Below are 144,179 nucleotides of genomic sequence, written 5' to 3' on the forward strand. Positions count from 1 at the left end.
GATTCTTGAGTAACCTTATAAATGTGGTTCTGAACACTGTGTCGTCCATTAGTTTGCTTTCCTCCATCTCTCCTACTCGTGACATACTTCAGTGTCTCCCCATTTTGGCTGCCTCCCTGTGTTGATGGAGTGGCTTTGTGTGGTCAGTGACCTATAGGGGCCGGTAGCTCAGCTTCCCCAATCACCCTAGGTGGTCGCTCTTGGTACACCCCTTTGTGGGCTGAGTGGAAAGTCTTGGTGTAGTTAAAAGCCTTGATTGCTGTTGGTGCACGGGGAGGAATTGACCTCCAGGCCAATTGGCTGTGAGGACCTGCTGTGTCTATAACGGAAGAATTGCTGTGCTGGAGACACAGTAGGGCTTTGGTGCTCACTGAGTCTGCCTCTTAAATGTGTCCCTTATGAGAGTGGTTGAAATCTGGTGTCGTCCACACCGACCACTAGATACCCTAGTGTCTGGATCTCCAATGGGGTGCAGGTCTGAGGCCTCCCAGCAGGAGCTATAGCAAGAGCTACAGTTTTCTCCTCTTTGCTTGGGTGGTTTTGGAGCAGTCTGACTGGAGCTGCAGTTAATTTGGTTGAGCTGCCACAGAACAGGCCGTTTATATGTAAAGGCCGCTGTGTGGAGCCTGGGCGAGTTTGTAGAATGTGTGGGGCGGGGTCTCAGGGCGGGGCGGGGTCTCAAGGCATCACTAGGCTGGGGCGTGGCCAATGGCCATGGCTGACTTCAGCCGTCTCTGCCTTTCTGCGTTTCCAAGTCCCCATGTCCCGCGCTCCAGCACAGCAAACCCTGATTGCTGGGCGCACCTCTGCAGAAAAGTCACTCTCACTCTCCGATCGATGGCCGAGAGTCCAGCTTCTCCCCGTCGGCGTCTGGGTCCCCCGTGTGTCCCCAGAAACTGGAGTTCAGAGTGATTGGGAGTTTGTCTCCCTTCGGTTTGAAGAAAAGCCGTGCGCCCAGTCGCCCGCCGCCAGCCCGCTTCGCGCGCGCCTCCATACCACAGCTCTCCAGCGTTTGCGCTCCTTTCTCTTCTTAGTTGTAAATCTACCACTCAGCCAGCTTTCCCGTGGTTCTGGGTGGTAGACGTTTTGTTTTTTATTTGTATTTTTGAAATTGTTGTGCGAGGCGGCAGTTTAGTTGTTTAACTTTGCTGCCATCTTGGTTCCTCCTCAATTAATATTTGACAAAGGAGGCAAGAACATACAATGGAGTCAAGACAGTCTCTTCAATATATGGTGTTGGGAAAATTGGACAGATACATGCAAAAAAAAATGAAACTAGACCACCAACTTACACCATACACAAAAATAAACTCAAAAAGGATAAAGGACTTAAACATAAGACGGAAACCATAAAAATATTAGAGGAATCCACAGGCAGCAAAATCTCAGACATATGCTGAAGCAATTTCTTCACTGATACCACTCCTAGGGCAATGGAAACTAAAGAGAAAATAAACAAATGGGACTACATCACAATAAAATGCTTTTGCACAGCAAAAGAAACCATCAATAAAACAACAAGAAAGCCCACTGCATGGGAGAACATATTTGCCAATGTTATCAACAATAAGGGTTTAAACTCCAACATTTACAGGGAACTCATACAACTTAACAAAAGGAAGATAAACAATCCATTCAAAAAATGGACAACAGACCTAAATAGATACTTTTTGAAAGAAGACATAAGGAAGGCCAAGAGACATATGAAAAGATACTCAAAGTCACTAATCATCCGAGAGATGCAAATCAAAACAACAATGTGGTACCATCACACACCTGTCAGAATGGGAATCATCAACAAATCAACAAATAAGTGCTGGTGAGGATGTGGAGAAAAAGGAACCCTCTTGCACTGCTGGTGGGAATGCAGACTGGTGCAGCCACTGTGGAGAACAGTATGGCATTTCCTAAAAAAAACTAAAAATGGAACTTCCATTTGACCCCGTGATCCCACTTCTAGTAATATATCCCAAGAAACTAGAAACACCAATCAGCAAGGATATATGCACCCCTATGTTCATAGCAGCACAATTTATCATAGCTAAGATTTGGAAACAGTCTAAGTGCCCATCAGCAGATGAGTGGATTAGAAAACTGTGGTACATCTACACAATGGAATACTACGCTGCGGTAAAAAGAAGGAATTCTTACCATTTGCAACAGCATAGATGGAACTGGAGAGCATTATGCTAAGTGAAATAAGCCAGTCAGAGAAATATAAATATCACATGATCTCACTCATTCATGGAATATAATGAACAACATAAACTGATGAACAAAAACAGATCCAGAGACAGAGAAGCATCGATCAGACCGTCAAACCTCAGAGGGAGGTAGGGGAGTGTGGGGGTAAGGGGGAGAGATCAACCAAAGGACTTGTATGCATGCATATAAGCCTAACCAATGGACACAGACAACAGGGGGGTGGTGAGGGCATGAGTGGGGAGGTGGAGGGGAATGGGGGGATAAGGACACATATGTAATACCTTAATCAGTAAAAAAACAAAAACACATAAAACTTAAAAGAAAGAAAGAAAGAAAGAAAAGAAAGAAAGAAAGAAAGAAAGAAAGAAAGAAAGAAAGAAAGAAAGAAAGAAAGAAAGAAAGCACATTCTAACCTGGCTGAGAGTTGGAAGGGGCTGGGACATGGGAGTATTCAAGAACTGCCTATTATCATGGAAAGATTAACAACTTTGTTTCAGAAAGGAAACAATGGCGGCCCAGTTGCCCCTGCCCTTTGCAAACCCCCAACCCACATTGCCTATAATCTATAATCATTATACCTATTCTTATTCCTTTTGCATACTTCCCCATGTAATCTTTGTCCTTCTACCCCATATAAGTAGCTGGTTTATGGGGAAATGCACAGAAGACTTTTGTGGATGACCTGCTGCTTTCCCATACTGCTGGCATTATTGGAATAAATACTCATATATGATTCAAAAAAATACAATTACAAAAAAAAAGAAGAAACATTGGTCTGGATTCAAACCCAGCTCTGAATCTTCCTTCCTGTTGCCTTAAGAAAGTCACTCAATTTATGTGAGAATGCATTTCCACATTTATCAAAAGCAAATAATGTTAACATCACAGAACTTTTAGAAGAATTAAATTAGACACAATGATGTTTTCTTTAAATATATATATTGATTTCAGAGAGGAAGGGAAGAGGGAGAGAGGGAGATAGAAATATCAATGATGAGAGAGAATCACTGATTGGCTGCTTCCTGCACACCCCACACTGGGGATTGAGCCCGCAACCCGGGTATGTGCCCTGACTGGGAATTGTACCGGGACCTCCTGGTTCATAGGTCGTCGCTCAACCACTGAGCCATACCAGCTGGGCAATTTTAAAAAGTTTTTAAAAAATTATGAAGTTATTTTTCCTGTATGGGGAAAAAGTAGAAAGAATCTACTTTTCAGCTCTGACAAAGCATTCAAGCTAATGGAAATCAAGCAGGATTATTAAGAGAAAGACAGATAACCTAAATAAAAACAAGTTCTCTGTATCAACGAATCAAATTTCTGTACATAGGTGTCATTAGATGTGACCAGGGCTGGCCTCCTGCATATTGTGTGCAGCCTTTGCATGGGGCCCTGGTGTCAGAAGCCCCCTCACCTCATGTGTGGTTCAATGCTCTGCTGTTGCTGTCTGAAATTCTTTTCTTTTTTGTTTTTTAATCCTTACTCAACAATATTTTTCCATTGATTTTTAGGGAGAGTGGAAGAGAGAGGGAAAGACAGAAACATCGATGTGAGAGAAACACATCTATTGGTTGGAGGAGCCTGCAACCAAGCTTTGTGCCCTTGACCAGAATCGAACCTGAGATCTTTTGGTCTGCAGGCTGACACTCTATCCACAGAGACAAACCAGCTAGGGCTGAAATTCTTAATCATTTTGTATTTGAGCTTTTGTTATATAAGTGAAGTCTGATGGGAAAATGGAGCATGTGTGTGAGGAAAGCAGATAGGCTGGTGCCAGCACGCAGGTATGCGGGTCCGGGCCCATAGGCATGGAGGCAGTGGGCAGCATGACTGACATTCATGGGGCAGTCACATGTACCAGGGATCCTGAAGAGGTGGCAGGGTGGGGCCTGGACCTAGATTGGCGGTGGCAGTAATGGCTGAGACATAAACAGTGTGAAAACCCTGACCTCTTGACCAGCCTGTGAGAAATTCACCCAAGTTGGCCCAGAGTCAGCAGAACAGTTTCATGTCCCCCTTTTTGTTCCACATTTCTCTATGCTGTGACTTGTCTCCACCTCTTTACTGAAACTGAGGACAGAGAAGTGACATGTGAGGGCAAAAGAGGAAATGAGGACAATGCGGAGGTTCTGGCTGAGTTGTCCAAGCATGTGATGGTAGCCACTGGCTTGTTGGAAAGGTGGAATGGCCTTCTGAAGACTTAATTACAGTACCAGCTAGGTGGCAATGCATTGCATGGCTGGGGCAAGGTTCTCCAGAAGGATGTATATGCTCTGAGCCGGTGTCCAATCTATGGTTCTCTCTCTCGCATAGCCAGGATTCATGGGTCCAGGAATCAAGGGAAGGAAATGGGAGTGGAACACTCACTATTGCTCTTAGTGAGCCACCAGCAAAATTTTTGCTTCCTGTCCCTGCAACTTTGTACTCTTCTGGCCTGGAGGTCTTATGCGGGAAGCCACCGCTTTCCCAATCCTATCTAATAAAGAGGGGATATGCTAATTTACTATCACTCCATCACAAAGATGGCTGCACCCACAGCTGAGGCCAAGTTCCCATAAGGAGCCTTAATGAGCAATCAGCAGGGACCTGAGGCTATGCCCTCCCCTGCCCCATGGGGCTTGACAGGGGATCTCAGGCTGCGCCCCTCACCTGGCAGGGCTTGACAGGGGACCTGAGGCTGTGCCCCCGCCCCAGCACCAGGCCAGGGGACCTAAGGCTGCGCCCCCCTGTCTGGATGGGCTTGACAGGGGATCTCAGGCCGTGCCCTCTACCCAGCGGGGCTTGACGGGGGCCTCAAGGTGCACCCCCAGTGCTGGGTCGGGGGAACGCAGGCTGCACCCCCGCCCAGCGGGGCTTGACTGGGGACCTGAGGCTGCGCCCCCCTGCCGGTGCTGGGCCAAGGGACCTAAGGCTGCGCCCCCCTGTCTGGATGGGCTTGACAGGGGATCTCAGGCCATGTTCCCCACCTGGCGAGGCTTGACAGAGGACCTCAAGGCACACCTCCTGCCCTGGTCTGGGCTGGGGGACCTCAGGCCACGCCCCCCATCCTGGCACGGGGCCAGGGGACCTGAGGCTACATCCCCTGCCCGGCAGGGCTTGACAAGGGTGGGACTGGCCAGGTCTGGATCTAGACCAATTGGGGGGCGGGCAGCCGGGTCTGGGTCTCATGCGATTTTGAGGTGCATGTGGGTGGGTGGGGTCTTGACCCTGGGTCCCATGGTGAGCCCCAGACTCTGAAAGAAGGAAGGTTTTCATATACATTTTACTAATTTTCTTTCATCTCTGACACTTCTATTATAGAGAAAGGGCAAATAGCAATATTAAATTATTTCCTCTAACCCCCCCCCCTTTTTAAAAAATATATTTTATTGATTTTTTTTACAGAGAGGAAGAGAGAGGGACAAAGAGCCAGAAACGTCGATGAGAACCATCAATCAGCTGCCTCCTGCACACCCCCCACCGGGGATGTGCCTGCAACCAAGGTACATGCCCTTGACCAGAATCGAACCTGGGACCCTTGAGTCCGCAGGCCGACGCTCTATCCACTGAGCCAAACCGGTCTCGGCATCTAACCCCCTTTTAATGTGCATGAATTTCACACACTGGGTCACTAGTACTGTCATAAGAGTGCACCAAGGAATGCAGAAGGCCGATGGACCTTGGGCATTAGCAGGGCTGTGTTGAGATAGTGGTGGCTCAAAGCAATTTTCTGACCTCACAGCCTCAAAGTAAATGTTTACTGAACCTTACTTATCTTTACTGATCTTTATTGACGTTAGAGATGGTCTGTCTACAACCTGTTTGCTATGCTTTACTGAGGGCAAGATGTGTATCTAAAATTGAATAAAAAGTGGATAAGGCCAGGTTTCAGTGTGCCTCTCCAAGAGAGAGGTCTCCACCTGCCCCCCATACCTTCTAAATTCATATTTGTTGTATAGTATTTTCATTTGTGCGTCGGCCCTTCCTTCAGATCCTAAACCCTAACCCTGAAGGTTGTGGCAATCTTAGATCCAGAAAGAGGAAAGCTTCCACCAGGAGATAACAACAATGATTCCTTTGAATTGCCACCTGGTCACTTTGGGCTTCTCATGCCTATGAATCATCAGGCAAAGAAGAGAGTTATTTTGTTGGTAGGGGTGATTGATCCTGATCACTGAGGGGAAATTGGACTAATACTCCACACTGAAGGTATGGAAAAGTGTGTCTGGAATACAGGAGAGCCCTTAGGGTGTGTCTTAGTATTACCATGCCTTGTGATTAAGATCAGTGGAAAGCTGCAACAACCCAATTCAGACAGGACAACCCAATTCAGACAGGACTACTAATGGCCCAGACCTTTCAGGAATAAAAGTTTAGGACACCTCATCATGTAAAGAATCACAACTAGCTGAGGTGCTTACTGAAGGCCAAATAGAATACAGAATGGGTAGTAGAAGAAGGTAGTTATAAATGGGCCATGTGACCAGTTACAGAAATGAGGACTGTACTTGTAATCATGACTATTTCTTCCTTATTTTGTTTCCATACATATACATATATTGAGCAAATATGTTTGTTTTCTTTTTTTTAAAATATATTTTATTGATTTTTTACAGAGAGGAAGAGAGAGGGATAGAGAGCCAGAAACATCGATGAGAGAGAAACACCTCCCACTGGGGATGTGCCTCCTGCACACCTCCCACTGGGGATGTGCCTGCAACCAAGGTACATGCCTTGACCGGAATCGAACCCGGGACCCTTGAGTCCGCAGGCCGACGCTCTATCCACTGAGCCAAACCGGTTTCGGCCAAATATGTTTGTTTTCATTTCTTTCTTATTCCTTTATCATGTAGCATATGGTGTATTAACTTGATATCTTAGTATTTAAGTATTGTTAAGTTTACATCATACTATTCAAGTTACAGGCTATCCGGGGAAAGAGTAAACATCACTCGAGGACTTTATCTCCGCTTTTGGGGAAGGGGTTAGCATATTTCAGGTTATATGAAGGACAATTGTATCATGTTAGGTGGAATTATGACCTTGTTTATTGCCTTTACTTAGAGATTAAATATGATGTAACGAGATCTGTATAAGTTATAAGTTGACAAGGGGTGGACTTGTGATGGTTCATTTTATGTCAAATTGAGCAAGGATGCCAAAATAGCTGGTAAACATTATCTCTCAGTGTGTCTGTGAGGGTATCTCCAGAAGAGATTACCATTGAAATGGGTAGACTGGGTAATAAAGAAGATTCACTTTTACCATTGTGGGTGGGCATCATCTAATCCGTTGAGGGCCCACATAGAACAAAAGGGCAAAAGAAGGGCTAATTCCCTTTGTCTTCTTGAGTTGGGACATCTATCTTTTCCTTTCTTCAGACATTGGAGCTCCTGGTTCTTGGACCTTCCGACTCTGGGACTTATACCTGTGCCCACTCCTCCCTCCCACCCCAGTTCCCAGGCCTTTAGTCTCAGGTTGAATTACACCACCAGCTTTTCCTGGGTCTCCAGCTTGCAGATGGCACTTTGTGAAAGTTCTCAGCCTCATATCTGTGGGAGCCAATTTCTTTTTTTTTTTTTTTTTTTTTTTTTTTTTTTTTTTAATTTCTTTATTGATTAAGGTGTCACATATTTGTCCTCATCCCCCCATTCCCATCCCACCCCTCTCCCCACGCATGCCCCAATCCCCTGTTGAACTTAACCGTTGGATAGGCTTATATGCATGCATACAGGTCCTTTGGTTGAACTCTCCCCCTCCCCCCCACCCTCCCCCTACCCTCCCGTATCCTCCCTCTGAGGCCCGATAGTCCAATCGATGCCTCCTTGCTTCTGGTTCTGTTCTTGTTCCTCAGTCTATGTTGTTCATCATTTCCTCTAGATGAACGAGATCAAATGTCACTAGATATATACTAATAATGTGGGAGCCAATTTCTATAATGTGTGTGTGTGTGTGTGTGCGTGTGTGTGTGTGTGTGTGTGTGTCTTATTGGTTATGTTTTCCCGAAGAACCCTGACAAATACACTTGTTCTGAGGTACTGTTTGTTAGTTTTCTCAACTGTAGAGTTACTCCTACTCTTCCCCCTTTCATACTCTCTGGAAGCAAATCACTAAACACAGCCCACACTCTAGAGCTGGGGAGTTAAGTTCCACATCCTGGAGTAGGGGTTATCTATATAAATTATTTGGAATTCTTCTGTCTGGGAAGTTTGCCCATTTATTTTTGAATTATTTACTTATATCCATATGGATTCATGGATATTTATTTTCTACCTTGGATTCTAATAAAATACAACAGTATTAATTTTCATGGCTCAAATTGTTCTACCTTTGGTTATTGGGAGCTCTTTCAAGTTGGTTCCTCTGTCCCTTTGCCTTGCTCTCATGCTTTTGTTTTATTGAGCCCATGGACATAGACAATAGTGTGGTGAAGGCCTGAGGTGGGGTGGGGGCTGGGTGGAGGGGAGCAAAGGGGGAGAAATGGGGGACATCTGCAGTACTATCAACAGTAAATTAAAAAGTTCAAGGTGGAAGGCCCCTTTTAAATTTTAATGCTTTCTAGTTTCATTGCATTAGGATAAGAAAGTATTGTTAGTAATATTGGTCCTTTATGTAAGTTACTAATCTTTCTAAAAAAATCTTTATTGTTGAGATTATCACAGATGTTCCCCCTTTTTCCCCCATTGCCTCCCTCCAGGCCTTCGGCACCCTATTGTCTGTATCCATAGGTAATGCATATATGCATATAAGATCTTTGTTTAATCTCTTCTCACCCTCCCACCCCCCTTCTCTCTGAGAATCGTCAGTCTGTTCCATTTCCATGCCTCTGATTCTATTTTATTCACCAGTTTATTCTGTTCATTAGATTTCTTATTTATTTTGATTTTTAGATTCAATTGTTGATAGGTATGTATTTGTTGCCATTTTTTTGTTCATATTTTTAATATTTTTTCTTCTTCCTCTTAACGAATATCCTTCAACATTTCATATAATACTGGTTTGGCAGTGATGAACTCCGTTAGCTTTTTCTTATCTGTGAAGCTCTTTATCTGACCTTCAGTTCTAAATGATAGCTTTGCTGGGTAGAGTAATCTTGGTTGTAGGTCCTTGCTATTCATCACTTTGAATATTTCTTGCCACTCCCTTCTGGCCTGCATAGTTTCTGTTGATAAATCAGCTGACAGTCGTATGGACATTCCCTTGTAGGTAATTAACTGCTTTTCTCTTGCTGCTTGTAAGATTCTCTCTTTGTCTTTTGCCCTTGGCATTTTAATTATGATGTGTCTTTGTGTGGTCTTCTTTGGGTTCCTTTTGTTTGGGGTTCTGTGTGCTTCCTGGACTTGTAAGTCTATGTCTTTCACCAGGTAGGAGAAGTTTTCTGTCATTATTTCTTCAAATAGGTTTTCAGTATCTTGCTCTCTCTCTTCTTCTGCCCCACCCCCCCCATAATGTGAATGTTGGTACTCTTGAAGTTGTCCCAGAGGCTCCTTACACTATCTTCATTTTTTTTAAGTTTTATTTTATTGTTTAAAGTATTATATATAGTAGTACATATATCTCCTTTTCCCCCCGTAGACCTCCCCCAGCCTCCCCTACCCCCTGTCACATGCCCTCATCCCACCCCCCAGTGTCTTGTGTCCATTGGTTGTGCTTATATGCATGCATACAAGTCCTTTGGTTGATCTCTTTTCCCCCCTCCCCAACACTCCCCAGCCTTCCTGCTGTAATTTGACAGTCTGTTCAGTGCTTTACTGCCTCTGTGTCTATCTTTTTGTTCATCAGGTTATAATGTTCTTTATTTTCCATAAATGAGTGAGATCATGTGGTATTTTTCTTTCATTGCCTGACTTATTTCACTTAACAATGCTCTCCAGGTCCATATATGCTGCTGCAAATGGTAAGAATTCCTTCTTTTTTACCGCAGCGTAGTATTCCATTGTGTAGATGTACCACAGTTTTCTAATCCACCCATCTGCTGATGGGCATTTAGGCTGTTTCCAAATCTTAGCTATGGTGAATTGTGCTGCTATGAACATAGGGGTGCATATGTCCTTTCTGATTGGTGTTTCTAGTTTCTTGGGATATATTCCTAGAAGTGGGATTACTGGGTCAAATGGCAGTTCCATTTTTAGTTTTTTGAGAAAACTCCATACTGTTCTCCACAGTGGCTGCACCAGTCTGCATTCCCACCAGCAGTAGATTCTTATTTCTTTTTGCTCTTCTGGTTGGGTGTTTTTGCTTTCTCATATTTCAAATCATTGATTTGATTTTCAGAATCCTCTAGTCTACTGTTGATTCACTGTATATTATTCTTTATTTCAGTCAGTATATGCTTAATTTCTCACTGGTCCTTTTCCATTTGTTTGGCATTCTCACTAAGATCCTTGAAAGTCTCATAAGTCCCTTGGAGGTTTCTAGAAGATTCGTGAGTAACCTTATAACTGTGGTTTTGAATTCTATATCCAGTAGTTTGTTTTCTCCCTTTTCTTTCATTTGTGACATGGTTCTTTGTCTCTGCATTTTGGCTGCTTCCCTGTGTTTGTTTCTATGTATTGGGTAGAGCTGTTACATCTCCTTGAGTTGGTAGAGTGGCCTTGTGTAGTAGGTGTCCTATAGGGCTCAGTGGCTCAGCCTCCCCAGTCACCTGAGCTGGGAGCTCTAGGTGCACCCCTTTGTAGACTGTGAGCACAGTCTTATTGTAGTTGAGTCTTGATTGCTGTTGGTGTCACTGGGAGGATTTGACCTCCAGGCCAATTGGCTGTGAGGACCAGCTGCAACTACAGTGGAGAGCTGCTGTGCAGGAGACACACTTATGGAGAAGGACTGGCTTCAGTGGGGCTTTGGTGCTCATTGAGTCTGTCCCTTGAGTGTGTCACTTATGGATCTGAGGAGTTGTAATCTGGTGTGGTCTGACACTGACCACTGGGTACACTGGCTCTTGGATCTCCAGGGAGGTGCAAAGTTAGCCACTGCCTGGGGCCACCCAGCAGGAGCTGCAGAGAGATCTGCAGATTCCTTCTCTTTGTATTGGGTTTGGAGATGCCCAGACGAGGCCCAGATATGAAGCAAGGTAGGCTGGTGCTGTTGCTGGGTCTTGGGCCTTTTACTGATAAGTTTGGGGCTCCCTGACCCAGCTGCAGCTTGTTTGAGGTTTTCAAGAACAGGCCATTCATATGCAAAAGCTTCTGCCCACAGCTTGGGTCAGGTTGTAAATTGGATGAGGTGGGGCCTGGGGGAATTACCAGGGCAGAGCAAACAAGAATGGCTGCCAGTCAGCCCTGCAACGGGGAGGTCCCAGCACATGAACAATGATCCCTGCGAGTACCTCCGTCTGGGAGAAAGCTGCCCCCAAGTTCCTTCCCCATGCCTGACAAATGTGTCCCCCAGAGCCTTGCCCTGGTGCTGGAGCTCAGAGGAAGCAGGACCTTGTAAGTTAAGTTTGTGGTGCCTGTCTTTTAAGAGGAACAGTTGGGTCTCCAGCAGCCTATGTGTCACTGAGCCCCAATCTGCACTTGTTTTTACAGTCCATAGTTCTTACTGCTCATAGGGACTCCTTTTCCCAGCTCTGGGACCCTGGGCTTGGGGTCTGGTGAGGGGCTGGGACCCCTTGCTCCTCCTGGTGGCCTCCACAGAGGCGATCTTCCTCCTGTTTAAAAAAACAGCACAGGTGGGTGCTGGACCAGCCCGTTCTGTGCCTCTGTACCTCCTACCAGTCTCAGCGTGCTCTCTTCTTTACTTCTCTAGTTGTAGGACTTCTATTCAGCCACCTTTCTGGGGGTTCTGGGTGATGGTTGTTCTGTATTTTAGTTGTAATTTTGATGTGGTTGTGGGAGGCGGTGAGTACAGGCGTCTACCTACGCCACCATCTTGGTTCTCTTCTCATAAGTTACTAATCTTTTTTGGTGACCTAATGTATAATCAATTCTTGTGATTATTTCATTGACACCTGAGAAGATGTATTTTTTTTAATATTAGTTTGTAATGAATAAGATCACATTCAGTGCTTTTGGCTTGAATTCTATTTTGTCTGATATAAAAATCACTACCCTGATTTCGTATTGTTTTTATTTCTCGGTATATCTTTATCCCTTCTTTTATTTTTGGCTTTTCTGAATCATTTTGTTTTCTATGGCCTCTTGCATGTAGCATATGATTAGATCTTGTTTTGTGAGTCAAATTGAAAATATTTTAATAGACAAATTAAACCCATTCATCTTTACTGATATAACTGACATGTTTGCCTCAATTTAGTCATAGTATCTTCTGTGATATTTTATGATTCCTTGACTACAAGATGTGCTTTTTATAATTGCTTACTTGCTTATTTATTTATTTATTTTTATATTCAGAAAGGTTTATATTTTTTCTAGTGGTTACCTTTGTACTTAAACTTTTTTGAAACTTTTGTTGAAGTAATTACAGAATCAAAAGAAGTTTCAAACCCTAGCTGGTTTGGCTCAGTGAATAGAGCATCAGCCTGCAGACTGAAGGGTCCTGGGTTCAATTCCGGTCAAGGGCACATGCCCGGGTTGTGGGCTCAATCCCCAGTAGGGGGAGTGCAAGAGGCAGCCAATCAATGATTCTCTCTCATCATTGATGTTTCTATCTCTCTCTCCCTCTCCCTTCCTCCCTGAACGCAATAAAAATATATTTAAAAAAAAAGAAGTTTCAAAAATAGTACAGAGAAGCCCCTTGTACCCATCACAGAGCTTCCCTCAACAGTAATGCTTGCATAACTATTGTACTTATACCTTTGTAAAATCACTTATGGGTACATTGGTACAAAAATTTCTTTTCTTTTAATTTAAATTATATATTGTTGAAATTATTACATATGTCTCCTTCCCCCCCTCATTGACCTCTCTCCAGTCGCTTCCACCCCCCCAGCACATGCCCTTACCCCCTTACTGTCTGTGTCCATTGGTTAGGCTTATAAGCATGCATACAAGTCCTTCGGTTGATCTCTTACACCCCTCCTCCCCTCCTCTGCCTTCCCTCTGAGGTTTGATGGTCTGTTTGATGTTTCTCTGTCTCTGGATTTATTTTTGTTCATCCATTTACATTGTTGATTATATTCCACAAATGAGTGAGATCATGTGATATTTATCTTTCTCTGACTGGCTTGTTTCGCTTAGCATAATACTCTTCAGATCCATCCATGCTGTTGCGAATGGTAAAGGTTATTTCTTTTTTATAGCAGCATAGTATTCCATTGTGTAGATGTACAAGTTTTTAATCTACTCATCTGCTGATGGGCACTTAGGCTGTTTCCAAATCTTAGCTATGGTGAATTGTGCTGCTATGAACATAGGGGTGCATATATCCTTTCTGATTGGTGTTTCTAGTTTCTTGGATATATTCTTAGAAGTGGGATCATTGGGTCAAATGGGAGTCCCATTTTTAGTTTTTTGAGGAAACTCTATACTGTTTTCCACAGTGGCTGCACCAGACTGCATTCCCACCAGCAGTGCAGGAGGGTTCCTTTTTCTCCACACCCTCGCCAGCACTTGTTTTTTGTTGATTTGTTGATGAGATGGTTCCTCATTGTTGTTCTGATTTGCGTATTTAAAAAAATATTTTTATTGATTTCAGAGAGGAAGGGAGAGGGAGAGAGAGAGAGAGAGAGAGAGAGAGAGAGAGAGAAGCATCAACGATGAGAGAGAATCATTGATCCACTGCCTCCTGCACACCCCATACTGGGGATTGAGCCCACAACCTGGGCATGTGCCCTGACCAGGAATGGAACCATAACCTCCTGGTTCATAGGTTGACGCTCAACCACTGAGTCATGCTGGCCAGGCCAGAAGTTTTTAAGTTCTATTTTGTTTAAAACCTTCTTTCTTTAACCTGGATTTTGAAGACTAGCTTCACTGGATAAAAAAAATCGTTGGTTCACATTCTTTCCTTGAGTTTCTTAAAAATGCTGTTTTATTGTTGCCTTGCTTTGTATGTTGTTTTTTGGAAAGCCTAATTCTAGATTAATTTATTTGTCTACATAAGTTATTTAATATTTTTGCCTAGAGGCCTTGAGACTATATTTTTGTCATCTTTGATATTTAATAGATTATGAGGCTGTGTCTTGAATTTGATTATTTTGGTTAATTTCCCCAAGAATCCAGTGGAATCTTTCAATGTGTAGACTGAGGTCTTTAATTTTGGAATTTTTTTTTTTGAGGGGGAATCATAGTTTAAAACTTTTAAATATTACTTCTGTTCCATTGTTGTTTTTTTTCCCTTCCCCAGTGATTGCAATTATACAACTGCCATTCTTTCTTTGCTTCTCTTTCAATTCACCAATTTCTTTCTGGTCCTTTTAATTTCCTTCTTTGTTTTATTTTTCTCAGCTATTTTTTTCTGCATTTTTAAATGCATGTTAAATTTTCTTGAGTCTACTTTCCCTCAGGAACCTTTTAATTTATGTTCACTTATAATTTTGCCTTTTTCTTTCATTTATTTTCACAGTTCAATTTTCTCTGTTTTTTTTTTTTCTTGATTCTTTGAAAGTCTGAATCGAGGTGATTTTTTTTCATACCTCCAAATATTGGTTTGCATGTATTTAATTTAGTTTGGAATGTTGTCTTGCAGTTTTTTATGCTTCATGGTTGTTTTCTGAAATGGAATGTTTTATCAGTTGAGGTGTGTCAAATCTTGTTCTCTGATGTTTTGGTAATAACTCTCTATAGATTTACCGAGGAGTCTTCCTGAATTTTTGTGGATTCGTGATGGTTTCTAATATTTCTAGTTTAAAGGCACACCATCTTCTGCTATTGTATCAAAGTCCAGAGTCTTTATTATTATTATTATTATTATTATTATTATTATTTTTTGATGTGAAGTGAGGAGTTGTGTTTCTCTGATTCTTTTTTATTCTCTTTTTTCTTGTAGGACCCTAAATGTTCTCTTTTTCTTTCATTTTCCCTTCAACACCCAATTACCAAAAGCTGTTTCTCACTTCTCCTTGGCCTTTTATTTCTTCCTTAGAAGCCATGCCTTTTGAAGATTGGTACTTCAAATGGTGCATACTTTTAAGTTACTTCCCTGTACTCTGTGCTCTGGTCTACAAGGGCACTTAAAATATTTTCATACTTGAGGTAAACTTATTCTTTCTTTCAATGATTTTAGATCAACATTAGGCCCATGACTAGCTCTCTTATTCCCTACAATGTTTTTCTTCCCCAGCTTGCCCTTGCTCACTACAAAAGTTTGTGATTTAGCATGAATGTGAGAGACTGCTTGCTGGGATTTGGTTCTTTTTTTAAAAAAAAATAAACTTAGAATTATTTTGAGGTTTGGGGATTTTTGTGTCTTCAAGTTATGTTTACTGTGTGGTTTTCATGCCTTTTAAGTTTTTTTGTTATTATGTATTAGAGGCCCGGTACATGAAATCGTGCATGGGTGGGGTCCAGCTGGCTGGGGCGAGGGGACGCAGGCAGTTGGCCGGCGGGCCCCGCCCCCTGGTCAAACTCCAGGTCAAGGGGACATTTTGCATGTTAGCCTTTTATTATATAGGATTATTTTGGGAGGAAATATTATGAGACACAGCTGAGGCAGCCACCATTGTCTTTAGTGATCTGGAAGTATTTTTAAAAATTTTTATTGATTTTAGAGAACAGGGGAGAGAGAAGGAGAGAGAGATAGAAGCATCAACAATGAGAGAGAATCATGGGCTGCCTCCTGCACACCACACACTGGGGATCAAGCCTGCAACCCAGGCATGCACCCCGACTGGGAATTGAACTGCAACCCCCTGGCTCCTAGGTTGATGCTCAACCACTGAGCCACATCGGCTGGCCTGGAAATCTTATTAAACAGTCTTTTTCAACATTTCCTAACTTATAAACACCAGATCCACCATTCCTTCCTCTGCTGAGTTCACAACTTACCATTTTCTTTACCTGAATGTCTCAAGGCCCTTCTACCCCTTGTTGATCACAAAGCAGATCTCATAACTTGTATATAAGAGGGCCTATCCCCAGATACTAACTGGTACATACTTACCTTCTTTTTTAAAAATAAATATGTCTTTTTTTTTTAAAATTATGATTCTGTGCGGTTTCTTCCCACCACAGTTTGGTATAGTTGGCAGAATCCAGAGTAAAATGAGCCCTAGGAAGAGTAGAGGTGATCTATAGGCTGTGGGACATGTACACATTGCAGGACACCCTGATGTTTTTAACTGCCATGAACTGAATTGTGTGGCCCTACTCCCAAATTCATATGTTGAAATCGTAGCCTCCAATGTGAATGTTTATGGAGGTGGGGCCTTTGGGAGATAATTAAGGTTAGATGGGTCCATAAGGGTGGAACTCCCACAATGGGATTAGTACCCTTATAAGAAGAGGCAACAGAGAGCTCTGGATTTCTCTTTCTCTTTTTCATGTGAGTACACAGCCAAAAGGCAGCTGTCTGTATGCCAGAAAGAGAGTTCTTGTTGGAACCTGACCCTGCTGGTATTCTGATATCAGATTCCTGGCCTCCATAACTATGAGAAATAAATGTCTGTTATTTAAACCACCCAATTCATGGTATTTCGTTATGGCAGCCTGAGCACACTAAGACAGATTTTGGTACTGAGAAACGGGGTGCTACCATAACAAATACCTAAACATGTGGAAGATACTTTTTAAATGAGTAATGGATAGAGGCTGGAATAGTTTTACGGTACATGCTAGAAATATCACTGTTAGAGGCAATTCTAGTGAAGGCTCAGAGAGAAAAGAGGAGCGCTAGAGAGAAAACTTTTATCTTCTGAGAGAACACAAAAATAATAATAGACTGAATATTCCTAGAAATGTGAATGTTAAAGTCTGTTCTGGTGAAAACTCAGTTGGAAATGAGAAACGTGTTATTGGAAAAAAGGATATATATATATATCTATATATCTATATCTATATATATATATATATCTATATATATACACATGCCTAAGTGACCATCTGACTGTTCAACCAGTAGCTATAACGCACACTGACCATTAGGGGGGCAGACGCTCAGCGCACAGGCATGGAAACATGCAACAGACTGATGAATCTCAGAGGGGAGGGGGGAGGAAGGAGGGTAGGAAGAGATTAACCAAAGATCTTATATGCATACTAGAGGCCCAGTGCAGATTAGTGCACGGGTGGGGTCCCTCGGCCTGGACTGCGGGGATCAGGCCAAAACCAGCAGTCTGACATCCCCCGAGGGGTTCTGGATTGCGAGAGGGTGCAGGCCAGGCTGAGAACCCCACCAGTGCACTAATCCGTGCACCAGGCCTCTAATTCTTGTTATAAAGTGGCAAGGAACTTGGCTGAATTGTGTTCTAGTGTTTCACCATTGATCATAAATGCCACCTTATCAGATAAGTTTTCATACATTTCTCTTTTTAAAATTTATCTTTATTGTTGAGAGCATTACAGATATCCCCTCCTTTTCCCCCATTGACCCCCTCCACCCCACACCTACCCCTTCCAGGCCTTCACCACACTATTGTCTGTGTCCATGGGCTATGCATATATGCATATAAGTTCCCTGGTTAATCTCTTTTTCCCACCCCCCTTCCCTCTGAGATTCACAAATCTCTCTTCCACTACTGTCTGTTTTTGCACCATGTAATGCTTTCCTAATAAGAAAAAATTTCCTTTTCTATTTAAAAAATGTGATCCCAATGGGTAAAAATTTCCCTTCCCATATTGTGTAATTTGCATCAGTAAGAGAAGAGGTTGCTGGTACTGGACTCATCTAGAACCCCATCTTGGAGTACTGTGTCTGCCCAGGCTGGAAAAACACATGTATATTTGCCTGCTCATAAAAACACATCCATCTCAGAATTTTCACAGAGATTGTGCTATGCAAAAGCTATATGACCAAATGGAACTTGTTTGAGGTCAGGCTGGGGGAACATGTAAGAATGAATTTCTGTTATATAACCGTGTGTTTACTCTTTTTGTAATATATGTGCATTGTAATTGCATGTCTAAATACCTGTCTCCATTATTGAACTGTGTGTTTTGTGAAAACAGGGACTATACTTCATAGGCTTGTTGGGAGGATTAAATAACTAAATAATAATTTAAACATCATAAGTAGTCAAGAAATTACTGAATGGAATTGTATTGAGATATCTAAGAAGATAATAATTCTTTTGTCTAAGAGGATAATTCTGAGCTGTATTAGTACCCATGGAGTTAGATAACAATTGTCATAGCTACCCATCTTGTTACATGTTGGAGCTTGTGGTGACATGAACATACTTTAAGTATGGTGTAATTCATAAAAACTTCTATTGATGAATTTTAGGGAAAGGAGCCTTTAAAGAAGTCTTGTTCTTTAAAATCATGGATCTTTCAAAAATTTCAGGTAAACTTCCAGAGGAGAGGTTGCTGGGTCATATGGTAACTCTATTCTTAGTTTTTTGAGGAACCACCATACTGTTTTCCATAGTGTCTGTACTAGTTTACATTCTCACAAGCAGTGAATGAGGGTTCCTTTTTCTTCACAAACTCTCCAACACTTGTTATTACTTGCCTTGTTGATAATAGCCATTCTAACAGACATGAGGTGGTATTTCATTGTAGTTTTGATTTGCATTTCTTTAATAGCTAGTGAAGTTGAGCATATTTTCATATATCTGTTAGCCATTTTTATGTCTTCTTGAGAGAAGTGTCTGTTCAGGTCTCAGACCATTTTTTAATTGGAATGTTTGTTTGGTGTTGAGTCGCACCAGTTCTTTTATCTGCAAGGTATATGTACCTGTATGTTCATTGCAGCATTATTCATGATGGCCAAGACATGGAGACAACCAAAGTGTCCTTTGGTAGATGATTGGATAAAGAAGACGTGGTAATGTAGACAATGGAATACTACTCAGCCATAAGAAAAGATGAAATACTGCCATTTGCAACAACATGGATGGACCTTGAGAATATCATGCTAAGTGAAATAAGTCAATCATGAAAAGCTAAGAACCATATGATTTCACTCATATGTGGGATATAAAACTGAAACTCGTAGACATAGACAATAGTATGGTGGTTACCCAGAGGGAAAGGGTGTGGGGGGTACTAAAGGGTAAAGGGAACCAAATATATGGTGACTAGAGGCCCGGTGCATGACATTCGTGCACTTGGAGGGGGGGTGTCCCTCAGCCCAGCCTGTGCCCTTTCACAGTCCAGGAGCCCTCAGGGGATGTCCAACTGACAGCTTAGGCCTGCTTCAGCTCCAGCGAGCGTGAGCCCAGCTTCTGGCTGAGCGGTGCTCCACCTATGGGAGTGCACTGACTCCCAGGGGGCAACTCCTGCGTTGAGCATCTGCCCCCTGGTGGTCAGTGTGCATCATAGCGACCAGTTGTTCCATCCTTCGGTTAATTTGCATATTACCTTTTTATTATATAGGATAATTTGACTTTGGGTGGTGGGCACACAATGCAATATGAAGATCATATATCATAGAAATGTATACTTGAAACCTATATAATCTTATTAACCAATGTCACCCCAACACATTTAATAAAAAAGATATTATTTTAATGCAAAGATCAAAGCCATGGTATGGACAATAAAATGGAGCCTCAGGGTCAAAGTTAACTAAAAAAATCATAGATCTTAAAAAAACCTTCCTCTTTGAAATCATATCAGTGAGAATAGAATGCTCTGAGCTATTCAGAGAAGCCACAACCACACCATCTAGTTCAGGTGCAATTTCTCACATCAGGGATCTTCCAGCAAAGAGGAGATACCACATTGTACATTCATCTTCTCTGTGGTTTACAGGACAGGAGCCCTTCCTGTGCCCAGGACTGTTAAGCCTTTACTTATTGCCTTACTTTTCTTTGAACCTATTAAAACATTGCCTCATTTAAATTTTACCTACCCCACTTCCCCAAAAGCCTATATTAAGACTGTGCCTTCCTTTTTTTGAGGCTGAACTTTGTTTCTCCTGTGAAGGAATAAGAGTTAAGCTCAGCTTTTGTTTTCAGATTTGAGAGATTTGATTGTATTTTAACATGAAAATGAGTATATAAAGCAATGGAACCTTTTCAATTCTGTAGAAGGCTGTGTGGTTATCCTCTAAGGAAGTGTGCCTTATCCTTTTAAGGTCAGCAACAAGACCTTTGGTAAATCAGAGTTCTTAGTTTCCTTTTTATTGCTATTGAATAAAAGATCAGATTTATTTTGCACCTTTGCCATGTATTTGCTTCCAATCTTTTAAAAATTATTATGTTTTATCTAACGAATATTGTTCATTTAACAGCAATATCATCTAGTCTGAAAGGTTTAGTCTCATCTCTATGAGGCAGTGATATTTCTAGGTGTTGAACGTCATTCTAAGACCAGTTGGTCTTGATATCTTCCTAGAGCTGATTTAAAATATCCTTCTTTTAGGATTTGCCCCTCTGATATGCTCATTCTCTGATTTTATTATTCATATCAGAGATAAACTCATGTATATATTAAACTAACAAAAATATAACATTGTTTTAATGGTTTAGGTGGATTTTTTTTCTAAGCAGCAGTTTGAGATTGTGCCTCTACTTATGTCATTTGTAACTTTAGCCATCTGTTGATCTTACATATGATGCATTCTAGGAATTCAGTCAAATAGCAAAAGATCTTGGTGCTTTCCATATCATTTAGTATTTCAGTAGTTATACAAGAATTGCAGCAGTTATGCCATGGAAATAAAGAAAATTAAAGCAAAAATATGAAGACCTTTAAAATACACAGTGGCCAGCTACAGAAAATACAGCATGGTGTGGTGGTGGTGTGTTTTTTTTTTCATAAGAGAGTTATATAGAGTGCTTTTTCTATTGGAAGAGCTGCCCTAACTACTGTTTAGCCACACTTGCATAGGTATTTTCAATTTCTTTGTCTTCAGGACACGTGTGGGCAAATTCTTCACGGGCATAAGCATTGTGGAGATAGCGCCAGACTCCTGAGAATTCTGCTGGAATGTCAAAGTCACGATATTTCTTGGCAGCAATCTAGGGTTTTGGAAAAAGCAGTTGGTAGTAAAAGGCATCAGTAACATGCCCAGTGTGTAGAAATATATTTCAAAAGTCAAGATCATTGTGAACATGCTATCTGCACAAAAAAGTACTACAAAATAAAATGAAAGAACCTTTAAATTACTACTTTAATGTTCAGTGTACACATGTAGACAAAGCTATATGCCTGTAATAATATTTATATTAAGCTGTATTTAATATTTAGAAGAAGGGAGCACAGAAAAAGAGCACATATCTCCCCATTAAACTAAGAGGTTGTTTAGGGCCCCAACTATGTCATTACTTTATGAATTCTCTGTATCTGGCATAGGACCTGAGATAGAATAAATTCTGTTCAATGAAAATTTGATGGTGATTAAATTGTCATAATAATACCAATAGCTCACATTATTTATCACTTGTTATGATCCAGACACCATTTACCATGTCCTAATTTATTTAATTTACTCAACAATTCTGTGAAATGGGTAATATTATTCTTTTTAAAAATATTTTAAAATTTATTTCAGAGAGGGAGAGAGGGAGAGAGAGATAGAAACATCAATGATGAGAGAGAATCATTGATCGGCTGCCTCCTGCACGCCCCACACTGGGGTCGAGCCTGCAACCTGGGCATGTGCCCTTGACCAGGAATCGAACCTGGGACCCTTCAGTTCACACACCGATGCTCTATCCACTGAACCAAACCGGCTAGGGCTGGGTAATATTATTCTTGTCTTATAGCTAAGACAATGGAAAACCCCTGATATAGGAAGAAATAATAATTTTTCATGTTTTACAGGGAAGATCATGGATTTTTCCTTTGAGGGGAGAAAGGATGTACACACTATGCATAATGATGATGCTAAAGCCATCATACAACAACCTCACACAGAATGGTCACTGTGATTCATGCTGGCCACTCCCAAACCCAGCTCAAACCATTCAGGCTACCTTATAAATACTTACTTTAATAATGTTCAGCTTGGGTAACAAGCTGCAGTCAGCCAGTGTCAGATCATCCCCATCCAAGAACAATCTTCTGGAAACTGTGAGTTCCTCAGTACTGTCTGGATCAATTTCATCCAGAAGTGGGGTGTTTAAGTAGTCATCCAGACGCTTAAATTCTCTGAGCAGAGCTCTTTCAAAATCTGAGGCAATGAAGTCAGAGGGTTACTTATACATGTATTGTCTTCATGACTAAATACATTCTCAATATGCTTTTCACACATTTAAACATCTGTATCTATACACGCTCCTTACAGTGGATATTAAAAATCTAAATAGGTAACTAGAATGCTTAACTAATCACTGATAAGACAGAGTCATATGTTTAATCAAACGATGAGTGGAAATATTTCTGGATTTTCCTTGAAGAGGTGCATTAGGAGGAGAGTCAAAGAGGGGGGAAAAAGTGATATGTTATCCCTCAGCCCAGAAGAGTCAGAAAGTAGAATCAGAGACTAATAGCTCTCATAACTCAGAGGATAGTAAACTTCAAGAATGTTTGTGAGCCCTATGTGGTTCAGTGCACAGAGTGTCGGTCTGCAGACTGAAGGGTCCTGGGTTCAATTCCGGTCAAGGGCACGTACCTCAGTTGCAGGCTCAACCCCTGGTTCTTGGTCAAGGCACGTGCAGGAGGCAACCAATTGATGTGTCTCTCTCACATCGATGTTTCTCTCTCTGTCTTTCCCTTCCACTCTCTCTAAAAAAATCAATGGGAAAAAATATCCTTGGGTGAGGATTAACAAAAAAAGAAAAAAAAAAGAGAGAATGTTATATGCTATGGTTTAAGAAACTTTAAAAGTATGCAGGACTGGGGAAGTTCGGAGGGGGGCATCTAACAAATCCAGTCCTGCAGTTAGTTTACACCTGGCATGCCAATGCTCTAGTTGAGCTACATTGGTAATTTCTATATTGAGTCTTGGGCTCTAAATCTAATAAAACTTCATACAAAGGAATTTCAGAAAAGAGAGCAGAGACTGAGAGGAAGGGTATTCTCCAACATATACTATATATTTTTTAGAAATCCTATTTTAGCTGAGTGAGAATGTGAGAATGAGCAAGTGAGTGAGAAAAACAGATTTAAAGAAAGGTATCTTACTCTTATTTGCCTCCTTTTGTGTATTCTTTATATATGCAGAAAACTTGGCAAAGAGGTTACTGCCCACATCAAAGGACTCCTTGTTCTTGGGACTCAAGCAAGGGTACCTTAAAAAGAAACATCACTGCACTGTCATTCACACATAAGGAGACAGAGACCAGGTGTCCTAGCTTGCATTCTATTGAGAATGAAGGTTTTGGAAATTGTGTTGGAAACTGAAGGTCCTGAGAATTCTCTCATTGGAAATTCGTATTTTCCCAATCTCAGAATAATTTAGTTTATAGAGTTCACTTGGAAACCAGTCGTCTGAAATTCAAAGTTCATTTACCTATAGAAACAATGTTTCAAATGGTAGGTAGGTCCCCCCACTTGCTCATGAAAGTCTCTTTGGCATCAGATATGGTGGTAATACATTTTCAAAAATAAGTAGTAGGAAAAAATATAGCTTCAAATATTGTAACTTATAAAACAAATGAAGGAATGAAGGGGATGGTGATGATGGAAAACAGTAGGCAAGATGTCCTCTTCTAAGAAATACAAAGATCATTTAGCATAATAAAATAAAGTGATAATTTCATTACATTTACAAATTAAGGAAAACCATATGATCACGAATAGATGTAGAAAAAGTATTCAATGAAAATCAATTCCTAATAATAAAACATCTCCTAGCAACTAGCAGTGGTCAGGCCAAATATTCATCTTCCTTGATTCCTCTCTTAATCTCCATCCCCACTGGATCCTTTAGCAACTCCAGCCAGTTGACTTTTCCAAATGTACCCAGAATCTGTCCACTTCTCACCACCTCCATTGCCCACTTCTTGGTCCAAAGCCTATATTACTGCAACAGCTTGGTGACTGTTCTCCCTATTCCTATGCCTGTCTCCCACATAACAGACTATTCTCTACCTGCTGTGAGAGCAATCATGTTCAAATATGTCACATGTGTCTCCCCTACGCAATACCCTGCAATGTACCCATCGCATTCAGACTCAGAGCTCAAGTCTTCACAGAGGTCTACAGGGACTGGTGGGATTTTGAGCCACCTTACCCCTCTGTTCTCATCTCTTCTTTTCTTCGTTACATATTTCACTCAATACTGGATCATTTGCTGTTTTTCAAATAGGCCTAATAAGCTTCCAACTCAGGGCATTTTCTCTTGGTTTGCACTTAAATGGAGTGCTTTCCCTCATATATGCACATGATCTGCATCCTCTCTTCTTTCAGGTCTTTTTTTTCTAATAGCTCCTCTTATGCGAGCCTTTCTCTGGCCACCCTAGCTAAGATTGCAACCTCTCCCCTGTCCCTAATACTTACTATTTCCCTCCGTTGCCTTATTTTTTCTTGGTATTATCATCATCTAACGTAGTTTATATTTGCTTTTAATCTTGATTATTTACTGTCTTCTCCAACTAGAATGTAAGGTCTACTAGGCCAGAGAGTTTTTGCCCATTTTATACACGATTGTGTCCCAAGTGCCTTGAATAGTACCTGATCCTTAATAAGTATTCAGTAAATATTTGTTGAATGATTACATGAATTCATTCATTTTGTTAACTTGATAAAAGGGATTCATCAAAAACTTTCAGCAAGCATCAGATAAAATGGTAAAATGTTTTTGGAAAGTGTAAATCAAAACCATAATGAGATTATTACCTCATGCCTGTTAGAATGGCTATTATCAACAAGACAAGAAATAACAAGCTTTGGAGAGGATATGGAGGAAAGGGAACCCTCTCGCACTGCTGGTGGGAATGCAGACTGGTGCAGCCACTATGGGAAACAGTATGGAGTTTCCTCAAAAAACTAAAAATATAACTTACATATGACCCAGCAATCCCTCTTCTGGGTATCTACCCCCCAGATTTGAAGACACTTATTTGTAAAGATATATGTACTCCTATGTTCACTGCAGCATTACTCCCAATAGCCAAAACATGAAAACAACTTACTAGTAAATGTCCTTTTATAGATAATTGATGAAAAGGCTATGTTACATATTGGGTAGGGCAAAGTAGGTTTACAGTTGTTTGTATGGAAAATAATACAATAATTAATAAATAATGATACAAGACTCAACTCTGTGATTCACATACAACTGTAAACCTACTTTTGCACCCCCCCCACCCCCCGTATACACAGTGGAATAATACTCAGCCATAAAAGATGAAATACTGCCATTTGCAACATTGGTGGACTTTGAGGTTATTATGCCAAGTGAAACATCAGAAGGAAAAGGGCAAACATCATATGATTTCACTCGTGGGATATATAACAAAAAAAGAAAAAGAAAAAGAAATGAACAAACACAAGACAACAAAAACAAACTCATAAATATGGACAATAGATTGGAGATTACCAGAGGGGAAAGAGGTTGGAGAGGGCAAAATGGATAAGCGGGTCAAATATATGGTGATGGATGGAAACTAGACTTGGGTGGTGAGTACACTATAGTGTATACAGATATTGAATTACAATGTTGTGCACCTGGAACTTGTATGATGTTATTAACCAGTATTACCTCAAAAAATAGCAAATATTTTTTAAAAGGTGATACATTCATGTTGTTGCATATGGCAAGATATAATTTTTTATTGCTGCATAATATTTCATTGTATACATATCACATCTTCTTTATCTATTTAGCTATCTTTGGACTTCTAGATTGGTTCTATATCTTGACAATTGTAAATAATGCTGCAATAAACATAGGGATGCATACAGGGTGGGGCAAACATAGGTGTACAGTTGTTCATATGGAAAAAATGCAATCATCAATAAATAACAATACAAGAATAAACTCTGTGTTTCATGTATTTATAACTGTAAACCTACTTTTACCACACGTTGTATATCTTTTTGAATTAGTGTTTTACCATTTGTGACAACATGAGTGAATCTAGAAAGTATTGTGTTAAGTGAAATATGTCAGGCAGAGAAAAACAAATACCATATGGCTTCACTTATATATGAAATATAAAAAACAAAAACCAACCAAACCAAACAAAAACAGATCTATAGAAACAGAGACAAAAGGGTTATGAGAAAGGATGGGATGGAGGTATGGGTGAAAAAAGGAAGGGGAATATACTCAATAATATTGTGATATATTTACAGTGAGAGATGATTACTAGAAATTAACAATATGATCACATTGTAAGGTATAAAAATGTTGAATAACTATATTATATATCTTAAACTAATATAACAATATAATGTTGTATACCAACTATACTTAAATTTAAAAAAAGAAAAAAAGGTGAAATGTTAGAATTAATTTTTTAAAACCAACCAAGAGCAAGTATAATCATTATCACTACTGCTCTTTCAACATTGTGCTGAATGAACTAACCGCTAAGACAAGAAAAAATCACTCTACTTGGTGACTCTAAAACCATTCATATTAAATTTAAGAACAAGACAGAAACACCTAAAATTAATATTACAGCTGATATTGTGTTTTGATCCTCCCCCGGGGATATGTTTATTGTTTTTTATTTTGCTTTGTTTTGTTTGAGAGAGAGAAACATCGATCAGTTGCCTCCCTTACTTGCCCTGACAGGGATTGAACCCACAACCTAGGTATGTGCCCTGACCGGGAATTGAACCTGCAACCTTTTTGGTGTCCGATGCCCCAACCAACAGAGCCACCCAGCCAGGGCAATAGCTGATATTGTTTTTGACGTTCTAGCAAGTGGTGGAAGACACTATTTTAAAGCAATCAGTATAAAAACTAGAAGAGAAGCAACAACATAATTGTATGCCTAGAAAAATCCAAGGAAGTCTAGGAAAAAAATTACTAGCATTAATGAGCTATTTTGTTAAGGTGGCTAAATACAAAGCAAACATTTAAAAAATTTATCTTCATTGTTGAAAGTGCTATTGATGTCCCCTTCCCCCCTCCATCACACTCCCCCCGCCAGGCCTCCCATGCACTATTGTCTGTGTTCATGGCTCATATACCATTTGAATTTTTCTGCAGGGAATCTATTACATAGGAATAAAAACACTAGCACATAAGGACATATGCACAAGGATGTTATTTATACCACTGTTTGTAGTGGTTAAAAAAAAAAAACTGGAAGGAAAGGGAATGTCCATCAGTAAAGGAATAGTTTAGCAACTTGTAGCATATCTGTGACATGGACTATTATGCAGACATTAAAACGAATTAAATCAAAACCAGTAGACCCTGACCGGTTTGGCTCAGTGGATAGAGCATCGGCCTGCGGACTCAAGGGTCCCAGGTTCGATTCCGGTCAAGGGCATGTACCTTGGTTGCTTATTATTATTATGCTTATGTGAACCTAGAGAAAGGTATGGAAAGATACACAATGTTCTTTTGTTGTTTTCCACTAGTTACCTTTGGGAGCAAGAAAAAATTAGGGAGCAGATAATGTGAGGGAAGAAGTAGTAGAGGAAGATGGCAGAGGAGTAAAGAACAAAATAAGACTCAATAGGTACAGGACAAACTTGGAGCAGGTGCTTAAATCTAAGAAGCCATCAGTAATTGATGAAAGAGACCTAATATAGTCACACAGAGGAGAATCTAAAAGCGTGTTCTCAGTTTCTTATGTAAGAAGAATTATGGACTGATAGAACCTTTTGTTTACCCTTTATATATATATTTTTTTGACTGAGACTTCATTTTTTAGAGCAGTTTTAAATTCACAGCCAGACTCCTTACCAATGGAAATGTGAGATAATAAATGAGGGTTGTTTTAAAGCACTGAGTTTGCAGTAATTTGTTGTACAGCAATAAAAAAAATAAACACAGCAGGCTTCCTGTTTCCAGACACTATCCTGTGTAGGCAGATAGATAGAACTTTCATTCAAGTGTAGACAGCGCAGTTCTGGCCTCTGGCTAACTGTGAGACCTGTTTCCTGACCTCCAGCCCTTGTGTTGGGCATGTTCTACCTCATGCCATCGGTGATGTGAAAGCCTAGTCATGATCAGTTCTCATAGGCTACACAGGGTTATTACCCCATTCTCTTCCTCAGCCTTGGGTTATTTCTCTGTTTCTAGACCAATGAGAATTTACTTTCTTATTTTAAATATGCGATGCATTTAAAAATAATTTAAAATGTTCTATCTATGGTGTTTGTGTATTTAAAGTTGAAGGGGAAAATTTAGGCATAATATTTTTCAACCTGTAGAGCTAAGAAATCAGACCGAAGGATGATAGAAGATCATTAATTAAAGATCTTCCGAGGGCTCTCCAAGGAAAAGGTCTGATTTTTATCAGTATAAATGCTCCCTCATTATGGGCTAGATAATGAGGCTGAAATTAAATGTGGTCCAAATTTACCTGCCTTTCCCAGGTTTCCAAGTCTGTTCTTTGCCCTGTCCTAATATACTACCCACATTCATAAAATATTAATGGTTTTACATACATTAAATAAATAATTCTCTAGTAAAGTTTTCTAATCATATGTGGAGTGATCAAGGGGGACTTTTGCCAAGTTTTATAGAAATATAACAAAAGAGAGGTCTGACATTAAAAAAGAGTGAGCTGTCTAGAACTAAGAATGCTCAATCTGCAATAAATAGGCCAATAAAACAAATGGTCTCAAGAACAATAATACCCTGTAAAAGGCTGTACCTTGGAGGAGCCAGTGTCTGCTCTAGAAACTCCTCAATTTTAATGAAGTCTGTTTTCAACTCCTTGTTATACAGCAGGAAGGGAGGATTGGCACCTGGAGCTAAGTCCTTTAGCTCTTCGGGCTTTCTATAATGATTAAAAATAAGTAGAGTTAGACCTGTAGATCAGGCACACATCATGCACACACTAACACTGTATTGGTACCTACTGATTTCAATCCTTAGAATGAAACCTGTTCTGATTTCTCTTACCTGGTCATGTCAACAGTAGTCACATTGAATTTAACTCCTTTAAGCCAGAGGATCATGAAAAGGCGTTGGCAAAATGGACAGTTTCCAATACTCTCCCCATCACTTCCAGCCTATTAAGATAAAGAAAGGCCTCATTCACTCATTTTCTCAACAAGTATGTATTGAGTGCCTACTGGGGAATGAGCTAGTTGCTAGAGACAAAGTTAAAAATGCTTAATCTTATGGATTCTACCATTTGTGGGCAGAGAGAGACAATGAACCAAATAATCTCATTTATGTAAAATTATAAGTGTGATGACATAATAATAATAATAATAATAATACATTAGATATAATATATATTACCAAGATTTGTATAACCATTTCCTACAATAGACATTTTAAATCTTACAAAATTTTTGCTACTATACTTCAGCAACAAGTATTTTTGTCATATAACTTGTACCTCTGAGATTATATCCTTAGAGTTAATCTTTAAAAGGGAGTGCTGAGTAAAAGGTATGTATATACAGGTAATTTTACAAATGCATGTTTCATGTAAAATTTAAATTTTATATAAAATTCATCATTCTTTTCCTCTATGCAGTCTGGTTTTTCTTATATGCTTACACAGACTCTCTCTCTCTCTCTCTCTATATCTCTCTATATATATATATATATATATATATATTTTACAAAAGTTACTTTGTTATTTTTTAAAATAAAGATGTTCTCTTGTGTTTTTTTTTTTCTAGTACCTTTATGGTTTAATGTTTGCATTTGTTTAATCTATTTGGAACCTATTTTGGTGTAAGAGGTGTATAGGGGCTCCAGCTTTAATATTTTTTACAAATAGTTAATAGTTGTCTTAACACCAGTTGTTAAAACCACTTGGTTGCCCAGCGGTGTGGCTCAGTGGTTGAGTGTCAACTTATAAACCAGGAGGTCATGGTTAAATTGTTGGTCAGGGCACATGCTCAATCCCCAGTGTGGGGCGTTCAGGAGGCAGCCAGTCTGTGTTCTATCTTATCATTGATGTTTCTATATCTCTCTTTCCCTTTCTCTCTGAAATCAATAAAAATATATTTATTAAAAAAACGCTTTTTAAGTTATATAATTGTCTAACCATTATGCTGTACACCTGAAATATACAATCTCTGAACGCATAATAATCTGGCCACACAGTGTGTGTGTGTGTGTGTGTGTATATATATATATACATATTAGAGGCCCGGTGCATGAATTTGTGCACGGGTGGGGTCCAGCCAGCCTGGCCAGGGGGAGGGCACATGGGTGGTTGGCTGGCCTTCCTGCTGGTTGAACTCCTGGTCGAGGGGACAATTTGCATATTAGCCTTTTATTATGTAGGATATACACTGAGTGGCCAGATTATTATGTGTTCAGAGATCATAATAATCTAGCCACTCAGTGTATATAATAATAATAATAATAAAAAAATAATAATCCTATCTAATAATAGACAAATATGCAAATTGACCATACCTCCGACACACCCACAAAGCCACGCCCACCATCCAATCAGAGTGAGTATGCAAATTAACCCAAACCAAGATGGCTACAGCACAGAGAGCAAGGTTTCCTAGGTAACAGAGGAAGCCAAGCTTTCCACCTGCCCTTGCCAGGCCTAAGCCTCCACTCAAGCTACGAAGTTTCAATTATAGAAGGTAAACAAATTCAAACAAATGGCGGCAGAATGGAGCTTGAGAGAGCAGACCAGGGTTGCCGCCGGCAACAGGAGAAGCAAAGCTTTCCGCACACCCTGGCCGGGCCCACCCGCTTAAGGCAACAAAGTTTCAATTATAACCCCAACACAAATGGCTGCCGGCCTCGAAGGGAGCCCCAGGCTTGGCTCTGCTCCAGGCTACAAAGTTTCCATTGTAGAAGGAAAATAAATTCCAGATACCAGGGCCTCCACTTGCATTGCCAGGGGGCGTGGCCCGCCTGCAAACCACCACAGGCCCCTCTCTCAGGCCACCCCACACCCCAAGGGAACCCCCACCTGATCCAGGACGCCCTTCAGGGCAAACCAGCTGCCCCCCACCCCTGTACCAGGCCTCTATCCTATCTAATAAAAGAGTACTATGCAGATTGATCATCACTGCAACACACAATATAGCTGCCCCCATGTGGTCAAAGATCCTGCCCCCATGTGGACACAAGATGGCCACCACAAGATGGCCAGCAGGAGAGGGCAGTTGGGAGGCACCCGGCCTGCAAGGGAGGGCAGTTGAGAAGGACCAGGCCTGCAAGGGAGGGCAGTTGGAGGTGATCAACTCTGCAGGAGAGGGCAGTTAGGGGTAACTAGGCCAGCAGAGGAGGGAAGTTGGGGGCAAACAGGCTGGCAGCAGAGTGGTTAGGGGGTGATCAGGCTGGCAGGCAGAAGCAGTTAGGGGCAATCAGGAAGGAAGGCAGGCAGGCAGGCAGCAGTTGGGAGCCAGCAGTCCTGGATTGTGAGAGGGATGTCCGACTGCCCGTTTAGGCCCAATCCCTCAAGGGGTCCCAGATTGGAGAGGGTACAGGCTGGGCTGAGGGACAACCCCCCTCCGTGCACGAATTTCATGCACCGGGCCTCTAGTAATAATAATAAACCCCGTCCTTCTCCCACTGATTAAAAACAACACACTTTCAGCTTTGAAATTTTATATATACTTGAGTTTATCTGTGGATTCTATTTTTCATTCATTCATTCATTCGTTCTCCCAATAAATATTTACTAAGAAATAATTGTTTTTAACATAGAGCAGACATTATATATGCAAAAACAGATATTAAAATAAAAAAATAGTCCCCCAAATTCACACTGTTTTAAACTGAGATAAAGTCTTTGAAAAGTCTTTGAAGGAAGGACATGCATGTTATGAGAATGTGTAAGAGAGAAATATAGTTTATATGGGGTTTGTCAGGGAGGCGTTTTCTGAGGAAATGGCATTTTATTTTTTAAACACTTTATAGAAGATATACAGATAGTAAATAAGGACATGAAAAGTTGTTCAACATCATTAGTCATTGGGAAAATGCAAACGAAACCCACAATGGGTTGCCATTACACCCACATTAGAATAGCTGAAATTAAAAAGACTGGTCATACCAAGTATTGGCTGGAATATGGAGCAACTGGAATTGACACAATGTTATTGGGAGTGTAAAATAGCCCAACTGCTATAGAAAGACTTTACCAAGGTTAAAATTGTTATCTACCGTATGATCCAGCAATTCCAATCCTAGGTTAGAAATGAAAGCATATAGCCCTAGAAAGATGTGTACACAAATGTTTATAGCAAATTTATTCACAATAGCCAAAAACTGGAAACAACTCAAATGTCCTTAATGGATAAACAAATATACTAGTATTACATCCATACAAGGGAATACTTCAACCATGAAGCAAATGGGCTATTGCTGCACACAATATGGGCAAATCTCAAAATAATTATGCTGAGCAAAAGAAGCCAGACAACAAAAGGAGTACATACTGCATGATTCAATCTGTAGAAATTTTTAGAAAATGCAGACCAACCTATCCTGACAGAAAGCAGATCAGTGATTGCCTAGGAGGGGAGTAGTGGGATAGAGTGAGGAAGATTGACTGCATTGATTGACTGCTAAGAGACATAAGGGAATGTTATGAGGTGATGGAAATCCTATATAATAAAAGCCTAATATGCAAATCGACCAAACGGTGGAACGAATGGTCACTATGATGCACACTGACCACCAGGGGGCAGATGCTCAACGCAGGAGCTGCCCCCAGCCCACAGGCCCCAGGCCAGCCAAGGTAGGTGCCAGTGGGGGCCCCCTGATTGCTCCACCAGTTGCCCCACAGATGGGCCCCAATTGCCGGCCAGGCCTAGGGACCCTACCCATGCACAAATTTTGTGCACCGGGCCTCTAGTAGTCTATATTTTGATTAGGGTGGTGGTTACATGTGTGTATATATTTGTCAAAAGTCATTGGATGCACTTAAAATGGGTGCATTTTTTCCTCTTGAAAAAATTTATTTTACTGTTGAGAGTATTACAGATGTCCCCCATTTCCCTCCCTTTCCCCCCCTCCACAGGCCTTCCCCCCGCCAGGCCTTCACCTGTCTATTGTCTGTGCCCATGGACTGTGCATATATACATATAAGTTTTTTTATTTTATTTATCTTATCCAGCCCTCCCTCCCACCTTCCCTCTGAGATCTGTCAGTCTGTTCCATGCTTCCACATCGATGGTCTTATATTTTTTTTTGGTCATTTTACTTTGTTCATTAGATTCCACGTGTAAGTGAGATCATGTGATATTTGTCTTTCTCTGATTGGGTTAGTTCACTTAGCATAATAATTTCTAGGTCCCTCCATGCTGTCTCAAAAGGTAAAAGATCCTTCTTTTTCCATCTGCATAGTATTCCATGGTGTAAATGTACCAAAGCTTTTTTTACCCACTCATCTACTGATGGGCACTTGGGCTGTTTCCAGATCTTAGCTATTGTAAGTTGTGCTGCTATGAACATAGGAGTGCATATGTTCTTTTTGGTTGGTGTTTCGGATTTCTTAGGATATATTCCTAGAAGTGGGATTACTGGGTCAAATGACAGTTTCTATTTTATGCAAATTATACCTCAATAAAATGTGTTAAAATAGAGAAGTTCAAAAAGAGTAACAAAAAAGCCCCTCAAATAAATAATTATGAAGGGGTTTTCAGACATTGCAATGACAAAGGTAAGGGTATAGACATGGAAGGAGGTGCCTGAGAGATGGTGAAGAATGCCATCACTGGAGGGGAGGAAGTCAAGGATCTGAGGACTATAGTATTGGAAGGGTTATTTGTGTAGATATCAAAATCACCAAGAATTAGGAGTAGTGTTGGAGAGAGTGACAATGATCCAGGAGCTAAAATCCTTGATAAATAAAGGAGAGTGACCAGGGGTTTGGAAATCTATAACAAGGAGGGGCAGTGAGTGGTGTAGTCTGATTTTCTGAGACTCAACCTAGGTATTTCTCTGGATGGAGGTGACAGAATGGTCTGAAAACAGGAATGAGGAGCAAGGATACCTAAAGAACACCCACCCCATCTCTAGGCACAGTGGTAAGAGGAATGAGGAAGAAAAGGCAGCCACTTCTTGAGAGGGTTATAGCTGAGGTAGTGTCCTCGTGGGAGATCCAGGTTTTAGACACCTCAATCTTGCCCGGCCAGCAAACTTGCCATAGCTCAGTAGTGAGTGTCAACCTATGAACCAGGAGGTCACGGTTTGATTCCTGGTCAGGTCACATGCCCAGGTTGCAGGCTCAGTCCCCAGCGGGGGGTGTGCAGGAGGCAGCCGATCAATGATTCTCTCTCATCATTGATGTTTCTCTCTCTTCTTCTCTGAAATCAATAAAAATATATTCAAAAAATAAAATAAACAATATCCCAAACTAAATTCCTTCCCTGTCCTTTACTCCACACACTGACCTACTTTTCCTTTAAGGCTCCTAATCCAGTGAAAGTCACTATCATTTGGTATGGACTGAGTTGTGCCCCCTCCCATTCATATGTTGAAACTCTAACATTCAATGTGATTGTATTTGGAGGTGAGGCCTTCGGGAAGTAATTAGGTTTACATGAGAGCATGAGGATGGTTCTTATGTTGGTATTATGCCTGAAAATGAAGAGGCCAAAACACTCTCTCTCTCTCTCTCTCTCTCTCTCTCTCTCTCTCTCTCTCTCTTCTCTCTCTCTCCCTCCTTCCCTCCCTCCAATTCAAGAAGGCAGCCACCTATAAGCCAGGAAAAGAGTTCTCACTAGAAACCAACCATGCTTGCACCTGGATCTTGGACATATAGCCTCCATAACTGTGAGAAATAAATGTCTGCTGTTGTAGGCACCCAGTTTATGGTATTTTGTTATGGCGGCCCGAGCAGACAAGACATTATCCACCCTGGTGACCAAACTAGAAACTCAATAATAATCCTTTTGTTTCACTCTGAATATTGAATCCAACTACTAATTCTTGTCAGTTTTTACCTATAAATATCTCCAAATAAGTTCAGTTCTTTCATTTGCCATGGCTATTATGTCATTCATTCATTCATGCATTCATTCATTCATTCATTCAATGTTTATTTGATGCTTACTATGTTCAACACTAGCTTCCAAGTCCAACCCATCAGTCTCTCTCATCTCTTGAATCCATATTTCCTCTTTTGCCTCAGTCTGTAGAAGGAAATAAAAGCGACTTCATCTTACAGCAGCTCTGATCTGCCATTTCTACTAAGTACTATTAAGGTCCGAGAAGCCATGGGCATAATTCTAGTTTTTAGGTAAAGTTTCCTTTCCCTGGCAGTGGGTGCGACAGAGAACATCATGTTTATTGTTGCTCTTTGTGATGTCACGAAGAGGTATGGGAAATAGCCACCAACCTTGGCAGCTGATTTCTTTTGTAACAGAAGTCAGACTGAGGATGCAGTCACAACTGGTGTTAGTGAGTGGAAACATGATTAGGGGTGGGAAGCAGGAAGAAAAATGGCCTCTGATAATAGATACAGCAGGAAGGGTGGACCGCCTTTGGCAAAAGGAAAGGCAAAAACAGTGAGGTAGTGGGGGGGGGGGGGTGGGAAATGCAACAAAGTTTTACAGGAAAACTGTAGGGTTTTTTTTATTGTTTATAATATGCTGATTTAAAGTGCCATCACATACAATTTTAGAATGTAAATTTCCTAGCCTGATTGATGAATTATCTACCTCTTAAGTGTCGTTAGCTGGCAAAGCCAGGACATGGTCATTCACTGAAACAACTTATTTCTCTTTGTGTTTGTGATCTAAGTTTCTAACCATAAAAAATAATAAGAGCCACAATACCTAACATTTATTGTTAACTATGTTAACAACTCCTCTGTTTTACATATTTGTTTTATTTAATCCTCACGTTGAAGATGATCCTGTGTGGTAGGTTCTGTTATTATTCATGTTTTACAGATGAGGAAATTGAAACTCAGAGAAGCTGACTTGCTTAAGTACCCTCATTTAGACAAGAGTTGATGACATATGTATTCTTTTTTATAAAAAATATGTTTTTATTGATTTTAGAGAGAGGGAAAGAGGGATAGAAACATCAATGATGAGAGAGAATTATTTATCAGCTGCCTCCTGCACTCCCCACACTGGGGGTTGAGCCCGCAATCTGGACATGTACCCTGACCTTCTGGTTCATAGGTCAACACTCAACTACTGAGCCACACCAGCCGGGTGACATATGTACTCTTTTCATGCAGCAAATCCAGGACTATCTACTCCAGAAGTTATATTCTTTAATTCTGCTTTCTCTCACCTAATAGTTTTGTTGGATTTTAAAAAATTAATTGGTTGTTATGATAGTTCTAAGAGAGTTCGAAAATGGTCTGAACATTCAGAGAAGAGTATCATCTCTTTCTTCTTTCCCACATAGACAACATGTTTTAGACAAACATTACATTCAGAATTTCGGCCAAATGTTAGATGCTATAATGCCATGTACAGACCTCCTAAAAGTTAATTTTAGACTGTTTGGTAGAAAACATAAAAACTTCATTTAACAATGAACAACAAACCAATACGATAAATGCTGCAGTTAGATAAAATAAAATGTGTTAGAAAATCTTTTGTTTTCAATATTTGCATATAAATCTTGCCCCAAATCATACAAAGCTGAAAGGCAATGTTTCCTTGACTATATGGAACACATAGGTGGTGTGATATAAATTCTTAATTATGATAGGGAAGTGCTTAATCTCTTACAGGAATCTCATCAGGGCCTGAGGAAGAAGTTGTGGTAGGGTTTTAAAGCTACAACCAGAGGTATCTGGGGAAATCACAGACTCATTTAATCTTTAGAATGATACCTCATTATCTATAAATGAGATACCACTGGGGAAGAGCAGTGCTTTTAAAAGTTACTCATCAATAATTTTCATCTCTCTCAATTTCTGTGTCCCCTTCCACCATCTTCTATAAAACTTCTAGATATCTGAGGATCACATCTTAAAGTAAAGCACACACACACACACAACACACACAAAAAAAACCTGGACCAGATGATACTCAAGATTCTTCCAGGAAATCTTTCATCTGTATCAGTGTCATTAGATAAGTGTACACCTAAAGGATTCCATCTGATGAAATTCTGGAAAATTTTTCGAAAAAGCTTGCCAAATGGAAAACAATTGAATAAGATTAGACACAGCTATTTTATTTTTAAAATTCAATTAAATTTAAATTTCCCCATCACCTTTTATCCCCTCTATGCCCTCTACCACCTCCCCCCAACCTCCTTCACCCCCGCAATCACCACACTGTTGTCCACAGACACATTTTAAGGAATTGGAATCCTGTAATTCACTGACCATGTGACTTCGCACAAAGTTAGTTTCTCTTTGCTTTAGTTTCTGTATCCATAAAATATGGTTACTAATAAACCACTTAGCACAGTGCCTGCCATATAGTAAATAATAAATGCTTAGTTATTTTAACCTGAAAGTTAATATTTAATTCAACATTTGTTCACCCAATATGCCGTATGCTTTCCTAACTTCTCCTGTCCAGATGACCGCCCAAATATGGGCAATCTATGAAGATAAACACACAGATCAATGGCAACGACTGGTTATGGTGTGATTAGATTGAATGAACTGTTTAGATAAAAGAAGCATTTCTGTTATCCTATGAAAAGACATTACCTCTGGCTTGGAATTGGTAGGTGTAAAAGGCCAGTTAGAAAATTAAGGCTTATTTATATCATTTCTGAGCAGTCACATGTTTTGCTAGAAGCCAGAGATAGGACAAGTAGTTCTTATGCTCCATGGTCCAGCAAACATTTATTTGGATTGCTTTGCAATGCAAGAATTCAAGGGTTTCTCTGCTACGATTTTGAAAAGGCAGGTGGATTATGTCTTTGGTGGATATATACAACCAGTTGTTAAAAATTTAAACATGATTGGGAAAATATTACTTTGGCCAACTGAAGTTTAAGCTAACATGTTGTATGCGTACGTTATTTTACGTCTTTGTGTGCCATCACGGGGCTATATAGTTTTAGAGGCAAGTTACTTATACTTTATTGCCTGAGCTTAACTTATCGAGAAATGGTGACAATATTACTACAATGATGAGTATTATTACCACTATTATTACTGATCTACTACCACTACTAATACTATAGCTCCTAAGTTGTTGGTAGCACTAAATGAGACAATATATGTACGTTGTTCAAAAGCATCAGGCATGATATAAGAGTTTGTTGTTACCATTAGCATCCCGACTACTTCCAATAGTCAATGAAAGTATAGAGAACAAATAGTTAACATAAGCAAGGGTTTAGGAAATTATGTAATTTCTACTTGGAATAACCCACGCACAATTATTTCTCTTGATGAGCTAATTTAGAAACACATGTTCCTTTCTCCTGCTGTAGGGGTTTTTCAAAGGGATTTTCTGAAAAGTTAAGGCAAACACACACACACACACACACACACACACACACACACACACACACACACACCAACATCACCAACATCATAAAGAGGAAACATAGCTTTCTGAAATGCCTCCTTCTTACATAGCAGGCACACAGACTACAGACTCTTGGATTTTTTTCTCCTATAATGTCCATGCGAGCCTGCTGTGATGTTTGTCCATTGCGGGAGAATTTTAGAAAGCTCTGTCTGGGCCATGTGTGGGAATGGGGCTCTCCGGCTATTCTTGCACCTCTTCTCCTCCCATCCAGGCCTTCTAAAACCTATCGCATAAAACGCAGAGTGTGAGAGCTGGAAACCTCTTCTAGATCATTTTTGTTAGCCTCCTACATTGTACAGATAGAGAAAGTGGAGGGGGAGGAAGGGGTTTGGCCCAGGTTACATAGGAAACCACTAAGAATACAATTTAGTTGCTCTAACTACCAAGCAGTCTAGTGTTCCTTCCACTAGGTCTCCGTGCCTTTTCCAGGTGAGGTGTTTTCCTGTTGTTATCTAGGAACAACCAACACCCAGGCATCCTTCTGGGACTCAGAATAGAAACACAATTACAACATTCTTTCCTGTCTCTAGCCCAAATGTTGCCCTTTTAAGATGAAGCTGAGGCCCAGGGTCAAGAAAGAAAATATTCTGTAGTCTGTTATTATAGCTAGAAAACTTACCTTCACAAAAAGCTCAATCTCAGGATCTGCTTGAATGTTGGGCCTCAGGCCTGCCATCTTTCTGTTTTCACTGCGAGTTGGCAGCCCCTGACTCCTGCACAGCCCACAGCACTTGTGAACTCCTTTCTTCCAGTTTCACCCAAAGGCTCAAATACAGTTGGTGCTTTAAGAGAACAGTCCAGTTTTTAATGGACTGAGTCAGAGCTGGGGCCAAATTTTCTTCTCAAGAGGTGGGAGGCCGAGAATTCTAGATGCTTGAGAGCACCTCTTGAATTTGTTTTCCTTCTTCCTCTTGACCTATCATTTGAATCAAGGAGGAGCCAAAGGGGTGTGTTTAAACTGGCTAGCTAGCAAGATGAGGGTGTTTCCACCGAGGTTTCAACGCCATGAGTCAGCAGAGGAGAAACAAACACACACAAACACACACATGCAGTTCTGGCTTCTATATATCAAGTACACCAGATGTTCTCTCGAGCCTCCCTTTGAGTCCTGGGCTCTATGCCCAGAATATGGCCTCTTATTACTGTTCCTGTAGCCTGACAGCAACAGAATGCTCTTCCAGGAAAAGGACCAGAAATGACTTGGGTTTTATCATTGCAAAGGATGTTTATCTAACAATACCGACTAAAAGGGGGTTAAAAAAGTGTACTTCATCAAATGTCCCCACCCCCGATTCTACTGCTTCCACTGTGAGATTTCCCTTCTGGGTTGCAAATTTCACTTCTCTCTTCTTAACCAGGGAATGTTCGCTGGGGTGGTTGAGTGTGGGGGCATTTTTGAGTGTCCCACCGCATTCTTCATCTGGGAAGTGTGGACTGGGACGGATCACTTCCTTGCTTTGGCATCTGTGTTAGGAACCACAGGCAGTTGTGTATCTCCGCTTGGCAACCCTGGGAACAGCAGTAAAATATCCAAACATCACTCAGCGACTGCAGTGTTTCTAGCAGCTGTGTTTTCTGCCTGCCAGGAAGGGGGTGGTGCTGGATGAATACACCTTTTTGGTAGGAAGAGTCTCTTTCTGACTGGAGCCCAAGTGAACATAGATCCACCAGTTGGACACCTTTGTGACCCTCTTGCTTCAACATGAAATATTTCCCAGGCTCATATGGGCTGTACATGCACCTGCCATTGACCTCACGTGAAGAATTTACAGAGGAAGAGGCTCTCGATAAAACCCCATCTGTGCACACTGGCAGGTTCTGTGTAAGGCGGGGCTGATATGCAGGTGGGTGTCCTTCAGGCCACGGGACCTGATGATTTCCCAAACGGTTGATAAATGAGAGGGAAATTGTGGTAGACGTCTGCTGAGTCATCCTTGGGGGTGAGTCTAGGACTGGCTGTTTGGCAGGGCCTGGTGGATGCTTTGGTCATATTTTTACTCTGTTCATTCATTCCTTTATTCCAAAGACAATCAATAAACGCTTCCTTTGTGCCAGGATGCTGGTCCACTCACTGCGATTGGCAGCACGGGGGACAGTAAGTTTGGGAAGACAACAGGAGTTCAATTTTAAGCACGCTGAGTCGGAGGCGTCCTCACTCTTCCCCATTCCCTGAATCTAATCAGTGCAAAATCTTGTCACTGCTGCCTCCTGGGTATTTTTAAATCCCACCCACTTCTGTTTGCCCCCCCACTGCTACTCCAGATTTCAAGCCAGAATCATTCTTTTTTGGTGATTTAAAACATTTTATTTTAGAAGATCCAAATCATTGCGAGGCCCTCAGTCCTCATGGGAAAAGCACCACTCCCACCATCACCACAGCAGCAGCAGCACCAACAACATGCAGCAGCCCAAGGAGCTCTGTATCATGCCTAATAAACTGTCCAAGTGATGAACTATTTTTCTTTATTTTATTTTTCCCATCACCATTCCCCACTCCCCCATATACCTCTTCCACTTCCAGACCCCTCCGCCAACAGTCACCGCATTGTTGTCCATGTCCACAAATTCGTTCTCTTCTTTTTCTTCTTTTGCTCAGCCCATCCAAACCCCCAACACCCCTTCCTGCTAGAGCTGTCTGCCCTCTCTCTCTCTATGAGTCAGTCTCTATTTTGTTTGTTAGTTCAGTTTGTTCATTAGATTCCACATATGAGTGAAATCATATGATACTTGTCTTTCTCTGACTGCCTTATTTCACTTAGCATAATATTTTCCAGATCCATCCATGCTGTCACAAAGGGTAAAATTTTCATCCTTTTTAAGGCTGAGTAGTATTCCATTGTGTAAGTGTACCACAGCTGTTTTATCCATTCATCTACTGATGGACACTTGGCTGCTTTCAAATCTTTTTACTCTGCTTTTCAGGGTATTTAAAATCTTGTTTGGAGATATAATTTACATACCTTAAAACTGACTCATTTTAAGTCTACACTTTTAAGGACTTTCAGTAAATTTGTGGAGTGTTGCAACCATGACTACAGTGCAGTTTTAGACATTTCCATCACCTCAATGACATCTCTCTCTTACCCATTTGCAGTTAATCCCTGTTACCTCTCCCAGCCCCTAGCAACCACTAATCTGCTTTCTGTGCCAATGGATTTGCCTATTCTGAACATCTATACTAATAAAATGGTAATATGCAAATTGGTCAGGATGCCCTCACAGTAGCTACTGAACAACAGGCTGTGTGGGGCAACCAGGCCGGCAGAAGGGGGCAGTGAGGGGTGACCAGGCTAGCAGGGGGGGGCATGAGGGGAGACTAGGCAAATGGGGGGGCAGTTGGTGGCAACCAGGCCTGCAGAGGGGGCAGTTAGGGGTGACCAGGCCGGCAGGGGAGGCAGTTAGGGACAACCAGGCTGGCAGTGGGGGCCAGTTGGGGGTGACCAGGCCAGTGGGCAGACAGATGGGTAACCAGGCCAGCAGGGGGGGCAGTTGGAAATGACCAGACTGGCGGGGGGGGGGAGTTAGGGGTGATCAGGCAGGCAGGCAGGTGAGCAGTTAGAAGCCAGTGGTCCCGGATTGTGAGAGGGGTCCCAGGTTGGAGAGGGTTCAGGCTGGGCTGAGGGAACCCTCCCCCCAGTGCACGAATTTTGTGTACCAGGCCTCTAGTGTTATATACATGCAATCATACAGTATGTGGTCTTTTGTGACTTGCTTCTTTTACTCATTATGATATTTTCTTTATATATATGTGTGTGTATATATATATATATATATATATATATATATATATATATATACTGAGTGGCCAGATTATTATGATCTCTGAACACATAATAATCTGGCCACTCAGTGTATATCCTATATAATAAAAGGGTAATATGCAATTTTCCCCTCGACCAGGAGTTTGACCAGCAGGCAGGCCGGCCAACCGACCATGTCCCCTCCCCCTGGCCAGGCTGGCCGGACCCCACCCATGCATGAATTCATGCACCGGGCCTCTAATATATATATATACATACACTGAGTGGCCAGATTATTATGCATTCAGAGATCATAATAATCTGGCCACTCAGTGTGTGTGTGTGTGTGTGTGTGTGTGTGTGTGTGTGTGTATTGATTTCAGAGAGGAAGGGAGAGGGAGAGAAAGACAGAATTTTCAATGATGAGAGAGACTCATTGATCAGCTTCCTCCTGCACTCCCCCACACTGGGGATCCAACCCACAACCTGGGCATATGCCCTAACTGGGAACCAAGCTGTTACCTCCTGGTTCATAGGTTGATGCTCAACCACTGAGCCATGCTAGCTGGGCCTCATCATGATGTTTTCAAGGTTCATCCATATTGTAGTATGTATATTACTCTTGATGGCTGAATAATGTGCAGTCATATGTATATATCACATTTTGTTTATCCGTTCATCAGTTGATTGTTCCCATCTTTTTTACTACTGCAAATAGTACTGCTATGAACATGTGTTTGCAAGCTTTTGTTTGAATACCCATTTTCAGTTCTTTTGAGTATGTACCTAGATATTGAATTTTTGGGTCATGTGGTAACTCTATGTTGAACTTGTTGAGTAACTGCTAAATTATTTTCCTCAGTGTTTGCACCATTTTACATTCCTTCCAGCAATATATGAAAATTCAAAATTTCTCCACATCTTCACCAATACTTGTTATTTTCTATTTTTGGTTTTCTTTTTAAAAATTATAGCCATCCTAATGGGTGTGAAGTGGTATCTCATTGTGGTTTTGATTTTCATTTCCTTAAAGACTAATGATGGTGAGCATATTTTTATGTTCTTATTGGTCATTTGTATATCTGATTTGGAGAAATATCTACTCATGCACTTTGCTCATTTTTAATTTGAATTGTCATTTTGCTTTTGAGTTGTAAGAGTTCTTCTGGATACTAGACTCTTATCAGATATATGATTTACAAATATTTTCTCCCAGTCTATGGCTTGTCTTTTAATTTTCTTAATAATATCTTTTAAAGGGCAAAGGTTTTGAATTTTTATAAAGTTCAATTTATCATTTTTTATGGGTTGTGGGTTTTTTCTGGTGTTGTATTTAAGAACTCTTTACCTAGCCCAAGATCATGATGATTTTTTCCCAATATTTTCTTCTAAAATTTTAATAATTTATATTGATTATCTTTTTATTCTGTATTTTATTAATTTTCACTCTGATTTTTATATGTTCTTGCCTTATAATGATGTTGGGCTTCCTTTATTCTTTTTATAGTTCCTTAATGTGTAGTAATAGATTGTTTATTTGAGATTTTTATTGTTTCTTGAGATAGGTCTGTAAACTTCTCTCTTAGTACCACTTTTGCTACATTCCAAAGACTTTGGTATGTTATATTTTCATTTTCATTGGTCTCTTGACTTCTTTTATTTCTTCATTGACAGAATAGTTGCTGGGTAGTATGTTGTTTAATTTCCACATATTTGTAATTTTTTAAAGTTTTTTTCTTGTAGTTGATTTTATAGTTTCACACTATTGTGGTCGGAAGATACTTGATATGATCTCAATCTTCTTAAACTAATTAAGACTTGTTTGTGTCCCAACATATTTTCTATTCTTGAGAATGCTCCATGTGCACTTGAAAAGGATGTGCATTCTGTCACTTTGGGATGAAAAATTCTGTAAATATCTATTAAGTCTATCCGGTCTAATATGTCATATAAGGCTGATATTCCCTTGTTGAATTTCTGTTTGGATGAGTTATCCATTGTTGTAAGTGGAGTTTTAAAGTATTCTATTATTGTGTTGATGTCTATTTCCCCCTTTAGGTCTTTTAATAATTGCTTTATATATTTTGGTGCCCCCAAGTTGAGTGCATATGCATAAATAAATTTTATGTTTTCTTAATATATTGTTCCCTTTATCCTTAGAATATCCTCTTGACCTTTTTTATTTTTATATTTTATTGATTCTTTATAGAGAGGAAGAGAGAGGGATAGAGAGTTAGAAACATCGATGAGAGAGAAACGTTGATCAGCTGCCTCTTGCACACCCCCTACTGGGGATGTGCCCGCAACCAAGGTACATGCCCTTGACCGGAATCGAACCTGGGACCTTTCAGTCTGCAGGCCGACGCTCTATCTACTGAGCCAAACCGGTTTCGGCTTAACCTTTTTGTTTTTAAGTCTATTTTGTCTGATATAAGTATGGCTACACCATCTTTTTTCTTTTTAAAAAAAAGGTGGTTTTTTTTGTTAATCCTCACCTGAGGATTTATCTATCTATCGATATATATAATTTATATATTTATATATATTTATATTCATATGTATATATTAGAGAGAGTGGAAGGGAGGGGAGAGAGAGAGAGAGAGAGAGAGAGAGAGAGAGAGAGAGAGGCAAAGAGAGAGAGAAACATTTATGTGAGAGAGACACATCGATTGGTTGCCTCCTGCACACACCTGGACCAGGGCCAGGGATCAAGCTTGCAACCAAGGTATGTACCCTTGACCGGAATTGAACCCGGGACCATCCCAGCCAACTCTATATCCACTGAGCCAAACCAGCTAGGGTCCATCTTTTCTCATTTTTTAAAAAATTTCTTTATTGATTAAGGTATCACATATTTGTCCTCATCCCCCCATTCCCAGCCCACACCCCTCCCACACATGCCCCCACCCCCGTGTTGTCTTTAACCGCTGGTTAGGCTCATATGCATGCACACAAGTCCTTTGGTTGATCTCTCCCCTTTACCCCCACCCATCCCTACCCTCCCCCTGAGGCCCGACAGTCTGATCCATGCCTCCTTGTTTCTTCTTTTCTCTTAATACCATTTGCTTAGTGTGCCATCTTCCACCCTTTTAGTTTGAGCCTATATTTGTCTTTAGCTCTGAAATTGGTTTTCAGAAGGCAGGATATATTTGGATCTTGTCCATCCAGCTACTCTGGCATTTAATTAATGAGTTTAATTTATGTAAATTTAGACTGATTATTCATATGTGAGGATTTACTACCACGATTTTATCTTTTGTTTTCTGATTACCATGTACCTCCATTGTGTCTTAAAATTTTTTTTCCTTTTTATTGAATTTATTGAGGTGACACTGGTTAACAAAATTATACAGGTTTCAGGTGTACAATTCTACAATGTATCATCTGTACATTGTATTGTGTGTTCACCACCCCAAGTAAGTCTCTTTCCATCACTATTTATCCTCCTTATACTCTCCTCCACCTCCCTCCAGCATCCCCCGGCAATCACCACACTATTGTCTGTGTCTATGAGTTTTCTCTCTCTAATCCATGTGTTTGGTGTTTTCTATGATCTTTTTCTCTGTTTCCTCTTTTTTTATGTTTTATGTCTCAGATCTGGATTTTTCTTTTGTGGTTACCATGAGATTTGTAATAAAAAAATTTAGATAAAATATTTCTTTTTTTTTTCCTGAGAGTATCTTATCTTCATTTACTTACTTAATTTCCATTCTTTCCTCCTTTCCTTTTATGTTTTTATTATAAAAAAATCATCCCTGGCCCAGCTGTGGTAGCTCAATAGTTGAGTGTCAACCTATGAACCAGGAGGTCATGGTTTGATTCCTGGTCAGGGCACATGCCCAGATTGCAGGCTCCATCCCCAGTGTGGGTCGTGAAGGAGGCAGTCGGTCAATTATTCTCTCTCATCATTGCTGTTTCTATCTCTCCCTCTCCCTTCCTCTCTGAAACAAATAAAATGTATTTTTTTAAAAATTATCCCTTTTTATGTTGTGCATTCATTACCAAATTGAAGTAGCTATAGGTATTTTTATTTTTATTTAACCTTTATTGTATAATTAAGTGTTTACATGCCATTCTTTTCTGCTCCTGCCTGTTTGTCGTCTTACTCAAAGTTTTGTGTGTTTTGCTTTTTTTTTTTTTTCAGGTAGAACAGCTCCTTTCAACGTTTCTTATAATGCAGGCCCTGTGGTGGTTAATGTCCTCAGCTTCTACTTGTCTGCAAAAGCCTTTATGTATCCTTTATATCTAAAGGATAACTTTGCTGTATATATTAATTTTGGTTGGTGTTTCCTCTATTTAAATATTGTGAATGTATCATTTAACTCTCTCCTGGTCCATTGGGTTTCTGCTGAGAAATCTGATGATTACCTAATGGGTGTGTGTGTGTGTGTGTGTGTGTGTGTGTGTGTGTGTGTGTTACTGTCTTTGTTCCCTGACTGCCTTGATAATTCTTTTTTATCATTAACTTTTGACAGTTTTAATAGAATGTGTCTTGGAGAAGGTCTTTTGTGTTGAGAAAATTGGGTGTTTTGTTAGCTCCTTGTACTTGAATGTGCAGTTCCTTCCTCAGGTTTGGAAAGTTCTCATTAACTATTTCTTTGACTAGATTCTGTTCCCTTCTCCTTCTCTTCTCCTTTTGGGATACCAATCATCCTCATATTGCCCTTTCTAAAGAAATCAGCTAGTTATTGTATAGTTCTCTAATTTTTTAAAAGCTAGTTCTCTTTCCCCTCCACCTGAGTCATCTTTAGATTTTTATCTTCCAGCATGCTAATTCTCTCTTTCATATGGTCTGTTCTAGTTTCAATACATCCTTAATCTTATTTACTGAGTTCTTCAGCTCCAAGATTTCTGGGTATTTTTCAGAGTTTCTTGAGTATTTTCAGAGTATTTTTCAGAATCTCTTGGTAACATATTCCTTCTGTTTATTATTTTTATTCTCAATCCCATTGAACTGCTTTTCTGAGTTTTCTTCGATCTCATTGAGTTTTTTTTTCATGACTGCTATTTGGAATCCTCTAGATCACATCCATGTGTTTGAGTTTGGTTTCTGGAGAATTGTCATTTTCTTTCTGCGTTACCATGTTGCCTTAGTGTTTCACGGTGCCTGATGGGTTGTTTCTCTGTTGGCACATTTGAAGCAGTGAACACTTTTTTATTGAGGTACCATTATGATTTTAGCAATTCATCAGGTTGGTAATTAGAAGTCTTTCTTTACATCTTCCAGTAGATGGTGCTATAGTGCAAGTTTTTGTTTTCTCTTCCCTGCACCTCCAATGTCCCAGTGCCTGGTGGGGGTGCTCTCTGTGGTCCTGGGAGTCAACCTGTGGGTAATTAGGGCGATTGGTCTCCTGGTTGTTGGAGCATCATCACCATGGTGACGGGATGTGGCAGGTGGGAGGAGCCAGGTTTGCAAGCCTTCTGTGCTGCTGCCTGGTTCCTTATGGCTGCTGGCACCATGGCAAATCTTAGACTTATTTCTGCTGCTAGGGGGCTCCGCCATCATTGGGGGAGGGAGCCAGATTCTCTGGCACTGACTCTGCTGCTGCCCCTCTTACCCTTCATGGTGAAGTGGTGTTGGGGATCCCCTAACCCTACCGTGGTCACTGGGATCATGGTAACAGTCGCGGTGTTTGAGAAACCATGTCTGTGGACATTGTCCCTATTCCTCCCATCAACTCCATCCTTCTCCCACGCATTCCAGTATGCTCAACTTCAGATGCACCATTGCGTGGATCTCTCAGGGATCCTAGTGTGTTGAACAGAGAAACTTTTGTTGCATTATAGATGTCTGACAAGCTGTAGAGGAAATAGTAAGAGGATGTCACACTTTGCCATGATGCTGATGTCACACCCATCCAGGTTTCTTTTTGTTAACATTTGCATGCTATGCCTTTCTCGTCTCTTTACTTTTAATCCACATAAGTTTATATTCTAGTTGGGTTTATTGAAGATACCATATAGTTGAGTCGTAATTTTTTAAAATATATTTTATTGATTTTTTACAGAGAGGAAGGGAGAGGGATAGAGAGCGAGAAACATCGATGGGTGAGAAACATTGATTAGCCACCTCCTGCACACCCCCTACTGGGGATGTGCCCGCAACCAAGGTACATGCCCTTGACCGGAATCGAACCCGGGACCTTTCAGTCCGCAGGCCGACACTCTATCCACTGAGCCAAACCAGTTTCAGCTATATCCAAGTTTCTAAACTCTATTGTATTTCTTCTGAAAGAATTTCTTTTAACATATCTGGCAGGGTAGGTATGCTGACAATTCTTTCAGTTTTTGTTCATCTAATAAGTATTTCTTCTTTATTTTTCTAGGGATATTTTCAATTGGTATAGAATTATGGGTTAAATTGTTTAATAATTTAAAAATGTGACTCCATTGTCTTCTTGCTTACATGGAAATTCCATAAAAAAAACACATGAGAATAGCTAGATTAGTTTTATAAATAGTTTGCAAACATCAAGAAAACCCCCTCACTTTCTAAAAAGTGTTTTGCAATTTCTCTAATTTTACTTGTTGCAAAGGTAGAAGTTTTGTGATAAAAGGAAATCATTCTATTTAGCACCCTTTCCTTACTACACTCTTGCAAAATACCAGTCAGTTGTTAGGATTAAAACCATTTCATAGGACATGTTCATATCACATATCACTGCCCCAGAGAGCTCCTGGGCATCTTAGGAGATCCACTCACAGAGCCAGCTGGTTACTTAGCTCAGCTCCTAGTTGTGATGTCAGGCAATGTCTTTGTCTTCATCTCTGTAGGCCTGCAACTCACAAGAGTCAATGACCCTGATAGACTTGGTAGTAGTTCTTTTTCTGTCAGATATGCATTCAGGAGTTAGTGGGGTTTTGGATAGTTTGATGCTAGTCTTTGGCTTGAAGCAATAAGCCTGGATTTTGTGATTCATCTTACTCAGAGTAATTTTGGAATGTTATACTCTGCAGGAGCTCATCTTCTTGCTATCAGTATTTGATTCCAGTCTACAAAGCCTGCCAATTCAACACAGACAATTTTTTTTTGTCTTGGCCGTTCATTTTTTATTTTACCTGTTAATATTTTTTTCCATCATTGCCATGTGTTTGGAGTGGCAGGCTTTCCATAGTATGAACTCACTGTACCATCTCGAATGGGAGGTCAATCAATGTAAATCTTTCCCATGTGGATTTTACTCTTCCATAATCCTGTAATTTGTTTTTTTAAATATATTTTTTATTGATTTCAGAGAGGAAGGGAGAGGGAGAGAGAGATAGAAACATAAATGATGAGAGAATCATTGATTGGCTGCCTCCGTACGCCCTCCACTGGGGATTGAACCTGCAACCTGAGCATGTGCCCTTGACCGGAATCGAACCCAGGACTCTTCAGTCCACAGGCTGATACTCTATCCACTGAGACAAACTGGCTAGGGCCATAATTCCCTAAATTTGGTTTGCAAAATATGACTGCATGCTTTCTTGATGATTCAGGCTTATTATTATGACTTCATTTTTGTGCCAGGCTAGGAAGCAGTATAAAGTCTTAGCTTGATTAATAGAATTCAAGCTTTCTTTCCGGACAAAAATAATCAGGCATCTTTTACGATTGTGATAAATCATCTTAACACATTGTGCACCAGTAGTTTTATTGCTAGCTTTACCCAGTGGCCAGATAAGTTTCTATTGAATGAGTACAAAAAACTTTTTACAAAGTATCATACTTTAAAAAGATATTGGTGAGGTGTGCTGCGGGACGCAGGGCTATGGTGGGTGTCTCTGGCCACTCCCTGTCCCACTGCCCCAGAAATAAAATCTTGAAAACCAGGAACAGAAAGCTAAAAGAGCACTGGGATTCTCCCAACCCTTCTCCTTCTTCTTACACATGGAAATCCTTTCATGGAAAGCCAGTCTTAAATATTTCTGCTCATTGGAGAGGAAAAATGGCGGTAGAATAGATGGATGTGTCCTGAGCCTTGTCCCGGAGCAGATAGAATGAGCAGCTGAAACAAATAACATCCACCCCGAATTGGCAAAGGAAACTCAGCTGGTGAGACAATTTTCAGCTGGGAAGGCCAGAGGACCCCTGGAGAAAGCCCAGGGCACTGCAAGCATGTGAGCAGCAGAAATGTGGGCAGCCTGCTCCTATTCGAGGAGCAGCAGCCCTGCGAGCAGCCCGCCCCAGGCTGAAGAGCAGCAGGCTCACATGGCCTGCCCCTGTCCAAGGAGCAGCAGCTGTGTAAATGGCCCGCACCCTGTCCAAGGAACAGCAAACACACAAGCAGCCACCCCCGTCTGAGGAGCAACAGCCACAGAGCAGCCTGTACACGACTGAGGAGCGGCAGCCCCACACAGCCCGCCCCCATCTGAGCAGCAGCAGCTGCGCGCAGACTGCACCCTGCACCCATCTGAGGAGCAACAGCTGTGTGAGTAGCCTGCCCCTGTACAAGGAGCAGCAGCTCTGTAAGCAGCCTACCCCCATTCGAGGAACAGAAGCTGCCTGAGCAGTCTGCCCTGGTCCAAGGAGCAGCAGCCACATGAGCAGACCACCCACGTCTGAGGAGTGGCATCCCTGCACAGCCTGCACCTGTCCAATGAGCAGCAACCAGGTGAGAGGCCTACCCCCGTCTGAGGAGCAGCAGCCACGCGAGCAGCCTGCCTCCACACTAGGGGCAGCAGCCCTGCAAGCAACCTGCCCCTGTCCAAGGAGCAGCAGCATCACAAGCAGCCCGCCCCATATGAAGAGCAGCAGCCACACGCAGCCAGCCCCCATCCAAGGAGCATTATCCATGTGAGCAGTCCACCCCTGTCTAAGGAGCAGCTGCTGCATGCAGCCTGCCCCTGTCTGAGGAGCAGCAGCTGTGTGAGCAGCCTCCCCCCACTAGCCAGAGGAGCCACCACTGCTGTGAACAGTGCCCACCAGACGAGCCGCTGCCAACTGAGGTGCAGCCACTGCCGTGACCGCCCAGGGAGCAACCCCAGCCCGAGGAGCCACAGCCACCCAAGGAGCGGCCACTGCATGACTCAACATCTAGATCCATCAGTGAGATAAAAAATGGGTAGACAAAGAAACCCCCAAAGGAAAGAAAAGGAGGAATCGCCAGAAAAGCAGCTAACTGAAACAGAGGCATGCAATATGTCAGAAAAAGAATTCAGAATAAGGGTCATAGAGTTCATAAACTGGATGGAAGAAAAAATCAAGACCTTATATAAGAATCAAGAAGAAATGGATGAAAAAATCAACAACTTATGTAAGAATCAAGAAGAAACGAAGAGTGATATAGCTGCAATAAAAAACACCATGGAAAGTTTCAACAGTAGACTAGGAGAAGCAGAGGACCGAATTAGCGAATTAGAAGATAGGGAAGGAAAACACACCCAAACTGAACTACAATTGGAGAAAAAAATCAAAAGACAAGAAGAGAGCCTAAGGGAGCTATGGGACGACATGAAATGAAGCAACATACAAATAATAGGGGTGCCAGGACAGTAGGAAGAGGAACAAGGGTTAGAAAACCTATTTGAAGAAATAATGTCAGAAAACTTCCCTGAGGTGGGGAAGAAAAAAGTCACACAAGCACAGAGAGTCCCAAACAAGATGAACCTGAAAAAACACACACCAAGACACATCATAATTAAGATGGCAAATGTTCAGGACAAAGAATATTAAAGGCTGACTGCAAGAGAGAGACAGAAAGTTACGTACAAGGGATCTCCCATTATAAAATGATTTCTCAACAGAAACACATCAGGCCAGAAAAGAATAGAAGGAAATTTACAAAGTGATGCAAAGCAAAGGACTGAATCCAAGAATACTCTATCTAGCAAGACTATCATTCAAAATTGAAGGGGAAATAAGGAGCTTCACAGACAAAAAAAAAAAAAAAAGGCTAAGGGAGTTTATCACTAACCAAGCCAGCAATGCAAGAAATGCTAAAGGGACTGGTGTAAAAAGAAGAAATAAAAAGGTAAGAAGGAACACAGGCACAAAAAATAAAAATGGCTGCAAACAAGTACCTATCAATAATAACTTTAAACGTAAATGGACTAAATGCTCCAATCAAAAGATATTGAGTGGCTGAATGGATAAAAAAACATGACCCATATATATGCTGTCTACAAGAGACCCACCTCAGAACAAGGGACTCACACAGACTGAAAGTGAAGGGATGGAAAAATAACTTTCAGGCAAATGGAAATGAAAAAAAAAAGCTGGGGTAGCAATACTTATAACTGACAAAATAGACCTCAAAGTGAAGGCCATAACAAGAGATAAAGAAGGCCACTTCATAATACCAGATGGATCGATACAGCAGGAGGATATAACCCTGATAAACATATATGCAAGAGCACCCAAATACATAAAAAAAACTCTTGGAAGATATCAAGAGAGAGACTGACAACAATACAATCATACTAGGGGAATTTAATACACTACAGACATCACTGGATAAATCCTCTAGACAAAAAAATCAGCAAAGAAACAGCAATCCTAAATGACTCACTAGATCAGATGGACTTAATTGACATCTTCAGAATATCTCACCCCAAAGCCACGGAATATACGTTCTTCTCAAGTGCACATGGGTCATTTTCAAAAATAGACCATATATTGGGTCACAAGCAAAGTCTCCCCAAATTCAAGAAGATTGAAATCATATAAAGCATCTTCTCAGACCACAATGGCAGAATACTAGAAATAAACTACAATAAAAACAATCCAAAAAATCCAAACACTTGGAAGCTGAATAGCATGCTGTTAAACAATGATTGGGTTACCAAAGAGATCAAAGAAGAAATTAAAACTATCCTGGAAACTAATGACAATAAAAACACAATAATCCAAAATCTATGGAATACAATTAAAGCAGTCCTGAGAGGGAAGTTTATAGTTCTACAGGCCTACCTCAAAAAAGAAAAGAAAAAATGGTAGTAAATCATCTAACTCTACAACTTAAAGAATTAGAGAGCAACAAGAAAAGCTCAGAGTGAACAAAATGAAGGAGATAATAAAGATGAGAGCAGAAATAAATGACATAGAGACCAAAAAAAAAAACAATACAAAAGATCAATGAAACCAAGAGCTGGTCCTTTAAAAGGATAAACAAGATTGATGAACCTCTAGCCAGGCTCACCAAGAAGCAAAGAGAGAGGACCCAAATAAACAAAATCAGAAATGAAAGAGGCAAAATAAAAACAGACCCCACAGAAATACAAAGGATTGTTAAAAAATACCATGAACAACTCTATTCCAACAAACTAGACAACCTAGAGGAAATTGACATATTCCTAGAAAAATACAACCTTCCAAAACTCAATCAGGAAGAATCTAAAAATCTCAATAGGCTGATAACTATGGACGAAATTGAAGCAGTCATCAAAAAGCTTCCAGCAAACAAAAGCCTGGGGCCAGACAGCTTCACAGGGGAGTTTTACCAAACATTCAAGGAACAACTAAAACCTATCCTCCTCAAACTATTCCAAAAAATTCAAGAGAAAGAACACTTCCAAGCTCATTCTATGAAGCCAGCATTACCCTAATACCAAAACCAGATACAGACAACACAATGAAAGAGAATTACAGGCCAATGTCCCTCATGAACATTGATGCCAAAATCCTCAACAAAATTCTAGCAAATCAGATCCAGAAGTATATCAGAAAGATCATACACCATGACCAAGTAGGATTTATTCCCGGGGATGCAAGGATGGTACAATATCCACAAATCAATAAACATGATACATCACATAAATAAATTGAGAGATAAAAATCACATAGTCATATCAATTGATGCAGAAAAAGCATTTGACAAAATCCAGTACTCTTTCTTGATAAAAACTCTCATCAAGTGGGATTCGAAGGATCATACCCCAACATAATAAAAGCCATATATGATAAACCCACAGCCAACATCATACTCAATGGGTAAAAACTAAAACCATTTCCCCTAAGAACAGGAGCGAGGCAGAGATGCCCAATCTCACCACTCCTGTTTGACATAGTACTGGAAGTACTAGCCATTGCGATCAGTCAAGAAGAAGAAATAAAAGGTATCCAAATTGGAAAAGAAGAAGTAAAACTGTCCTTATTCGCATATGACATGATACTGTACATAGAAAACCCTAAAGACTCCATCAAAAAATTATTAGACTTAATGGATTCGGCAATGTAGCAGGATACAAAACACCAAGAAATCTATGGCATTTCTATACACCAATAGTGAACTTACAGAAAGAGAGACTAAAAAAGCAATCCCATTTACCATCACACCAAAAAAAACTAAGATAGCCAGGAATAAACTTAACTAAGGAGGTAAAAGACGTGTACTTGGAAAACTACAGGACACTGAAAAAAGAGATAGAGGAAGAAATAAACAGATGAAAGAACATAACATGTTCATGGATTGGTAGAATCAACATTATTAAAATGTCCATACTACCCAAAGCAATCTATAGATTCAATGCACTCCCCATTAAAATACCAATGGCATATTTCACATCAATAGAATAGAATAGAGAACCCAGAAATCAACCCAAACCACTATGCTCAATTAATATTTGACAAAGGAGGCATACAATGGAGTCAAGACAGTATCTCCAATAAATGGTGTTGGGAAAATTGGACAGATACATGCAAAAAATTGAAACTAGACCACCAACTTACACCATACACAAAAATAAATTCAAAATGGATAAAGGACTTAAACATAAGACAGGAAACCATAAAATTACTAGAGGAATCAAAAGGCAGCAAAATCTCAGACATATGCTGAAGCAATTTCTTCACTGATACCGCTCCTCAGGCAATGGAAACTAAAGAGAAAGATAAACAAATGGGGCTACATCAAAATAAAAAGCTTTTGCACAGCAAAAGAAACCATCAACAAAACAACAAGAAAGTCCACTGCACGGGAGAACATATTTGCAAATGTTATCTCCGATAAGGGTTTAATCTCCAACATTTATAGGGAACTCATTCAACTTAACAAAAGGAAGATAAACAACCCAATCAAAAAATGGACAATAGACCTAAATAGATACTTTCTCAAAGAAGACATAAGGAAGGCCAAGAGACATATGAAAACATGCTTGAAGTCACTAATCATCCAAGAGATACAAATCAAAACGACAATGTGGTACTATCTCACACCTGTCAAAATGGCTATCATCAACAAATCAATAAACAACAAATGCTTGCGAGGATGCAGAGAAAAAGGAACCCTCGTGCACTGCTGGTGGGAATGCAGACTGGTGCAGCCACTGTGGAGAACAGTATGGCGTTTCCTCAAAAAACTGAAAATGAACTCCCATTTGACCCAGTGATCCAACTTCTAGGAATATATCCCAAGAAACTTGAAACACCAATCAGAAAGGATATATGCACCCCTATGTTCATAGCAGCACAATTTACCATAGCTAAGATCTGGAAATAGCCTAAGTGCCCATCAGCAGATGAGTGGATTAGAAAACTATGGTACATCTACACAATGGAATACTACGCTGTGGTAAAAAGAAGGAATTCTTACCATTCGCAACAGCATGGATGGAACTGGAGAGCATTATGCTAAGTGAAATAAGCCAGTCAGAGAAAGATAAGTAATCACATGATCTCACTCATTTATGGAATATAATGAACAACATAAACTGATGAACAAAAACAGATCCAGAGACTAAGAAGCATCAATCAGACCATCAAACCTCAGAGGGAAGGTAGGGGAGGGTGGAGGTAAGGGGGAGAGATCAACCGAAGGACTTGTATGTCTGCATATAAGCCTAACCAATGGACACAGACACCAGGGGGTGAGGCATGAGTGGGGGGGATGAGGGGGGCAATGGGGGGATAAGGACACATATGTAATACCTTAATCAATAAAGAAAAAAGATATTAGCTTGTAAGAACATGTAATAAATAACTTCAAAATGCAATGGGTATTTAATTTTAAGACATGCCTTTAACATGTATGTAAAGCAGTGTGTGTAATATGAAAATACAAGAATGCTCATGATCCGCCCGCAATGTGTTAACTCACGTTGGTGAATATCATATTGATTTATAGTGGTGTACTAACTTTCTGTCTGCGTGGATAGATAAGCATGGTAATTTATCCTGTGCACAAATGAAGACCACAGGGTCAATGCTATTCAAACCTGTGAAGTCAGTGAAGCTTTTTCTTTGTTAGCCCCATCTTTCTTCACGATCTACATTTTGTCCCATTGATGGTGGCCATTTTTCCAGTTCAGGCACTAAGTATCTTCTCACCTTCTGCTTACCAGCTCCCTCTCTGATGCCTTGACTGAAGCAGGATAGTGTCCTAAGAAGAGCATGGGCTTGGACTGATCTTGGTTTTAATTCCATCTCTGTTTCTTACCAGCCTGGTGAATTTTGGGAAACCACTCTCCCTCTTTGAGCCTCTGATTCTTCATCTACAAAATGGGTCTAATAAATGCCATCTATCAGATAAAGCTGTGATGAAGAATGAAACAAGGTCATGTGTATAAAACGTCTACCACAGTGAGCATCACATAAGAAACATTCAGCACTTAGTAGTTATCACTGTCACCAATATCGTTATTTGAACGAATAGGACGGACCAGGGCTAGCCTCTGTCTGATAGGAGTCAGCATTATATTTAACGTAGAAAGAGTAAAGTTATGAGGGTCAGAATTGGAAAAGTGTGTGGAAACGCTGAGTAGACAGGTTATGAAGTGTAGACATATTGGCAAGGCATCTGAACTTCAAGCATGGCCCGAGAGTTTATGGTTAGGAAGTTGGTTTGGAGTACATGGTCTTGGGGCTGAGAGCTGAAAGGGCAAAAAAGTCACAGAATGGATCAAAGAGCCCAATGAGACCATCTGAGTTTGGAGTATTTTAGGGAGAGTTGGCTTGATTAAAAAAAAGTGCACAAGGTGAATGAGGCAGGCAAGCAGATCTCCTTGCCCACCATGAGGTATAGTTGAGGTGGAACACATACGTCCACATATAACTTGATCAAGTCCCCTAAATCTACTGAAATTACTAGAAAATTATATTTGACAAGATTGAAAAAAGCAGGAAAGGAGATAGAGGAGTAGTAATTAACTGAGCAGACCCCAGAAGGCCACAAACTGGGAATCCTAAGCCCTAAGTAGGAAAAGCCCCAAACCATCCTGATTTACTACTGTTCTTCTGCCCCCCCCCCCCCCGAAGAATCTTCAAAGGCTGCAAAGGGTAACTCTGAAAGTAGAGGTGAAGGGGGTAGGCACCAAAACAATGAGGGTGAAAACTGTTTAAGAACTAGAAGCATTTTCAACCCCCCTCCTGCACTATAAAACAGATAAATTATATGACATCCAAATGCAAAACGTTTGTGCATCAAAGGACTCTATGTAGAAAGTGAAAGGACAACCTCCAGAATGGGAGAGGCCTTTGCAAATCATATCTCTGATAAGGGCCTACTTTCCAGAACGCATCAAGAATCTTAAAACTCAGCAACAGAAAGACAAGCAGCCCAGTTGTGGGAAATGGGCAAAGGAGTTGAAAGTGCACCTGCTTTGCAGGAAGCAGATGTATGAATGGGAAAGGGTGCTCAACATCACTAGCCATTAGGGAAATGCAACTCAACACCATGAGATACCACTTCACACCCACGGGGATGGCGATTAGAAGCAAAACAAGAGGAGAATAAGTTTTGATGAGGATATGGAGAAATTGGGGCCCTCAGACACTGTTGTTGAGTGTACAATGGAAGCATCACTGTGGAAATCAGTGGGGCGGTTCCTCAGTAAGCTAAACATAGAATGACCATATGGCCTGGCAACTCCACTCCTAGATACACAACCAGAAGAACTGAAAACAGGTGTTCAAACAGAACCCTGTGCAGGAATGTTCACCGCTGTGCTATTCACAACTGCCAGGAGGTGGAAATTACCCAAACACCCATCACCTGAGGACCCGATGCACAACATGTAGTCCACCCATACAATGGAATATTATTCAGCCACGAAAAGGGAATGAAGTGCAGATCCATGCTACCACCTGGGCGAACCATAATGAGACCATGATGTTAAGTGAAAGTAGGCAGACACAAAAGCCACCTATTTATTCTATGATTACATCTCTAGAAATTTCCAGAATAGGCGAGCCTCTATGGACAGGAAGCAGGTTCATGGTTGCCCGGGGTCTAGGGGAGGAGGAAGGCAGTGGGAAGTGACTGCCTGACTGGGTACAGGGGTTTCTTTTGGGGGAGGTTCCAACGTTTTGGAAGTAGATAGTTGTGTTGGCTGTCCAACACCACCAGTTATGCCTGGTGCCACTGCATTGTTTCTTTTCTGTACAAGATTCCTGCCCAGTAGACAGAGTTCCCTCAAAGAGAAGGTCCCATGGGCAGGGGTGCATAGGGAGCTGCTAGCATCCCTTCTTTGCAGGCCCAGGCCCAGGCCCAGGCCCAGGCCCAGGCCCAGGCCCAGGCCCAGGCCCAGGCTCACGAGGGCCAATGGGAAAGCAGTGACCTCACAGAACTTATGTATCATACAGCCTGTACCTGGACCAATGAGGGGCCAGACAGGGGTCGCTAGGATACAGCGCAGGAGCCTCCGTACCGGCCGTTTTGAACGGTTGAGACCAACTGGCACCTACCTGACCGCACTGAACCGCACCGCACTGAACCGCACCGCACAGCACTGCAGATCTAGGCGGATCGGAGACAGCGCAATCCAGCGCCCATCATGTCTGGGCAAAGGAGCCGTGGGGGGTCTTCTGATCACCAGAGGCGGACCCGCAACCGCAGCCGCACCACCAGAGCCGACTTGACCTTCTCTGTGAGCCACCTGGAGCGCCTCCTGCTGGACGGCCACTACACCCAGCGTCTCAGCCCCAACGCCCCCGTGTACCTGGCGGCCATCATCCAGTACCTGACGGCCACCGTCCTGGAGCTGGCGGGCAACGAGGCCCAGAAAATCGGCTGCAGGCGCATCACCCCAGAGCTGCTGGACATGGCGATCCACAACAACGCACTGCTCAGCGGCTTCTTCGAGAACACCACCATATCCCTGGCTGCCCCGGGCAGGCAGTAGCTTCCCGACATGGCTCGGGGTCCCGGGCCCCCACCCCTCCCAGCCCAGGCGGCCTGGCGCCTTGGGCAAAGTTATTGAAAATAAAGTGTTGACGGAAACCCATGTGCCTTCTTCAGGTCACTTTGGGGGGGTGGGGGGGGAGGGTGGTGGGATGGGGCTGGTGGTGTGTGTCCCGGGAGCGGGGGTGGAGTTGGGGATGACAAGAGGAGCAGCCCCTCATGGTGACAGTGCCCGGGGGGTCCAGGGCGGGGGAGGCCGGCTGGGGTGGGGGGAGGCTGGGGTATGCAAGACCCCCCATCGCCTCTGAGCAAGTCAGAGCCTGGCAACGTCCCCGGGAGGCTGGTGTTCACTGGGGTGGAGTGCAAGGCCATGACTCAGGCGTCGTGATAGGGTGAAGGTGCAATGCCAACCCGCGTGCAGAATGGAGGGGTGGTTGGCATCGACTCTCATGGGGCAGTGGCCTTGACGGGAAGATTGAGGACTGATGGGGGTGGGGGTATTGGACAAGCAATAAAGATGCAAAATCGGAATGAAGGTCATGAAGGATCAGGAGTTTTTTTGGTCCTGTTCCCTTAGAGATGCTAGGAGACTCACTGAGCAACCTGGGTAAACAAGGTGTCACCTAGCAACAGTGGGTGCCTGGCCAGGGCTGAGCCTGGATTCTCCATTTGCATATGCCGCTTGCACCAGGCAAGGTCTAGCCCCTCAACAGTTTTGCATGGGAACTGTGCCCCTGGAAAGGCTTTTCCCCAAACCCCTCGTTGGTGTGTGTAACCTGTTCTCAACCAGGTTCTTCATCAAATCACTCGATTTGCATATACCTAGGGAAGGGGGCCTTCGTTTCTGAAAGCCAGATTAATAACGGACTCTGATACCCATATTTTAAAATAAAGAATACTTCTTTTTGCCCTATGTAGTTTGATTTTGATTATGCCTACTGCTTCTCTGCCAGTGTACTAGTCTTTCACTGAACCACAAGGAAGATTTTCTCATTGCCAGGCAACCAATGAGAGACTGTCACAGCCCATCCAGTGAAAACCCACTACACTTCCAACTCCCAATTTTCTCCAATGGACTCTATTTGTAACAGCCTCTCCCAACTACCCCCATTCCTCTATAAAGAAACAGTTCCTCTCCTTTGTTCTCTGCACTTGCCTATGGTTTTGCCATAGTTTGTCCTGAATTGCAATTCTTTGCCATTCCCCCAATGAGCCCATTTTTTTTAATATTTAAATTTTTATTTTTTTTTTTTCAATTTTTTTATTAAGGTATTATATGTGTACATATCTTACCATTGCCACCCCCCCACTCCCATATATGCCCTCACCCCCCAGAGTTTTGCATCCATTGGTTATGCTTATATGCATGCATACAAGTCCTTTGATTGATCTCTTATCTCCCCCACCTCTCCCTAACCTTCCCCCTGTAATTTGACAGTCTGTTTGATGCTTTACTGTCTCTGTATCTATCTTTTTGTTCAAGTTTATAATGTTCTTTATTATCCATAAATGAGTGAGATCATGTGGTATTTTTCTTTCATTGACTGGCTTATTTCACTTAGCATAATGTTCTCCAGTTCCATCCAGGTTGCTGCAAATGATGAGAATTCCTTTTTTTTTATGGCGAATGAGCCCATTTTTGTTGGTAAAATAACTGACTTAAGTGACTGTTGTTGTTTTTTAGTTCAACACAGTCATGGATAAATTTATGTATGAACACAAATTTTCATTTTTCTAGGGTAAATACCCAGGAGTTGGACTACTGGATCATATGAAAAGATTTCTCAAGCCCCTGCCCAATTATCCTCATCCTCATATCCTAGAGGCAACCAATGTTCTTATTTTTTACACCACATAATAGTTTGGTCTGTTCTAGAACTTCAGATTAATGGATTCATACATGTGAGTACTTTCAGTGAAGCCTCTTTTGAGATCCACTCATGTTGTTGTGTGTATCAAGGATTCATTCCTTTTTCTCAGTGTTATTTCGCTATATTGATAAGTCACACTTTATTTATACATTCAAATGATGATGGACATCTGGCCTGTTTTCAGTTTTTATTATGAAAAAAGCTGCTGTGAACATTTGTGTTCAATTTTTTGTGCACATGTGTGTTTTCATTTCCCTTGGGTAATTCCCCAAAGCGGAAGTGTTAGTGTTAGGTGTATATCTAGCTTTATAAGAAAGTGATAAACTTTTCAAAAGTGTTTGTACCTATGAGGGGTCAATATGTAATACTTTCAACAATAAAGATTTTTTAAAAAAGCGTTTGTACCATTTTACATTCCCACTATGTTTGAGGGTCCTAGTTCTTCCATACCTTGCCAACATTTGATGTTGTCAGCAAGTTAGTTTTAGCAATTCTAATAAATGTATAGTTATATCTTATTGTGGCTTTAATTTGCAATTACCTAGTGACTAAAGATGTTGACATTATTTTTTTTTTCATTTTTCTTCTTCTTCTTTTCTCCCCCCTCCCCCCGCCTGCCTCAAGGCAAGGTGTTTTCCCATAGGGTGTGTCAACTGTTTCCTGTTGAGCATATTTTTGACTTGCCAATAAAGTGATGTTAAAATCTCCAAAATGATTGTGATTTTTCTAATATCTAAATAATAATTTCAGCTCTCTTATGCTTTCTGTTTGTGTGGCATATATTTATACAACCTCTTCTAATCTTTCTTTGTCTTTATATTTAAAGATAATCCCCTTTTTAAATTTTCATTTTATTTGGGTAACATTTAAAATGAGGTTCATCCTCTTAATAAAAATTTAGTGTGCAACACATTATTGTTGGATAGGTATAATATTTACAGTAGATCTCTAGAATTAATTCCTCTTGCTTATCTGAAAATTTATGCCCATTGATTAGTAACTCCCCATTTCTCCCTCCCCTTTGGCCTTAGAAACTACCATTACACTCTTAGATTTTGTGAAACTGACCATTTTAGATACCTCATGTAAGTGGGATTGTGCAGTATTTGTCTTTTTGTTAGTGGCTTATTGCACTTAGCATAATGTCCTCAAGGATCATTTGTATGGTTAAAGAACATCTTTTATAGACAGCATGGAGTTGAAGCTTGCTTTTATTTACAGTGTGATTATCAGATTAGTCTTCTATGTTGCCAGAACTGAAAGTAAGGCATTAATATTTTAGAGATGTTGGAATCAAGTTTTAGTTGGAATTCAAGCTCAAAATGCTCTTTTCTCCCCTTTCCCCAACAGTCCTTGCATAATGGAAGGTTTCCACAAGTTCATAGACTAAGAATTTGGGAATCAACATCTAGTTACCCATTCTACCTTTTTTTCAGATTTTTTTTTACTTGTACAATGGTTCATGAAACTTAAAATCCTACTTAAGATCCCGAATGTCTTTTAAAAAATTAATAGTGTTTCTTTACGCCTACCTAAGACTCAAGATCCAAAAATAAAGGCAAGGTTTCTTTAAAAAGTCCACATAAGAATAAACTCAAAATGGATTAAAAGTTTAAATGTAAGTTGCAAAATCATAAAAATCCTAGAAGAAAACATAGGAGGCAGTAAAATTTCAGACATTTCTCATAGCAATAGTTTTACCGATGTGTCTCCTCAGGCGAGGGAAACAAAGGAAAAGATAAATAAATGGGACTACACCAAACTAAAAAGCTTTTGTACAGCAAAGGAAACAAACAAAATGAAGAGATAACCCACTGTATGGGAGAACATATTTGTCAAAGATACATCTGATAAGGGGTTACTTTCCAAAACATATAATTTATACAACTCAACACACACAAAAAATCCAATTTTAAAAAATGGGCAAAGGGCCCTGACCGGTTTGGCTCAGTGGATAGAGCATTGGGCCATGGACTGAAGGGTCCCGGGTTCGATTCTGGTGAGGGCATGTACCTTGGTTATGGGCTTGATCCTCAGTGGGGGGCATGCTGGAGGCAGCTGATTTATTTTTCTCTCTCATCGATGTTTTTGGCTCTCTATCCCTCTCCCTTCCTCTCTGTAAAAAATCAATAAAAATAATATTTTAATTAAAAAATGGGCAAAGGATCTGAATAGACAGTTTTCCAAAGAGGACACATACATGGCCAATAGACATATGAAAAAATGCTCAATCTCACTAATCATCAGAGAGAAACAAATTAAAACCACAGTGAGATTTACCTCACACCTGTCAGAATGGCTATCATCAATAAATCCACAAACAAGTGTTGATGAGGATGTGGAGAAAAGGGAACCCTCATGCACTGTTGGTGAGAATGCAGACTGATGCAGCCACTGTGGAAAACAGTTTGGAGTTTCCTGAAAGAAAAAAAGGAACTACCTTATGACCCAGTGATCCCACTTCTAGGAATATATCCCAAGAAACTAGAAACACCAATCAGAAAGGATATATGCACCCCTATGTTCATAGCAGCACAATTTACAATAGCTAAGATCTGGAAACAGCCCAAGTGCCCATCAGTAGATGAGTGGATAAGAAAAGCTGTGGTACATTTACACAGTGGAATGCTATGCAGCTGTAAAAAGGAAGGATCTCTTACCCTTTGAGACAGCATGGAGGGACCCAGAGAATATTATGCTAAGCGAAATAAGCCAGAGAAAGATAAGTATCACATGATCTCACTCATATGTGGAATCTAATGAACAAAATAAACTGATGAACAAAATAGATCCAGGAACATAGAAGCATGGAACATACAATAGAGTGGTGAAGACCTGGGGGGCGGGCGGGCCCAGGGTGGAGGGGGTCAATGGGAAAAGGGGGAACATCTGTAATACTTTTAACAATAAAGATAAATTAAAAAATTTTTCTATTACAGTTGATATACAATGTTATATTAGTTTCAGGTGTATAGCACAGTGATTAGACATTTACATAACTTACGAAGTGATCACCCTCATAAGTCTAGTAGTACCATCTGACACCATACAAAGTAACTATAATATTATTGACTGTATTCCCTATACTGTACTGTACTTTACATCCCTGTGACTAGAGAAATAGTCCATTTGCTTTTTCTTACCTTTTTTTCTCCATTTTTTTTCTGGGTGTGGCTCTCTCTCTCTCTCTCCCTCTCTCTCTCTCTCTCTCTCTCTCTCTCTCTCTCTCTCTCTCTCACACACACACACACACACACACACACACACACACACACACACACAGTAGACTCTTTGTTTATGGACAATGTGAGTCTTGAATGAGTTTGAAGCTAGTAATTCTAAAACCCAGTGCCCTTGTGAGCTGGATGCAGGCAATTGAGGAAGCACAGCACCAAGTGGCTATTCGGGGACAATTTCTGAGCTGCACAGGCTTGCATTTCCTACTAGAGCCGAGTTGCCTATGTCTGGCATTGTGCTGCAAGCAGCCCCAGAATTTTCAGGTGAGTTGATAATTTCTGATGCTCTCTCTTCTTTTGACAGTAGGACAGTCCCCATCCCTACCCACCACACATCTAGTTATTCCTATTATTAGTTACGACATTTAGTTATTTAGATATTACTTATTACTACTGTATAGAAAACAATATCTGTGAGTTGATAGAGAAAACAGGTGTGAGTTGATTATTTCCTGACATCGCTGATCAGCACCACTGAAGTGGAAGGGAGCTATACTGAGCCAAAGCATTCTTAGAGCACAGACAATGGAGCTAATTTGGGAGTGAAATGTAAGGGAGAATAATAAAATTGATGTTAGAAGAGGATAGAATAGGAGAGGAGAATTTATTTTTATTATAAACCCAAGAGATTCCCTTGACAAAAGACCATGTTTCCCAAGTACTTCTTGCCGTTCTGGGGACATGAGGGTCTTATGTTTATTTGCAAGAGGAAGGTGCATGGTGTCAGAGAACTGGTAAAGCAAGAAAAGGAAGTCGAGAATAAACAGCCTATGAGGTCTTCTGAGAGACACACTGAATACCTCTTTTTCCCCAGGGGTCTAAGTATTGTTTGGCTTTTGTGAATGTAATGTTGCTGGGGAAGGTCTCTTCCTGTTGATCCTGAAAATATCCCCACAGCTCAGGGTATAGAAAAAGATTGGGTTCAAGACCAAATACTTTCCCAGAGAACAGAAAGATGGAGTCTACATTAGTAGAACAAAGTACACCTTCAACACAATTACCTTAGTCTAGATGTCTTGTCGGTGGGGGACAAATGTGTAGATTTTATCCGATTTGAAGATTTCATGCCTATGGTAATAAAACTGACTCCAATTTGTCTTTCCAGTTGGTTTATGTACCACAGCTCTTGACATCCTTCCCTCTGCCTCCCTCCAGAGGTCTCTTTGGGACATTACATAAAGTGACACTGGCCTTATGGTACAGATAGGGAAATGGTTGAATAAAAGGCAGATACGGGGGTTGGGCAAAAGCAGGTTAAATAACCAGCCCTTATTACCCTAAGGTTAAATAATAAGAAAGGACATGACATAAAAACAATAATAGTAACAAATAATACAAATAAATAATACAATAATTAATAAATAAACTCTGTGTTTCATGCACTCACAACTGTAAAAGCACTTTTGCCCACCCCTATATTTGACCACTGGAACAAGTAAGTGGAAAAGCCAAATCTACTACTTTGGACAATATGATGATGAGGATTATCCACAGCATCACTTGGAGCTTATGAGACCACTGAATGGTTAACTCTTTTTCAGTTCATTCTGAAGCAAGACCCTGGTCCATGATTTAATGTTGGAAACTTATAGCTCCTGTTGATTAGTTGAGTCAATAGTTTAAATGCTAAATTTAATGCTGTTACCTATTCTCTCTTGTTTCATTTTTGATGATTGCATTTTTGTTGTTGTTGAAAGTTTAATAAGGTCCTTATTCCAACTCTAGAAAATATGATGATACCCAAAGTCACTAGGGTCCACAGCCAAATGCATACTATTATTTTCTTTTTGTAGAAGAGGAACTTAAGACACAGATCAGTTAAGTAATTGATGGAGGAAGAAAGGTGGAGGTCAGTGCTTGAGGTCTAGTACCAATTAGCAAATGTGAGGAGGGCATCAGAATATAGAAAATAAGAAATGAGTTGAGGGGTCTGCACCTAAGAAGTTTAGAAGTAGGTCAGGAGGTGGAGAGCACAAAGGATGGAGTTTACCAGTTCAGGACAGAGGATGCAAGGACCTGAGGGCTGCCCTAGCCAGTTTGGCTCAGTGGATAGAGTATCGGCCTATGGGCCAAAGGGTGCCAGGTTCAATTCCAGTCAAGGGCATGTACCTTGGTGCGTGCAGGAGGCAAGCAATTGATGTGTTTCTCTAGCATTAATGTTTCTCTCTGTCTTTCCCTCTTTCTTCCACTCTCCCCAAAAAATCAATGGAAAAATATCCTCTGGTGAAGATTAACAAAAAAAAAAAAAAATAAATAAAATAACCTGAGGGCCATGGTATCTTCTGACTGGGAGATGTTTACATTTTACAAGTGAAGAATTGCTGGCTGCCCTGGACTCTCCCCTCTCCCCTCGGGCCTTCCCTGGTGTGCAGGTCAATAGATGAACTCTTTCCCAGATTTTCTCCGTGAAAGGCTACATTGTATTCTGGAGCTGATTTTAGGTAGGGTTTGAGTTCTGTGAACTCATATACATACCTTTCTTATTAAATCATAGGCTTATATCTTTTTCTATTAGATCATACATCAGAAATGGCTTTAATGACATGTGATTCTCAACAGAGTATACATGTTCTGGTCATTTGAATAGATAGTGATCTAGAGTGTAACATGGAATTAGAATAAGCGAAATGTAGCAAGAAAGTTGAATATGAGTGGTTGTGTATGTCCAAGGGCAGAAGACAACGGTGCAGACTTGGAAGTCAGATATGCCTGGATTTGACTTCTAGCTCCTTAATGTATGTTTTTCTCTAGTCACTTTTACCTTTTTGTTGATTCTCTATATTTTAAAAGCATTTTTTCATGCTACCCCTCCTTATAATTTATATGATTTTTGTAATGGTGACTTATCTTTGTTGCTTCTGTTAGTTTAATCTGTTATAGTCAATAGTCTTATTTTTTCCCTTACCTTATTTCTCTAATCCTTTTACTTCTTAGTTTTACTTCCTAATTTTTAAATATATTTTATTGATTTTTTTTTACAGAGAGGAAGGGAGAGGGAGAGAGAGCTAGAAACATCGATGAGAGAGAAACATCGATCAGCCTCCTCTTGCACACCCCCTACTGGGGATGTGCCCGCAACGAAGGTACATGCCCTTGACCAGAATCGAACCTGGGACCCTTCAGTCCGCAGGCTGACGCTCTATCCACTGAGCCAAACCGGTCAGGGCTTACTTCCTAATTTGTTCCCATTTTTAACTTGTGCATTCTTAAGCACATGTCTTTCATCAACTCAGGAACTTTTTATATCCAGCTTTAAATTTGGTCAATTTTTCCTGTTCTTTGAGTGGGATTTTCCCGAGGCACATCAAATATCAACATGTTAGCTTTCCATTGTCTGTCAAATATTTTCCAGTTCATTTTCATTAACAACTTGATTTTATATACAAATACATTATTCTTAAATTATTTAAGACTCAATTTTTTTTCATCCAGTGTATACCAACTTTATTCATGCATTTCCTTTTTACTTAAATTTGTTCTCTCCTTATTATGTCCGAGTACTGTTGCAAACAGGTCTTTTTAAATTTTTATTTATTTTTTAAATTACAGTTTACATTCAATATTATTTTGTATTGGTTTGAGATGCATTTTCCCAAAGCTGAATGATTGAGAATGAGATTATACTCTGAAGAATTCTTGTTATCACTCTTGAAACTGTAAATAAAATAAAATTGAATTTAAAACAACAACACACCACACAGCTAAGTCAGTTTGCATGTAACATCTGGGCCAAAAAGTCTTGAAGATTTAGAGTTTTTAAATGGAATGCCATCATACTTTTGGTCACATACATGATCATACAACACCAAAGAACCATGCTGATTTTACATAGTCGAGTTAAATAGGGGTTGCAGAAAGATTCCTACTACAAATATAGAAATGCGCCAAGAAATCAGTCATGATAATTTGTGGGTTATAGGTAACTCTCAGAATAGAAGCATACATGTGAATTCCAATGCACACCTGACACATTTGCCTTGGACACCCCCCTCCAACCACACCCCCAACCTGACATTGCACCAGATACATTTGCATTGCAGCTATCCGAGTAAAATGATCTCTGTAGACTCATTGTCCAGTGTAATTGCATACTAAGTACACTGTCAATTTCAAATGAATGAATACATCTTGGAACTGAAAGAGAACTCTTTCTGCTTTCTGGGGCCTGACAAGCAGATAAATTATTCCCATTTTATAGATGAAGTAAATCTAAACCACATGTCAGGACTTTTGGAATGGCTTTATCATAGATTTAGAGCTGTAGCAACAACGATGTATGGAATCAAATGGTCCCCATGAATATGTATGGCGTAGATAAAACAGGAGAAATTGGGTGATCACATAGATAGATATAGAAATGCACCAAGAAATGAGTCATGATAAAAACACATAGTTTAAGTATTTAGACAGCAGTGCAAAATAAAATCCTGATAATGAAACAAAGATTGGGATAGGGGGTGAGGCGACTTGGGTGGAAGAGGAAAAGGATAAAAGGCTTCTCATTTTTATGGTACAGTTTTGGGGAAGCGAGCCATGTGTTCTACTCTGTCCAGATCATACTGCTTTTTTCTCCCGCTATTATGGAAAGAAGCCTTTGGGGTACAGGTAACTTTCTGTGGTGGCAAGAGGAATAAGCTAACAAAGGTAGAACCGCTGTGATCAGTAACTTTTATTTCCCTCCAAATGCCAAGGCGGTGCCCGCGGTCTGGCCGCAGGCAAAGTCACCAGGCTAATGTGAGTCATCCGATCCCCTGTCCCGAGGGGGAGATGGTTTCTTGCAGCACGAGGTGAAGCAGGTGGTTCTGCTCGGCGCTCAGCAGCGGCCACAGCTCCACCTGCAGCGCCTTGACGGCTTCCGTGTCCTTCTCGTGGGTGGCCATGACCAGGGACTGCAGCAGCAGGAAGAGGTCTTCGGGGAGCTGGCCGCTGCTCTCCTGGCCCTGGCTGTCGAACGCCTCCCAGGAGTACTTCTCCAGGGTGTGGGCGTGCTCCGGGAGCAGCTTGGCGGGCGGGGGCTGCAGCAGCAGCAGCAGCAGCACGCGGGACACCTCGCACCGGACCAGGATGTCCGAGAAGGCGCCCAGCAAGGCACCAGAGGGCGCAGCCGCAAAGCCGGCATTCGTAGGGCGCAGCGAGGTGGACAGGACTGGGACCGTGCTGGGTCTGAGCTGGGGCCCCTGAGGCTGAGGCTGCATCAGTGGATGCGACTGCGGCGGCGGCGGGAGCGGCGGGAGCGGCGGCGGCTGCACCGGGTGGCTGCCGTGCTCCTGCGCCAGGCGCTGCATGCGGGTGAAGATGGCCAGGGCGCCGTTGTAGTCGCGCGCCAGCAGCTGGCAGGAGGCGGCGTCCCCCAGCGCCTGCAGCGCGGCCAGGGGCAGCTGCGACAGCTGCAGCTGGGCGGCGCGCTGGAAGTGGCCGGCGGCGGCGGCCGGCTGGCCCAGGTCGCGCAGGGCGGCGGCCAGCTCCAGGCAGAGGGCGGCGGCGGCGGCCGGCTGGCCCAGCTCGAGGTGCAGGCGCACGGCGGCGCCCAGGGCGCTGGCGGCCGCCTGCAGGGGCTCCCCGTAGGCGGCGGGGCAGGCGAGGCGCTGGCGCGCGTCGAGCTCCTGCTGCAGGAAGAGGCGGGCGGCCTCGGTGAGCGCCAGGGCCTCCCCCGGCCCGTGGAACAGCGCCTGGTGGCAGCGCGCCACGGCCAACTGGCACCAGGCCGCGTAGGGCAGGCACTCCTGGGCGCGCAGCTCGCGGCCCAGCTGGGCGAACTGCTCGCCGGCCTCCGCCACGTTCGGCTTCCGCAGGAACCGCTTCTTCAGCTTGTTAGACACCTGCCGGTACCTGGCCAGGAAGTCCCCGGTCTCGGGCCCCAGTCCGGAAAAGCCACCCAGGCCGCTAGAGGACGCCGCCATGTTCCCAGCCCGAGCGCTTCCTCTGGGCGGACTTTGTGGGTGCAGGCAGCTGACAGCGACGTGCCCTGCGTCCCGCTTTGGCCTCCCTCCCACAGAGCAGGCACAGGCATCGCACGCCCTGTCGTTGCCGTGGTGATATGCAAATATAGGGCGCCCTGGGCGGGGCCTGGCCTAGAACAATGAGTTTAAACGAATCACAGATCCTGGGGCGGGGCCTGGCCAGGCGCCCTCTGTTGCTAGGTGACAGCTTGTTTACCCAGGTTGCTAGGGGTGTCACCTAGCATCTCTAAGGGAACAGGACCAAAAATAAACTTGTGACCAGGCGTGACGCTCATTCGCTCATTCTGATTTTGCATCTTTCTCCTTGTCTTCCCTCCTCCCGTGTACTCCTCAATCTTCCTGTCAAAGCCCTTTTGGAGTCGATGCCAACCACTCCGCCCACCCCTCCATTCTGCACGCGGGTTGGCATTGCACCTTCACCCTATCACGACGCCTGAGTCATGGTCTTGCACTCCACCCCAGTGAACACCAGCCTCCCGGGGACGTTGCCAGGCTCTGACTTGCTCAGAGGCGATGGGGGGGTCTTGCATACCCCAGCCTCCCCCCACCCCAGCCGGCCTCCCCCGCCCTGGACCCCCCGGGCACTGTCACCATGAGGGGCTGCTCCTCTTGTCATCCCCAACTCCACCCCCGCTCCCGGGACACACCACCACCAGCCCCATCCCTCCAGCCACTCCCCCCCACCTCCCCAAAGTGACTGAAGAAGGCACATGGGTTTCCGTCAACACTTTATTTTCAATAACTTTGCCCAAGGCGCCAGGCCGCCTGGGCTGGGAGGGGTGGGGGCCCGGGACCCCGGGCCATGTCGGGAAGCTACTGCCTGCCCGGGGCAGCCAGGGATATGGTGGTGTTCTCGAAGAAGCCGCTGAGCAGTGCGTTGTTGTGGATCGCCATGTCCAGCAGCTCTGGGGTGATGCGCCTGCAGCCGATTTTCTGGGCCTCGTTGCCCGCCAGCTCCAGGACGGTGGCCGTCAGGTACTGGATGATGGCCGCCAGGTACACGGGGGCGTTGGGGCTGAGACGCTGGGTGTAGTGGCCGTCCAGCAGGAGGCGCTCCAGGTGGCTCACAGAGAAGGTCAAGTCTGCTCTGGTGGTGCGGCTGCGGTTGCGGGTCCGCCTCTGGTGATCGGAAGACCCCCCACGGCTCCTTTGCCCAGACATGATGGGCGCTGGGGTGCACTGTCTCTGACCCGCCTAGATCTGCAGTGTGCTGTGGCGTGCTGCGGTGCGGTTCAGTGCGGTCAGGAGCAGGAAGGTGCCAGTTGGTTTCAACCGCTCAAGATGGCCAGTACAGAGGCTCCTGCTCTGTATTCTAGCGACCCCTGTCTGGCCCCTCATTGGTCCAGGTACAGGCTGTATGATACATAAGTTCTGTGAGGTCACTGCTTTCCCATTGGCCCTGGTGGGCCTGGGCCTGCAAAGAAGGGATACTGGCAGCTCCCTATGCACCCTTGCCCATGGGACCTTCTCTTTGAGGGAACTCTCACTGTCCACTGGACAGGCATGTTGTACAGAAAAATACAACAAACATGTGGGATGCAGTGGCACCAGGCATAACTGCTGGTGTTGGACAGCCAACACAACCATCTACTTCCAAAACGTTGGAACCTCCCCCAAAAGAAATTTATAAATAAAATCAATTATTTTATTTATACATATATGAATTTACTTCCCACTGCCCTCCTCCTCTCTCCAGCCCAACATCCCTTCTCCTCCTCCCCTAGACCCCGGGCAACCATGAATCTGCTTCCTGTCCATAGAGGCTCTCCTATTCTGGAAATTTCTAGAGATGTAATCATAGAATAAATAGGTGGCTTTTGTGTCTGCCTACTTTCACTTAACATAATGGTCTCATTATGGTTCACCCAGGTGGTAGCATGGATCTGCACTTCATTCCCTTTTCGTGGCTGAATAATATTCCATTGTATGGGTGGACTACATGTTGTGCATCGGGTCCTCAGGTGATGGGTGTTTGGGTAATTTCCTCCTCCTGGCAGTTGTGAATAGCACAGCGGTGAACATTCCTGCACAGGGTTCTGTTTGAACACCTGTGTTCAGTTCTTCTGGGTGTGTATCTAGGAGTGGAGTTGCCAGGCCATATGGTCATTCTATGTTTAGCTTACTGAGGAACCGCCCCACTGATTTCCACAGTGATGCTTCCATTGTACACTCAACAACAGTGTCTGAGGGCCCCAATTTCTCCATATCCCCATCAAAACGTATTTTCCTCCTGTTTTGCTTCTAATCGCCATCCCCGTGGGTGTGAAGTGGTATCTCATGGTGTTGAGTTGCATTCCCCTAATGGCTAGTGATGTTGAGCCCCCTTTCCCATTCATACATCTGCTTCCTGCAAAGCAGGTGCACTTTCAACTCCTTTGCCCATTTCCCACAACTGGGCTGCTTGTCTTTCTGTTGCTGAGTTTTAAGATTCTTGATGCATTCTGGAAAGTAGGCCCTTATCAGAGATATGATTTGCAAATGTCTCTCCCATTCTGGAGGTTGTCCTTTCACTTTCTACATAGAGTCCTTCGATGCATAAAAGTTTAGTATTTGGATGACCTACAATTTATCTGTGTTTTTTTCTTTGTCTTTTGTGGCTGTGCTTTTGTTCTCATATTTTTGTAACCATTGCCTAATCCATGGTCATGGGGATTTGCATCTATGTTTTATTTCAAGTGTTATATTGTTTCAGCCCTTAACTTTAGGTCTGTGGTCCATCATATTTAATATTTGTTCCTGGTCTGTATTTGGGGTCCATATTCATTCTTATGTCTGTGGATATCTAGTTGTCCCTGCACTTTTTTTTTGGAAGAGATTTTTCATTCTTCCATTGAATGGTATTGGAACCCTTATTGGAAATCAATTATTTATACATATATGAGTTTACTTATGACTCTAAATTCTAAAACATTGACCTACAATAGGTTTATCGTTATGCCAGGGCCACACTTTGTAGGATTGCTATAGCTTTGTAGTTAGCACTGAAATTGGGAAGTGAGAGTCCTCCCACTTTGTTCTTCTTTGTGAGATTGTTTTGGCTATCTGCATTCCTTGCATTTCCATGTGAATTAAAGGATCAGCTTGTCAATTTTCACAAAGAAGCCAAGTTAGATTGTAACAGGCATGGCACTGTGTCTGAATATTGCCTTGGAGATTGTGGCCATCTTAGCAATTTAAATGCTCAATCCACTAACTCAGGATGCCTTTCCACTTATTTCGGGCCTCTTTAATTTCCTTCAGCAATGGTTTGCAGTTTTCAGAGTACAAGTCTTACATGTCTTTTGTTAAATTTATTCCTCAGTATTGTATTTTCTTTTGGATGATACTATAAAAGGAAGTATTTTCTTAACCTCATTTTTGGATTGTTTGTTGTTAGTGTATAGAAATACAATTGATGGTTGCACATTGATCTGGGCTCCTGCAACTTTGCTGAGCTCCTTGATTGCATAATTGAATAGGCTGTTGTGTTTTAGTATATTCTTTAGTGTTTTATATGTATATGTATATGTATATGTATATGTATATGTATGTATATATGTATGTATATATGTGTGTCCTATATAATAAAGAGGTAATATGCAAATTGACCCTCACGCCCTTGTGTCACAAGATGGCTGCCCCCACGTTGTCACAAGATGGCTGCCCCATGTCATCACAAGATAGCCACCCCCACATTGTCACAAGATGGCCGGCAGGGGAGGGCAGTTAGTTGTGGGTAATCAGGCCAGCAGGGGAGGGCAGTTGTGGGCGATCAGGCCGGTAGGGGAGCAGTTAGGCATCAATCAGGCTGGCAGGGGAGTGGTTAGGGGGTGATCAGACTGGCAGGCAGAAGTGGTTAGGGGCAATCAGGCAGGCAGGCAGGCGAGCAGTTAGGAGCCATCGGTCCTGGATTTTGAGAGGGATGTCCGACTGCTGGTTTAGGTCCGATCCCACAGAGAGGGTGCAGGCCTGAGGGGTTCCAGATTGGAGAGGGTGCAGGCCGGGCTGAGGGACGAATTTCATGCACCAGGCCTCTAGTATATATATGTGAACATGTCTGTGAATAGAGATAGTTTTACTTGTTCCTTTCTAATTGGATGTCTTTTATCTATTTGGCCTGGCACAACTTTGAGCACAATGTTGCATAGAGTGTCAAGAACAAACATTCTTATCTTCCTCCTGATGCTTTGGGGAAAGTACCCAGCCTTTCACCATTGTGAATGGGATGCTCTTTATCAGGTTGAGGAAGTTCCCTTCTATTCCTATTTTGTTGAATTTATTTTCATGAAAGGGTGTTGGATTTTGTCAAATGCTTCCCTTCCCCCTACATCTATGAAATAAATGAGCATGAGATTCCCTCCACCCCCTGCATTCTATTAGTAGGGTGCATTATATTAATTGACTTTCATATGTTACATTCATGGGAGAAATCCCACTTGGTCATAGTGTATAACGAATGGTCCACACACCTTTTGTTGAAAGTATAGGTGTGGACCAGGCAAGCTGCTTGATGGCAAGTGTGTGTGAGAGAAGGGACCCGCACCATGATGAGAAGCCGAGGCATTTGGGGGGACCTGCAATTAGTTTACTAAGACTGGAGAGTAGGTTGCCCATGGGGGCATGGCTATTGATGTGGCTAGAGTAGAGGCTGTAGGAGCCAAGACACGTAGGTTCTGGTCTGCTATTCTCAGGTTTTGGAATACCTTGTAGGCTATTATGAGCTCACTGTTGTCATTAAGCTATGGAGTGGCATGACCTGATTTGTTTCCAGAAAGCTTATTCTGGCAGCTGTGTGGCAAATAGGATAGAGAGGACTGAGATTAAAGTTAGAAAGCTACTGCAGTAACTTAATGAAGAAATGATAGATATTTTAACTAAGATGATGGCATTGGTAAATAACTCCAGGGGACAAATTCAATTTAAAAAATAATTTGGCTGACAGATCTCAGAGGGGAGGAGGTTGGGGGGGGGGTTGGAGGAGATTAAGCAAAGAACTTATATGCATATATGTATAGCCCATGGACACAGACAATCGGGTGGTGAAGGCCTGGGTGGGGCATGTGTTGGTTGGAGGGGGTAAAGGGGGGGGGGAAATGGGGGACATCTGTATTACTGTCAACAATACAAATAATAATTTAGTTAGTAAAATGACACATAATAGGTGCTTGAAACACATTTATGACACTGTTGACCTTAGCTGGAGACTTGGTGATTCTTTTATTCATTCCTTCAACAAATATTTATTGGATGCCTACTATATGTCTGGGACTGTGGTAGGCATTGAAGAAATACTGATGAGCAATGTACATCAGGTTCCTGCATATAATATGATGAAAGATATATATAACCTGACAAATAAAACACTATATTGTGATAAGTGCTATGAGAAGGGAAGTTCAAGATGCTATAGGAACATTTAGGAATAATTTACATGGATTTTGCTGTTTGGGACATATTCCTGGAGACATTGGTGTCCAAGCTGAAGAACAAATAGAAGTTAGCTGAGTGAAAAAGTAGAGCATTAGTGGAGGAGCGGAGGAAAGCTCTGGCATAAATCCTCGAATACAGGGTGAGATGACTATGGATTTTGGACCCATTACTGGAGATATGGGCTAAAGATGAAGGTCTTGGTATTGGTTGGAAGATGAGTTCATTTGGAGTATGTCAGTTTGAGATGCCTGTGTGATATAGAGATGGAGATGAAGGATAAATGGTGTGGGAATTAGAGAGAGAGAGGTCAGGGTGGAGATACAGACTTGGGAGTCATTAGGATAATTCTAGTGGACATGATGTAGTGAGATCGTACAGGGAAAGTGTATAGAAGGGGACCAAGGATGACTTCTTTTAAGGGGCTGGCAAAAGAAGAAAATTCTTGGAAGGAGACTGAATGAGTGTCTGCACAGAAAATAAGAGAGGACTGAGAGAGAATCAAACAAGAAAGAAAAGAGCGAGGAGTCAGAAAAAGACAGATTTCACCCTAGCTGGCTTGGCTCAGTGGATAGAGCGTCGGCCTTAGGACTGAAGGGTCCCAGGTTTGATTCTGATGAAGGGCACATGCCTGGGTTGTGGGCTCGATCCCCAGTAGGGGCATGCAGGAGGCAGCCAATCAATGATTCTCTCTCATCATTGATGTTTCTATCTCTCTCTCCCCCTTCCTCAGTAAACAATATATATTTAAAAGAGAGAGAGAGAGAGAGAGAGAGAGAGAGAGAGAGAGAGAGAGAGAGAGATTTCCTTTGGATTCTTTCTTATATTTTCCATCTGGTTTTTCATTTTGTCTATCTTTTCCATGAGAGTCCTTAACATAGTAATCATAGTTTTTTTGAGTTTCCTGACTGATAATTTCAACACCCACGTCATATGTGAACCTAGTTCTCATGGTGCTTTGTCTCTTCAAATTGTATTATTTCTTGCCTTTTATCATGTTTTTAAATTTTGTTGTTGTTGTTAAAGGCCAGGCATGCTGTATAGGACAGTAGATTCTGAGGTGAATAGAACTTCAGGGTGAATATTTATATCAGTCTGGCCAAGAGATGGGCTCTATCTGATGTTTGCCTCTCTGAGTAACAGAAGCAGCAAATTTATCTAGTGACCTTGTTTTTGTCTCCCTTTCCCTTTGTGCTGCACATCAGAGACAGTCTGCCTCTTGCAGCTCTCCTAGCTGTAGCCCCCTTTTATTTTAACTGGAGGCGTATTGGTTGGTTGTATTGTGTGTGGGAGGAGGCCATTCTCTAGTCTTTGGATTATGTTTCAATCTTTGGAGTGAATAGTGGGCCTATGTCTTGGGAGTGTGGCCTTCACAAATGTTTTTGTCCCTTTCTCAGGTGTTATGGTTTGAACTGTATGCCCCCAAAGGATATGTTAATATCCCAACTCCTAGTACCTGTGAATAAGACCTTATATTTGGAAATAGGGTCTTTGAAGGTAACCAAGATACGTTGAGGTCATACTGGATTAGGGTGGCCCTAAATCCAGCAATTGATGTCCTTGTAAGGAAAGAGAGATTTGAAGGCACCGAAGAGACCCAGGGAAGAAGGCCATGTGATGATGGAGACAGAGAATGTAGTGATGTTGCCACAGGCCAAGGAACATGAAGGATTGTCAGCAACCACCAGAATAGCTTTAATGATAACCAGAATCTAGAAGAGACAAGGAAGATCTCTCTCCCAAAGTCTTTGGAGGGAGCATGGCCCTGCCAAGGCCTTGATTTCAGATTTCTAGCCTCCAGAATTGAGAGAGAATAAATTTATGTTGTTTTAAGCCAACTAGTTTGTGGTAATTTGTTATAGGAGTGTTATGAAACTAATACACTGGGATAAAGCTTTCCCCCCTCTTCCACCTCATACCTCTCCTGGTGGTAGCATTTCCAGTCTATGACTTTGAACCTCTCTCTTGTACAACGAGGCTTTCTCTTCTTTTCTATTTTTCCTTACATGATACAGGGAGATAAGAGTGGGGCTGGAACAGTGTTCCCTTTTCCTAGCTGGGATGACATTTTACTATTGCCCAAATTATTTTTGTCTTTCTTGCAACCTGTAGGATAACCTTAGAAATAAATGGCTAGAGGTCCTCAGAAAGTATTTTCAGTCCACATAAAAAGTATCTGTTATTGCAAAACAATGTGAATATATTGAACACGACTGAACTGTACACTTAAAATAGTTATGTTAAATTTTATGTTTTTATCACAATTAACAAGGAAGTATTTTTCTCCACACATCTTACCAAAATCATCTCCATGTTGTTGTCAAGCACAATTCAGAGACTTGGAGTCTGTGTGGTGTCAATGGATGGTTAATGGAAGTAAGCTTTTGAAGTTGGGCTGTTGAAGGGCCCAATGAATGACTCTTCCCCTCAGCAGGTCCTGGATCCTGCTTTGCAGGTAGGACAAACTGTGGCACATCCTAGAAAATGCAATAATCAGAAGAAAGAGTTAGTAACAACATAAAACAACTTTTATGAGCCCAGGGGAATAAGACTACATAAAAAACTGTGTAAAAGAATAGATTTCGTGATCTCAACTACACAGGATTAAACAAGGAAGACACTCTAAACAGCTAAGCATAAATGGTCTATAACCATTACTTCTACTTATTCACCAGCCATTCTGATTTTATGCCTTGCAATGTTGATTCCACCCCACTATCTAAGAAGTGGTTCTTTTATTTACTTTTAAATATATATTTTATTGTTTTTTACAGAGAGGAAGGGAGAGGGATAGAGAGCTAGAAACATCGATCTGCTGCCTCCTGCACACCCTTCACTGGGGATGTGCCCGCAACCAAGGTGCCCTTGACCGGAATCGAACCTGGGACCCTTCAGTCCGCAACGCTCTATCCACTGAGCCAAACCGGCCAGGGCTATTTACTTTTAATGTGTATTGAATTTCTTGGAGTGACATTGGTTAATAACATTATATGGGTTTCAGGTGTACAATTCTATACTACATCCTCTGTATATTGTATTGTGTGTTCACCCCCAAAGTCAAATCTCCTTCCATCACCATTTATTCCTCCTTTACCATCCTCTATCTCTCACCACCCCTCCTCCTCTTCCCACTGGTAATCACCATAATGTTGTCTGTGTCTATGAAGCAAAAAAAACCCCTAGAGAACAAAAAATCTGAGGTAGTACTTTTAAAATTCACTATTTTTTCCCCATTGATTTTTAGGGAGAGTGGAAGAGAGAGGGGGAAGACAGAGAGAAACATTGATGTGAGAGAAACACATTGATTAGTTGCCTCCTTCACGTGCCCCAACCAGGGCCCAGGCTAGGGAGGATCCTGCAACCAAGGTACATGCCCTTGACCAGAATCAAACCCAGGACCTTTTGGGCCACAGGCCAATGCTTTAGCCACTGAGCCAAACTGGCTAAGGCTAAATTTCATTAATTTTAACCTTCCCACCACATATAAGCATTGGTTTGCAGGTTCCATCCTTCTGGGCCTCTTCACTTACAACAGTATTGATTGCCCTCGCCCTGGCTCCTTGGAGCTTTCTTTTCCACTGATTGTGGGCAAGTTACTTAAACTTCCAGTGACTCCATTTCCTATTTTGTAAAATGAGGGCATTAATAACACTTCCCTCCTGGGTTTAATATGAGAACTAAAGCACTTAGACCTGTGTCTGTCCCATACTAAGACCTATGTATATTAGCTGCTATCATCATCATCATAATTATTATTATGGTTGTTGTTAGGAATAAACTATATCTCTTGATAAGCCTACTTGGAGTTGGGAACTCCCTGAGTGTGATGGTTTCAGAAAGCTTAATAAAACGTTATTTGGATAAAACCTTAAAAGCAATTAATTTGTCTTGTGGGAAAAGAGAAGACATGCAACTGCAGAGAAGCTGAATGGTGCTTGATATGAACCTTGTCAATAACCCCCTAAGGTCACTAAACCCACAAAATGCTATTTTTTGGTATGTTTTTATTGATTTAGAGAGAGAGGATGGAAGAGGGATAGAGAGACAGAAACACTGATGAGAGAGACACATTGATTGGCTGCCTCCTGCATGCCCTGCACTTGGGATCAAGCACACAACCCGGGAATGTGCCCTGATTGGGAATCGAACTAGGGACGTCTTGGTGCATGGGTCAGTGCTCAACTACTGAGCCACACCGGCCAGGCACAAAATGCTAATTTTGAGTGGATGTGTGCATGTGTGTGTGATGTAAGCTGATGAAGGGACTAAATTTCATGTTGATGTGGGATGAAACCAATCACATACCAAAGGCTATAGCTAAAGACATAATAGAATTTGCTGACGACTAAGGGAATGTTCTGAAATAACAGGTTTGGAAATCAAGAGCTAAAGTCAAATTTATTGAGAGTTTATGGGTGGTTGCAAGGAGCAGAGCATAGAGTGGCCTCTGCTGATATGTGGGTTATATTTATTTTTTTCATAGACTCTTGTTTTCCAAACTCCTACCTATGGGTATTGTCTATTACAGAGGCTATCAAACTATGGCCCATGCCTATTTTTATATGGCCTATGAGCTAAAAATGAATTTTACATTTTTAAAGGGTTGTAAACAAAAATAATGAAGAATATGAGACCAAAACCATATGTGGCCTCCGAAGTGTACAATATTTCTTATCTGGTCCTTCGAAGAAAAATAAAATTCCAACCCCTGGTCTAATGTTCAATTCTTAATCAAATACTCTTATTCTTTTATGTTGTATTACTCCCCCACCCCAAACCACTTTTAAGCAAGTATATTAATTCATTTATTCATTATTTCACCCAACACATATTACTGAGCACTGGAGATATAAACATAAATAAGTCAGCAATCCCAGCCACCATTCAAGAACCTCACAATCTAATGAAGAAGAAAGACAAATATAAGGTGATTACCAATACTATCTATGAGAGTTGTAAGCACAGAGTACAGTGAAAAAGTGCAAAGGAAAAAGCAGTTAACTATGCCTGGCAAAACTGGGAGGACTCCATGCGATCAGAGTTCTTTGTAGAACTTAAAAATTAGCCTGCTATATTTGCTCAAACATTTAATTAACTCACCTCTAATGCCTTGGCAGGGCCAGACCAAATGATTCCATGGACATTGTATGGCTTGTGGGCTGGATATTCCCCACCCCTGACCTAAATGATGCTCAAACCCCATCTACTACATTATATCTCTACTTATCACCATCTAAGTTCAGGTCCACTATTATTTCTCACTCAAAGACTGTAATGGGCTCCTAATTAATCTATCCATATACACACTTACCTTCAATTCAAACTATTGTGCACACTGTTAGGAAAACAGATGTCATTCCCTTTGAATGGATTGCTAGGGCCGTCAGGGTACAGTCCAGTTTCCTTATCATGTTATGCAATGCCTTCCATTACCTGGTCCTGAGCTACTTCTCAGCCTTACTCTCTGCTATTTATGTTTGTACATTATTGCTTATAGTTTCCCAGACCCACTGAATGCTTTCATGATTCTAAGAAACTCATGTTCATGTTCTTTATTCCCTCAAACTGGAAGCCCTTCCTACTCTATCTTTTACTCATCCTCAAGAATCATCTCCTCTAAGAAGTCTTCTCTAAACTCCCAGAATAAACTAGTATCTTTTTTGTTCTCTCATAATACTGTATATGTATCTTTCTTCTTAATACATTTTGCTAAAATTATGTTTTTATGTCTTTCCTCCTAGAAATACTTATATGCTCCTCAATAGAAAGACACATGTCTCATTAATCTTTATACTCTAATATCTAGTATGGTTTCTAGACATAGTAAAACTGCATAAATGTTTGTGGGAATTGGATTGAATTACTTTTCTTCTAGCTTCATAGTCTCTTTAAATCTGTTAAGATGCTTGTTCTAAATCTTTACTTCAATAATAAAAATATTGACTAGGTCAAGCTAAAGGTAGGTTTGAAACAGCCTATCAAAACTCTTCCTTTGCCTGTGGTCTGTTAATCGTTACTCTTTGAGTATGATAATAACTTAATTAATTTACAATTGTATTATCTAAACCATCAATATGGGTTCATAATTATTTTTCATAAGTGTGTCATAAAAGATGTGTTAAAATCTTGATGAAATATCAGTCATTCGCTCATTCCATATTTCTTCCATACTTCCATAAACTACATCTAATGATCTTGTCAGAAGTAAAAATTATATTTGTGTGGAATGTCTTTGTTGATAACTTTGTAACTTTCTAAGTACTCACTTACTTGAAAACTCTTCCTTCTTTTTCTTTGTTATAAATGGTAATGTATTTACATTAACCCAGTCTTTTTTTTGCTTTAAAACTTCTGTACTTTATTTGTAACCCATAATTTTATATCAAGTCAAACTAGCAATCAAGGTAAGGATAAACTAAAGACATTTTTATTATTACTGAGGTCACATTGGTTTATAACATTATATGTTTAAGGTGTACAACATTATAATTTGACATCTGTGTACTCACTAACCAAAAGTGTAGTTTCCATCTATCACCATATATTTGATTCCCTTTTCCCATTTTGACCTATTATGCCCCCATTCCTCACTAGTAACCACCAATCTGTTTTCCATATATATGACAATGAATTTGTTTTTATTTTGTTTTGTTTATTTTTTGTTTGTTGCATATTTCAAATAGGAGTGGTCATATGATTTTTGTCCTTTTCTGTCTGATTTATTTCACTTAGCATAATACTTTCAAAGTCCATCCCTGTTGTTAAAAAATGGCAGTATTTCATCTTTTAATTCCATTGATCATTGAGAATAGTTTAACAATATCATCTGAGTTGCAACTTACCCAGGACACATGTACTTTTTTCTTTCTGAGAACATAGTTAAAATGTTATTCCCACTGTTTTTGTAAATATGTATTTATCCAAGCCAGAGGTAATTTGGGGCCTTATTTTTCCAAATACTAATCCTTTAGGCACATGCCGCCTGTTACACCGTTCTTCTTTTCCATATATAATATTATACTTTTTAAAAAGGAACTATGAGCTCATTGTAAAACTTCCTATGCCGCCCCATGGTTTCACTCATTTCTTTTTTAATAGAATAATTTGCTGTTTCATAGTCAAAATTATGTTTTTGAGAGCATCCCAACCTTAAGAGTCTAAAGCCATCTTAATGTAAATTAAGGTCCAACAAGTATCAATCACAATAACAAACTTTTGGAGGCCAGCCATATCTAGAAATTCTAGTCAGAGTAGGCAATTACATAATAGGTCAGTCTGAATCTTTTCATGGTTATTACTAAGGAAGAAGCATTACCTCTCGAGAGGCTTAAAGCCAAGAGTCCATTTAGCTCCTGTCAATTTTTCCTTCCAAATGTCTCTCAGATTTGTCCTTCTCTTTCCATTCCTATAGATGCCTTCATCACTTCATGCCTGGACTACTGCCATAGACTAGATGGTTTCTTTGCCTCCAGTCCATCCATATTCCCATCCACTTTCCATACTATTGCCAGATTAATCTTCTTAAAACACTTTCATCATGTCACTCTCCTGCCTGAGACCTAGCTCTAATGTCACCTTCTTTGTAAAATATTCCTAACTCCCCTAGGAAGAGTTAGCAGCTGACTACTCAGTGTTTTCACAGCTCTTTTTGCATTCTCTTACTAGTACACTTACAACACGTATAATAATTGGCTGTTTATTTTTCTTTCCCCATTTGGTGAGAGCTTCTAGAGGGCAGGCAAAAGGATTGAGTCATCTCTTTACAATGACACTCAAAGCTTTATATAATTGGCCTTATTGATCTTGCCCCCACTGCCTCAAGGCCTTCACATATGTTGTTTCCTCTGCCAACCATGTTGTCCCTTTCATTCTTCTCCTATTCAGTTTTCAGGTCTCAAATAGAAATTCGTTTTAAAAACCTTCCCTGAGCCGAAACCAGTTTGGCTCAGTGGATAGAGCGTCGGCCTGCGGACTCAAGGGTCCCAGGTTCGATTCCGGTCAAGGGCATGTACCTTGGTTGCGGGCACATCCCCAGTAGGGGGTGTGCAAGAGGCAGCTGATCGATGTTTCTAACTTTCTATCCCTCTCTCTTCCTCTCTGTAAAAAATCAATAAAATATATTTTAAAAAAATAAAACACAAAAAAATAAAAACCTTCCCTGACATCCTTATTAACTAATTAACTAGCTAATAAATTCATTTAAGAAATATTTATTAGGTGCCAACTTCCTGCCAGGCACTATTTTAGGCCCTTGGCATAGATATATCAGTGAACAAAACAGACAAATTTCCTGTTTTTATGGAGTTTATCTTCTAGTGGGAGGAGGTAGACAAAGATAAACAACATAAAGGAAATTATATAGTATATTAGAAGGTAATAAGAGCTGCAAAAAACCCCAGCAAAGGTGTATGCTCTTAAGTAGCAGGACTTTTAAACATAGTGGTCAGGGTAGAATTCATTGAGAAATATGATATCTGAACCAAGGGGTAGTTTGTCATGAAAATATTTGGTGTAAAGTAGACCAGTGTAAAGGTACTAAGCTGGGATTGTATCTATTGTTGCCAAAGAACAGGATAAAAAGCATTGTGGCCCAACCAGCATGGCTCAGTGGTTGATTGTTGACCTATGGAACTGGGAGGTCAAGGTTCGATTTCCGGTCAGGGCACATGTAGGGGTTGTGGGCTTGATCCCTAGTGTGGGGCGTGCATGAGGCAGCCTATAAATGATTCTCTCTCATCATTGATGTTTCTAGCTCTCTCTCTCCCTTCTTCTCTGATACACACACACACACACACACACACACACACACACACTGAGTGGCCAGATTATTATGATCTCTGAATGCATAATAATCTGGCCACTCAGTGTATATCCTAGTATATCCTATATAATAAAAGGCTAATATGCAAATTGTCCCCTCGACCAGGAGTTCGACCAGCAGGCAGGCTGGCCAACTGCCCATGTCTCCTCCCCCTGGCCAGGCTGGCCGGACCCCACCCATGCACGAATTCATGCACTGGGCCTCTAATATATCTATATCTATATCTATATCTATATCTATATCTATGTCTATGTCTATGTCTATGTCTATGTCTATGTCTATGTCTATGTCTATGTCTATAGCTATATCTATAGCTATATCTATATCTATATCTGTCTATGTCTATGTCTATGTCTATGGCTATAGCTATATCTATAGCTATATCTATATCTATATCTATATCTATGTCTATGTCTATGTCTATGTCTATGTCTATGTCTGTCTATGTCTATGTCTATAGCTATAGCTATATCTATATCTATCTATATCTATATCTATATCTATATCTATATCTATATCTATATCTATCTATATACACACACACACACACACACACACACACACACACACTGAGTGGCCAGATTATTACGCATTCAGAGATCATAATAATCTGGCCACTCAATGTGTGTGTGTGTGTGTGTGTGTGTGTGTGTGTGTGTATGTGTGTGTATCCTACCTAATAAAATAGTAATATGCAAATTGACTGCACATTTGCTATGCCCAAGCCATGCCCACCAGCCAAAGCCACGCCCACCAGCCAATCAGGGAGAGTATGCAAATTACCCAACAAAGATGGCAGTTAATTTGCATACACTGAGGGAGGGAGGAGTGAAGACTGAAGACAACTTAGAAGGAAGAGGGAGGAAAAGTGGAAAGCAAGGTGGCTGCCAGAGGGAAAGCCTGGGCAGGGCGGAGCGGGACAGATGGTGCAGGCGCGCAGTGGCAGCAACAGCGGCGGCAGCCGCAGTGCATGTGGCCGCTTGCAGGATTCTTCCTGCAAATGGGCTACTAGTGTATATATATATATATATATATATATATATATATATTTAAAAAAGCAGTGTGGCTGGAGCTGAGTAATCAAGGGGTAAACTAATAGGAGATGATGTCAGAAAGGAGCATATCACAAAGGGCCTTCTATGCTAAAACATGAAAACTTAGATTTTTACTCTGATAGAAATGACAAACTGAGATCCAAGATGGTGGCAGATAGGTGGAAGTTACTTTCAGTTCCTCCCAGGACCAAATTGGAATTAAAACTAAAATATAAAACAATCAATCTAAATAATCAACTGAAGATTAGCTTAACAGAAGTCTTATAACCAATGATTTAAAGAAGAAGCCACATCAAGACTAGTAGGAAGGATGGTATCATGAAAAGGGCTGACTCTACACCCATGTGCAGTGGCTGAGAATCCAACGGGATATCTCAGCTGCAAAGGTCCCTCCTGGGGAGCCTGAGGTCTCAACCCCAAACCAGGCTCCCCTGCCTAGAGCACCAGAACTGGGAAGTGGAGCCTATATAACACCTGGCTGTGAAAATCAGTGGTGTTTCTGTCTACCAGGGAGATACGGGATCTGCTAGAAACCCAGACTAAACTCCCTCCTAATGGGTCAGTGCACAGATCTCATTGGCAGCCAATCACCCTGGGCTCCAGCGGAGGGAGGGAGGCTCAAAGCAGAGTGGAGTTGTGTGAGAAGACTGGATTGTGTGGCTCCGGGGAGAGTTGAAGGGACAACCACCTCCAAATGGCATTAGCCTGGAGGAATGCAATGGCCTGACTCCTTGTCACCTTGCCCTCCAGAGCTCATGCCCTGAGAAGTCAGCTGTCTGGGTCCAGGGTATAGAGGTCTGGGTGGACTCAAGGGGTGTCAGAGACTGAGATGTGTGGCTCTGGGGTGGGGACCATTCTATCTGCCTTCGCACTAGCCTGACCAGTGCCACCACTTCATGGGACATCCACTATCCCTACCCTCCTGACTTCTGGCTGCCAAACTCCAACTCTCCAGGAGGTCTGGGTAGAATCTCAGAAGGACTGAGTTGTGTGGCTCCAGGTCAAGGGCCATTTATCCCTCACATGCCCAACCAGTGCAGAGCGCTCACTTCCCAGGGTCAAATCTGGGTCTGTTTGGGTCTGATTAACTCTGCTGGGCTCCAGCAGAGGTAAGGCGGCTCAGAGTGGACTGGAATCCTACAGGGAGAGATTGAGTAGTGTGGCTTTTGGGAAAGGCCAGGAAAGACAGCCACCAAGGTCCCTGTGCTGAGTCCTTCTCCCACACCACTCACAGATGCCATCTTTCCTGGGTTGAGCACTCCCTTCCATACTGCCTCAGCTTAGAAAAATGCACCAGCCTCACCCTCCAGACTCCCCGTGGCCCCACTCTGCTGAGCTCTCAACTTGCGGAGGAATCTGTTGCCTCTGGCCAGACTGGGCCCATGGTGCAGACTTTCTTAGAAGGCTCTCAAGGAGGTCTGGGCAGATTACAGGTGGCAGAGATGAAGAGGGAAAGGCTTAACTGTGTGGATCTAGGGAAGGGGCCATTTTTCCTCACTTGTCTAACCAGCACTACTATTCCTGTAAAGAACCCTCCCTCCATACGTCCAAATCTTTTAGCCTGATGAACTCTGCTGTCCTCCCCCAGATGACCCCCTGAGACCCTGCCCTACCTACCTCAAAGGTCCGTGTTCACCTGGCGGGTGACAGCTGGCCTTGGTGTGCCCTGGGACTTTTGCTGAGTGGCCTCAGACTTAGCACTGGTACTGAGTTTGAATCTGTGTCAATCTGGTGAACACCACTCACCCCTACCTGGTGACTCACTGAGAACCTATCACATGCAACTCACATACCACCAAAGGCCCTTTTAGTGACTGAGCCTAACAGGCTACTGGTAGGTGGAGGCAGATGAAGGTGAATCATGAGGTGCTTTAGACATTTTGCTGACCTGCCACTGGGCTCCGTACTGGTGAAAATGTTGCAGATCATTTTTTACATGAAAGGAGATGAGCACTGTTACATATACTTTATTTAGTATTCTGTAAGAGAGAAGCAAGGGTTTAAAGAATTAGGGGTTTGAAAAGCATTGACAACTGTGGCCCTTGGTGAGAAACAACAATGTCAAGCAGGACATGGCCAATTTCATCAGTGCACCTACTGTAATGAGTATGGCTTGTGGTACTGGGAGGCAGGCAGGACAGGTTGAGGTAAAGTTTATGTCAAACAAGGGTGGTCTAGGGTCAAGAGTATGTGGAGCTTCCCTTTTGGTTTTCCTGGTGTGTCCTTGTCTACAGTGAACAGACCTCATGTTTATGCATGCCACAAGACATAATGTCAAATGCAGTGCCACAAAACGTCTTTAAGTGACTTATTCCATGAGTCACAGAGGCACACTGGGATGGTATTATGGTACAGGCAGAGAATTTGGGCTTGGAGTTGGCAAAGTAAGTATACTTCCATCGGGACCTACAACTGGCAACTTAAGTATACTTCTTCCAGCATACTTAAATATACTCACATACACACATCAACCACATACTCTATGTCCATTTGGTAAGTCTGCTGAGCACAGGTGTTGGTCTGTTGTTGCTTCTGGATGAAGCCTACTGACCCTGGTGCCCACTGGAGGGGATGCCCTTATACCCTAGAGAGAATGACTTTATAGCAGGGACCACCGACCTGTACTTTGGGAGTGGCCTTTGGCTACTGAGGACTTGTAGTATACATATGGACGAGGCACCCCATCACCCATGTGGGGTCTCCTGTACTGTTGTGTTGGAGAAGACCCTTTTTAAGATGCATAAATGCTGTGGGATAAGATGTGGTATAAATGAAGAGCACTCCTAAGTGCCTTGGGATCATTATGAAATCTGGGCAGCTGTGATGCATTGTTAGGAAAAAAAAGTTCCAATAGAAGCACACGTGTTAGTGCCTTTTAGTAAAAACTGAACTAAGGCTTTATCTGTGCATGTATATGCTTTCCAGGGAGAGTAAGTGGAGCAAGATGACTCCAAGGCTAGCAACTGAACTTTTGTGTTCTGTTAGCTGGTTTATCCGTTGGTATCCTATATAATAAAAGCCTAATATGCAAATCAACCAAATGGTGGGATGATCAGTGGAACAACTGGTCGCTATGATGCACACCGACCACCAGGGGGGCAGATGCTCAATGCAGGAGCTGCCCCCAGCCAATGTGGGTGCCAGCGCCCCCCCCTCCCCCATTGCCCCGTCAGTTGCCCCACAGAGGGATGTGACCAGTGGTGGCAGCAGGGGGCGGGGCGAGCAAGCAGGGCCGCCAGGCTGGTCAAGGTGGGTGCCAGTGGGGGCTCCCAGATCACCTGACAGATCAGCCCTGATTGCCAGCCAGGCCTAGGGACCCTACCTGTGCACAAATTTTGTGCACCAGGCCTCTAGTCTTTAATATGAAGGGAGGAAGCTTCTTTCCTCAGGGCCATACTTACCATATATATTGTCTACTGGCGCACCATTATCTCTTCCAATGACACACCATGGTGCTACTAGAATTACTGATTGAAGGATAGACTTTATGAAGGTCAGGTATTGCAACCCAAGGAGGATTTCCATCAGTGTCTAGGTGGGAGGTGGTAAGCACTGCTAAAACCAAAATAGAAACTATCAGAGATAGTCCAAGGATGACCTACTAATATGAAAAGATAAGATTATGGTCAGGAGACAAAGGTTTCCATGAGTGTTCAATATGATGGATGAGGAAAAGCTTCCAACAGGAGAAACAAGAGAGTTTCTGGAGAGTCAAGTGGGAGATGGGCCAGTGTTAGTCAAATGGAATGACTTATGACTTCCCTGTGAATGGCCACTTATGCGCCAGGACTCACTTATTTTATGGTTTGAAGTACATGATGAAGAAGTGGATATATGTGATTCAAGGAGACACACTATTCTAGTTGAGGGGGGGCTCTCAATGTTCTGACCATGGTCTTGTTCATAATACTTTACTTAGAATGTTCTCTTTATGTAAAATCTCTATTGACTTTTCAAAGGTCATTTCAAGTACTATTCATTGAAAGAAGCCTTCCTTACCTTACCTGGACTACACAGATTTTTGTCTTTCCTGACGATCAACAACACATACTGTTGGAACCAAACATGAGGGTATTATCTTGAGTGAATTGACCTAATTGTTTCAAGAATGTAAGCTTTGATTCTCCAGATAGGCTGTAAATTCCATGAGGTCACAGAACGAATTTCTTTGTAATCCCCACAGTGCCAAACATAAACTAAAGACTCAATGCGTTTTTATGTTAATTAAATTAAGTCAAGACCCAAAAGTCATTGATTACAAAATATTCACAAATACTTGGGCAATGGAAACAGCTAGAAATTCTAGTTGGAGTAGGTAATCACATGTGTCAACTTCAATCTCTTCATGTTTACTACAAAGAAACATCCTCTTCTGAAAGTCTAAAAGTAAAAAAACTAGGCATTTTGATTCCTGAATGACTGGCAGTGACATTTGAGGAGAATGACTACATTAGGGATTGGGAAAAATGATGACTTTGACTCTCCTTTTTCTGCAGCACAAGAATCACGCTAAGAAATTGAAACCACAAATGTTTATGTTTTAGCTTCAATTGTAAAACAAAGCAAAACAAATTATCCAACTGCTATAGGGTCACTAAAAGACTGAAATCTGCCTGGCCAGGCATGGCTCAGTGGTTGAGAGTTGATCTATGAACCAGGAGGTCACGGTTTGATTCCCGGTCAGGGCACATGCCCAGGTTGCAGGTTCGATCCCAGTGTGGGGTGTGCAGGAGGCAGCCAATCAATGACTCTCTCATCATTGATGTTTCTATCTCTCTCTTTCCATTCCTCTCTGAAATCAATAAAAATATATTAAAAAAAGAAAAATGACAGATCAGAAGGCATAAAATCAGTAAGAACATAGCTGAACTCAACAACACCATCAATCAATTGTATATAATTGAAATCTATAGTCTACTTCATCCAAAAATGGCAGAATATATCTTTTTCTCAAGCTCACATGAATCATCCACCAAGATAGATCACATTCCGGGTCATAAAACACACCTTAACAATTTAAAAGAATAGAAACCATACAATGTGTACAGAAATATAACTGGAGATCCCAAAATATGTGGAGATTAAACAACACACTCCTAAATAACCCATGGTCAAAGAAAAAAAAAATCTCAAGAGAAATGTAAAGCTGCTTTGAAATAAATAAAAAGAAAAACACAGCTTATCAAAATTTGTGGGATGTAGCAACTTTAGTGCTTAGGGGGAAATTTACAGCATTGAATGCATATATTAGGGAAAAAAAACAAGGCCTAAAATCATTACTCTAAGTCACAAAAGACCACATACTGTATGATTGCATTTGTATAAAATGTTCAGAATAGGCAAATCCATAGGCATAGAAAGCAGATTAGTGGATGCCAGGGGCTGGGAGAGGTAACAGGAATTAACTGCAAATGGGTAAGAGAGGTATGTCATTGAGGTGATGGAAATGTCTAAAACTGCACTGTAGTCATGGCTGCACCACGCAACAAATTTACTAAAAATCCTTGAGTGTACATCTAAAATGAGTCCATTTTGTGGTATGTATATTATATCTTAATACACAATTTTAAAAACACCCTAGAAAGCAGAGGAAAAAAGAGTTTGTCTCTTAGACATTATATTAGGAATAATACAGAGCTCATTAGGCTCTTGTATGTTGTTGTTGATGCTACTGTGGTGATGGTAGGAGTGGTGGTTTTCCCGTTAAGACTGAGGGTCCAGCAATGATTTAGATCTTCTAAAAGAAAAATTTAAAAATAACTCAATACCCTGGCCAGTGTGGCTTAGTCCTCCCATGCACCGAGAGGTCACTGCTTCGATGGTACAGGCCTGGGTTGTGGGCCCAATACCCAGTAGGGGGCGTGCAGGAGACAGCTGATTGATGTTTCTCTCTCATCAATGTTTTTTTCTCTCCCTCTCTCCCAAAAACATATTTTTTTAAAAAATCAGTAAAATAGAATGATTCTGGCTTGAAATCTGGAGTAGCAGTGGGGGGCAAACAGAAGTGGGTGGGATTTAAAAATATCCAGGAGGCAGCAGTGACAAGATTTTGCACTGATTAGATTCAGGGAATGGGGAAGAGTGAGGACGCCTCCGACTCAGCATGCTTAAAATTGAACTCCTGTTGTCTTCCCAAACTTACTGTCCCCCGTGCTGCCAATCGCAGTGAGTGGACCAGCATCCTGGCACAAAGGAAGCGTTTATTGATTGTCTTTGGAATAAAGGAATGAATGAACAGAGTAAAAATATGACCAAAGCATCCACCAGGCCCTGCCAAACAGCCAGTCCTAGACTCACCCCCCAGGATGACTCAGCAGACGTCTACCACAATTTCCCTCTCATTTATCAACCGTTTGGGGAATCATCAGGTCCCGTGGCCTGAAGGACACCCACCTGCATATCAGCCCCGCCTTACACAGAACCTGCCAGTGTGCACAGATGGGGTTTTGTCGAGAGCCTCTTCTTCTGTAAATTCTTCACGTGAGGTCAATGGCAGGTGCATGTACAGCCCATAGGAGCATGGGAAATATTTCATGTTGAAGCAAGAGGGTCACAAAGGTGTCCAATTGGTGGATCTATGTTCACTTGGGCTCCAGTCAGAAAGAGACTCTTCCTACCGAAAAGGTGTATTCATCCAGCACCACCCCCCTTCCTGGCAGGCAGAAAACACAGCTGCTAGAAACACTGCAGTCGCTGAGTGATGTTTGGATATTTTACTGCTGTTCCCAGGGTTGCCAAGCGGAGATACACAACTGCCTGTGGTTCCTAACACAGATGCCAAAGCAAGGAAGTGATCCGTCCCAGTCCACACTTCCCAGATGAAGAATGCGGTGGGACACTCAAAAATGCCCCCACACTCAACCACCCCAGCGAACATTCCCTTCATCATACTGGTTAGGAAATAAAGTATAACCTCTTCATGTATGGTGGCCCATAAACACACCCACCTCTCGTTTTGAAGATTATAGTGCTTTGCATAATATATGGTTGTCACTCTCATTATCACCAGTTCCTTAATGCAGAGGATCAGATTGACACCACAATGTTGGTTCATGGTGGTTATAAATTCTTCTTTGCCTTTACAGTTAAGTTCATGTGAAATAAATTGCATGTAATTTTTACTACCGTGTTTCCTGAAAGAGCAATACCAAGCTAAGAAGCACCTCTAAAAATTGCTGTATGGGAATGGATTATGGAAGTATTCCTACATGTGAGAGCTCACGGTTTTCTTTCAGCGATTGGGTATACACACTAAAGTCAGGCAGGTCTTTTCTGATGAGACTTGCTAAGCAGTGTATTATGTTCATTGAACACAAAACATTTTGGTCAAACCATCATCCAGTTAAAATCTTTAATAGTAAAGCATTCACAAGAGCATCCTCGCTGAGGAGGGGCAGACAAAGGGTAAAATCTGGGCAGAGAACATTAGTGGATATTAGAACGAAAGAAAAATCCGTGCTGCAAGGTCTCGCAGGCAGCCACCTTCCTCTCCACTGCCAAAGCAGAGCGAAGCAGAGAGAGAGGGCAGGGACTTGCTGAAAGCTAGACACCAAATCAGTTTCAGATCCAGGACTGGGAAGTCCGATCGAGTTTAAAACAATGTATACTGGGCGCAAGTCCCAAGGCGGGCTTGCTCCAGATCTTGCAGCTGTTTTCCAGCGTTAGGCCCATCTGGCCCTGCGCTGATCTCGGGGCGGACTCTTTGTCGCGCAACTGGCACGAACCGTGACGACGGACGGCCCTGCAGCAAGGCGCGAGTGGCCTCTTTCTCCGCGAGGCTTCAGGTGAGTACCACCGCCCAGGGGCCGGAGCAGCTGGGGTGGGAGCCACCGTGCCATCCCGCACTGCGCCAGGCCTGCATGCAAGCGCCCGGGCAAACCCCACCCATCGCACCCACCCGGGGCACCCCTTCCCGGATCCACGGGGCGGGACCCACCTGTGCTGGAGATCGCGACTCCCAATTCAGCCAAGCGGAAGGAATTGCAAGTAAGGAGAGCCTGGGGAGGCAGCCTGACGCCCGCCTTTTGCTTTTGCCTAAAAAACAGTCGGCCCCACACTGGCTTCCCCGAGCGGGTTCAGGCCCAGCTGGGAGCCTGGAGGCCCCGCCCCGCTCCTTCCGGCCGTGCAGGGTGGGCGCCCGGGACTTGGCCCACGGCGGCGGCGTAGCAGAGCCTCCGATCCAGAAGGATGGGAATGGGGCGCACTAGTCTGATTAAAAGATTTTGGAGCCACAGGCTCAGAGAGGATAGGCGGACCCGTACAACTACGCTGCATGGAAAACGCGGGTCGCCTTGCTTGCCTTTTCAGTGCGTCTCCCCAGTCTCCCCACTACGCTCCTATTCATGGTGGCTTAGCAAGCTTTGCTGGATCTAAAATCCTTTCACTATCCTTCCAGCACTTTCTTGAACTTACGTCACGTATTACTCAATGCGGGACTCCCAGTAATTCAATTGAGCACCTTGAATTCAGGGTGCAGGTATAGCGCTAAATACAGTGAGTACTAGAAGGGAAGTAACCATTAAGAATGCATAGTTTATGCGCGTAAAAATTAATGAACAATACATATTACAAAGAAGGACCAAAAAGGGCACCGAATTAGCAAGTGCAAGGGCAATCCAGGGCAGAGGAAAACACTGAGAGCAAGAACACACAGTATACATAATATATAGAGACACTGGAAAATGGGAAACTGAGCAGCATTGTAGTTATTAGAGATGAAAAATATTAGGCTAATGTCAAAGGGGTAACAGTTTGTAAAAGTTAGAATCAACAAAAGAAGAAAAGGCTTTCATACTTTGCCCCGACTTGTCTATTGGAAAATCTGCTTCTCCTTATTTTTTTATTTTTTAAAATATATTTTATTGATTTTTTACAGAGAGGAAGAGAGAGGGATAGAGAGTTAGAAACATCGATGAGAGAGAAACATCAATCAGCTGCCTCCTGCACACCCCCTACTGGGGATGTGCCCACAACCAAGGTACATGCCCTTGACTGGAATCGAACCTGGGACCCTTGAGTCCACAGGCCGACGCTCTATCCACTGAGCCAAACCGGTTTTGGCAACTTCTCCTTATTTTTTGACTCAATTTACATGTTCCTTCATCTGTGAAGCCTTTCCTATATTTCCCAAAATAAAATGTATTTTCTCAGTTTCCATGGGTCCATTATGCCCAGTGAGTCCAGTATAGGCCTTAAGTATAACACATCATTCTAGATTATAGCCTCTCTCTTTGAATGCTTGTGTCCTCCAATGAACAAGTAGCTTTTTGAGAGCAGAAAATGTGTATTTTATTTTTTTAATATTTTTATTGATTTCAGAGAGGAAAAGAGAGGGAGAGAGAGAGATAGAAACATCAATGATGAAAGAGAATCATTGTTTCGCTGCCTCCCACATGCCCCGCACTGGGGACTGAGCCAGCAGCCTGGGCATGTGCCCTGAATCAAACCATGACCTCCTGGTTCATAGGTTGACACTCAACCACTGAGCCACACTGGCTGGGTGAAAGTTTTTATTTTAAAAATTTATTTTCCAAGACCCTAGCCCAGAACCTAACATATAGCATTTGTTTATTTATTGAAAATTGTCTAGAACCAGTGAGTAGACAGAACAAAAGCTATAGCTAGCATGTGAATTAATATACAGAGCAATACCTGAATAAGGTCAGCTACTAGGCTGACTTAGGTTGGTTTTCATGCAACAAACATTAATGAGGGCCTACTGTGCACCAAGTGCCATATTAACCTCTGGGTGTACAATGGCAAAGAAAAACAGGTATAGAGTCCTCACCCTTATGGAGTTTAAAGGACACATAAGAATTGGCCAGGAAAACAGGAAAAGAAACATTCCAGACAGAGTGAACAGCATAATCAAAGTTCCTGTAATAGGAAGGAGCATGACAGTAGCAATTAAAGTGAATAAGATCAATAAACGTAAGGTGAAATTAACCTATAGAAAGTACCCAGAAAGAGGCGAGAGGTTGATAGATAGAGGCCTGTTTAAGAGTTGGAAAAAGAAGCCAGTTTTCTTCGCAATAACGCTGGGCTAAGTGTTTTATAATAGACACTGAAGGTAGATAATATTATTATTCCTGCTTTAAGGATAGGGAAACTGGGGAATGAAGAAGTTAAGCAATTTCGCCAGGATCACACAGCACTTAAGTTTCAGGGCTGAGATTCAAACCTAGGTAATTTGGCACCAGACCCAAGGGCAGGAACTGTAATAAAAGCACAAGTAAAAACTACAAAGAACTCTTTCACAAAATATGATCATTGTTCCCAGATATTTAGCATCTATGAGAAACAATACCCTGGACTCGAACATTAATGCTCTAGACATAAGACTTTGGCATACACGTTGGTTGGTATTGGCGCCTTCGGTAGGTGATACCATCAAGCAGCAATCTTAACATTAGCCATCAGCAGCAAGCCAGAGCAGAGGAGGAAGAAAATAGCAGATGCCCTGAGCGCTGCTTTGTGGAGCACACATGAGAACTTGAGCAAAGGACTTCACCTCTCTGACCCTTAATTTCCTATTTCACAAACGGGCATAGTAATATTTATATCACTACTAGACGCCTGATGCACGAAATTCATGCAAGGGGCTCAGCCCTTGCAGCCCTGGTGGCTTGCCTCAGCCCTCGCAGCCCCAGCTTCGTCTGGAAGGTCATCGGGCTGTCTGGTCTAATTAGCATATTACGCTTTTATTATAGTAGATGTATGTCAAGTACCTGGCTATATCTTACACCCAGTAAATGCTCAATGAGTATTAGCTGCTATAAAGATGATTGTTACTATTATATGATGTCATTTAGTGACTGAAAGAGGGGAGGCATGACCAACCAGGGGAGATGTAGTTCGGGTATAATGTGAGGAAGGTTACATGTAATATCAGATGCTGAATAGGTGGTAAAAGAAAAGTTTATTGCCTCCTCTGTATCAATTGCATCCTCCCCCCTCATTTTTAGTTAGCACTTACTATTTTGTGTTATAATTGTTTACTAGTTGGTTCCCCTTATTACGATTTGTGTGTGTTTGTGTGTGTGTGAAGCAGCTAATAGTGACTGGCACACAGTGGGCACTTAAAGAATATTCACTGAATGAGTGAGTTAATGTCCAAATAATTATCAATAGGTACAAATGTGCTATAAAATAAGGGGAGAAATCATAGTATCTGGGTCCGTTTATGGCCTTCCTGTGTTTCTAGAACACATCAGGCTTATTCCTGCTCTTCTTCCAATAATATAATCTGCTCATCTATTTGTCTCCACTTGCCCTGATAGCACTAGGGACCAAGAGGTGGCATTTTTTTCTACAAAGGGTCAGATAATAAATACTTCAGGCTTTGTGGGGTGCATACATTCTCTGTCTGCTACTACTTAGTTCTACCTTTAGCGAGCAAAAGCAGCTGCAGTCGACACTTAAATGAGAGTGTGGATGTGTTCCAATAAAACTTTATTTACAAAAAGAGGCAAGAGACAGAATTTGGCCTGTGGGCTTATAATTTGACAACCCCTTCTCTAGGCCAAATTAGCACCATCTCTTGCATGGACCATTGTATACGAATGCTGTGTGGCAACTGTCATCTTTGGCCAGCATCTACATCTTGGTTTGCCCAGCATCTTAATGAAGATGCCATGCTCTCTAATCCTGTTCATAGCCTTGAGTTGTTGAAAATCAATTAAAGCAGTGTGCTATAATTTTGAATTGTGATTTTTCAAAATGGTCCTTAAAAGAACCAACTAAGAGCAATCTTTAAAAAGGTTAAAAAATGAAGGAAAGGGGAAAAAATGAAGATTTATAATAAAATGAACTTTGGTTATGCAACTGAAAATGACTCTTAGCCAGAAAATAAATATTCTGGACACAACACAATGTTGAATTTGGTGAAGGCTTTGGTCTATGGCAATTCTACTACTAACTCTATACAGAAACAAATAAATACTGACATTTAAAAAAAATCATCTAGACCATGCAAAATTTCCCTCATCTACCAATGGACAAAAATGTGTTAAAAGCTGAAAGTGTATTAATTTGTGTCTGAGGATATGAGCAGGATGTGAGCATTTCTGACTCTCAACAGAATTATGATTCAGCACAAACTCAGCATCATTCCGCATTCCGAGTGATGATGATGTTGTATGTCTTGATTGTGATGTTGGTCCCACACTGTATAGATTTGTCAAATTCATTGACCTGTGCGGTTAAGATTTGTATATATAACTGTGTATAAAATAACTTTGATAAAAATTAAGTTGGAAGAAAGGATAGTTGGAAGCTAACAGCATCATCATAAGGCCTAGAGAATGAGGCATGGGGCTATTTCCAGGTGCAACAACCAAAAGTTCACTGCACAACTGGTGTGGTGAGGAGACCTCTTTTGATATCACAAAACACTAGGTACCACAATTTATACCACTGCTACTGCTGCAACAGAAACTTTCCTGTAGTCAGTCATGTTGGTGGCTGCCACTTCTATACTGGACACTCAATCTGGCAACTGTCATGGCTGCTCACAGAGAAATTATGAATGTAAGCATGTACAAACAACTAAATTTTGTGATCAAACTCTGCCACAGTCATTGTCAGTTTAGTTATTCTCCTGACATTATGTGAGTCTACAGATGATGTATTAGAGAATTGTACCCCTGAAACCTATAAATGTTATTAACCTATGTCACCCCAATACATTTTTAAAAACTAAAAAAAGGAAGTAATATAATTGACATTTGGAGATGAAAAGATTTTGACACTGAAGCCCCTTGGGCAATCACTTGTAGCCAGAGTCTACAATGGACTTATATAAAAGAAAATGAATTAATAATGATATCTGAAGAGGAAGAAAGAGACACGCAAAGTGAGTTTGGAAAAGTAAATAGTTTTTAACCTTTATTTTAGAAGATTTATTCCATGCATGTCCTGTATTATAAATGACTTTAAATCCATTTTGGATTTGAGTCAAGAAATGCATAAAACAATGAAAAAGTATATTCTAGTCACAAAGGCATATTAATTTTTCTCTTATTACCTATTACTTCCTTTCCAGTCTCACTGCTGGTAAGGCAAAGACTCTGCAGTCTGACAAACCTAGAATTCTATCCTGGTCCTCTTGTATTGACCATCAAACCCTTCTTGGATTTTCCTTTGTTTTCCCACTCCCCGACTTCCACAAGTCTTCCCTAGATTAAACATTTTATGAGAAACTTAAACTGTTTCTCATAAAATGAGTTGGACTGCCATCACATGCCAACAGGAAACATTGTCTTCAAGAGTCTGGAGGCCAAGTTCCCAAATGGTATCCTGTCCACTCAGAGAGTCAGGTTGATGTCAGCCAAGGTCTCCTCCTTCCAGTATGGGCTTCATTAGGGTATAATCAGTAGTGCTGGGCCCAACTTCTGTTATTACTGACTTCCTGGGCAAGAGACCCAGGGTCTCTGGAATTCCAGAGCAGCCCAAGTATTCAGGATGCTCTTTGTTGATACCCCATCTTATGTCACAACTTCTATACATCTGAGAGAGAGACTTCTCCAATAGAGCAGTACAAGAAACCCTTGCACTGCACCTCTCTGCCCATACTTTTACTACAAACTCTCAGCAGCCAAAGACCACCCCGAAGTATAGGTTCGTGGTCCCCATTATAAAGTCAGCCTCTCCAGGGTATAGGGACATCACATCCAATTTTGAGGCATTTTTTTTCCTTTCAAAAATTGTTATTGATGGCAAATTTGAAATCTACACCAAAGTAGAAAGAATGTTATTATTCCCACATACCTTTCCCCCAGCTTTGACTATTCAATTCATGCCAAGTTTTGTTTCATTTAGATACTAGAGCCCGGTGCACAAAATTCATGCACTGGGACCCCTTGAGGGATGTCCGACTGCTGGTTTAGGCCCTCTCACAATCTGGGACTGCTGGCTCCCAACCACTCGCCTGCCTGCCTGCCTGCCTGATTGCTCCTAACCACTCCCCTGCCAACCTGATCGATGCCTAACTGCTCCCCTGCTGGCCCAGTCGCCCCCAACTGCCCTCCCCTGCTGGCCCAGTTGCCCCCAACTGCCCTCCCTCCCCTGCAGGCCCGTTCGCCCCCAAATGCCCTCCCCTGATGGCCTGGTTGCCCCTAACTTCCCTCCCCTGCTGGCCTGATCACCCACAACTACCCTCCCCTGCCAGCCATCTTGTGGCGGCCATCTTTGACCACATGGGGCGGCCATCTTGTGCGAGGGCATGAGGGTCAATTTGCATATTACCTCTTTATTATATAGGATTCTGAAGCAAGTTTCTTATAATTTATCATTTCATCTGTAAATTTTCCAGTATGTAGCTATAAAGTATAAGGACTTTTTTATTTGCCATAACCACAATGCCATTATTGCACCAAATAATATATCCCTAATATAAACAACTATTCAGTCAGTATCCTAATTTCTAATTGTCTCATACATGTGACAGATCTTTTCTGTTTCTTCATCTTTCTTCTGTTTTACCTGTTCCTTGTCATATGTTTATTGAAGGATTGCTTATCTGTATTTCCCCAAAGTCTCAATTTTGCTGACTATTTCTGGGCATGTTTTAAAAACAGATTTATTGAGATATAATTCACATACCATACAGTTCACACATTTTAAATTCAATGAATTTTAATATATTCATAGAGTTGTGCATTCATCATCACAATCAAATTTAGAATATTTTCATTACCCCAAAAAGAAACCTCACAGCCCTAGCTGGTTTGGCTCAGTGGATAGAGGATTGGCCTGTGGACTGAAGGGTCCCAGGTTCAATTCTGGTTGAGGGCACATACCTCAGTTGTAGGCTTGACCTGGGAGGCAACCAATTGATTTGTCTCTCTCACATTGATGTTTCTCTCTCTGTCTCTCCCTCTCCCTTCCACTGTGTCTAAAAATCAATGGAAAAATATCTTCAGGTGAGGATTAACAAAAAAAGGAACCTCACATCCTTAATCTCCCGACACCCAGCCCTGCTACTGGCAACTAATCCACTTTATATCTCTATATATTGCCTGTACTGATCATTTCATATAAATAAAATCATACGATGTGTGGTCCTTTGTGACTGGATTATTTCATGTAGCCTATTGTTTTTAAGGTCAATTCATGCTGCAGCATGTATCAATACTTCATTTCTTTTTTTTTTTTTTTTTACAGAGAGGAAGGGAGAGGGACAGAGGGATAGAGAGTTAGAAACATTGATGAGGGAGAAACATAGATCAGCTGCCTCCTGCACACCCTCTACTGGGGATGTGCCCACAACTAAGGTACATACATGCCTTTGACCGGAATCGAACCTGGGACCCTTCAGTCCACAGGCCGACGCTCTATCCACTGAGCCAAACCAGTTAGGGCAATACTTCATTTCTTGATATGACTGAATCATATTCTCTTGTATGAATTTGCCAAGTTTTGTTTATTCATTTGTCAGTTGATGGACATTTATGTGTTTTTTTTTTACTTTTTGGCTTTTGTGAGTAATGCTTCTATGAATCTGTGGGTACAAGTTTTTATGTGGAGATATATTCTCATTTCTCTAATAGTGGAATTTCTGGGTCATATGGTAGCACTCGTTAGTTATTGAGGATCTGGCAGTCTATTTTCCATAACAGCTCTACCATTTTACATTCTCACTAGCAATGTCTGAGGGTTCCAATTTTTTTCACATCTTGCCAACACTTGTTTTTTTTTAAAAAAATATTTTTATTGTTTACAGAGAGGAAGGGAGAGGAAGAGAGAGATGGAAACATCAATGATGAGGGAGAATCATCTATGGCTGCCTCCTGCACACACACCCCTACCAGGAATTGAGCCTGCAACCCGGGTATGCGCCCTGACAGGGAATCAAACCATGATCTCCTGGTTCATAGGTCGACGCCCAATCCCCAGCCATGCTGGCCAGGCTGTTATTTTTATTTTTAATTATGGCCATCCTGGTGGGTAGTGAAGTGGTTTGGAATTGCTGTTCCTTAAGGACGAATGATGTTGAGATATTTTATCTGTTGATTGGCCATTTACATATATTCCTTGGAGAAATTTCTATTCAAATCCTTTGCCTATTTTAAAGTATTTGTCATTTTATTAGTGAGTTGTAAGAATGCTTTACATATTCTGGATACAAGATCTTAGCAGATATATGATTTGCAAAAATGTTCTCCCAGTCTGTGAGTAGTTTTTTTCACTGTCTTGATGGTGTCCTTTGAAGGACAAAGATTTTTAATGATGTGCAGTTTATTTTTTTCTTTTGTTACTTGTGCTTTTGTTGTCATAAGAAACTATTATTGCTTCAGCCAAAATCATGAAGATTTACATCAATGTTTTCTTTTTTGCTCTTACACATATATCTTTCATCCATTTTGAATTAGTTTTTGTATATGGTGTGATGTAGAGGTCCAAGTTCATTTTTTTGCACTGTGGGGATGTTTTAAATGTCTTGTTTTTCAGGCCAAAAGTATCACACAAGCAAGTTCTCCTTCAGTTTAGTTTTCTCATCTCAATGTAACCTAAGATATCATTAATATTTGTTAGGTAGCGAAAGCTTCACAATCATTCTACCTCAAAGATCTTTCATTAGAAGTCAGAACAGCCGAAACCGGTTTGGCTCAGTGGATAGAGCGTTGGCCTGCGGACCGAAGGGTCCCGGGTTCGATTCCGGTCGGGGGCATGTACCTTGGTTGCGGGCACATCCCCAGTGGGGGGTGTGCAGGAGGCAGCTGATCGATGTTTCTCTATCATCAATGTTTCTCTATCATCGATGTTTCTAACTCTCTATCCCTCTCTCTTCCTCTCTGTAAAAAATCAATAAAATATGTTTTTAAAAAAAAAAATAAATAAAAAGAAGTCAGAACAGCCATCTCTGACTTGTAGAAAATATTGGTTACTTTTAAAAAATTATTTTCCTAAAATTAATTTTTATTGAAGTTTAATTGACATATGACATTATATTAGTTTCAGGTATACAACGTAATGATGCCATATTTGTATATATTGTGAAAGATCACCACAATTATTATAGTTAACATTTATGACATAGTTACCAAAATTTTTTCCTTGTAATGAGTTTTAACATCTACTCCCTTAGCAACTGTCAGATATACATTACAATATTATTAACTATAATCACCATGCTGTACATTACATCCTCATGACTTATTTCTTTTATAACTGGAAGTTTGTATCAGTTGACCCCCTTCACTGTATTGACCACCCACATCCCCACCTCTGGCAACTACCAATCTGTTTTTTATATTATGAGCCTTTTTTTAGATTCCACATATAAATGAGATCATATGGTATTTGTGTCTCTGTCTGACTTATTTCCATTTGCATAATGCTCTCGAGATCCATCCATGTTGCCACAAATGGCAAAATCTTCTTTTTATGGCCAAATAATATTACATTGTATTATATACCATATTTTCTTTATTTTTAAAAAGAATATGTTTTTATTGATTTTTTAGAGAGAGAGAGAGATAGAAACTCGACTGGCTGCCTCTTGCTGCCCCCTACAGAGGATCCCGCAACCCAGGCATGTGCTCTGACCAGGAATCGAATCAGCTGGTGGTAAATTTCCTCAGTTTCTGTCTGTCTGAGAAAGTCTTTATTTCTCCTTTACTTTTGAAGGATAATTTTACTAGGTATAGAATTCTAGCTGGTGGTTGTTTTTTTCCAGTAGTCTCAATATTTCACTCTACCCTCTTCTTGCTTTCATGGTAACTGATGAATCATTCCTCAGCATCCATAGGGGACTGATTCAGGACCCCCCATGGGTACCAAAATCCGAAGATGCTCAAGTCATTTATATAAAACTAGAGGCCCGGTGCACGAAATTCGTGCACTGGGGGAGGGTGTCCCTCAGCCCAACCTGCACAGTCTCCAATCTGGGACCCCTTGGGGGATGTCTGACTGCCTCTTTAGGCCCGACAGGGATCGGGCCTAAAGAGGCAGTCAGACATCCCTTTCACAATCCGGGACTGCTGGCTCCCAACTGCTCGCCTGCCTGCCTGATTGCCCCTAACCACTTCTGCCTGCCAGCCTGATCACCCCCTAACCCAGTGATGGGCAACCTTTAGAGCTTAGTGTGTCAAACTTCGCCAAAAAACTGAGCATAACTCGGGTAGCGTGTCACTTTGAGGAAAAAACTAACTCCAAGACTCTAGTCGCAAATGTTTCATCCTCAGGAGCAGCAAATGTTTCATCCTCGACATGCTGCCGCATGTCATCAAAAATGGCTACGTGTGTAAGTGCTGACACGCGTGTCATAGGTTCGCCATCACTGCCCTAACCACTCCCCTGCCAGCCTGATCGACGCCTAACTGCTCCCCTGCCAGCCAGATCATCTCCAACTGTTGTCCCCTGACAGCCCGGTCACCCCCAAATGCCCTCCCCTGCATATTCTCTCTTTATTAGATAGGGTTTTTTCTTTAACATATTGGACTGCTCTAACTGGTTTGGCTCAGTGGATGGAGTGTCGGCCTGCAGACTCAGGGTCCCGGGTTCGATTCTGGTCAAGGGCATGTACCTTGGTTGGGGGCACATACTGCAGGAGGCAGCTGATCGATGTTTCTCTCTCATAGATGTTTCTAGTCTCTATCCTTTTCCCTTCCTCTCTGTAAAAAATCAATAAAATTTATTTTAAAAAAACATATTGGACAGTGTACCTGCTGTGGTCTTGACAAAAGAGTAAAAATGTAAACCCAAACTAAAAGAATCATAAAATAAACTCCTTCAACAGGAATTTCATGAGACTTGGAAAGGTGATATCCTGTGGTTGTTTCTTCCTTTTTTTCTTCTCTTTCTTTTTCTTGATGTTTCATCTTTTGTCCTTTCTTACTTTTCTCCTTCTATTCCTTTTCTATCCTCTCTTTCTCTAAACTTTTCCTTTGGAAGAATCATCAGTACTTGACTCGCTCCCTGGGGAGCGCGTGTGCCTCCCAGCCAGATACCTAGGGCTGCCTCTGGGAGGGGATGGCAGTGTGGGGTCCTGGGCGCCTCCTATCCAGACACCCTGTGCTGCCTCTGGGAGGGGATGGCAGTGTGGGATCATGGGCGCCTCCCATCCAGACACCCCGGGTTGCCTCCAGGAGGGGATGGCAGTGTGGGGTCCTGGGCGCCTCCTATCCAGACACCCCAGGCTGCCTCTGGGAGGCGTTGGTGGTGTGGGGTCGCGGACGCCTCCCAGCCAGACACACCGGGCTGCTTCCAGGAGGGGATGGCAGCGTGGGGTCCTGGGCGCCTCCTATCAGGACACCCCAGGCTGCCTATGGGAGGCTTTGGAGGCGTGGGGTCAGGAAGCCTCCCAGCCGGACACCCCGGGCGGTCTCCGGGCGGCGATGGCGGCTTGGGGCGCGGACGCCTCCCATCCGGACACCCCGGGCGGTCTCCGGGCGGAGATGGCGGCTTGGGGGCGCGGACACCTCCCATCCGGACACCCCGGGCGGTCTCCGGGCGGCGATGGCGATGGCGGCTTGGGGCGCAGACGCCTCCCATCCGGACACCACGGGCGGTCTCCGGGCGGCGATGGCAGCATGGGGGCGCGGACGCCTCCCATCCGGACACCCCGGGCGGCCTCCCGGAGGGGTTGGCGGCTTGGGGGCGCGGACGCCTCCCACCCGGACACCCCGGGCGGTCTCCGGGCGGCGATGGCAGCATGGGGGCGCGGACGCCTCCCATCCGGACACCCCGGACAGCCTCGCGGAGGGGTTGGCAGCTTGGGGGCGGGGACGCCTCCCATCCGGACACCCCGGGCGGTCTCCAGGCGGCGATGGCGGCATGGGGGCGCGGACGCCTCCCATCCGGACACCCCGGGCGGCCTCCCGGAGGGGTTGGCGGCGTGGGGGCGCGGACGCCTCCCATCCGGACACCCCGGGCGGTCTCCAGGCGGCGATGGCGGCATGGGGGCGCGGACGCCTCCCATCCGGACACCCCGGGCGGCCTCCCGGAGGGGTTGGCGGCTTGGGGGCGCGGACGCCTCCCATCCGGACACCCCGGGTGGTCTCCAGGCGGCGATGGCGGCATGGGGGCGCGGACGCCTCCCATCCGGACACCCCGGGCGGCCTCGCAGAGGGGTTGGCGGCGTGGGGGCGCGGACGCCTCCCATCTGGACACCCCGGGCGGCCTCCCGGAGGGGTTGGCGGCTTGGGGGCTTGGACGCCTCCCATCCGGACACCCCGGGCGGTCTCCCGGAGGGGTTGGCGGCTTGGGGGCGCGGACGCCTCCCATCCGGACACCCCGGGCGGCCTCCGGGCGGCAATGGCGGCGTGGGGGCTTGGACGCCTCCCATCCGGACACCCCGGGCGGCCTCCGGGCGGCGATGGCGGCTTGGGGGCGCGGACGCCTCCCATCCGGACACCCCGGGCGGTCTCCGGGCGGCGATGGCGGCTTGGGGGCGCGGACGCCTCCCATCCGGACACCCCGGGCGGTCTCCGGGCGGCCTCCCGGAGGGGTTGGCGGCGTGGGGGCGCGGACGCCTCCCAGCCAGACACCCCGGGCTGCCTCCGGGCGGCGATGGCGGCTTGGGGGCGCGGACGCCTCCCATCCGGACACCCCGGGCGGTCTCCGGGCGGCGATGGCGGCATGGGGGTGCGGACACCTCCCATCCGGACACCCCGGGCGGCCTCCCGGAGGGGTTGGCGGCGTGGGGGCGCGGACTCCTCCCATCCGGACACCCCGGGCGGTCTCCGGGCGGCGATGGCGGCTTGGGGGCGCGGACGCCTCCCATCCGGACACCCCAGGCGGTCTCCGGGCGGCCTCCCGGAGGGGTTGGCGGCTTGGGGGCGCGGACGCCTCCCAGCCAGACACCCCGGGCTGCCTCCGGGCGGCGATGGCGGCTTGGGGGCGCGGACGCCTCCCATCCGGACACCCCGGGCGGTCTCCGGGCGGCGATGGCGGCATGGGGGTGCGGACACCTCCCAGCCGGACACCCCGGGCGGCCTCGCGGAGGGGTTGGCGGCGTGGGGGCGCGGACGCCTCCCAGCCGGACACCCCAGGCGGTCTCCGGGCGGCGATGGCGGCTTGGGGGTGCGGACACCTCCCAGCCGGACACCCCAGGCGGTCTCCAGGCGGCGATGGCGGCGTGGGGGCGCAGACGCCTCCCATCCGGACACCCCGAGCTTCTCGGCTCTCAGCGGCAGTCCTTCCTGGAACTGGGAAACTCCGGCGGGATGAGTGTACTGGTCGCCGCCATCTTGTGGCTATGGGGGCCGCCATTTTTGTCGCGGAGGTACGGTTAATTTGCATACTACTCTATTATTAGATAGGATGGCATAGAACAATACATACAGTCTGTCTTTCATATCTGAGGATTCCCAAACACAGACTAAAAATACTGAGGTTTTTCTTTATCCCAGGTTGGTTGAATACATGGATGCCAAATCCAGGGATACATAGTGCCAACTGTATACTTATTGAAAAAAAAATCCATGTATAAGTGTACTCCAGCAGTTCAAACACTTGTTGTTCAAGGTCAGCTGTATATAGTTAAAGTGAATGAACTATATCTATATATAACAATGTAGATACATATTAAAAACATAATGTTGAGTGAAAAATTAAGTTCAAAAGGTATGCACAATATGAAATCATTTATATGTATATAAAGTTATATATGTACCTTATACATTAATTATATATCTACATATACAGTAAGGAAAAGAGAACAGCAGATATCTTTATGATATCTAAGTAGGAGGGGGATTATTTAATAAGACATAACAATAAATCATGACATAAAATACATAAAAATATAAACCATAAAGGGAAAGATTGATAACTTCAATTACATTAAAATTTAAAATATAGAAGTATAAGCAAAAACAAAGGCAAGTTACAGACTGCCAGAAAACATTTACAATCTGATATCTGACAGTTTTAAAATTATGAATATATAAAAGTTTCTATAAGTGAAAAGAAGGACAAACAATGAAACTAAAAATATGGGTACATTATGAGCCAGCAACTACTAGAGGAAGAATCCCAAATGACAAGTAAGCATATTAAAAGAAAATTCACCCCACTGGTATACAGGTAAATACATCACAATGACCTATTAATTCATATCCATTAGTCTGATAGCGCCAAGTATTGAGAATGAGGAGAATTAGGAACCTTTATGTATGTATTTATTTATTTTTATTGATTTAAGAGAGGAAGGGAGAGGGAGAGAGAGAAACATCAATGATGGCAGAGAATTATTGACTGGCTGCCTCCTGCATGCCCCACACTGGGGATAGAGCCTGAAACCTGGACATGTACCCTAACAGGGAATGGAACTGTGACCTCCTGGTTCACATGTTGATGCTCAATCACTGAGTCACACTGCTGGGTGAGAATTAGGAACTTTTAAATTTCTGGTAATTTTAAATTGGTAAAACTGCTTTGGAAAGAATTTAGCAATATCTAGTAAATATTGAAGATGCACAGATGCATGTTTAGGCATATACCCTGTAGAAAATTGTACATATGCAAAAAGAGATATGGTAAAGGAAGTTAATTGCAAAGTATTTATATAGGAAAATAATGTAATGTACTTAACTATCCCTTATTAGAGAAATGGATAAATAAACTATGGTTCATTAATTCAAAGAATACCTTAATGCAGTTAAAGTGGATGTACTAGACATATATGTATCAATATAGATATGAAATAGGGGGATGTTTATTTGTTGTTTTCTTCAAAAGGGAGAGAAATGAAAATGCTTAAATACTGATGAGAAAGAGTCCATTCAAGGTAGAGTTTGAAGGTACAGGACAAATAGAGGGCAATTGATAATGTCTAGTTCCTGAAATGGTAAGACTAGATGAGATTCAAAGCATGGAAGTAGAGATTGGCCCTCGCCAGGAGGAAGAACAACTCCTCTATTATAATAATTATAAGTTGAAAGGAAGATAGAATAGGGGCAGAAATAGGAAGTGAAGGGTTGGTGGCAAGAAAATGAAGGAACCCTTATCTGGTGGCTTTTGTTATTCCTCTAAAGTAGGACTAGGAAGTAAGTTTTTCAGCTGGAGAGATGGTGGTGGTGATGGTGGTGGGTGTATTCTGTTCATCAAAAGATACCATTAGTAGAGGAGAAAGGAAAGCCACAGAAAATAATTGCAATACATATACATGTCAAAGGGCTCATGTTCAAAATATATGAAGAACTCTTCGAAATCAATTACAAAGGACAATAGCCCAATTAAAATGAGCACTGAAAAAGACAAATACCATATGATTTCACTTATATGTAGAATCTAATGAACAAAATAAACAAAACAGAAACAGACTCATAGATACAGAGAATAGACTGACAGTTGTCAGAGGGGTGGGCGGTTCAGAGTCTGGGTGAAAATGCTGAAGGGATTAAGCAGTACAAATGGGTAGTCACAGAATAGTCACAGAGATGTAGGTTACATTATAGTAAATATAGTCAATACTATTGTGACAACTATGTATGGGGTCAGGTTGGTACTTGAAGCAGCAAGGGGGACCACTGTGTAAAGTACATGATTGTCTAATCACTTTGCTATATGCCTGAAACTAATACAGAATAATCGTATCTAATAAAGAGGGAATATGCAAATTGACTTTCACACCATCACAAAATGGCAGCGCCCACAGCTAATAAGGAGGGAATATGCTAATTGACTGCCACACCCTCAAAGATGGTGGCACCCACAGCCACAAGATGGCGGTGCCCAGTCCCCTCAAATCCACTGCAGCAGGCACACAGCATGGCTGGGCCTGACCCCAGGTGGTCTGGCCACTCTGCACGCCTGCCTCCAGAGTCCCCCAGTCCCCTCAGCCACCCCCCCCCAGCTTTCCAGGGCCGGCCCAAAGCGCAGGCAAGCCTCAGATGATAGCTGCACAGCAGATGCCTGAGGTGCAGACAAACCTTGGATGTTGGCTTCCCAGCTGCCCAAGGCTGGCCCGAGGCACAGGCAAGCCTCGGATGGCGGCTGCACAGCAGACGCCCGAGGTGCAGGCAAGCCGGCGATGGCATTTGCCCAGCCACCCAGGGCCGGCCAGAGGTGCAGGCAAGCCTCGGATGGCAGCTGCCCAGTTGCCCAGGGCCAGCCCGAGGTTCAGGCAAGCCCCGGATGGTGGCTACCCAGCCTCCCAGGGCTGCCCGAGGCTCAGGTAACCTGGGCCGGCCGAGGCTTGCGCTGCCAGCAGTGGCAGCAGCAGAGGTGTGATGGGGGCGTTGCCTTCCCCTGATCGCTGGGTTGCCTTCCGCCCCTGAGGGCTCCCAGACTGTGAGAGGGGGCAGGCTCGGCTGAGGGACCCCCCCTCCAGTGCATAAATTTTCATGCACCAGGCCTCTAGTATTGAATATAAACTGTAATTGAAAAATAAAAATAACAAATTTAATAAATGGTCAAAAGACCTGACAAGACACATCACAAAAGAAGATATCCAGATGACCAATATAAGCATATGAAAATATCCTACCTAATAGTAGACAAATATGCAAATTGACCATACCTCTGACACACCCACAAGCCACGCGAACCATCCAATCAGAGCGAGCATGCAAATTAACCCAAACCAAGATGGCTACAGCCACAGAGAGCAAGATTTCCTAGGTGACAGAGGAAGCCAAGCTTTCCGCCTGCCCTTGCCAGGCCTAAGCCTCCACTCAAGCTACAAAGTTTCAATTATAGAAGGTAAACAAATTCAAACAAATGGCGGCAGAATGGAGCTTGAGAGAGCAGGCCAGGGTTGCTGCTGGCAACAGGGGAAGTAAAGCTTTCCGCACACCCTGGCCGGGCCCACCCGCTTAAGGCAACAAAGTTTCAATTATAACCCCAACACAAATGGCTGCTGGCCGAGGAGGGAGCAGCAGGCTTGGCTCTGCTCCAGGCTACAAAGTTTCAATTGTAGAAGGAAAATAAATTCCAGATACCAGGGCCTCCGCTTGGGTTGCCAGGGGGCGTGGCCCACCTGCAAACCACCACAGGCCCCTCGCTCAGGCCGCCCCATGCCCCAAGGGAACCCCCACCTGATCCAAGACACCCTTCAGGGCAAACCAGCTGGCCCCCACCCCTGTACCAGGCCTCTATCCTATCTAATAAAAGAGTAATATACAGATTGATCATCACTGCAAAACACAATATAGCTGCCCCCATGTGGTCAAAGATCCTGCCCCCATGTGGACACAAGATGGCCACCACAAGATGGCCAGCAGGAGAGGGCAGTTGGGAGGCACCCGGCCTGCAAGGGAGGGCAGTTGAGAAGGACCAGGCCTGCAAGGGAGGGCAGTTGGAGGTGATCAACCCTGCAGGAGAGGGCAGTTAGGGGTGACCAGGCCGGCAGAGGAGGGAAGTTGGGGGCAAACAGGCTGACAGCAGAGTGGTTAGGGGGTGATCAGGCTGGCAGGCAGAAGTGGTTAGGGGCAATCAGGAAGGCAGGCAGGCAAGCAGTTGGGAGCCAGCAGTCCTGGATTGTGAGAGGGATGTCTGACTGCCCGTTTAGGCCCAATCCCAGGGATCGGGCCTAAACGGGCAGTCGGACATCCCTTGAAGGGTCCCATATTGGAGAGGGTACAGGCTGGGCTGAGGGACAACCCCCCTCCGTGCACGAATTTCATGCACCGGGCCTCTAGTGTTTAACATAATTACCAATCAGGAAATGCATATTAAATCCACAATGTGTCTACTGCTCATCCACCTGAATGGCTTATAGAGTAGACAATACAAAGTGTTGCCAAGGTTGTTGAACAATTGGAGTCTTAAACACTGCTGATGGGAGTATAAATTAGAACAACCTATTTACAAAAATTAACAGTATCTATTGAAGCTGAACATATGAATACCCTAAGACCTAGCAATTTCACGCCTGAATGTATATCTAATAGAAGCAAATGTGCATGTTTACCCAAAGATATGTATATGACTGATAAGAAAAGCATCATTTGTAATATCCCTAACCTGGAAACTACCCAAAAATCCATCAATAGTAGAATGAATTAAACTTTTATTTGAATGCCATTAAAAACTACTGACACATATAACAATATGAATGAATCTCAAAAACAGTTTGCTGAGCAAAATAGCCAGATACAATAGAGTGCATAGTATATCATCCCACTTGTATCAATTTTTAGAAAAGGCTGATCTAATCTATGATGAGAAAAAGTCAAAATAGGGGTTACTTCCTGGGAAAGGACAGGTGGAATATAGAATCAGAAAGGACCAGTGGAAACTTTGTTAGATGTTGGATGTGTTCTATAGCTTTATCTCTATAGAGGTTACACAGGCATATACACATATGTGCAATTTTATTTAGCTGTACACTTAAGATTATTCTTCTTTATGCATTTTGTGCACATTATATCCTAATACATTTTTAAGCTCCTAGGTAATTCTTATATTATATCTTTCCTCACTCCCTCTCCTTTTTTTGAGTCTCTTACTATGAAGCTCAACACTACCCTTGGGCTTCTAGAGTAATTACCTCTCCTTGAGACCCATATTTTCTCTGTGCCTTTTCTATTCTATTGCTAGTGCTTTTTCTCCTTTCTCTTCTGCTTAGGCCAATCTTATAGAATATTCTAGTCGCTATGTTCCAATCCATAATTACCAGCTCTAGGATAGTGTATTTCTGCCCTCTTCCCTGTTCCATGATTTAGGATTGTCCATGTTATAAAGGTCCAAGGGCTCAGGGGGAGACTTATGGAAGATTTGCTCTTAAAGTGTCTTTCAAATAAAAAAGTAGGCCATCATAGACAGTGAGCCATTAGTAACCCTAATGCAATACTGGCCCCATTCCAACGATTTGCTTTTGGAGATAAACAACCTAGATCAGACAAGTAATAAAGGGATTCTTTCTTGGCATTAAGTACCCACTGAATAATTTCTAATGTGTCTCTAAATAATCATCAATGGCTTTTATAGAGTTACCTTTAAGCTAATTATCCTTCGCCCTCTTTATTCCTCCTTCCTCTATCCTGATGTTCTTATTCTTTCACATCATGCTATTCATCTTAACTACTCATACTATTTTATTCCTCAGTCATCTTACACAAATCTTTTTCTAAAATTTATCCTTGGACCTCTCACACACACCCCATGGTCTAAATATTGAACTATTTAAGGTATATAATATGTGTAAGTCACATTAATCTCCCACATTATTAACTCTGTCTTTAAGAAACTGACCTTAAACTGAACATCTCATACCTTCTAGAAAGATGAATCATAAGCATACTTATAATCCCTATGCTAATACATTATCAGCTAATCACAACACAGACCATAGTACTGCTTCAATTAATGGCTGGATGTGCTTACCATTACCATTTTTTTCTAAGTTAAAATCCACAGAAAAGACCTAAATCTACAGTGACAATATCTAGATATTTCTCAGTAAGTTCCATTGAAGTGTGAATGCAAATGTGTAGATTATTATTCTGAATGAATTAGATACCCCATGCTTGCATGCTCTGTCAATTGAATTCTCACATATCCTATTAGTGGTAAAATAGTGTAGTGGAGAAAGCACCTGACTTGTAGTCAGGAGAATGAGTTCTTGTTTTGGCTCTGTTACTAAGTAGCTATGTATTTTTTAAATTTATTTTTATTGTTGAGAGTAATACAGATGTCCCCTATTTCCCCCCTCCCTTTGCCCCCCTCCACCCGGCTCCCTATCTCTTGGCTTTAGACTTGTCTGTTCTGTAAACTGAACAGCTTAGAGTATAAAATTCCTTTTATTTGTATTTTGCTTTATAGTTTTAAAAATTCTTTTATAAGAACTATCTTATCGGACCTCATCGCAACCTGTGAGTTATACAAAGTAGGCATTATTTTCTCTGCTTTTACATATTAGGCCCAGAATGGCAAAAGGACTTGTTCAAGGTCAAACAGGGCAGAACTGGAGCTAGAACCTTTCTGCTACAATGTTCTTTCCACAATACCATACTGGCCTCTTAAAGCCTGTTAGGGGCCAGAACCACAGATCATCCTCAAACAGAGTTACCTGAGGGAAGTCATCCCATCACTAGTCCATGGTCTTTCCTTGTCCTCAGATATGAGCCCGCGGTAACCTTTTCCTTTCATATAGCATACTTGGCATGCTCTGTACCATTTACCTTTATCTCTTGCTGAATCATGGTACTCCCACCTTCTAAGGCTTTGTAAGGTGCTGAGGCAATCTGTTAGGTTGCGATACTTTCTCTTAGACATAATGAGGAAGCTGGGGGCCGGAGGATATAGAACTAGTAGACATAGGGGAATGATGGGCTGGAAAGAGAAATACAATTATTTATTTTAAATTTTTTTCTTGTAGACTGCTCATGATTTAAACAGTGATCTTTTAGCCTAACATTTTTGTTAATCACTCTCTCTCTCCCCTGAGTCATTCTGATCCTTGAGGCAAGGAGCCAGTTTTCTTCTGCAGGAAGGTTATTGCTTATCCAAATGTCTGGGGGATGGGGATATCTTAAGGGTTGGTATTTGGGCTTGGTGAGGAAGCAGGAAGGGCGTGCCAAGGGCTAGGACAAATCATTCTCTGTCTTCTTATAGCTACCATTCCAAGTCTTAGCAATTATCCAACTATTTCATTCAAACATTTGTTTTGAGAAGTTATTCATAGTCTGTCTATTATCTATCTATCATCTATCTATCTATCTATCTATCTATCTATCTATCATCATCTATCTATCTATCATGTATATACCTATCACGTATATCTATCTATCTATCTATCTATCTATCTATCTATCTATCTATCTATCTATGTATCTATCTATCTATCTATCTAGGTGCTATATCTTAGGCACCAGAATAAGAATACAAACACAAAAGCTCAAAAAGTTTCTGCCTTTAAGGGCCTTATGTCATGAGCACAACATATGACTGAAAGTGATATGCGTTCAAAACACTATATGTATATAACTTTTTTCTTCTTTGTTCACTCAATCTGAAATAGATTTGAAAAGATGTTGGTATTTCTCCTGTGGAAAGCATTTGTTGGTTTTAGTAAATCCTTCCTGGTATTCTCAAAAGGGGACATTGCAGTGGGACAGGTTTCTGGCCAAAGTTTGTCAGAAATGCTGCCAAAGTGTGAAATCAGCCAAGGTTTCTCTGGTGCCCTTCCAACCTCCCTGACTACTGCCTCTCAAATCTCTAAGGCCTTCCAATTGTCCCCCAGCTTTCCAACTCTCTTCTTACTGCATTTTACCAAGATCTTTCTTACTGGGGCAGTTCATGCTTGGAGTTTTTCTATGCAGTCTTTTGCTGGGTAAAATGTATCTAGACTCTTTTTCAGAAGGCCATGGACTGTGAGAGACTAACCTTATGGAAACAGACACTGATTCAGGATACAGTTAAATAGAGGGCAGCCCTATTCGCCTCTGGTCAGTTCTCTCAATGCACCAAGGATGGGATTTCTCCTCCTTGTGCCAGACTGTTAGAACTATAGCCTATCCCACTTACCTTGTTTTTAATTTGTTTTTAAAATCTTTATTGTTGAAAGTATTACATAGGTCCTCCTCCCCCCACCCCCATTAACATCTTATAGCCTGCTCCCATCTCTCCCCACTAGGCCCTCACCACCCCATTGTCTCTGTCCACGGGTTATGCATGTATGCATACAAGTTCATTGGTTGATCTCTTCCCACCCACCCTCTTCTGCCTTCCCTCTGAGGTTCAACACTCTGTTCATATTTGTATGTCTCTGGGTCTATTTTTGATCATCAGTTTATTTGGTTCATTAGATTCCACATATGAGTGAGATCATGTGATACTTGCATGTATCTTTCTGACTGGCTTATTTCGCTCAGCATAATACTCTCCAGGTCCATCCATGCTGTTGCAAATGGTAAGAGTTCTTTCTTTTTTTATTGCCATGTAATATTCCATTGTATAAATGTACCACAGTTTGTTCGTTTTTTTATCCACTCATCTGCTGATGGGTACTTAGGCTGTTTCCAAATCTTAGCTATGGTGAATTGTGCTGCTATGAACATAGGGGTGCTTATATCCTTTCTGATTGGTGTTTCTCATTTCCTGAGATATAGTCCTAGAAGTGGAATCACTGGGTCAAATGAGAGTTCCATTTTTTAATTTTTTGAGGAAACTCCATACTGTTCTCCACAGTGGCTGCACCAGTCTGCATTCCCACCAGCAGTGCACGAGGGTTCCTTTTTCTCCACATCCTCACCAGCACTTGTCTTTTGTTGATTTGTTGATGATAGCCATTCTGACAGGTGTGAGATGGTACCTCATTGTCGTTTTGATTTGTATCTCTCGGATGATTAGTGACTTTGAGCATTTTTTTCATGTCTTTTGGCTTTCTGTATGTCCACTTTGGAGAAGTGTCTATTTAGGTCCTTTGCCCAGTTTTTTAATTGGATTGTTTGTCTTCCTTTTGTTAAGTTGTATGAGTTCCCTATATATTTTGGAGATTAACCCCTTATCGGATGTGTCATTGGCAAATATGTTCTCCCATGTAGTGGGCTTTCTTGATATTTTGTTGATGGTTTCTTTTGCAGTGCAGAAGCTTTTTGTTTTGATGTAGTCCACTTGTCTTCTTTATCAACTTTCTCTAAGTCTAATTCTACAACAACAGCTATCTTTATTTTGCTTCAATTCAAGATTCTATGTGTATTTTACTCTCTATTATGGGTGATATATACTAGTGTGTGTGTGTGTGTGTGTGTGTGTGTGTGTGTGTGTATACACCCACCCCCCCACATATATATATACATATATATATCTTTATTGTTGAAAATATTATATTTTTCTCCCCCCCCCCATTAAGCCCTCGAGCCAGCCCCCCTCCCCCAGCCCCAGACTTTCAATGGGTGATATATTTTACAAAGAACCTTGGACTAATTCCTAATGACAACTCTAACACTAACTTGGACAATTCAGTCGCCATAGTTGAAAGGAACCCAGACCCAGAGCTCATTTTGGATAATGGTTCCAATCCTTTTGGCATCATAACTCAAATAGAAAACAGTATTTGTCTATCTAACTGGGGCAAACAGGTAAAGTTGCTTGCAGCCAGAAGCAACTGGCCTGGAAGTTCCAGCCTTCCAAAGCTCTGTCTGGTCACTGTGTAGGCTGAAGGAATCAATATCTTATTGCTTACCCATAGTCTCCATTTGTAGAGAACCAGTGCCAAAGACAACACACCAATTGGGAGGTTTTAAGATTTCCTTTTCCTTTTTCTTTTTTTACCATCTTCTCATATTGAAGAAAAATTTCTTGTATGAAGTCTTTCCAATTAAATTTCCAGTCTCTTCTTGAAAACTTCCAGAGTTGAAAAACTCACTGCCTCTCAAGGAAGGAAGTGTGTTCTATTATTGGCTAAACCTAATGGTTATACTTGTATCAAAGTAAGTTTTGCCTCTCAGAACAGAGCACATTCTTTCAGGTGGGATTTGGTCAGAGCAAATTTAAGTAGAATTTTTACACCTCCCTTCCTCTGTACACTATACTTTTCTTAATTAAGACTAAGATGTTGCCCTATCTGGGTTGGCTCAGTGGATAGAGAGCGTCAGCCTGTGAACTGAAGGGTCCCGGGTTCGATTCCAGTCAAGGGCACATGCCTGGGGTTGCAGGCTCGATCCCCAGTAGGGGGCGTGCAAGGAGGCAGCCAATCAATGATTCTCTCTCATCATTGATATTTCTATCTCTCCCTCTCCCTTCCTCTCTGAAATCAATAAAAATATTTTTTAAAAGAGACTGAGATTTTGCTCGATTTTTTATTAATTACACATTGTTGACTCATAGGCAGTCAATTTAATATATATATATATATATATATATATATATATATATATATATATATTATTTCAGGGAGGAAGGGAGAGGGAGAAAGAGATAGAAACATCAATGATGAGAGAGCATTATTGATCGGCTGCCTCCTGCACGCCCCACACTGGGAATCAAGCCCACAACCCGAGCATGTGCCTTGACTGGGAATCAAACCTCGACCTTCCTGGTTCATAGGTTGATGCTCAACCACTGAGCCACACCAGCCAGGTTCATAGGCTGTCAATTAAATCCCATAAGTCTTTTTTCAGATATGAAGCTCTTAAGCCAAGTTTGTTCTTTCCTGTGTATTTGAAGAACATTTCCATTGATCTTGATCACAGTTCATTTTTTTAAATATTAAATCTATTTGAGGTCTCTTTATCCCTATCTAAGTCATCAGCAAAAATTGAATTAGCTTTTGGTTTGATTGTTCAACTAGCTGTGAGCCTATCTAATTGTGTTGTCACCTTTCTATGGTTTTCAGAATTATATCATATGAAACTTTGTCAAATGCCTGCATCATTCAATCCAGATACAGCATAAGAAGGAAGTGCAACATGTCTCTAAATAGATATGAAATAGAAAGTTGGAAGCTTAGCTGTCACTTGCCAATAAGAACACAAGAATTTATGTGGATGTGTTTCTGGCTTACTTTAGGAGAAAGGCTACAAGAGAAACAAGAAATATGTCTCTGTATGGAAAGAGAAGAGGAAAATTTTGGGGGGGGGGTGTGCCATAGAATGAGAAAGGAGATATATCAGAGTAATGGAGAGTGACCAGCACATGGCTTAAAGATATGCAAGTAACTCCAAAAATAAGAAGTAGTCAGTTGAGGACCTCCAGGGTCAGAGGGACAAAATTTTAGGTGTTAGGAAACACACAACAAAGATGGTGGTTTCCAAACAAGAATATTTTCCACCACTTTGGTCATTATGAGTGAAACAAAGAACATCCAAAAGACTATGAATTGATAGTGTAGGAAAGATGTGGCTGGTGGTTTATATCTGCCAGCTACTGACAATGTTGTTATATATTGTTTTCTGTTAATTGAGCTTCTTCATGTAACACTGTGGCAAGGGTGTAAAATGTGCAAAAATATGATGCTTAGGGGAAAAGAAAGCTACTTGCCTCAGTACAACATATATTTCTAGCTGTAACATATACTAAAATAAAGTATTCATAGTAACTTAATTTGGATCTTTTGTTCTATCAAAAATCAGCACAGAGTTTTCAGTAGGAAATAATAGTATTCTGTCAAAACTCTCAGTTCCTGGTGATCACTACATTTTTTCTTCTCACCCATAATTATTTTTTGGTAATTAGTTCTAAAGTCTTGACCAAACTTTACATTAAGATCACATTTTATAAGTTTTTAGATTTTCCTTCATTATTTTGAAACTAAGGACTATATTTTCAACCTCTATTTTAATAGACTTTATATATATTTTAAATATATTTTTATTGATTTCAGAGAGGAAGGGGGAGGGAGAGAGAGATAGAAACATCAATGATGGGTGAGAATCATTGATCAGCTTCCTCATGCATGCCCCCTACTGGGTATCGAACCCGCAACCAAGTACATGCCCTTGACCAGAATCGAACCTGGGACCCTTCATTCCGCAGGCCTACACTCTATCCCAGGGGTCCTCAAACTTTTTAAACAGGGGGCCAGTCCACTGTCCCTCAGACCGTTGGAGGGCCGGACTATAGTTTAAAAAAAAACTATGAACAAATTCCTATGCACACTGCATATATCTTATTTTGAAGTGAAAAAACAAAACGGCAAAAACACCCGCATGTGGCCCACGGGCCGTAGTTTGAGGACGCCTGCTCTATCCACTGAGTAACCCGGTTAGGGCTAGAGCAGTTATATAGTCACAGCAAAATTGGACAGAAAGTACAAAGAATTTCTATATACCACCTGACCCTGCACATGCATAGCCTCCCCAACTATCAACATTCCCCGCCAGAGTTGTATATGTTATGATCAATGACACACCATTATCACCCAAAGTTTACAGTTTACATTGGGATTCTCTGTTGGTGTTGCAAATTCTATGGGTTTGAACAAATGTATGAGGACATGTATCCACCATTATGGCACCATACAGAATAGTTTCACTGCCCTAAAAATCTTCTGTGCTCCACCACTGATAGTTTTTATTACCTCCATAATTTTGCCTTTTCTCAAAGTGTCATAGAGTTGGAATTGTACAGCATGTAGCCTTTTTAGATTGGCTTCTTTCACTTCAAAATAGGCATTTAAGAGTTCTCCACGTCGCCCTGACCAGTTTGGCTCAGTGGATAGAGTGTCAGCCTGCGGACTCAAGGGTCCAGGGTTCAATTCCAGTCAAGGGCATGTACCTTCGTTGCAGGCACATCCCCAGTGTTTCTCTCACATCAACATTTCTCTGTCTTTCCCCCTCTCTTTCATACTCTCTTTAAAAATCAATGGGAAAATATCCTTGGGTGAGGATTAAAACAAAACAAAGCACATAACATGAGATCTACCCCTGTAACAAAAATCTAAGTGTATAATACAGGATTTCTAACTATAAGCACTATGTTGTCGTAGGTATCTAGAAATTATTCATCCTGTGTAACTGAAACTTTATGCCTATTGAACTTTTCCCTCTTCTCAGCCCCTGACAAGCACTGTTTCTCACTATTTTAGATTCCCCATTATAAGTAGAATCATACTGTATTTGTTCTTCTGTGACTGACTTATTTCACTTAGCATGATGTACTTTAAATTTATACATGTTATTTTATATGACAAAATTTCCTTCTATTTAAGGCTGAATAATATTCCAATGTATGTATATACCACATTTTATTTTTCCATTAATCTGTTAATGGACATTCAAGTTGTTTTCCTGTCTTGATTATTGTGCACAATACTGCAATGAAGATGCAAGTATAGATAAATTGTTGAGATCCTGATTTCCATTTTTTAAAACAAATACCCAGAGTGGGATTGCTGAATCATATCGTAGTTTTAATTTTTTGAAGAATCTCCATATGTTTTCCATAGCAGCTGCACCATTTTATGATCCCACTAACAGTGTACAAGTATTTCAATTCTCTATATCTTGGCTAAATCTTGTTATTTTTTGTATAATAGTTATCCTAACAGGTGTGAGGTAAAATCTTATCATGGTTTAGATTTGCATTTCTCTGATGATTAATGATGTTAATCACTTTTTAGAGTTCCTCTCCCATACTCTAAGTCTTCAAAGATCATCAAGAAGGATCTCATCCATAACTTTTCTCAGTATGAATATGATTCATCTGGTTAGAAGACTTGAACCCACTGAGTTAACTACATACTTTCCTCTCTTTCATCACTTTTATTGGGCTAAAAATTTTGCTTTCTAAAGTTTTATTAAGTCCAGTACAAAAACCAATATCTTTGACAAGGAATAGGGGGACAAATGGTATCTGAGTAATTCTGATTTTTTTAAAAAATCAGATGTTAACATAATATATGGCCTAAGCATTTTCCCCACATGAATCACATATGTGAGTGGTTCTCAAAGGATAAATCTTGGTAAGATATCTTGTAATGGAAATCAGAAGACCTGAATTTTAATTCCATATCCCTCCTTGTGCTTACATTTGCTCTTATGATTTTTGACAAGTTGCTTACCTTCTATGGACGTTAGTGTCGAATGAGTTGGGGCAAATGATACCTAATATTTTTTTTTACAAATTATATGGTTCTAAAGATCTATTAGAATATGAAATCTCTGTAGTCATAGATGCTCACTGCTTTTATGTTACCCACTGTCCCTATAGACATCTTAGGCCCCTTTTGTGTTCTTGCTATTTTTTCTTTTCATCCTGTACATTTCTAGTTGTATTTTAGCAGATTCATGTCAGTGGTTATAGATGATAATTGAATCATAGGATTATATAGTTGCATCTCTTACAACATAGTCACAGTGAGAAAAGCCAACAAATTACAGTCATTTGCAAAGGTAGAAAAAAGTTGCGAGTGACATCAAGTTAAAAATAAATACTCATCAATAAACATACTGATGTAAAGTTTGGACATATCTAATTGCTACACCTGTAGACATAGACTATTAGAATGTTAAATGTTGCAGGTGAAAAATTGATGTTCTGGGAGGTGGAGACCAACTTTTCCTCTCTCCTCTGGTTTTGAAGATAAAAGATTTTCCCTACACTCTTCTGCTATTTGTCTGTTCCCTCACCTACTAATTCTGGTGAATTTGGGACCATGAACTGAGCATGTGTAACTGAGACTCTTTTCCCTTCTCTTCCTTTGGTTGTCAGCAAACTACAAGGAAGCATGTGGTCCTGTCTAGTTCTTTAAGCAAGTTTTACAGGGACAGGCCTTCACATAAGCATACCTATGGCTGTATAGTATTGGATAGAGAAGTGACTAATTATTTGGTGTTATATTAAGAAAGCCACATTCTCCAAATCAGCTTAATCAGCAATAAAGTTGATGATTTTTTATCTCCACGTGTATAACTTCTCTATTTTTAAGTTGGTTCCAAACTAAAGCTAAGAAAGGGAGAGCTATATGGTGACCCCCTAGAGCCCTTATAACCAGAAAATGGAGCTCCTACAAACCTAGAAAACACATGCAACCTCTATGGATTCCATTGGGTACCAGCGAAGTCATTCCAAGAAATGTCTTATCAGGGCAGAAAGGTTATCTATTTTTCTGGCCAAGACTTCATGGCTCTCCTGATGGAATACATTTTTATTATTCCCATTAACAGACTGAAATGCCTGCTGAGTGACTATTTGGTACTGGGCACTCCAGTAATGTTGGAAAACTCCCACCAAAACACACACACACACACACACACACACACACACACACACACACACACAGCATGGATGGAACTAGAGAGCATTATGCTAAGCACAATAAGCCAGTCGGAGAAAGATAAATATCACATGATCTCACTCATAGTGGGATATAATGATCAACATAATTTGAGGAAAAAGACTAGATCCAGAGACAAATGGCAGGGGAGGGGAGGTTAGAGAGCAACCAAAGGACTTGTATGCATGCATATTAGCATAACCAATGGACACAGACACTGGAATGGTGGGGGCTTGTCCGGGATGGGAATGGTTTGCGGGGGGAGGGGGGTCAAGCGGGGAAAAAGGAGATATATGTAAAACTTGAGACAATAACTAAATTAAAAAATAAAAAATAATAAAAGTGATTAAAACACACACACACACACACACACACACACACACACACAAAATCTGGTTTTATAAAAAAACATAGACTTGTGTTTGGCTATACTGGCCTTCCATATAAACCTGTAAGCTTTTTGAATAAGGAAAAGATGTGTCCAGGGGTATATCAGCACTGTCACATTGAATGAGATGGCCTGGGTTGAAATGTGAGGATCCTTACGGACTCGAATGGACTATTCTAGACTGAATGGGCTAGTTGTCAAAAGGGACTTCTCTTAGTGTAAATTTTTCTCTCCTTAGTTTTATTATCTGTGCTCTGAATTTAGGAGAAAACCATTCTATTCCTAACCTCCTAAAGTGCAGTTAAGAGAATGTTCCTATAATTCTATTTCAGAAGAAAAAACACTTTAATGACTGCCGTAGAATGACTCCAGTAGCCTTCAAAATGGACAGGAAAATCCATGCTGAGTAAGATACTGGCCTGTCTACTTGTGATTTTGTTATGTTAATCTATAAAGTATCCAATTCTAATGTCCTATATTTCTGGCTGAAGAAATCCCTTATAAAATACTTAGCAAATTAACAGTCTGTGTCCCTTTGCTAGAGATCCCAAATCAGCCCTTTCCATTGAAGAAAAAAAAAGGACTAAAAGTGAGAAAGAAAATATATCTATACTGGTAAAGAACTGAAAAGAGTTGCTTTTGGATGTGGTAGAATTTTCAGTGAAGCCCTCTAGGTTGGGCACTTCTTAGTGTAATGTTTTTTTTAAGTTATTAATTCAATCTATTTTTATGAGTCTATGAAGATGCTTAATTTGTTTTTAAATCTCTTTCAGTGTTTTGTGTTTTCCTAGGAATTTTTCCACTTTATCTAAGTTATCTAATTTGTTGGTATATTCTTGTTTATAATATTCCCTTATAATCCTTTTTATTTCTATATGGTTGGTAGTGATAATGTCTCTTTTTTTATATTAGTTATTTGAGTCTTCTCTTTACCCCCCTTGATCAATCTATGTAAAGGTTTGTCAATTTTGCTGATAATTTCAAAGATCCATGCTTTGGACTAATTTGCTCTGCTTTTTTCTATTCTCTATTAATTTCTCTTCTAATCCTCATAGTTTCATAAATATGTCACTCTTCACATCCTTGGCCTTCTTTCCTTTACTGTAACATCATCTTTGTAGTGCCTATTGATTTGCCCATGGCCTTGAAAGTAATACATTTAGGAAATAAAGAAGATAGAGATGTGTAGCCTGAAGAATTCACATTTAAGGAAGTTTGTTCTGTGTAAGAGATAATAAGTTTATTCAATTGGATCCTAGAACACAAATTAAAACAAAAGGTGGAAATTACACAGAATTAGATTTCAGATCAATTATAAAGAACTTTGTAAACCATTGGAGCTGTATAATTTTATTGTACATGTGAGGAAACAGACCCAGAGTGGGGAAGGGAATTTCATAAGGTCTTATATTGAGTTAGTAGAATCAAGAGCTTTCAAGCCTCCAGCTACACAAAAGCCTGGATGAAGTCTTGCCTCTGAATGAAGGTTCTTTGTGAAGAAAGCTACTGCAATGTTGAAAGTTAAGTTCCCTCAGTTTAGACTTGTCATTAAGTGATTGTTCAAGGTCACTTTTTATTTATGAATGCGGTAGCTAACTCTTTGCAGGCCAATCACTTGTTCATGATCCTTAGTCCCTAACTTTGCTGCCCTAACTGCTTTTTTGGTGGATAAGGATACAGGAGCTTAGTTCTTTTAATCAGCCAGTATCAGACTGTAAAATTATACACAATGACCTCTGTGAGATGTTATTAATATTTGATAACCCTAATCTGATCACATCTATATATAGAAAAGCCTAAGTGACCGTCCAACCATTCGACCATCCGACTGGTAGCTATGACACACAATGACCACCAGGGGGCAGACGCTCAACACAGGAGCTGCCGAGCTGCAGTGACTTGGCAGCGGCGGTTCTCAGGTGATGCACCCCAAAACCAGAGAGGAGGGAGCCTGATTCCTTGCTGGGCCACACGATTCCACCTTCGACCGTGGGTTATGTTGTTGCTGGGGCACTGTCGGCCCGAATCTGGTTTACTGCACACTTGTGTTTGCATTCCACACCCTGTATGACAGCAACTTTGCAGCGTGCCCTCTTGCACTCCGCGACCCCTCAGGGGATGTCGGAGAGCCAGTTTGGCCTGATCCCCGCAGGCCAGGCTGAGGGACCCCACCTGCCAGAAGAACCCTGTGGAGGTTGGCTCCAGGGTGTGTCCGGCCCATCTTGCCCAGTCCCACCCCGCTGGCCACCTTCTAATTAATTTCCTTTCAATGTGCATGAATCCATGCACTGGGTCACTAGTAATTAATAAACACAGAAATGTATCTTTGTCTTAGATTTTCTGCTGGATTTTCACTCTTTCAGCCAAGCCTTTTATTCTCTTTTTCTTCTTATATTTTGTTTATGCCTATATTTTTTATTTTATATTACAGTCATGGGCCAAATAACAATGTTTTGGTCAATGATGGACCACATATATGACGATGGCCCCATAAGATTATAATGGAGCTGAATTTACTGTAATACATGGAAGAATATGTGGTTCAGGAGGAATTTTTTTCTTTATAGCAGCAATACCTGTGGGGCTTGACAATAGATTCCATCTCACTCACAGCACCTCAATTGTGAGTGCACAGATTACATCCCAATCAATCAGCCACTGACCTGTTTCAACACAGAGGAGCCTGTCCCCCCACCCCAGAACTACATATTAAGAGGGTGTTACAGCCATCCCAGAACCAGCTTGATGGTCTTCAGAGTACATTGCTGTAAGTTCTCTGGGGAGGATCTAAGATCCTGTACAAGGACACAGGTCCACAGGAGCTACCTTAACAAGTATTAGGTGACACTGCCATTTAAGTAAAAGCTTTCTGTGGTAGAGAGGAGCCAGCCTGTCCCGTACTTTTTAAATATATATATATATATATATATATATATATATATATGTACTGAGTGGCCAGATTATTATGATCTCTGAATGCATAATAATCTGGCCACTCAGTGGCAATCCTATATAATAAAAGGCTAATATGCAAATTGTCCCCTCTACCAGGAGTTCGACCAGCAGGCAGGCTGGCCAACTGCCCATGTCTCCTCCCCCTGGCCAGGCTGGCCGGGCCCCACCCATGCACGAATTCATGCACCGGGCCTCTAATATATATATATATATATATATATATATATATATATATATATATATATATATACTGAGTGGCCAGATTATATTATGCATTCAGAGATCATAATAATCTGGCCACTCAGTAAATATATATATATATATATTTATATAAATATATATATATATATATATACACACACACACACACTAGAGGCCCAGTGCATGAAAATTCATACACTGAAGGGGTGGGTCCCTCAGCCCAGCCTGCCCGCCTCACAGTCTGGGAGCCCTCAGGGGCGGGAGGCGACCCAGTGATCAGGGGAAGTTGACGCCCCCCTCACACCTCTGCTGCTGCCACTGCCAGCAGCGCAAGTCTCAGCCAGCCCTGGTTACCTGAACCTCAGGCTGGCCCGAGGCTTGCCTGTGCCTGGGCAGCTGCCATCTAAAGCTTGCCTGCGCCTCGGCTGGCCCTGCTTGCCTGAGCCTCAGTCAGTGGGGGGTGCAGGAGGATTCAAGGCCCCGGTGGGGCTGAGGGGACTCGGGCGGCAGGTGCAGAGCAGTCAGCCCGCCCCACCCCCCCCTGCTGTGGGGCTGCCATCTTGTGACGATGTGAAGGTCAATTTGCATATTACCTCTTTAATATATATATATATATATATATATATATATATATATATATATATATATATGTTGATTTCAGAGAGAAACATTGATCAGCTGCCTCCTGCACACCTCCTACTGGGGATGTGCCTGCAACCAAGGTACATGCCCTTGACCAAAATCAAACCTGGGACCCTTCAGTCCGCAGGCCGACACTCTATCCACTGAGCCAAACTGGCTAGGGCATCATGTGATTTTTAACTTTCATTTTGTTAATGTGGTGTATCACATTGATTGATTTAAGGATGTTAATCCATCCTTACATCACTGAAACCAATCCCACTTGATGGTGGTGTAAGATCCTCTTAATGTATTGTTTCATTCAGTTAACTAGCATTTTGTTGAGGATTTTTTCATCCATGTTTATCAGAGATATTGGCCCATAATTTCCTTTTTTTTGTAATGTGCACAGATTTGGTATCAGGGTAATGTTGGCCTTGTAAAAATGAGTTAAGAAGCATTCTCTTGTTTTCAACTTTTTGGAAGAATTTGAGAAGGGCAAACATTAAGTCTTGTTTGATTATTTTGTAGAATTCACCAGTGAAGCCTTCTTGTCCTGGGCTTTTTTTTAAACTACTATTTAAATTTCCTTATTAGTGATTGCTCTGTAAATCAAAATTAATTTTAGACTATAATGGAGAATAAAAAAGCATTTATTTGAGCAAAAGAAGCTGCAGGTTTGGAGACACAGATTCAGGAAGCAACCTTAATTATGTTTCCTCCAGGCAAAAGGAAGGCTGCCTTTTATAGTGAAAGTTCCCACCCAGGTTCTCAATTAAGTCTGTTTAATGTAAATAAGGTATCCAAATGGGAAGTTCTGATTGGATGGAGTAGGTCTCAGTCCGTTGGTAGAAAGATGAAACCAAGTTTTCCCTGCAGTGGTTGACTCAGATAGCATATAAACTTCCCTCTTATTAAATCACTTTTGCTGCATCCCAAAATGTTTGGTATGTTGTATGTTCATTTTCATTTGTCTCTATGTATCTTTTGATTTCTTCTTTTATTTCTTCATTGACCCAGTAGTTGCTCAGTAACATGTTGTTTAATCTGCATATGTTTATGATTGTCCCAGCTTTCTTCTTATAGTTGATTTCCAGTTTCATATGATTGTGTTTGGAATGTATGCTTGGTATGATTTCAGTCTTCTTGAGTTTCTTGAGACTTGTTTTATGTCCCAACAATATTCCATGTGCATTTGAAAAAAATGTGCAATCTGTCATTTTAGGATGGAAAGTTTTATGAATATCAATTAAGTCTATCTGGTATAATGTATCATTTAAGGACAATGTTTTCTTATTGATTTTCTTTCTGGATTAGCAGCCCATTGATGTTAGTTGGGTATTAAAGTCCTCTACTGTTATTGTATTATTGTCAATTGTTTCCTTTAGGTTTTTTAATAATTTCTTTATATATTTTGATGCTACTATGTTGGGTGTATATATGTTAATAACTGTTATGTCTTCTTGATAGATTGCCCTCTTCATTATAAAATGTCCACTTTTGTCTCTTGCTATCTTTTTTTGTGTGTGTGTTGAAGTCTATTTTGTCTGATATAAGTATGGCTACACCAGCTTTTTTTCCTCTGGATACCATTTGCTTGGAGTATCATCTTCCACCCCTTCTCTTTGAGTCTGTTTGTCTTTGAAGCTGAGATGTCTTCTGAAGGCAACACATAGTACCATGAGGTTTGTATAAAATGTCTGATCGATAAAATAGTCCTTTTTCATCTGGCTGGTATGGCTCAGTGGTTGAGCATTGACCTATGAACTAGGAGGTCACGGTTTGATTCCCGGTCAGGGCACATGCCTGGGTTGCGGGATCGATTCCCAGTGTGAGGTATGCAGGAGGCAGCCTATCCATGATTCTCTCTCATCATTAATTTTTCTATCCTTCTCTCCCTTTCCCTTTCTCTCTCTGAAATGAATAAAAACATATTTTAAAAGAATATTCCTTTTCTTCAGTAGCATCTGACCTTTATTTGCTTATACAAGGTCAGGCTTTTTCCTCCTCCCCCTTTGTGTTTTGTTGTCACCAATTATCCCTTTTTATGTTGTGTGTTTGTTACCAAATTACAGTATATTATGTTATTTTAATGCTTCCCCCCCTTAACCTTTATGTTATAATTGTTTTTTATCTTATTCTGAAATAGAGTTGCATTTTCTTACTTCTATTTGTTCGTTTGTCACCTTACTTGAAGTTTTGTATAATTTTGTCATTTTGATTTAGGTAAAAGAGTTCCTTTCAACATTTCTTATAATGCAGGTCTTGTGACGATAAGTTCCTCCAGCTTTTGTTTGTCTGGGAAAGCATTTATTTCTCCTTCATAGCTATAAGATAATTTGCTGTATATATCATTTTTGGTTGGTGTTTCCTCTCTTTCAATATTTTAAACATATCGTTCCATTCTCTTCTGGCCTGGGAAATCTGATGACAATCTGATCGGGCTTACTTTGCAGGTTACTGTCTTTTATCCCCTGGATGCCTTGAGAATTTTTTCTTTATCATTAACTTTAGATAGTTTTAATATAATGTGTCTTGGAGAAGATGTTTTTGCTTTGAAATAATTATGTGTTCTTCATTTAAATGACCATTTCATTCCCTAGGTTTCCAAAATCCTCATCAATTATTTCTTTGAATAGGCTCTCTGTTTCCTTCTCCCTCTCTTCTCCTTATGGGATACCCATTATCCTTTACATTGTTTTTTCTAATGGAGTCAGATCTTTTAGAGTTCTTCTATTTTTTTAAAAAATGTTAGTTCACTCTCTTCTTCTATCTGAATTATTTCTGGATATCTTTCTTCAAGTTTGCTAATTCTCTCTTCCATTTGATCTGCTCTATTTCCAATACTTTATAATGCATTCTTTATCTCATTCATTGAGTTCTTGAGCTCCAGAATTTCTATGTTGTTTTTTTTTATAGTTTCAATCTCTTTGGTAAAGTCCTTCTTTTGTTCATTAATTTTATTCATGAGTACATTGTTCTGCCTTTCTGAGTTTCCTTGTATCTGGTTGAGTTTCCTCAGAACTGCTATCTTGAATTCTCTGTCATTTAAATCACAATCCTCCGTGACTTAGAGTTTGGTTTCTGGGGACTTATCACTATCTTTCTGTGTTACCATGTTTTCTTTGTTAATGTTACTTCATGTATTGTTCCTCTGCCAGAGCAGTTGAAGTATTGGGCTCTTTTCTTATTTAGGTAACATTTTGAACTTAACAATTCAGCAGGTTGGTAGTTAGAGCTCTATCTTTTGTTTTCCAGCAGATGGTGCAATAGCACAAGTTTTTTCCTCTTACCTATACTACCAGTGCCTCTGGGCTAACGGGTGGGGGAGTGTGGTTGGATGTAAATTGACTCGTGAGTGAACAGGGTGGTGATTGTCCCTGCTGAGTCTGGGGCACCACCACCATGGTGGGGGGAGGGTGGGCGGAGAAGAACTGGGTTTGCAAGCTGACAGTGCTGTCTCCTAGTTACTAATGGCCATAGGCCTGCTGTGTTGTTAGTGGCATCTGTGCTGCTGATACCAGGTTCTGCCACAATGGGAGGCACAGCTTCTTGTGCACCAAGGCTGCTTCTGCCCCATTACCTTCCATTGAACCAAAATGTGGGGTCCGAAGCCTGGCACTTTCATTACTACTATGTTGACTGGGGTCAGGGCAGTACCAAACTGTGTCTGTGGATACCATCTTTATCCTGTCCCCAATTCCACCTCTCCTATGCATTCCAATGTGCCCTTCTTCAGATGTAGCAATACATGGATCTTTCAGGTATGTTAGTGTGTTGAGCAAAGGAACCTTTGTTGAATTACAGTTGTCCATCTTGTTGTAAATTTAAAAGGAGATACAAAGGGGTCTTCTCACTTGACCATGATGCTGACAGCAGAAAAGCCAAATATACAATTTTTTTATATATAACTATATCTCTATTATTGGACAGTTAGCCTGTTTTCAATTTTTTTTGCAGTGTTGTAGAAAAATATTATTTTACATGCCTCCTAATACATGTGCGTGTTTTTCTCCAGGGAAGAAATGGAGTGGGTGTCATAGATTATTAACATTTTTAATTTTATTAAAACAGTCAAAATATACCCCAAAATGGCTGTAACAATTTAGACTCTCACACCCTTGCTAAAATTAGATATATCTTTCAAATGTAACCTGTGCAAAATCAATCTACCTTGTGGCAGTCTCAGCATGGTGTCAGTATCCAAATAAATACTTGTCTAAAATCCAAAAAGAACTATAAAAAAAAGCCTTAAGTTTTCCCCCTCTTAATACGCCTTTCAAAACACTTAGCAAACTATCTTTTAAAAAATAATTTTCATGTATTTACTTTCCAAAATTCCCACTCATATGGTATAGAAGATAAACTAATCCCTTTCTATCTCTCTCAAAATTACGTAAAACACTTATATCTAACCTAAATTAATTTTTCTTCTTTTAGTAATTGTCTAAACTTTCCAATGTAAATCAAACAAATCCTGGTTTATTCCATTTCTATCTCTTAACCATTATCCTGGTCTTTGAAACAAAGTCCAAGAAATGCAAGGACAGAATTCTCTTTAGTGGATTTGTGAGGATTAGAGGTTGTAAATACTTTTATTTTAATTCTTTTTCCTAGCATATGTGCTTGTGCAAAATGCAAGATTAGTTTTAAGTTTGAACTTTAAGCAGGAAGAATGTCTTTCCACAAGAGGGGTTTTAAAATTCCTCTTTTATGTACACAGTACACAGAAAAATGTAGATACTGAAGAAAAGAAAACATAGCTTCCAGGGAGAAAACAGATAAGGAGTGCTCAGATCAGAACAGCTGCAGCAAGTAGCATTAATAAAACCCTTTCTAGTTATGATTATTCTACTCACATAGTTTCTGCTTTAAAAATTCTGTGCCTTTCAAGCAGGGCTTTCAATATTCCCATGATTGATTAGTAGATATTTCTAGAGTTCTTCCTGTGTGCAAAGTGCAATATTGTATAGTTTGTGACAGAGGGGGAGCAAGCATAGAAGACACAAGAGATATGGTATCTGCTCTTTGATACTTTTTAGTTTAGTTTCAGAGTGTCACTGGGCTAAAAGTACAGACTCTGAGGTCAAACTTCATGGTGACACGACTTCACCACCTATTTGTGTGACCTCGGATAGTTTAACTCTCTGAGTCTCCCCTTTTTTTCACTTATGAAAGTAATAATAGTACCTATCTCGTATATCTGTTCAGAAAGAAATAGTTTTTCCCATTCCTGGTATATCTTATGTAAAGGGTAAATAAAAACATGTCTTTTCTCTGATCCTCATTTACTCCTTCATCAGGGAAACACAAATCAAACCCACAATGAGATACCACTTCACACCCACTAGGATAGCCATAATAAAAAAAAAAATAATGGAAAATAACGAGGGCTGGAGAGGCTGGAGAGAAATTAGAACCTTTGTACATTGCTGGTGGGAATGTAAAATGCTGCAACCACTGTGGAAAACAAGTTTGACGATTCTTCAAAGTATTTGAACATAGTTACCATATGACAAAAAAATGTGCACTCCTAACTATATCTACAAAAGAAGTTAAACAGGTTTTCAAGCAAAAACTTTGACATGAAAGTTCATAAGATTCCTATTCACAGTAGCCAAAAAGGGTGGGGGAGGAAACATAAATGTCTACCAAGAGACAAATGGAAAAACAAAATGTGGTCTATTCATACAATGGCATATTATTCAGCTTTAAGGTATACTATATAATTCTACATGCTACATGCTACAATATGGATGGATCTTGAAAACATTATGTTAAGTGAAATAAACCAGACACTAAAGGACACGTATTGTCTGATTCCACTTATATATCTTATATGTTTACATTATATTAAGGAAAAAGTGTGTTTACATAGCCTAATTTTCTCTTTTCTTTTTGGAGCTAGACTTCCCATAGGAGGCATGCAACATAGGAAAGCATGCAATTTAGTGTGGCCTAATGTCTTTGGCAAGGAGAGGGCACAGAGGGAAGAGAGTCTGATTCAAGGCATCTTGCCACACTTACTCCAGGACTTTGGAGTAAGCCCACTTGTGAACCAGGTGGAGGATTGGGAAAATTAAGCCTTAATGTTCACAAAATATAATTCAATACAACGCTGAAACCGTGTGTGTGTGTGTGTGTGTGTGTGTGTGTGTGTGTGTGTGTGTTCTACAGTAATCCTATAGTGGGAATTCCAGCCAAATCCTAAGAATAAGCAAGAGTCTTGGAGAAACAAGAACAGCTTGAACAGGGCAGACACGATGCTATCTGAAAGATCTCCTGAGGTGATTTGTGTGAAAGGAGCCAAGCTAACACAGTAATGGGCAAGAAGTGGTTAAGCAGCAACAAAAGAACTCCTGCTTCCCGGGGCAGTTGGGGTGACATTTCCCTGCAACAATCCTACCATCTATATCTCTGCTAAGTGTGGTGTTGGTTTCGCTTTGAATTTCAAGGAGAAGGGACATTTCCTGGCAAACGCGGTTTAAAATGTTTCTCTCAATGTTGTGTTGTATAGAAAAACATTAATCACATGGAGAGAATTAGCCACACACACACACACACACACACACACACACACACACACACATACATACACACACACACACACAAACACACAGGAGAAAAATGTACAATCCAGAAAACTAGAGTCAGAGAGACAGGGCCACAGCCACACACAACCATTGCTCACAATGTTCCGAGCATTACTAGAGGGAAACAAAAGTCTTCCACAGGAAACCTGCTACACCAGTCTTAGCAATGGATTCTTTTCATTTAGCCTAGGGTCATTCTACCTGTGGATTATTTTGTAGCAGCCTTTCCAGGTGATACCTAGATTTTCAATCTCCCCTAATTCATTGGGTTGAGCCTCAGGGACTCTTTTTTTTTTTTATGGGTATCTGATTCAGATTTTATTTTAGAAAAACGTGGAATCAAGGAAGAATAGTAGGATAGTAAAAGACTGAGTGCAAAGCCCCTTGACTAATTTGCAATCATGTCTGAACTTGTGTGTAAGGAACATAGAAGCCCCTTTCAATTCCTAGTCTCTTCCCACCACTCAAACATTCCTTATGGAGAACAGAGATTCAATGTGACTCCAGTCGCAGGAATAGCTCTAGAGAAAACCATTTTTTCTCCAAGCTGTAGAAATTCACCTCATTGCACACCAATTTTAATTCCCCAAATTCTGTTTAAATCAAAGATAAGCAATTAGAATGAGTAAGCTAGTTGGTGTTTTATAGAATGGTTTCCTTGAAGCAGAGGTTTGACTTATTACTTAACTGTTTCTGTCACTAAGGGCACATTGGAGACCTTGTAGTAATATTAAGTTACATTGCTACTGTGCAGCCCATAAGGCTGGGGGCTGGTACAAGGACTATCACGAAACATAGCTACTGAGGACCGCTGACAACTTTTTATTGGTGTGGCTGAAAGCAACTGGCAAGAACAACAGACAAAACTTCTGTTGATAGAAGTCATCTGTGAGGACAGAAGCTAAATATTCAGGCTTGGGAGACCTTACCGTGATGTTCTAAGATACTTGACCTTGTCGTTCAACATAAAAATCATCCTTGTCATCAGGAGAGACTACTGACATTTCACTAAACCTCTAAATGAGCAGATAAAACAATTTGACCTTGATCCATTTTTCTTAACCTCCATTGAGCATCAATTTCCCCCTCTGAACAGAAGAGTACTTACCTCATCAATTTGTTGTGAAACCTAATTGAGATAAAAATGTATAATTAATCTTGCATAATGCTTGGTACATAATAAGCACCAAGGGTTCTTAATATTATTATTTTTCACTAGCGAATATAGTAGGGCTGAAAGCTCAGTAACACTGGGTAAGAACTTGAGCCAGCCATAGAAACCTTGAATTGTAACCTGGCCTTCAGATTCCTCATCAGGAGGGTGGGACCAGGAGTAAGAGCGTTACGCTTGGCACAAGGCCAAACTGCATGACTGCACAAACACTGTAACTGTTCTGTATTCAGACACATTTGAAAGATTTTTCCAGCATAAATTTCTAAATGTGCTGCTTGTTTTGTAATTTAATCTAGGGCAGCAGCAGCAGTGCTATCATTATTTACATTTCTGCCTTTCAGTCTTGGTTCCAAGATATTTGCAGCAGTATGAATTGGCTCATAACAAAATTCTTCTCTTTTCTTAAAAAAAAAACAACACAACATAACAACACCATTTCACATTACTTTCTTTTATACCTGGAAGCAAATAAATATTAACAATCTTTTACATTGATTTGTTTCTGGGACATTTGGTCAAAAAGAATTTATAAAAATAAACTGATACAGACATTATAGGTAGTTTGACAATAAATTCTTCCTATGGATTTGATTTTTAAGAGCTGGTTTCAGTAGCCTGAGAGCCTCGTTAGCAACACATTAACTTTCTAATGTTATTACATTTTTTATTTTAATAAATGAAGGACAATATAAAGACCTTATAAAAACTGGAAAATCTTCTCACTCTCAATTAACTTTTCTATTCTCCAGGATTTCCTATCTCCAATAGTAACTTGGATAGCTTTTAATCCTCAATTTATAACTGCAAAGGGGAGAGAAACATTTTTATTTTTATATCTGTCAAGTTTTAAGGTGGTTCTAATAGTGACCAACTACTTTTCACTCTTTGTTTTACCCTGGTTGCGTTTGGAGTCTTACATTCTCTAACTTTAATAAATAACTGTACATCTACATTAGTCTTTCCTCCCTAGGGTACCCTCAAATTCTGGAGGGACTAACCTGGTTGATCTACAGTGGACTGTTGCATGGCCCCAATAAATGAACTCCTGCAAAATATGCAACTAGTCTAGAATAGGAGCATGGGAATAGGTAGTTTTTGCAGGATGAATGATTTAATGGTCAGGATTGATCTTTGTAAGAAGGCTACTGGAAGTGTTCATTCTACATGCCATGTTTCCAAGTAGTACTATATTTCTGTATTTCTGCCTATATTTCCATGTATTCCTTTTTTGAATCCTCATTCTCTCTTGGCTCTGAACTGTGGGTGTGAGACCCTATATAACTCCAAGCAAACTTTCAGCCCTCAAGTGCCCTCAGTATTGCAACCTTTCTGAAGCATAACAGAACGTTTCTCTAAATTAAAGGGGAATGACAGGGCCTCACACTTAATGGCTCTTGATTTAAAGTTAATTTTCTTTCCTTAGATGCCTAAATTATCCCAGCTCATAATTACAGAATCTTTCTTTGGAAAAGGCCCTAGAGCTTAATCTAATTTTCAACTCATTGCATGATTCATTATTACAGAATCAATGATAGTTTGTAAATCAGTCTCCGATTACTTACCTGACAAGGAAGACTGCTTTTTTGTTTAAAAAGTATTTCTTAAAATGAGCTAAGATCCACCTCCCTAAATTTTTCTTTGAACAGAAGTTCATGGTCCCATATAAGAAAATCTTTACATATTTTCATTTAAAATGTTTTTCTATCAAATTATCTCGAAATGGATCAAATGTAGCATATTTTAACAGGAAGTATTCTTTGTGGTTTTTGTCTATGTTAATCCATAGTCCATAATATTGTCCACTCTTTCAAGCTACCAGCCCTGATGCAGCATCCCAAACATCAGTGCCAAAACCAGAAGTGCATTCTCCTATTACATTAATAATAATTTTACAGTATGGTGGCAGGAAATGCACTTTCAGTTCACTGGCTATAGCTATTATACTATGCGGAAACGACTGCTTGGAAGGCAGCCAGGTCCTTTGGCTTAAAGGCCAACCATGAGGAAGACAAAGGTAATACAAGAAGGGAAACTGTGCCACCTGACCAAAAGCATTATTGAGACACTCTAAAGCAGGACTTCTCAACTCTCTGTGGTGAGGAACCATTTTTTTAAATTCCAGTCTGCCATAGACTTTTGTAAAATAGGAAATCATGCATGTGGGTGTAGCAGCAATGTTAAAATGCTCTAAAAATACCTAGCTGCTTACTTAACATCTGTATATTTGTTCAGTATACTTATCATACTTATGTGATTTGTATGTTTATCATACTTATTTCATCAGGTATTGGTAACACACAGTCTTAGGTCGGGTATTGGTCTGTGGAACACATGCTGAATAAGAAAGGATGAGAATTACATTAGGCAACCTAGTCCTTTGAGTATAGTTCAAGTGTCATGCTAGTTCAAGCATCCCTGCTGCTGGTAAGCAACAGATATGTGTGTATGTTAAATACAAATTGGTGGCTATGCTTAAGGAGGTACCAAACACCTGGTTATGCAGAGCATATCAATAAGACCACTTGCCAATTATAAATCAAACTTAAAATAGTTTAATGATGAAATCTTGGCTAATCATATGCATATGGAAAAAGTATGTTTGGCACATATTTGTAGGTTGTATCAAATATCATGTTTTCATAGTTAAGTAATTATAAGAAATAGGGCTTAGGTAGTGGCGTGGCCACACAGACAAAGGAGAGACCTCCAAAAAAAGTAATTTTGCTAGTAGAACCTTGGAATACCCTAGGTCAGAGGTAGCAAGAAGAGAGAAAGGGAATGGGTCATAGGATGACAGATGGAAGATTTCATTAAAAGACTGAGGAACAGTTACATGAATCACTGGTGTTTGATCCAGGATGAAGACTTTAAACAAAGAATTCTGATATTGAAGGCTGACTAACAGATTGGGCATTAGGAAATGTCTGGCTGCTACATGGACTCAAGACTAATTAGGAGAGCACCATCCACCATGAAGAGGGAATGTTCTGGTTTTACCCTGCTCCTATGTACAATGAACTAGAGATATAGCAATCCAATTCTACATTAACTGCCGAGAATTTTCACACACACAGAGAATATGAATTCAAGACACAGATGCTTTTATTTATTTTTATTTTTTCATCCTCACCTGAGGATGTGTTCATTGATTTTAGAGAGAGAGGAAGGGGGAGAGAGAGAAGAAAAGGAGAGGGAGAAGGAGAGAGAAAGGGAGAGGGGGAGAGAGAGGGAGAGGGAGAGGGAGAGGAAGGGAGAGAGGGAGAGGGAGAGGAAAGGAGATAGGGAGAGGGAGAGGAAGAGGGAGATGGAGAGGGAGAGGGAGAGGGAGACATCTATGTGAGAGAGAAACATCGATTGGTTGCCACCTGTATGCACCCTCACTGGGAATTGAACCTGCAACCCTTTTGGTGCACTGGATGATGCTCCATCCAACTGAGCCACCCGGCCAAGGCAGGACACAGACATTTTTAAATCCAGGTCTTCATGTGTAAATATAAATAGGTACCAGTAATAAAGAATCACCAAATATTTAGTGAAAAGTAAACACACACACACACACACACACACACACACACAAACACATAAAGGTCACCACACTCAAGCAACACAATAACACAATAGTCTAAGGAAATAGTAAATAGAGAAAAAAATCATAAATATGGACAAACAGGTTTTAGAGAAAGACTTATAACACTCATATAATATATTATTAATCTCTCATGTTCATAAAAATAATCTTCTGTTCAAAAAAGGAAATCAGGTTTCTTATTTGTAAGCAATCTAATCCATGCGGCTAGTTTAAGCATACGAAAATATTTATTGAGTGGCTACTATGTGCCAGCTAGTCTTTTAGATATTGGGGATACAGCAGAAAGCAAAACAGACAAATTCCTGTCCTTAAGGAGCTGATATTTCAGTGGGATGCAAGAGACAATAAAGAAATATATGACTCAGGAAATGATATCAAGCTGAGTAAAGGAGACAGCAAATAACAAGGGTGTGTGTGTGTGTGTGTGTGTGTGTGTGTGTGTGTGTGTGTGTACGCGCGCTATTGTAGATGGTCTGATCAGAGAAGGCCTCTCTGATAAGATATTTGAACTAGGAATTAAGGGAAGTAATGACATGAACCAAGAGGATAGAAGAAGAATGTTCCAAGCAAAAGGAGTGTCTAGATTTTTAAAATATGTATCTATTTTAATTCTAATATCTGTAGAAACTTTATTAAATTTATTGCAGTAACACTGGTTAATAATATTCTATAAATGTAAGGTGTACAATTTTATAAAATGACATCTGCACACTCTATAGTGTACTCACCATCCAAAGCCCAGTCTTCTTTTGTGACCATGTATTTGATCCCCTTTACCCTCTTTGCCCTCTCCTATCCCCCTCCTCTCTGCTAACCACCATTTTGTTGTCTATATTTATGATTTTATTAATAGCAAAGAGACCAGTGTGGCTTCAGTGGGGTGAACTAGGAAGAGTGGTAGATGTTAAAAAGGAAGCGATAAGAATAGGCTAAATTATATGTGATCTTGTAGACCACTGTATTTTGGCTTTCAGTAAGATACATGAAAAGCCATTGTAGGGTTATGAGCAGAAGATTGATGTAATTTAGCTTACATTTTAACAGTTTCACTCTGGTGGCTGTGTAGACAATAGACTAGAGAGGGCAAAGGTAAAAGTGGAGAGACCAGTTAGTAGGCTATTACAGTGATACAGGAATGAGATGACTGTGGCTTGGAGCAGGGTCTTAGCAGTGGGGATAAGGATTTATGATCAGACTCTGGATATATTTAAAAGGAAATATGGACAGAATTTGCTAGTGGATTGAATTTGGGGAGAGAGAGAGAGAGAAGAGGAGAGAGAGAGAGAGAGAGAGAGAGAGAGAGAGAGAGAGAGAGAGAGAGAGAGAGAAAATAAAGATAACTTGAAGATTTTTGCCTGAGGAACTAGAATAACTAAGGAGCTATTTATTCTAATGAAGAAAATTGCAGAACTAATTTATTTTGTTGGAGAACGATGAGCTGAGTTTTTTGACATGTTAAGTAGGAGATGTCTATTGAACATCTAAGTAGAGATGTTGAGTAAGCAGTGGAATATATTATTCTGGAGTTCAGGGGAGGGATCTTAGGCTATAGATATTAATTTGAGATTCCTCTATATATAGAAGGCATTTAAAGTCATGAGACTGGATGAGATCAGCTAAAGAATGAGTGTAGACAAGAAAAGAGGACCAAAGATTGACTCTTGCATTACTTCAATATTTTGCAACTGGATACTAAAATATCACCAAAGAATACTGAGAAGAATTAACCAGTGAGATAGGAGGAGAAGTATAATGAGGTGTCCTGGAAGCCAAGTAAAAGAAGTGTTTTAAGGAGAGGGTAGCTGAAGAACATATATGCATAACCCACAGACACAGACAATAGTGTGGTGATGGCCCAAGGGAAGGGGGTGCAGGGGCTGGATGGAAGTGGGCAAAATGGGGGGGAGTATATGGACATCTGTAATAGTGTCAACAATAAAAATAAAGTTAAAATACTGGCAAGTCAAGTATGATGAAGATTGGCAATTAACCTTTGAAATTAGCAATATGGAAGTCATTGGTAACCTTAACAAGGGTAGCTTATTAAAAGGGTCATCAGGTGAGAGTGAGAATGGAGTATGTATTAGATATTGGAGGATTAAGGAGAGAGTAGATAGTATAAAATAGTCATCTAGAGAGTGGGCATAAAATGTCATAGCATTGCCAGGCAGCACTAAAGGCCCTCTGAGGTTAATGGCCATGAATTTGAAGACTAAAATTAAATGGATCAAACCAGTTGACATGGGAACAGAATAAATGGAGACCTGAATTTAATCAGGTTTGGGTTTTTCCCAGGTGAGTAAGATGAATGAAAAAAAGAGGCAAAAGAATTAATGGTATATGCCTGGGAGTGATTATAATGATGTGCCATGAAATACAAAGTCAAGTAAGAAGGAAAGTAGCAGTAAAAAGTAGCAGGGTTAATGGATTGGAGGTCCCAGTAGGTTGAAGAAAATGTTAGGAATCTGGCATTAGAAGCAGTAAGCAGAACAGATAGAAAGAAATGGTTTGAAAAGGGGATGCTAAAATTGGGATTATGTACATGGTACAGTTATTTATTAAGGAAAGGCTGAAAAATCAATCTTAAAGCTCAGTTTCCAGAAACAATTGCCTAGGACAGTGGTCGGCAACTCATTAGTCAACAGAGCCAAATATCAACAGTACAACTACTGAAATTTCTTTTGAGAGCCAAATTTTTTAAACTTAAACTTCTTCTAATGCCACTTCTTCAAAATAGACTCACGCAGGCCATGGTATTTTGTGGAAGAGCCACACTCAAGGGGCCAAAGAGCCGCATGTGGCTCGCGAGCCGCAGTTTGCCGACCACGGGCCTAGGACTAATGCCACAGAATTTGCCTGATAAGAAAAACTGTTGCTCCACATTAGATGCCAAGAAATTGACTTTACTGCAACAGCTACTGCTGCCAGCACTGATGCCACTACTTTAATTAAGAACTTGACCTTGCAATCTCTGCCATCCTTCAAAGCCAAGTTCCTTCACTACCACCTATTCCAGCAAAATAAAAACCACACAGTATTACTTTATTCATGTCTTCAATTCCAAATCAAAGTGTCATGTTAGGGCATCTGATTGGTAGACCTAAGTCATATTTCTACATCTTAGTTTCAGTACAGACTAGAAGTGTGAGTTTTGACTTCAAAATCTGAGTGGTAAAAATTATAATGTAAGAATTTCCCAACTATAGAAAGGCTATTCATTATATGTTGGTCAGACACAAATCTGACAAGTGTCTACTATAGAGGTTTTAGAAATGAAAAACATAATTGCCAAAACTTACCCATTACTAAAGGGGTGACTAGCAGTATGCTAAAACAAGAATAACTTAGTTGAAGATTGAATACAGAGATTCTCCCAGGATTCAGTACAAAAAAACAAAAAAACAAAAGTTAAGAAAACTTAAGAGACGTGCAGAACTTTATGAAAAACCCCGTGTCTGTTTAATGAAAGTTCCAGAAAGAAAAGGAAGGGAAGGGAAGAGAAGGGAGACGCAAAGATAGAAACAGGGACAGAGAAACAGAGACAGAAAAGAAGAAACGAATGTGAGAGAGGAGAAGAAGGAATCAAAGAAATACTGAACTAAAATTTCCTTAAACTGAAGAATGACTTCAGTGTTCAGATTTAAGGAGCCCATTAAGCAGGAATAATGGGAAGAATGACACGTGCCTAGACAGATCTTCGTAAAAAAATTTAAGCTTTAAAGTAAAAGAAAATACCCTCAAGGCACCTTTGTACAGTGCATAAACTACACATCCCTGTGAGGTAGCTCTGCTGGATTACTAACATATCTCTCTACCAAAATAAACTCAGATGCATCGGAGATTTATTGAAAAAATGAAATTATCAAAATATAAGAAGTACTAGAAGAAAACATGGGGAGATATGGCCCAAAGCTAGATGTCAATCTCATAATGGAAAAGATTGATCAGTTTAACTTCATAACAATTTAAAGCATTTGCAAAGCATGAAGTATTATAAATAAAGTTAAAAGGCCAATGGCAAAGTGCTAAAAAAAATAATGTTTATGCCAGAGGTCTAACTGCCTTCATGCTTTTAAAAAATATTTAATTGAATTTATTGGAGTGACATTGGTTAATAAAATTATATAGGTTCCAGATGTACAATTCTATAATATATCATCTGTATATTGTATTGTGCGTTCACCACCCCAAGTCAAGTTTCCTTCCATCACCATTTATCTCCTGTTTACCCTCTTCTACCTACCCTTACCCCACTTTCCCTCTGGTAATCACCATACTGTTGTCTGTGTCTATGAGGTTTTATATATTTGTTGCATAATTCCTTCACCTATAACACCCCCCAACCTCCCTCCCCTCTGACAGCTATTAGTCTGTTCTCTGTATCTATGAGTCTTTCTATTTTGTTAGTTTATTTTGTTCGTTATATTCCACGTACGAGTGAAATCATATGGTACTTGTTTTTCTCTGACTGGCTTATTTCACTTAGCATAATACTCTCCAGATCCACCCATGCTGTTGCAAATGGTAAGATTTCCTTCTTTTTTTTTTTTTTTTTTACCACCATGTAGTATTCCATCACACATTGGCCATTTCTGTGTCTTCTTTGGATAAATCTTTACTCAAATCCTTTTCCAATTTTTCAATTCAGTTATTTGTGTGGGGTTTTTTGTTGTTGAACTGGAAGGTTTCTCTGTCTACTGTGAAAACAAGTTTCTTATCAGATATGTGACTTGTGAACATTTTCTCCCATTCTATTGGTTGTAGTTTCATTTTCTTGATGATATGTTTGGCAGCAAAAAAAGGTTTTGATTTTAAAGAAGTACAATTTATCTATTTCTTCTTTTGTCATGTGTGCTTTTATTATTATATCTAAGAAGACTTTGCCTAATCCAAGGTCACAAAGTTTTACTCATATCCTTCATTGGGTCTATGATCCATTTTGAGTTAATTTGTGTATATGGTTTGAAGTAGAGGTCCAACTTCATTCTCTTTCCTGTAGCTATCCAGCGGTTCTGGCACCATTTGTTCAAAAGACTATTCTTTCCCCCATTAAATTGTCCTGACACTGCTCTAATTTATAAACATGAATGTCTTCCCACTTATTTAGGTCTTCTTTAATTTCTTCCAACATTTTATAATTTTCACTGGACAAGTCTTGCACTTCTTTCATTAAATTTAAACAAGTATTTTATCTTTTATGATGATATTATAAATGAATTAGGTTTCTTCATTTCATTTTCAGATAACACATAATAGCTAGTGTATAAAAACGTGTGTTTTAGAGAAGTTGCTCGGGAAGTTTTCTACAAATAATAATCATGGGCTGACTATTGAGTAATAGTAATAGACTAAAACAAGTCATTTGTATTGTTGAGTAGTAATCCATTGTATGAATATAACGATTCATCTGCTGTAATTGGTGCAGAATTTGCAATATAACTGTATAAATTGTTTATGTCTTGATGAATTCACATAGTCTAACTAGAGAATAAAGAGAGTACTAGTGCCTAAAACTCAGAATTATAATTCAAAACAAGCAGGAAAAAGGGAAAGCAAAAACCCTTTCTAGTTCTTTTCATGTTTTATCCCAGTTTCTCTGAATTCTTTCACCTTCACATTTTGCTTTAGTAAAAGCAAAGTTAACAAGAGTACAATCTTCTCAGTCAGCTGAAAGCTATTTTAGAAGCTGTTACCCTTCTGCTCCCTGTTTATTTAGTAGGCATACAATATACACTAATCCTACTATAGAGGAGTATGGCATGGGAGTTCAAGGTGTGAGCTCTGTAGTCAGACTGCCTAAGTTCAAATTCCATTTATGGCATATTCACTATTTGGCCCAAGGAAGCTTACCGTTACCTCTCTTGGCCCCAGTTGTCCCATCCTAAAATGGGGAGGATTTTAGTTCCTTACTTGGAGGATTTTTTTTATTAGGGTTATATGTATAAAGTGCTCAGACAAATACGGTGTTAATGCTCAATAAATGTTGGCAAGTCATTAATATCATATGACCATCAGTTGGCACATAAGGAGACAAACATGGCTATCTTCAGCCTGGGGAGATTCAAAAATAAGTAAATAAATAAGATATCTCATTTTAGTCTTAAGACATCTGTATTCTCTTGACCTATTAGGGGAGGGCATTCATAAGAGATTGTGTTTTTAAAAATTGGGGACATCAAAAGGAAAGTGCCCAGCAGGGATAGTGAAGTACATCAAGAAATCAGAGGAGAGAACTAGGAAAGAGGAGATATTTAGAAGGAGAAGAAACCAAGGAGGCCAGAGAAAAGAAAGTAGGTGGTTGGGGAGAGGGAGT

The 144,179-nt window shown here is 41.4% G+C and overlaps 4 protein-coding genes across 4 annotated transcripts; 1 reads left to right on the forward strand and 3 right to left on the reverse strand.

Moving 5' to 3' along the window:
* Positions 1–20,773: 20,773 nt before the first annotated feature.
* On the reverse strand, positions 20,774–39,562 carry CLIC2 (chloride intracellular channel 2). The gene is made up of 6 exons (XM_008159521.3): positions 39,232–39,562; positions 29,107–29,216; positions 28,856–28,981; positions 23,253–23,359; positions 22,118–22,299; positions 20,774–21,145 (listed from the first exon to the last, which is right to left on the reverse strand). Exons 1-6 carry the CDS (start codon positions 39,286–39,288, stop codon positions 20,990–20,992), a joined length of 738 nt encoding a protein of 245 aa, XP_008157743.1. The 5' UTR covers positions 39,289–39,562; the 3' UTR covers positions 20,774–20,989.
* Positions 39,563–58,932: 19,370 nt separating this feature from the next.
* On the forward strand, positions 58,933–59,393 carry LOC103304828 (histone H2A-Bbd type 2/3-like). The gene has a single exon (XM_008161620.3). It carries the CDS (start codon positions 59,043–59,045, stop codon positions 59,388–59,390), a length of 348 nt encoding a protein of 115 aa, XP_008159842.1. The 5' UTR covers positions 58,933–59,042; the 3' UTR covers positions 59,391–59,393.
* A 9,751-nt stretch (positions 59,394–69,144) lies between these two features.
* On the reverse strand, positions 69,145–70,468 carry LOC129148553 (40-kDa huntingtin-associated protein-like). The gene has a single exon (XM_054713659.1). It carries the CDS (start codon positions 70,394–70,396, stop codon positions 69,236–69,238), a length of 1,161 nt encoding a protein of 386 aa, XP_054569634.1. The 5' UTR covers positions 70,397–70,468; the 3' UTR covers positions 69,145–69,235.
* A 709-nt stretch (positions 70,469–71,177) lies between these two features.
* LOC129149626 (histone H2A-Bbd type 2/3-like) lies at positions 71,178–93,826 on the reverse strand. The gene is made up of 3 exons (XM_054718402.1): positions 93,675–93,826; positions 78,161–78,339; positions 71,178–71,809 (listed from the first exon to the last, which is right to left on the reverse strand). The coding sequence occupies exon 3, from the start codon at positions 71,615–71,617 to the stop codon at positions 71,270–71,272; it is 348 nt and encodes a 115-aa protein (XP_054574377.1). The 5' UTR covers positions 71,618–71,809; positions 78,161–78,339; positions 93,675–93,826; the 3' UTR covers positions 71,178–71,269.
* Positions 93,827–144,179: the final 50,353 nt, after the last annotated feature.

This window comes from Eptesicus fuscus, chromosome 1, assembly GCF_027574615.1.
Source record: "Eptesicus fuscus isolate TK198812 chromosome 1, DD_ASM_mEF_20220401, whole genome shotgun sequence".
Classification (NCBI taxonomy): domain Eukaryota; kingdom Metazoa; phylum Chordata; class Mammalia; order Chiroptera; family Vespertilionidae; genus Eptesicus; species Eptesicus fuscus.

Excerpts from the sequence above, each read along its gene's own strand:
- CLIC2 (XM_008159521.3), bottom strand. The coding sequence starts at position 39,288 with ATGGCAGGCCTGAGGCCCAACATTCAAGCAGATCCTGAGATTGAGCTT. Across the intron at positions 29,217-39,231 it reads AGATTGAGCTTTTTGTGAAG|GCTGGAAGTGATGGGGAGAG; the intron begins GTAAGTTTTCTA and ends TTATCTTAATAG. Across the intron at positions 22,300-23,252 it reads ACAAAAGGAGGCAAATAAGA|ATTTTGAAAGAGCTCTGCTC; the intron begins GTAAGATACCTT and ends TCATTGCCTCAG.
- LOC103304828 (XM_008161620.3), top strand. The coding sequence starts at position 59,043 with ATGTCTGGGCAAAGGAGCCGTGGGGGGTCTTCTGATCACCAGAGGCGG.
- LOC129148553 (XM_054713659.1), bottom strand. The coding sequence starts at position 70,396 with ATGGCGGCGTCCTCTAGCGGCCTGGGTGGCTTTTCCGGACTGGGGCCC.
- LOC129149626 (XM_054718402.1), bottom strand. The coding sequence starts at position 71,617 with ATGTCTGGGCAAAGGAGCCGTGGGGGGTCTTCCGATCACCAGAGGCGG.